The sequence below is a fragment of the Equus caballus genome, chromosome 4 (genome assembly GCF_041296265.1).
Source record: "Equus caballus isolate H_3958 breed thoroughbred chromosome 4, TB-T2T, whole genome shotgun sequence".
Lineage (NCBI taxonomy): Eukaryota > Metazoa > Chordata > Mammalia > Perissodactyla > Equidae > Equus > Equus caballus.
This window is the reverse complement of record NC_091687.1, coordinates 9,431,756-9,553,651: the sequence shown is the minus strand read 5'-3', so window position 1 is coordinate 9,553,651 and position 121,896 is coordinate 9,431,756. Positions and strand designations below refer to the sequence as shown.

The window sequence follows — 121,896 nt, the reverse complement described above, 5'->3', positions numbered from 1 at the left end:
CTCTCCATGGTTAGGTGTCATATCATTGCATCTTTATTACACCCAAGAAACTTAGCATAATGCTCCCACATAGTGGGAGCTTCAGGAATACTCTTTGGGTAATTGAGTCCTCTCAGAGTTCTGTGGTGGCCGTCTGTATCATGTGGTCTGATCTAAGGTGGAGGACCTTGCTCTGCTGTCTTCACATAGAGTGGATGTGCTAACAGTGGTGAGGACGCTCCTTCACAATGAGGCGGGGGAGCCGTGCTCACCGTCCCCAGTGGGAGATTTGGCTTGGTGCACTCAGCCAAGCCACATGGTCTGAGACTCTTCTCAGCAGGGGTTGCAGGCTGCCCTGGAGGAGAGGAAAGTTCATTCAGACATGCTGTCACTCTTCCAAGCATTACCTCTCTCAGTCCTTGGAGCTTGTAAGTTGTTTTCCTCCCCCAATTCCCTTATGACAGATATTCTCTAATTTTGTAATTTTTAAAAATTTCTGAGTTTTTGCTCATTACTCTTCTCCTTTCTTTATTTTTCAGTGTGTGTATGGTACAGGTCATCTAGACCAACCTCAACGTTCCAGTACTAAAAGGCTGTCAAAAACAGCCCACCTGGAATGTGTGGTATCTGGTGTAACAATTTCTACGACATCCATATATTGGTATGAGGAAAGCCCTGGTCCAGCCCTGCAGCCCCTGCTGCACGTTTCATCTGACAACACTGTCAGGATGGAGTCAGGCGTTCCATTGGGAAATTCAAGGTAGAAAAGATACCTGAAACTTCTGCATCTACCCTCACCGTTCACCATGCAGGGAAAGAAGACTCGGCCACCTACTATTGTGCCTTCTGTGGGGTGCACAGCGGCAGACGTTAGAGCCACGTCAGTCAGTAAGTGTTCAGTGGTTCTCCATTCGCTACTATAAATGGAAAAGCACGATTACCACCTGTGTGCTTTTGTACAGTTTTCTAGATAAATGAACATATGGGCAAATATGTGTATGGAGTTGCTAAATTCTATGTTTTATCCAAGAGGAAGCTTTGTGTATGTAGTTGCAAATGATCACTCTCGTGTTTTCAAAAATCTGCTCTCCCTAACAGGCTTTCCCATGGCACCCAAGTTTATTCATCTGGGTCAACATCCTCCACTGTATTTTATTTTCCACCAAGATGGGTATGACACGTAATTTCTGTGACTTCTTTTGTACTAGTCAATTTGCATGAGATTAATTTTTTCTAATCCACCTTTCTGCTTTGATTAAAAAACTGGATATTAGATTAAATGGATATTAGATTAAATTTTCCCAGAGGCTAAAACATATCAAACACAGCATGATCTGACTACAAGCAGGGCTGCCTACAATGATAATATATCAGATGCATGCCCTGGAGTGGTGATATTTGATTTTGTGAAAAGTTTATAAGCACTGCTACTTAATGAGTCTGAATCAAAGTCTACTTTGGGTTGGAGTTTGAGGAGTAGCTCATTTTCTGGCTTAAGATTCCATTCACCTAACAGTGAGAGTTTGATTGACTCCTGTGAGCCAGGCACTGTGCACAGCAGACATTTCAAGTCTCATCTGCTCTGTCAAGGCTGCAGGTTGCTCCTGCAGAGCCCCCTTCTCCTGCTGGGCTGCCATTATCTGGCTACACATATGGTAAAGCAAAGTGTTTAGGACCCAGGCCTCTGGTATAGAGAGCTCCAGGTCTGACCTGGGCTCTGACACTTACTAGCTGTGTGTCAGGCCGATAGCTTCTCTAGTCCATCTCCTCACCTGTACAACAGAGGTCCTGTAGTTACCTCGTGGGCTGTTGTGAGGGTTCCTGAGATGATGCACACTAAGGGCTTGGTCCAGTGCATGGCATATTGTGAGAGCTCAGTAATGTCAGCAGATATAAAGCAAACAAACAAAACAACAACTAGCATACATACTCATACAGGAACACGCACACATACATACACACACACACATACACACCCACATATGACCCACACAGGTTTGTATACCGGAGCTCAGTACCACAACTGTCGTAGTGTGGTTGACTATTACAATTTAATTGAAGAGAGACTAGCTAGATACGAAGAGGCTCCTGTGAATAGTCATCCCAAATCAATTTAAATCTAGGTTTTCAATCACGATTCTATAGTCCCCTTGACTTACACAAATTGGGGAGGACAGTGGCCTGGTGCTTGGAGCAAACCACCTCTACTGTGGGAAAAGCAAGTCCACATTTGGAGTCATTTCCTCCTCCCGCCCTTCTCCTTTAAGCTGAGGTAGCTCCCCCAAGGACACATTGACCACACCCAACAAAGGCAAACCAGCCAGAGGAAACCAGCCCTGTCTTAAGTGGACATTTGCCATTTGAATGGTGGTTTAAATTGTTGATTCATGGAAACATAGAAAGCATCCACTAGAATGTACAGCACCAAATATTGTGGGGCCTCAGTTATGTCTGTGGAATTGAGATGAATATGTTGATTCTTATTGTGGTGCTCAAGTTACGTTGTGGGTGGGGGATTTGTGTACTTGGATGCCTGAAAGATCCTCATGATTTTGGCTCAATTTATTTTCCTTCAGAGCTGGAGTGAGTGACACACAATGACTCTGAGTAATAGAAGCAACAGTATATTGTCTAATGAAGGCTGAAGAAAATTGAAGAAATTCTTCAAAACCCTTATTTTCATATAACATATCTATCACCCAACTCCCCATACTAGTACTGTGTGAAAGTGAGGTCTTAATCTAGGAGTCATCTTGTAAAAAATCCCATTTCCAACAATGGTGAGGCCCCCCTGAAATCCATGTTGACTCTTTTGTTTTGGGAGCTCTTGTTTCAGCTCTTGTGAACGGGTTCAAAGGAAAGGGTACAACTTTGGAGTGGTCATCTCTGGACCTTAGGATCATCCATATTCTTTTCTCTGTCATTTCTGTAGAGCTAAAATTGTCTAATAGAAAAAAATTGTCACTTCTGAATTTTATTTTAAAAATGTAATCACATATTTCAAAATATTAAAACTGTCTGCATATTATTGAGCACTTAGAGACCACATGTGAAATTTGGTGACTAGAAAGACCTGTAATGGGCTGTGTCTTGACCACTTTTTTTCTCCTTTTCTCCAACAACTTTTGTCTTTTTTACAAAATAAAATTTGTTTTCTGATCTGATTCCTACTGATCCTGTCTGCCAAGTTAGAGGCAAAGTTCATCGTTGGTGTGGTCAGGATGGTTTGTTGGACTTGAAAATCTCTTTTTCTCTATCTTGCACAGATATGAAGTTTTACACAGAATGGTAAAAATACTTGGTTCTCTTTTTTTTTGCCATTTACTGAGATTTATTTTTTATTATTTTTGTTATTTTATTGAGGTCACATTGGTTTATAACTTTATGTAAATTGAAAATGTACATCATTGTAGTTCGGCTTTTCTATAGACCACATCGTGTTCACCCCCAAACATCTAGTTTCCATCTGTCACCATATATCTGTTCCCCCTTAGCCGCTTTGTCTCCTCCACTCCTGTCCCCTAGGGTAACTACCACTCTATTCTTATATCTATGTGTTAGTTTGTTTGTTTATCTTCAACATATGAGTGAAATCATACTGCATTTGTCTTTCTCTGACTTTTTCCCTTAGTGTAATACCCTCCAAGTCCAGCCATGTTGTCACAAATGGCATGATTTCATCCTTTTTGTGGCTGAATGGTATTCCATTGTGCACATATACCATGTCTTCCTTATCTATTTATTGGCACTTGGGTTGCTTCCAAGTCTTATCTGTTATGAATAATGTTGAAATGAATATAGGGGTGCATGTATCCTTTCGAATTAGTGTTTCTGTGTTCTTTGTGTTAATACCGAGATGTGGAATAGATGGATTGTTGGATATTACTACATTTAATCTTTGAGAAATCTCCATAGCGTTTCCTATACTGGCTGCCCCAGTTTGCATTCCCTCTAGCAATGTACAAGTGTTCCCTTTTCTCCACATCCTCTCCAACACTTGTTGTTTGCTATCTTTTTAATAACAGCCAATCTGATGGTGTGAGATGATATCTCATGCTAGTTTTGACTTGCATCTCCCTAATAATTAGCAATGTTGAACATCTTTTCATGTGCCTTTTGGCCACCTGTATATCTTATTTGAAAAATGTCTGTTCATATCCTCTGCCCATTCTTTGAAACAGTTCATTTTTTTATTGTTGAGTTGTATGAGTTCTTTGTATATTTTGGAAATTAACCCCTTATCTGATTTCTGTTTTGCAAAAATTCTCTCCCAGTTTGTAGGTTGTCTTTTTGTTGTGTTGATGGCTTCCTTTACAGTGCAGAAGCTTTTCAGTTTGATGTAGTCCCATTTGTATATGTTTTCTTTGGTTTTCCTTTCCTGAGGAGACTCAGGATTCAAAAAGATACTGCCAACACGGATGTCAAAGAGTGTACTGCTTATGTTTTCTTCTAGACGTTTTATGGCTTCAGGTCTTGCATTTAAGTCTTTAAACCATTTTGAGTTAATTTTTGCATATGCTGTAGGATAATGGTCTACTTTCATTTCTTTGCTTGTGCCTGTCCAGTTTGCCCAATACCACTTTCTGAAGAGACTTTTTTATCTCCATTTTCCGTTCTTGGCTTCTTTGTCAAAGATTAGCTGTCCATAGATGTGCGGTTGTATTTCTGGGCTCTCAGTTCTGTTCCATTGATCTATGCGTCTGTTTTTCTGCCAGTCCCGTGCTGTTTTGATTACTATAGCTTTGTAGTATATTTTGAATTCAGGAGTGCTATACCTCTACCTTTGTTCTTTTTTTTCAAGCTTGCTTTGGCTATTTGGGGTCTTCTGTTCTCCTATGTATATTTTAGGACTCTTTGTTCTATTTCTGTGAAAAATTTCATGGAGATTCTGATTGAGATTGCATTGGATCTGTATATTGTTTTAGGTGACATGGGCATTTTAGGTATGTTAATTCCGCTAATGCATGAACACAGAATAGCTCTCTATTTCTTGGTGTCTTCTGCAATTTCTTTCAACAATGTCTTATAGTACTCAGTGCACAGGTCTTTCACTTCATTGGTTACATTTATTCCCAAGTATTTTATTTTTTTTGCTGCAATTGTAAATGGAATTGTATTCTCTATTTCCTTTCTGCTAGTTAATTGTTAAGGTACAGAAACACAACTGATTTTTATATGTTGATTTTGTGCCCTACAACTCTACTGTTTTCATTTATTGTTTCTGATAGTTTTTCTGTGGAATGTTAAGGTTTTGTATACATAAATCTATGTCTTCCACAGATAGTGACATTTTACTTCTTCCTTTAGAATTTGGGTACTGATTATTTCCTTTTCTTGTCTAATAGCTCTGGTCAGGATTTCCAATACTATCTTGAATAAGAGCAGCAAATGTGGGCATCCTCATCGTGTTCCTGTTCTTGGGGGATAGATTTCAGGTTTCCACAATTGAATATGAGGTTAGTTGTGGCTTTGTCATATATGACCTTTGTTATGTTGAGGTATTTTCATTCTATACCCATTTTATTGAGAGTTTTCACCATAAATGGATGGTGAATCTTGACAAATGCTTTCTCTGCATCTATTGAGAGTTCATGTGACTTTTGTTCTTCATTTACTTTATTTTGTGATTTTTATTGATGTGATGCCTCACCTTGATTGATTTGTGGATGTTGAACTATCCTGACATCCCTGGAAGAAATTCCACTTTATTGTGATGCATGATCCTTTTAATGTATTGTTTTATTCAATCTGCTAATATATTGTTGAGGATTTTTGCATGTATGTTTGTCAGCAATATTGGCCTGTAATCTTTTTCGTGTGTGTGTTGTCCTTGTCTGTGTTTGGTATCAGGGTAATGTTGAGCTTCTAAATTGAGTTAGTAAGCACTGCCTTCTCTTCAATAGTTGGGAAAGTTTCAGAAGGATAGGTATTAAATATTCTTTGAATGTTTGGTAGAATTCACGGGAGAACTCATCTGGGCCTGAACTTTCTTATTTTTGAGGGTTTTTGATTGTTGTTTCAATCTCTTTGCAAGTGATTGGTCCATTCAGACTCTTCATTTATTCTTGCTTTAGTTTGGAAAGTTATATGATTCTGGGAATTTATCCGTTTCTTCTAGGTTATCCAATGTGTTTGCATATACCTTTTCAGAGTATTCTCTTATAAACTTTTGTATTTCTGAGGTATCTGTTGTAATTTCTCCTCTTTCATTTCTTATTTTAATCATTTGAGCCTTCTCCCTTTTTTCCTTAGTCAGCCCAGTAAAGTTATGTCAATTTTATTTACCTTTTCAAAGAACCAGCTCTTAGTTTCATTAATCCTTTCCATTTTCTTTTCAGTCTACCTCATTTATTTCTACTCTGATTTTTATTATTTTTTTCCTTCTATTCATTTTTCATTTCATTTGCTGTCCTTTTTCTATTTCCTTTAGATGTATTGTTAAAGCGTTTATTTGAGATTTTTCTTGTTTTTTCAGTAGGCCTCCATTGCTAGACACTTTCCTCTGAGTACCACTTTTACTGCATTCCATAGATTTCGGTAGGTTGTGTTTCATTTTCATTTGAATTTAGGTATTTGTTTATTTCTCCTTAGATTTTGTCATTGATCCAGTAGTTATTCACTACCACATTAGTGACTTTTCCAGTTTCTTCTTACAGCTGATTTCTAGTTTCACATTCTGTGACCAAAAAGATGCTTGAGGTTATTTCAAATTTTAGTTTAAATAAATAATCTATTATTGCATAGGAGATAGAATTCCAGAAATTTGTTCTTTTATACCATGAAAAGTAGTGTCACAGAAACAATTTTCTCATTTGGCATTGCTGGGTAAAGAATCACGTTGCCAAATAGAAAAAGCAGTTTTGTTAAAAAGGCAGAAATTTGTTCACAGTTCTCAAGCATATTTGTATTGGCATATTTCCATTTCAGTTACTGAAGAGTTTCTTCCTTTCAGAAATACATTCCCAAATTGCTAACGAAGCAACTCTGGTGTTTGTGAGAACAAAAGGGCCTTTCCTTTGATGTAATCTCTGAACAGTTTCAACACAATTGAACACCTGGAAATTAAAAAAAAATTTTAATTCTCTGATTGCTTTTCCTAGTAATTGAGAAATGTAGTTGGTTGACCATTTGGGCCTGATCTCTTCTTTTTCTGCTCTTCTTCTTTCCATATTCCATCAGTGCTTTTCAATGAGTAGTACCTTGTTGGAAAACAGATGTTTGTGTCAATTTATCTGTGGAAAACTTATAAAATATCTGATGCCACACAATTTATGTTCAAGGACATCTAAAGGAACCCAAAAGATCCGATTGGCAGTACACAGTTTTTTAACTGTTAGTTACATCATGAAGCTTAGGAGGAGGCTGAGTTTTTGTAGAAGCTGTAACCAGTGTGATAGGTTAGGCTGGATCAAGAAATTTGGAGAAGGGACAAAGCTCGTGGTAACTCCCTCTGGTAAGTAAATTTTTTCTATTTTTACTCTAGTAATGAAAAACTGGTAGATGCTTTTTAGAAAAAAATCTATCTAGGATTGCTCTTATCTTACTGTCATATACTTGGTCTCAGCATTTGAACAGCAAGTTTGAAGCTACTAGTCACTGTAGAGGAAAACAAACTACTTCATAAATGGTTTGCTCACCTGTGTGCTTGTAAGCAGATTGAGATTATAGTTTTAGGATACACACATGAAAAGAATAGAATCATGCTAGAAAATAAGATATTTCTTGAACCATATCTGTAAAGCATTGGTACAAGTTCTTGGTTCAAGATAGTTTTCTTGCATATCATCTTTTAGGTGAGAGACACCTTGATTAATTACCTCTTCTCCATATATTGAGATAAAACATAGTGCTCCTTTCTCAGTATAAGCTGCAAACCTATGTTACCGGTTTTCATCTCATCCCTAACAGCAATGCAGAACATTAATTCTTAAAGTAAACAACTATAGAACATCGGGAAATTTCACTTATTACTGTAGCTTTGTGGAGGTAGGCTGAGATCTGTCAAAATTTATGCTGTCACAACTCTTGATGAATTGCCTAGAGATGGGCCAGTTTAAGGGAATTTGTAATCTCAATAGCCATTGCAGCTCCAAAGTCCATGAAAAGGGTCTGCATGGTTTTACATCCTCATTTGCTCATTCATTTTGTCAGCAAACCTTATCGAAGACAGTTTCTGTGCCAGTTACTGGAGATAAATGGGGGAAGAAGATAAACATAGAACAAGTCCCAGTATTCCAAAAACTTCTAGTCTAGCGGATAAGTATTCAACTCCAACCGGGTCCTGGGAGGCCGTTCTCTGCCTGACGTAACAAGGAGGACATTAACAAGGAGTTAACTAGTTACACAAATTTTGAGTTCCGAAGAGGTAGAGATGTTAGGTCCATTTGGGATTTCAGTTTTTAAAAATTTGTAATGAAGTTTAGACATTTTCTTTATTTGATTCCAAAAATAACCAACGGGACAAAATGAACAAAAATTACTAAGCTTGTCATTTGGTCAGAGGATGCTAAATAATATCAAGTATAAGATACTTAACTTGGGCGACTATATTCAAGAATTTCACAAGATGGGTTTTTTTTTTCTTCTAAGTTCAGCCTGATAAGTTTGTTCAGTCCTCATTAGCCTTAAAGATGAACTTTTGCCTGAATGAAGAAGAATATCTCACAAGGACATTCTTAGCCTGTTAGATGAATTGAAATGACGGTTTTCAAAGAGTTATCACAAAGTTGATAGGACACTGAAGGAAATAATATATTTTGTTTTCTTTAGTGGTTGTGATCAAATACAGAAAGAATTCCAAGACTAAAAAGCAACTTTCTAGTCCTTTTTTTCCAAACTTACTACTTATTCAACAGAAATTGTAGCTATCAAATTAAATAATGGTGGCACAGATATAATTCATGCATGTGCTGAGAAATGATTTTTAGGAGAATCTGGTGCAGGGAAAAATAGGAACTTTCATTTTGGGCCCACCATTTTCTGTATAGTCATCCTTTGGCAAATAAATTGTGATTCACTCCTTATTGCTCTACTAAAATTATAAAAATAATACTTGCTCATTATGAAAAATGTTGGAAAATGTGAATAAGAAAGAAAAGATTAAAATTTTAGATCAACATGTATCTCTGTTAACATTTTTCTATATTTCCATCCATTCATTCAATCTATGCAACAACCCTCTCAAGTGAATGTTGTGAGTATTAAGTGAAATTAAATATGGAAATTACCACCATGGTCAGGCATAAAAATGTCAATTCTCCAGGCTTCAAATTACCACCATTGGACTTCCTTATGAAATCAGGAGTACAGATAAGTGTATTAATTACTCTCTAGTCTACAGGTCACATTAGAGCATATGGTCAGTATTTGGAAAAAACTTTCAATTTATAAGACTAATTATTGCTTGCTTCTAAAAATGATTAGATTATAAGAAGCATTATCTTAAATATTATGAGCCTGAATAGAAGGTGGTCTCTCATTTTCCAGTAGAAATATCTGGAGGTAATAAAAGGGAGGGTTTGCAACTTGAATGTATTAATTTATAGTGACATAGCTAGAAGTCAAATATCCACTTACAATATTTAATTTCTTATTTGGATTATAGCTCCAAGTCAAAAATTATATCGATGCAAATATCAGTTGAGAAATATTACTCTTTTTGCCCTCACACTGCATTAAAAATTCTGTTTGGGCTCTTCACATGCATCTGCAACATGTAGCTTAGAACAATTTTCTAGGTCATCTCAGGGTCTGAGTGTCTGTTTTGGGATCCCGGTGGGGTGATGTCATTGGATATTTCATCCAAAGAGGCAACTATCCATTTATAAAATAAGGGAAATCATTATTTCATTATTGTTATTCTATAAATGTGCAGCATAAGCATAAACTGTGGAAACATTGTGCCCAAGTAGTATTTATCCAATCCATGGTAAATTTCTTCATTTTCTTTCACCAGTGCTAGCTCCAAAGCTAGTGCTAATTGTGTTCATTTCAGGTGGAGGTCTTGTTGAAGTAGTATTTTTTTTATCACAACCGAGTATTAGAAGAGCATCTTTTAATATGAGAGGTGGCACAAGAAATGAAACATAAGGTGACCCCTGATTTCTGAGGGAAAGTTTTGGGACCGAAAACTTGAACTTATGTTCTGTACTTTCAGTCTGTTTGAATTCTGCCTGTTTTGTGTCTATATGACACTGCTGGGATTTGCAAACATATTCTCCCAGCTCTCATGTCATCTTCAAGTAAGACCTTATTAAACTATCAGCCACTGGGGAGAAAAAGAAACAAGATGTAATGCATAAATTATTTGTCATTTATTTAAATTGCCTATTTCTGCAATCTATTTGAGAAGACCTAAAATCAAATACAGAAGTACAGGTGTACCTCATTTTATCGTGCTCTGCTTTATTGCACTTTGTAGATATTGCAATTTTCAAAAATAGAAGGTGTCTGGCATCCCTGCCTTGAGCAAGTCTACCAGGGCCATTTTTCTCAAAGCATTTGCTCACGTTGTTTCTCTGTGTCACATTTTGGAAATTCTCACAATATTTCACACTTTTTGTATTATTATTACATATTCTATGGTGATTTGGGATCAGTGATCTTTGATGTTACCATTGTAATTTTTGGGCACACCATGAACTGTGCCTATGTAGGACAGCAAAGTTAATCGATAAATACTGTGTGTGTTCTGACTGCTCCACTGACGGTTCCCCCGTCTCTCTCCCTTTCCTTGGCCCTCCCTATTTCCTGAGAACCAACAATATTGGAGTTAGGCCAGTTAATAACCCTGCAATGCCCTCTAAGTGTGCAAGTGAATGGGAGAACTGCATCTGTCTCATTTTAAATTAAAGGCTAGAAAAGAGTAAGCTCAGTGAGGAAGGCATATCAAAAGCCGAGATAAGCCCAAAGGTTTCAAAGGAATGTTTAGGGACCGGTCTGCTGTTAAGTGCGCAGGTTCTCCTTCGGCGGCCCGGGGTTCGCCAGTTCAGATCCCCGGTGTGGACATGGCACTGCTTGGCCAGCCATGCTGTGGTAGGCATCCCATATATAAAGTAGAGGAAGATGGGCACGAGTGTCAGCTCAGGGCCAGTCTTCCTCAGCAAAAAGAGGCGGATTGGCAGCAGTTAGCTCAGGGCTAATCTTCCTCAAAACAAAACAGAACAAAAACAAAAACAAGGAATGTTTAAAGAAAAAACATGTACTATAATTATTTAAAATATAGGCACTAACCATATATTCACAAGTACACTATTTAATGCTCAGTTAATTATTACATTGAGAAGGTAATCGAAATGGGAAATTCATTTTACCCTGAAAAGAATGAAACAAAGAATCTAGGAAAAGAAAAAGGACAAGAGGTAAGAATAGTGGGTGATCACACACAAATTTTCCAATTCATCATTTGATTATAAATTTCTTTAATATAATGAATCTTAAGCATTCTTATTAAGAAACAATATTTCCTAAGATGAAAATCAGATTCTTTAATATATTGACTAAAGACTAAAATTATGTAAATATAGTGTATGATTGAAAAATTAATCTTGTTTTATATAACATGATTTTAAATTAAAAACAAAGCATAAGTTTGGAGAAATATATTGTCTTATTGTCACGATCAATAAAATACAATTTACACTAAAAGGATGTGTAAAATTAAAATGAACACATGATGACCTAATTGTATTTATAGCAAGAAAAAATGCCTCAGCATTTGTTACTGATTTACTACAAAAATGAGGAGCTTTGATACACGGGCAGAACTTCTCAAGAATTTTTTTTCTCTTCTTCTCAAATAAGAAATCTAATTCTCCTTTTCTTAAGAAATTCTCCATTAAACTATATAGCTCCAAGCTAGCCCACAGAGAATGTTAAAAATTTTGTGTGTCAATTGGAAATCAAATTGGAAAGAATTTCAGTATTTAGAGTTCCAATCATTAGATTAACAATAAATGTACAATCAACTAACATTCCAACATCCATGTGACATTCCTTTGTAAACTATGATGATTGGTTATATATTTTGATATTATATCTGCAAGAGACTAGAACTGTGGCGTTTAACATTAAACCAATTTTATATACACTTTATTCAGCAGGTTAAAACAAAGAAAATAGTGGAGCTCTAAAAAGTTCAGCAGCCTTTTAGTCTAGATACAAAGTTTGGAGGAGACGTTGAGAGTCAAAATGTGGTGTATTTTTAGTCATGCTTTAACTTCATGAAATTCCAAATAAAAATCTGCTTTTGGTAAACATATTCTAAAGTGAAACAAAATTCTGACAAGTGTATTACTTGATAAGATTAATATAATAGCATTTGAGAAAATAAGTAATAAATTTTTAATGGGAGTTTTGGAAATATTGCTATTTTGCTTCTAAATTCAAGGTATTGTATATAACTTGGAGGTGCAACTTTAATACTACCCTACTCAAAATCTGGGGGGGTTCGGATGTGAAATTGAGATATTTTCTAAAATTAGACATCAAGCAGGAGAACTCCATTACCTTAGAACTGGTCATGGGATCCACATTTGAAGCTAAAATGTCAATCTGATTGTCAAGTCCTCTTGGAAATGGATTCCCATTAACAAGTGACTGTGCAGTGTTTTAAAAAAATGAAAATTTCCTCCTGATATTTATTTATATGGCAAAAAAGACAAATATGGTGCATTCCAGAAACAGTTAAATGAAGAGAGAGGTTTCACAGAGTTGCAGAACACGAGAAAGTGTTATTCGGCCAAAAGAGCATAAGTTACAAAATTCACGGGATGGCAAAAGCGAAGTATTTCAGAAAGGACCAGACATTCTCATGTGCAGAGAGATCATCAAAGTTACCTGGTCTCCTACCCACCCACCTTGAAAACATGCTCCGCCATGATAGAACATAAGAGATTTTAAAAAAATATGAGTGTTGATGAATGATAGAAGCCCTGAAATGGGTCAGTTAAAAGTCATACCCCATCTTAGCATGTGGATAAAGAACAAAGGCCAAGCTGTAATCCAGCCTCTGCCACTTAACAACTGTGACTCTGGGCAAGTTACATAACCTCTGGAACCTCTTTTCCCATTGAAAATAAGAACATTAAATATTCCCAAACTATGGTGGAAGAAAGGCCATGGTGAGCACTAATTCAATGGCAGCTTTTCTTCCTCTTACAATGCTCTAGGTTGTACCAAACCACACAGTGTTTGTGCTTCTCTACTGATGCTTATAAAATGCTATTCTGTTTTCCCCCATAGGCAGACGCCTTCCTGCAGACATTTCCCCCAAGCCCACCATTTTTCTTCCATCAATTGCTGAAGTAAACCTCCATAAGGCTGGAACATATCTTTGTCTTCTTGAGAAATTCTTCCCTGAGGTTATTAAGATCTATTGGACAGAAAAGAATGGCCATAGAATTCTGGAATCCCAGCAGGGAAATACCATGGAGACTGATACCACTTACATGAAATTCAGCTGGCTGACCGTGACTGGAAAGTCAATGGATAAAGAACATAAATGCATCGTCCAACACGAGAATAATGAAGGAGGGGTTGACCAAGAGATTCTTTTTCCTTCAGTGAACAAAGGTATGTATATATAAAGATAACCTCTCAGAACAGTTTTTTTCAAAGAGAATATCCCCCCTTTTCTGTCACGTATTAACGGACAACAAACAAGTACAAATCTTTCTTAAATGTCGTTCCGTTTATTGGTAGCATAAATCTCCTCTATTTCCCCAAAGGATTGAAATAGTATAGGCTTTGGAACATTAAAAAAGAAATTCCTTAACTTTTTTCAGCCTCAGTTTCATCAACCAAAATACTAAGTTCTCAGTGATATTTTTTAGGGTGGTTGCTGGATTAAAGGAAGCAGCATTCATGAAAGCACTTAACAATTTAGCACACAAGACACGCTCGAAAAGAGATTCTACTTTTGATGATCGATCTTGATCAGGAAATAAGAACTGTTCTACGCCATTCATGAATGTTCTACTCAGCAAGCAGTGTCACTGTCACTTTACTCTTGCTCTACTTAGAGCACAACCCCAAAACAATGCCATTAGGTGAGAAAATTGTGTTCATTTGGTGGAGTCAGATGGTGGCACAAGAAAAAATGCAATGATTTGTCCGTTGAAGTTTTACTATAGTCTTAGATTTTCTTGATTTGTATTTTATATATCACCATAAGGTAAACTTTCCTAATTAAAGATCGGGTGAGGCTAACGTGTACACATATACTTCCACTCTACGTAATGAATGTGTTTCTTGCCATTGGTAAATTCAGTTCAACATTTATTGCAGAACTGGCCTGGAAGGGATGCATGGATGAGGACACTGGGATGAATTACTGTCCTGAGGAGAATGCACTGCAGTAAAAAGAATATATTCTTTTCCCATCACTCAGGTTCACTCATCATTCAGGCAATGTGTCCCAAAGGAGACCTGACAGTGGTCTGGTAAACCTCTAGACTCCGGACTTAAAGTCCTGGGTGTAAACACAACAGACCAAAGGCCCCAGAGCACCTTTAAATCCGAAAGAATCAGTTTGTACTTTTCCCTGTGGTTAACAAGCCCTTTTGAAGCCGTGGGGGAACAAGCACAGAGCAAAACATATGAAGACCTTTGCTGTGTACCAGTGCCAAGTTCTTCAGTCCGTCTTTATCTTTTCGGATGTTTAATTTCATCAGTAATCAAATTAGGTTCGAGCACTTGTGCCGTGATGAAGAGCAAGGGAAATGTTCTAAGTGAAGAAACTTGCTTTTTGAAAACATAATATGGATATATTTATTTATGTATATGTTCTATTTTTAATATACTTTCATAAAACTCACTAACGTAATGTTGAAACCGCAGCCCTAATTTGCTATTTCTACGGCTAAGAACAGGGAAAGCAACATATGCAAAACACAAGTTCAATATAAACAGGGGGTTGAAGTGTGCTATTAGGTGGTGATTTTTCTGGACATTAAGGAAAAATAAGAGGTACGGTTCAGTTCAACGGTGATGATTATCCTAGAGAAGTTCCAGTTCATAATGTGTTTACCTGGCATGTATTTTCTGAGACAGATGTCTCCCACGGGCTTCTCAGGGCATCAAAGCTAATGAGGACAGTTCTGCTAATGTCATTCTACAGCAAATTTCTAACGCTGTTTCTTGGAAGTTTTTTGTTTTTGATACAAGCTAAGAATGTAACATGGAACAAAAATCAATGAAGTCATCTTGAAGAAGATAAAACTAGTCTGGTCCAAGTTTTTGACCCACTTTGGCTGAGAGAGAGAACTTAGGATACAGACACAGATTTTATTATGAAAAAGTGTTACAATAGTATTTTCACATCAATCAATGCATGGTCATAAGAGATTTTGATTTATGTTTTAATGAATAAGTCACTGTCAAGGAAAAGAAAGAATTTTAAGGTATGTTAAAAGTCAGTTCTTGAAGATATGTTAACATCCAGACATGACTATGTTAACATTTTCATTCTTGAAATTTATTTCAAATCCTCTACCTCAAACCCAGTTTTATAGCCATCCAAAAAAGAGTTCATTGTGTGCATAAAGTTGCATATCACAACCATATCTTTGTTTACAAGAACACATATAGTAGAAAATGTATAAACCAAAACAATGATTTCAGCTGTTTTCTCTGTCCAACAGGGAGTTATCTTTATGTTTTTTATTGCAGTAACATTGGATTATAACATTATATAGCTTTCAGATATACGTTGCAATATATTTAGAATTCTGTGTAGATTACACCATGTTCACCTCCCCAAAACTAATTATAGTCCATCACCCCACATGTGAGCCTAATCACCCCTTTAGCCCTCCCCCCTCCCCCCCTTCCCCTGTGGTAACCACCAACCCAATCTCCGTTGCCATATGTTTGTTTCTTGCTGTTTTTACCGTCTACTTATGAGTGAGATCATACAGTATTTGATTTTCTCCCTCTGACTTATTTCACTTAGCATAATACCCTCAAGTTCCATCCATGTTGTCACAAATGGCTGGATTTCATCATTTGTTATGACTGAGTAGTATTCCATGGTGTATATACACACCACCTTCTTTATCCATTCGTCCCTTGATGGGCACCTAGGTTGCTTCCAAGTCTTGGCTATTGTCAATAATGCTGCAGTGAACATAGGGGTGCATATATCTTTATGAATTTTTTATTTCAAGTTCTTTGGAATAGCTGGATCATATGGTAGATCTATTCTTAATTTTCTGAGTAAACTCCATACTGCTCTCCATAGTGTCTGTACCAGTTTGCACTCCCTCCAGCAGTGGACGAGGGTTCCCTTCCCTCCAAATCCTCTCCAGCACTTGTTGTTTCCTGTCTTCTCAACTATAGCCATTTTGACCAGAGTGAGGTGATACCTCATTGTAGTTTTGATTTGCATTTCCCTGATAGCTAATGATGTTGAGCATCTTTTCATATGCCTGTTGGCCATCCATATATCCTCTTTGGAGAAATCTCTGTTCAGATCTTTTGCCCAGTGTGGAATTGGGTTGTTGGTTGTTTTGTTGTTGAGCTGTATGAGTTCTTCCTATATTTTGGATATTAACCCCTTATCTGATATATGGTTTGCAAATATCTTCTCCCAATTGTTAGATTGTCTTTTCGTTTTGTTGATGATTTCCTTTGCTGTGAAGAAGCTTTTTAGTTTGATGTAGTCCCATTAGTTCATTTTTTCATTTGTTTCCCTTGTCCAGTCAGACATGGTACTTGAAATTATGCTGCTAAAACTGTTGTCAAAGAACGTACTGCCTGTATTTTCTTTCAGAAGTTTCATGGTTTCGAGTCTTACATTCAAGTCTTTAAAACATTTTGAGTTGATTTTTGTGCATAGTGTAAGGTAATGGTCTACTTTCATTCTTTTGCATGTGGCTGTCCAGTTTTCCCAACATCACTTATTGAAGAGATGCTCCTTTCTCCATTGTATGCTCTTGGCTCCCTTGTCGAATATTAGCTGTCCATAAATGTGTGGGTTTATTTCTGGGCTCTTGTTTCTGTTCCATTGATCTGTGTGTCTGTTTTTGTGCCAGTACCATGCTGTTCTGATTGCTATAACTTTGCAGTATATTTTGAAATCAGGGAGTGTGATACCTCCAGCTTTGTTCTTTTTTCTCAGGGATCCTTTGGCTATTCGGGGTCTTTTGTTGTTCCATATAAATTTTAGGATTCTTTGTTCTATTTCTGTGAAAATTGTTGTCAGAAGTTTGATAGGGATTGCCTTAAATCTATAGATTGCTTTAGGAAGTATGGACATTTTAACTATGCTAATTCATCCAATCCAAGAGCTCAGAATATCTTTCCATTTCTTTGTTTCTTCTTCGATTTCTTTCAACGATCTTTTATAGTTTTTGGTGTACGGATCTTTCACCTCTTTGGTTAAGTTTATTCCTGTGTATTTTATTCTTTTTGTTGCAATTGTAAATGGGATTGTATTCTTAATTTCTCTTTTGGCTGCCTCGTTGTTAGTGTATAGAAACACAATGGATTTTTGTATGTTGATTTTGTATCCTGTGACTTAACTGTATTGATTTATTGTTTCTTAAAGTTTTTTAGTGGATTCCTTAGGGTTTTCTAGGTATAAAATCATGTCGTCTGCAAACAGTGACAGTTTCACTTCTTGTTTTCCAAAATGTATACCTTTTATTTCTTTTTCTTGCCAGATTGCTCTGGCTGGGACTTCCAATTCTATGTTAAATAAGAGGGGTGAAAGTGGGCATCCTTGTCTTGTTCCTGTTCTTAGAGGGATAGCTTTTAGTTTTTCTTCACTGAGAATGATATTTGCTGTCGGTTTGTCATATATGGCCTTTACTATGTTGAGATATTTTTCTTCTATACCCATTTTATTTAGAGTTTTTATCATAAATGGATGCTGCATCTTGTCAAATGCTTACTCTGCATCTATTGAGATGATCATGTGGTTTTTATTCTTCATTTTGTTAATGTGGTGTATCCTGTTTATAGATTTGCAAATGTTGAACCATCCCTGCATCCCTGGAATAGAATCCACTTGACGATGGTGTATGATCTTTTTACTGCATTGCTGTATTCGATTTGCTAGTATTTTGTCAAGGATGTTTGCATCGATGTTCATCAGTGATATTGACCTATACATTTCTTTTTTTTGTGTTGTCCTTGTCTGGTTTTGGTATCAAGATAACGTTGGCTTCATAGAATGAGTGAGGAAGCCTCCCCTCCTCTTCAATGTTTTGGAAGAGTTTGAGAAGGATAGGTATTAAGTCTTCTTTGAATGTTTGCTAGAATTCACCAAGGAAGCCATCAGGTCCTGAACTTTTATTTTTTGGGAGATTTTTGATTGCTGTTTCTATTTCCTTACTGATGACTGGTCTATTCAAATAATCTACTCCTTCTTGGTCGAGTTTTGGAAGTTTGTATGTTTCTAAGAATTTGTCCATTTCTTCTAGATTATCCAATTTGTTGCCATATAGCTTTTCATAGTATTCTTTTATTATCTTTTGTATTTCTGAGAAGTCCGTTATAATTTCTCCTCTTTAATTCCTGATTTTATTTATTTGAGACCTCTCTCTTTTTTTCTTGGAGAGTTTAGATAAGTTTTTGTCAATTTTGTTTATCTTTTGAAAGAACCAGCTCTTGATTTCACTAATTTTTTCTACTTTTTTTTTTAGTCTCTATTTCATTTATTCCTGCTCTGATTCTTATTATTTCCTTCCTTCTGCTGATTTTGTGCTTTGTTTGTTCTTCTTTTTCCAGACCCTTAGATGCTGTGTTAGATTGTTTATTTGGGATTTTTCTTGTTTGTTGAGGTAGACCTGAATTGCTATCAACGTCCCCCTTAGAACTGCTTTTGCTGTATCCCATAGATTTTGGCACGTTGTATTTTCATTTTCATTTGTCTCCAGGAATTTTTTGATTTCTCCTATGATTTCTTCATTGACTCAATCATTGTTCAGTAGCATTTTTTTTTAATCTCCACATTTTGGTGGCTTTTCTGATTTTCTTCCTGTAGTTGATGTCTAGTTTCATACCTTTCTTGTCAGAAAAGATGCATGGTATTATCTTGATCTTCTTAAATTTATTGAGACTTGTTTTGTGGCCTAATATGTGATCAATCCGAGGAACGTTGCATGTGCATTTGAGAAGAATGTCTATTCTGAGGTTTTTGGATGGAATGTTCTGTACATGTCCACTATGTCCATCTGGTCAAATGTGTCATTTAAGGCTAGTGTTTCCTTCTTGATCTTCAGTTTGGCTGATCCATCCATTGGTGTAAGTGGGGTGTTCAAGTCCCCTACTATTATTGTGTTACTGCCTATTTCTCCTTTTATATCTGTTAATAAATTCTTTATATATTTAGGTGCTCCTATGTTGGGTGCATAGATATTTACAAGTATTATATCTTCTTGTTGGATTGTTCCCCTTATCATTATGTGGTGCCATTCTTTGTCCCTTGTTACAGTTTTTCTTTTAAAGTCTTTTTTGTGTGATATCAGTATTGCTACCCCTGCTTTCTTTTCTTTGCCATTTGCATGGAATATCTTTTTCCATCCTTTCACTTTCAGTTTGTGAGTGTCTTTAGGTCTGAAGTGTGTCTCTTGTATGTAGCATACAAATGGGTCTTATCTGTTTTTTATCTAATTGGCCACCCTTTACCTTTTGATTGGAGCATTTAGTCCATTAACAATTACGTTAGCTGTTGATAAATATGTATTTATTGTCATTTTTTTACTTTTATTTTTCTGGGCATTTTAGTAGTTCTTCTCAGTTCCTTTCTTTTTCTCTTGCTGTCTTCCCTTGTGGTTTGATGGTTTTCTTTAGTAATATGTTTGATTTCTCTTTCTTACTTATTTGTTTACTCATTATAGGTTTCTGATTTGTGATTACCATGAGGATCTTATATAATATTCTATGCATATAACAGTCTATATTGAGTTGATATACTCTTTAGCTCGACCTCTTTCTAAAAGCTCTACTTTTTCCCTACCCTCCTCCCACATTTTATGTTTTTGAAATCATATCTAATCTCTTGTTTTGTGTGTGTCTATCCATTACCCTTTTATCATTGAAATAGGTAATTTTAGTACTTTAGTCATTTAACCTTCATATTATCTTCACAGGTGATTGATCTGCTACCTTTACTATATTTTTACCTTTACCAGTGATTTTATTACCTGTTTTTTGGGTGATAATTTTTGCTTGATAATTTTTTTATCCCTATTTGTTGTCATCGCTTTCCCACTTAAATAAGTCCCTGCGGCATTTCTTGTAGAACTGGTTTCTTGATGATAAACTCCTTCAGTTTTTGCTTGTCTGGGAAGCTCTTTATCTCTCCTTTCATTCTCAATGACAACCTTGATGGATAGAGGATTCTTAGCTTGGTAGGGTTTTTCCTTTTAGCACTTTAAATATGTCATGCCATTCTCTTCTCACCTGTAGGGTTTTGGCTGAGAAGTCTGCTAATAGCCTCATGGGCGTTCCTTTGTATGTCACTTGTTGCCTTTCTTGCCACTTTTATGATTCTCTCTTTATCTTTCATTTTGGACATTTAAATTATAATGTGTCTTGGTGTGGGAGTCTTTGGGCTTATCTTGTTTGGAGCCATCTGTGCTTCCTGTACTTGGAGGTGTTTCCTTCCTTAGTTTAGGAAAATTTTCAATTATTATTTCTTGAAATAAATTTCCTCCCGTTTGTCTCTCTTCTCTTTCTGGGACACCTATAATACAAACGTTAGTGCACTTGGTATTGTCCCAGAGTTCCCTTAGACTGTTCTCATTCTGTTTCATTCTTTTTCTTTTTTTCTGTTCAGCTTGGATGATTTCCTCTAGTCTTTTGTCTAGCTTGCTGATCCATTCTTCTGTATCATCTACTCTGCTAATATGTCCCTGTAGTGACTTTTTCACTTCTAGCATTGTATCCTTCAATTCTGCTTGGTTCTTTGTTATATTTTCTAGGTCTTTGTTGATGAGCTCACTGTATTCATCCAGTCTTCTCCCAATATCTGTGAGCACCTTTGTTTATTTTATTTTTTATTTATTTTTTTTTAAAGATTTTATTTTTGTTCCCTTTTTCTCCCCAAAGCCCCCCAGTACATAGTTTTATATTCTTCATTGTGGGTCCTACTAGTTGTGGCATGTGGGACGCTGCCTCAGCATGGTTTGATGAACAGTGCCATGTCTGCACCCAGGATTCAAACCAGCGAACCACTGGGACACCTGCAGTGGAGTGTGCAAACTTAATCACTCGGCCATGGGGCCAGCCCCTCTGTGAGCGTCTTTATGCATTTTTGTTCGAACTCTTTGTTGGGTAGGTTGCTTATTTCTGTTTCATTTAGTCCTTTTTCTGGGGTTTTGTTCTGTTCCCTTGGTTGGAATGTATTCCTTTGTCTCCTCATTATGCTTCTTTCTCTGTGCTTATATCTATGTATTAGGTGAGTTGGCTATGTCTCCTGATCTTGGAGAAGTGGCTTTATGTAGGACATGTCTTTTGAGGCTCACCATTGTGCTTCCCTCTCGTAAGCAGTCCAAATGATCCTGGAGTGACTGCTTTGTGGGCTACTTGCGTCCTTCTGCTGTGGCAGGGTTGCGCTTAATGCAGGTACCCAGGGAGTCTAGTCTTTCCTTCCCTGGCCAGCTGTTGTGAATCTGGTTTGGGGAGCCTCAGCACTGTTGGGTACAAGGTCTAACAGCACACTCCTGTTGCAGTTTTCCTATTAATTGGGTAGGTACCCAGTGTTGCAGGTTGCTGGGCTCAGGGGCTTACAATTGCTATGGGCCTCAGGCTTACAAGGCTGTTGTCAGTTCTCTTAGAAGTGCAGCTAAGTGGGGCTGGCCCTAGGCATGGGGGCACTCAATTGTTTCAGGATTTGGAAGGTGGGGCTGATCTTTTTTATGGCTATTTCTTTTTTCTTTTTTTTTTAAAGATTTTATTTTTTTTCCTTTTTCTCCCCAAAGCCCCCCGGTACACAGTTGTGTATTCTTCGTTGTGGGTTCTTCTAGTTGTGGCATGTGGGAGGCTGCCTCAGTGTGGTCTGATGAGCAGTGCCATGTCCGCGCCCAGGATTTGAACTAACGAAACACTGGGCCGCCTGCAGCGGAGCGCGCGAACTTAACCACTCGGCCACGGGGCCAGCCCCTTTTTTATGGCTATTTCTGAAGCACAGGTTTTCTGCCACTGATAAGCTTCACCCCCCACAGGGCCCGACACACTGCCAACACAGTTCTGGTCCCCGCATACTTCCTAACCCCTGGGAGCAACCCCGATAGCCCACTGCAGAGTCCCACACCTCTCCACGAATGCCCCTCACAGTTCACCTGGTCCTCACACAGGCCCTTCCCCACAGAGTGGGACACACTCCCCTGCCTGTAGAGGATCAAGGCACCCAGTCAATGTAGGCTGACAAGTAGCCTGAAGGCTTGTTGTTGGGTGGGGCCAGTGCCTAGGGCGGGCTGCCTGCCCTGGCTGAACTGGATTAAATATGTGTTCTAGTGGGTGTGGCAGACCCCTGAGCTAACAGGCCAGGGGAAGACTTTCAATGGAGTCTGCCAGGTTCTGTGTCAGCTTGCATAGGCTAGGTCACAACCATGGCCGTCACCAATGTCTCAGTCTCTGGAGAGGTCTCTGCTCTCACTGAGATGGACCCAGAACCCACCAGGTGAGTCTCTTGTCACCAAAGGACTGTCAGCCTTCTCTCCAGTGATTTTAGGTTGCTGAGACGGTTGAGTTTGTGCATGGGCCCTTTAAGACCCGGGTCTTTTTGGCTTTTGTCCGGTAGCTTTTCTGGGGGTATTCCCTGCTGCAGTTAATAATCTGTGAAGCCAGATAGTAAGATCCTCATCTCAGTTCTGCTCAGTCTGAAGGATGCCTATAGCAGTATTGACCACTGCTCAAGACCTCACTCCTCCAGGGAGGGCTGTGGACCTTAGTGTGGGACCCGTGAGGCCGGCTGAGAAACTCCGCTGCTCCTGAAGGTGGCTTTTTTTTTTCTCTCCATAAGGAATTTCTGCCTCTTCTGCCTTAGTCAGGACTGTCCCTTGTTGTGGGGGTTCTTTTTATCCAGTTTTCAGTTTTCTATCCAGGGGAATTTTTCCAAGAATAGTTGTAAACTGTTTGTGTTCGTGGGAGGAGATGAGTTCAGAGTCTCCTTACTCCACCATCTATAATCCTTGCAGTCAGTTATCTTTAAAGAATTTTTATGTTTGTAAGTTTGCCTTCTTTTTTTTTTTTTGGCATTGTACATAAGCCTCACCTCATGTTTTATATATTCATAGAACTATAAATGTGGCTGTGTGGGTCTTTTTATCTTTGGAAAGAATTGCACTGACATCTGACCTCCTGTAATAAAAAGTTACTTTGCTAAGAGTATTAGCACATCTGGAACAGAAGACCTTTTTGGTGCCCACAATGGTGGAATCAAGTTTCTCTATAGATTACTTTCTATTTCTATGGATTATTCTTAAAAGTATTTTGCACATGATTTATCTCACTTAATTGCTCACAGTGATCCTTTGAATGCTGTCTCTGCCATCACTGTTGTGATGCTTGGCAAGTTACTTACTCTCCCAACCTTATTTCCTCATTTGCAACAAGGAGTACTCCAAAATACAACTCACTGCAGTGTGACGGGAGCATTCAATGAGAAAATGCATGTGAAACATTTAACACAGTGCCTGGTGCAGTAATAATCACTCAATAGCTATGAGCTTTATTCATATTGTTGTCATGCCCACAAACATCATAACATGCTCTGGAAAGGCATGCCTAATGCGATGCCTTTCATGGGAAATTTGTTCTCGTGGGAAATTTACCTAAACCAGGTCCTTTCAAATGTGAGATTCCGTTGTGGATTCTGACAGTTGGTGAATTGATTTTGGTAGCGATGCTTCATTTCAGCAGTACGTACTGAACTCTGTACAGTAGTCACATTTTCTCTCCAGTTTTCCATTCGACAGGTATTTCTTCAACACCTCCTTTGTGGCAGGCACTGTGCTAGGATCTGCGAATACAGAAAGAAAATAAGATAGTTTTGGATATGATCATCCACTTGTGATAAAGAAGAAAAAAATGTAGTCTTTATGAAGTTCAAGATCTTCCTGTGCAAAAGCATAATAGCTGAATAAGATCTACTAAATTACGTAGAATCAGATGAATTATTTCTGGAATCGTAGGGTGCATATTTTTAAGGATGGTCTCTCTGTCAGCAGACTATGTGTGAGTATGTGTGTGTGTGCCCATACTCATATAGACAGATAACGCACACTGTCGAATAGTGGGCATGGATAATTGACTACAACTTGCTCTCCTTTCTTCTAGTTGTCACCTCAATTTTCACTGCTACTGATTCTACAAAGGCTCATCCAAAAAAGGAAAGCAGTAAGTTATTGCCTGCGTTTGCCTCGGTGTCATGCCACAGGCATTTTTCCCTCATGATCAGTGTGACTTTTGAACTTCTCAGGTTTAAAGTAGAAAAGATCAGGTATTCCTGGAATTGTGAGGCTCCTAATTTTCATATTTTTAATGACTGTCTCTCTTGTCTATAGGCTGCTTATTATACATGCATATATTTTATTGTACTATATATAGAGAGAGTAACATATTTTGTGTCTGTTTGCCTTCCTGCCATGCTATGGCAGTTTTTTCCCTCCAGATCAAATTACCTTTTATTTTTAAAAGATTTTATTTTTTTCCTTTTTCTCCCCAAAGTCCCCCGGTACATAGTTGTATATTCTTCACTGTGGGTCCTACTAGTTGTGGCATGTGGGACGCTGCTGCAGCGTGGTTTGATGAGCAGTGCCATGTCCGCGCCCGGGATTCGAATCAACGAAACACTGGGTCGCCTGCAGCAGGGTGCGCGAACTTAACCACTCGGCCACAGCGCCAGCCCCGAGATCGAATTACCTTTTGAACTCCCTGGTTCATAGTAGATGAGACCAAGTATTCCTGGAATGGTTGGGCTCATATTTTTAATGACATCTCCCCTGTCTCTCTGTTGACAGATTTTATATACACATGTGTGTATATGTGATATATGTGTATATATCAATTGTCAAATAATAGGCATGAGCAGCTGACTAACAGTTTCTCTCATTTCTTCTAGAGGCCACTGCTATTAATTCTATAGAAGCTTGTGTAAAAGACGAGGACAGTAAGTTTTTCTATATGTTTCCCTGTATGTCATGCCATAGCATTTTTCTTCTTCCTGAACAACTTAACTTTTAAACTTCTCTGACTTAACGTAGAAAAATTAGAATGGGTGGATGTTGAAGAGTAGAGTGAGTGATACTTTAAATCAATCTGTCACTTCCCAGGAGTAATCTTAACACAGGAAATGCCTGTTTGGGGATGCGGTGACGGTAAATTAGAGTGTGCAGTGATAGGCTCTGAATTATGTCAGCAATGGACTTCATTCATTTGTGTGCCTTTTGTTTTTACTGACTGAAGAATATGGGACATCAAGGTGCTTCTGGATTTGTTTTTTAGTCTTTGGTCCTTGCCGGTATCTAATAACATGAACTGACTCTACTGAGAGTTTCCTACATAGAAGTCATTGTGCTGTGTGTTGCAGCCATTTCCTGGTTTATTCTCATAATACTCCTATGATGCGGTACAATATTTTTCCCCATTTCATAGATGAGGACAATGGGTCAAAATTAATTAAGGCCATTGCACCATGTAAAAGGGATATTTCCACAGGAAGAGACTCAGTTTTGCAGTTCACTGAATAGCCAGTCTGAATAGGCTCACCATCATTGTCATTAATTATTTCTCGACATCATATATTTCTTGTAAAACTTCAAAGGGCACTAAGTGCAATTGTACTCTATCATCATAGCCACAATGAGGGACATTTAGGAAGGACAGCTGAGTGAGCCATGACCTCCTAAAGTTTCAGAGAATTTGGATTTAACACTCTCCTCCGTTTTATCTAATGCCCTCTTCATAAATCCTCATACTCAAGCCATTATGAACAGCACCAAATTTCCATGGATCGTACTCTTCATAAGAATCTCATTGCATGCAGAATGTTTAATGGCTCAGATGCTTCTAAATCAGAATTCAACTTTATATTTGTGCTTATCCCTTTGATGTCTGGGGTATTAATTGCACTTGGAGATGCAGAATTACAGGCGACCTAAGAGTGTTCTTGAAAGTCATGGTGCTGAGATTGAAATTTGGTCTCTAGTACATACTAAATGTAAGACATCAGGCAAATTACTTCTCTATCCATAGTTTATTTGAAAAATGGGGATGAAAATAATAATCTCATAAAACAAAATCTCATAGGTTTTTGTAAAACTTAAATATGATTAAAGCTTTGCTTGTAAAGCTTTCAGAACAAGTTTTTGGCATTTGGTTAGTGGTTACTGAATATTGGATATTATTAATACATAGAGGCATGGTGGGGGTGAAGAAATGCTAAAAGCTATTTATCACGAATACTTTATTCCCATTGGACTCATTCAATAAAAAACACAGCATTACTTTTCGCATCTTGGAATGTTCTAAGTGAATTTAGCAGAGGTTGTTGATTGACATGACCTGTAAATGGGATTCTTAGTTGTCTTGTTGTTGTTTTCTGTGGAGGTGGTGGGGGTAGATGTTTACTTTTGGGTTTGGGTGGTGGGCTGTCACTGCAACGTAGGTCATCAGAAATAAATAACTGACCAGGTTCCATTAATATATGCCATCTTTTCAACATAAGAGGTGAATCTAATCATCTGACTTCTCTTAGACACCCTGCAGCTCACCAGCACCTATGCCTATTACGGCTACCTCCTCCTCCTCCTCATGAGCGCAGTCTACTTTGCCATCATCACCATCTGTTTGCTTAGGAGAACAGCGGCCTGTGCCAATGGAAAGAGTTTGTAACAGACGGTGGCACAAAGAACTCAACTTTTCTCCATTGTTTAGTCTCCCTAAAACTGTCTGCCGAGGATCTAGCTGGGATTTCTCTCTGGCTTTCGGTTATTTCAGTGCACTATTATGTTGTTATTGTGTAGTGGTTTTTCAAAGCACTGGGCAAATAGAGACTTTTACTCTGGAACAACAATGAATGATTCTATTACTCAGGGGCAGGGCCATGGGGTAGTCCTGTAGCACCCCTCTCTCAATGATCTCCATCAGCTCCTCCAACAACCTAAATACCTATGCCTTCTGAGTACAGACAGCATGCAGCTATAGTCATGTCCCTTAGGGCCATTTAACCAGATGACCACCTAGGACCCTTCCATTTTACTCATTCTGAGCCTGATATCTTTGCTATTTGAATTCTGTACTTTGTTTTCCATAACGGCCACAATAAAAATTCAAAAGTCTACTTCTGTCTGTGTGTAGTTTAATTTGATGTTATTTAACTGAAAGTCCAGGGTAAGAAACAGCAGGACACCTGAGCTATCAGTTCCAGCATTGGCTGTAATGATGGTCAATGCCACAGTTCTAATTCTTCTTAGACAGTGGTCATGACACTTTCCTTGGAGCACTGGCTCCAAGAGGAGCCACACCCAAAGGAAGGTATCCAGGTTATGTCACTTTCAAAGCTCAACAGGTACACACTCTTGGTTTGAGACATTCTGATGGTGTCAGTATAACATCTAGCACAACTTTCACTGTGTGTGCTCAGCTCTACACTAGTGTTTCACAAGCACTGTGTTTTCTGTTTGTCACAACAAGCCCATGAGACCTGCATTCACAGCAAGAGGCATTGTGGTGGAGGGGTTGAGCCCCTGGACTTTGAAACCCCAGTGTCTGGTTTGAATCCTGGGTCTAGTATAAGCATCTGTGTCCTCAGGCAAGCTATTCGAACTCTCTGTGCCATAATTTCCTCATCAGTAAAATGGAATTACAGCACCCCGCCTCCTGGAGTTGTGTGGATTAGATGAGTCGATACTGCCTGGTACTGGCAAGTCCTTAACAGCATTAGCATCCACTGTTGGCAGTTCTACTTTTGAATAGTAGATCCGCAGACACACAAAACACCAACAGTCATCTGTAATCTTATTTCCCCACAGACAGGTTAGCTGTGGATGGAATAGGGACTGTGACCTTCTACTATGCACCAGGCAACCCCGTTAATCCTCTAAGAACCCCTGAAGGTAGGTAAAATAATAGTCCACAGTGTAGATATTGGAGAATTTAATTTTTCCGCTCAAGCTCACTGTTTTGTAAGCAATAGTCATTTAAAGCCAGGTCTCCCTGAACTCAGGACCAATATTTTCTTACCTACTATCGGTGTCTTTCCCTTCAAACACTGTCAACTGGGAAAAAGAAAACAAAGGCAAATCTGCACTGCTTTTCTACTAATGGCATCCTCCAAGGCAACAGTGAGAATTTTCTGAAGGACTTGTAGGTGCATCTGTGTTTTCTCCTCATGTACAAACTCTGTTATTACTTTATTGGTCCCTTTGATAACAACAGTATGGAAATCCTACTTTGTTTTCTGTAGGTGTGTCTCCTAGATATGCCACTGCTTTTGGGGGGATGCTAATGACAAAGACCGAGAGCATCAGACAGAACAGCCCCATTGAGATGCTGTCTGTGTTCACCATTCTGAGTCCTCAGCTCCTCCCCTAGACGGAATGGGCCTGAAGGTCCTCAGAATCACCTGTGGAAGCCTCTGGTAGGGTCCAGGTGCATTTATGAAGTAGGAGGAAGATTATACATCCTTTTCTGTCATGTGCTTTTCTGCCACAGCAGGACTGCCACATGACGTGGTGGGAGAAACGCCGGCCCAGAAGTTAACACCTCACAGCCCATAGATAGAGCCTTAGCTCTTTGGTCTGGCTCTAACTGGCTGTCATTTGTTCTTGACCATGTCACATTGCCTAGATTTACCCAGCTTTAGAAGAATGTGTTCAAATAAAATGATATCAGTTTTCTAGTATAATTTACACATTCAATTAACATCCCAATGAAGTAAGAATAGCAAAGTCTGGTCTCGTGCTCATTGGTACTGGTCTAAGTAAATGTTAACTTCTTTAACTTTCACAAGAATCCTGTGAGATATGTACAATTGTCTGTGCTTTTATAGATGGGGAAGCAAGTAGAGAGGGGTAAAGAAGTCCCCTTAGTTAGACAGCTGATAAGAAGCAGAGCTGGGATTTGAACCCAGCAGCCTGGCTGCAGGAGCTCTGCTCTTAACTTCTATGTTATTTGCTCCTAGAGTAGAAACAGGTCACTTTAGTTTCAATTAAGACAGGAAAGTTTCCCTCCTTAGTAGGCTAAGGGCTGGTGGGGAGGACTGCCTCACTGCCTGTCCACACTCCTCTCCTTGCTCCCATGCTGTTCCGACAATCTCAGAGTCATAGGCCAACCTGCCGAGTGATGTTTCATCCTAGTTAGTCTTTGATACACTGACCTCCACCCACCCATTGGCCCTCTGTGATTGAAGTCCACTGCACTGTGCTGCATGAAATGAATACCAGAACAACAGGATGCATCCACAGGTGTGCAACGGAAAACTAGGCAAAGATTTACACAATTCCACATAAAAACACTCATGTCTCAATAGTCTTTATAGAGCAAGAGTCTCCATACATTTCTCAACTGTAACAAAGGGAAACCTCGAGGCAACAGTTCTAAAAATTTCCCGGTTATGAATTTTCCCTACTGTTTGGAATTATTTTCCTCAGGGACTTCATTTTGATTAAGTGATATTTGACATTCCCCTTTATATTAATCAAATCCCATATAACGGTTAATTAGAAATTCTGAGTAATGAGATCATCAGAGATATTACACCAACATGATGCAATTCACCCAAAAGACTAGAAGCCTAACATTTTCATCCGCCATGATATCTTATCTGGGTAGTGTATGGTCTCTGCCATTTTCTGTTATTCTATTTTTCGCTTGTTTGCTGTCTTTTGCTTTGTTTGACTAATGGCACGTCCCTACCACTTTTTTTTTTTTTTAAAGATTTTATTTTTTCCTTTTTCTCCCCAAAGCCCCCCGGTACATAGTTGTATATTCTTCGTTGTGGGTCCTTCTAGTTGTGGCATGTGGGACGCTGCCTCAGCGTGGTTTGATGAGCAGTGCCATGTCCGCGCCCAGGATTCGAACCAACGAAACACTGGGCCGCCTGCAGCGGAGTGCGCGAACTTAACCACTCGGCCACAGGGCCAGCCCCACGTCCCTACCACTTTTGAGCATCAGGAATTCTGCTAGTAAGTTTACGTGCTTTACGTCTAATGTTCTCACTGTACCACATACGGGTATCCCACTCATGTCCCTGATGAGAAGACTAGGTTTCAGAGAGGCTAAGAAATATGCTTGATATTAAACATGGAGTAGTACCTGAGTCCACATGACTCCAGGTCTGCCTGACTTAAGACCTGCTGTGTTATCCATTATCCCAGGGACTCTCCTCTTGGGAGCCTTTAGAAACTACTAAGGCACAGACTTCATCACACGCCAGGCACTGGACTTTAACAAACTTCCTTCAGTAATTCTAATGTGCTCCGGGGTGGAGGCCAGCAAGTGACTCAAAGAGCTCCTGAGCTCCAGCGCTGCTGTCCCAGATCACATGCAGTGAGGAGCCATCACAGACCCGATCGCACAAGGGAGAACGTGCTGCAGCCAGGAAAGTGTTCTCACCATTGCACCCATCGATTTCCTAAGGAAACAAAATGTATGAACTAAGAGTTGTGTGCAAGGATGCTCATTCACTGTAGCAGCATTTATAGCATCCGCAAATTAAACAAACGCCCAACAAGAAGCTACAACATAAACTAAAGGCTGTGACATGACTGTATAATACACATCTTCAAGAAGAGTAGATTGTTTAAAGAAACGTAAAATTAGTTCGAAAGTGTTGTTGAAAAATAGTATGCATATCATGACCCTATAAAAATTGTCACATAATACCTGCATGTGGTTGAAAAATTAAAACACTCTGAAAAATGCTTTAAGAGATCTTGCTTCAACCACTGTCTCCAAGTCCCCCACTTCTTACTGATCACACTTTTATTTTTTGTGCATCCTTACAGTTTTTATTTATGCAAATATGAATGTACATATATAAATATATTCGCCTGTATATATTCTTGTTTCCTCCCTTCTATACAGAGCTGGTAAATGGTGCACATTCTTCTGCACTTCTCTTTCCCCTTAAACATTCTAGAGCTCTTTGCATGTGAGTCTAGAGGCACACTGGGCTGGCTGCATGATATTTCACTGGTGAATGTCAACACTTTATACATTCAGTTCCCTGGGATAGACCTTTTGGTCATATCCAATCTTTTGTTCTTATACGAAATGCTGAAATTGTAATAGTGTTTTCCGTCATTTTGAAAGCATGAGTTGGTCATTTTGTTAGGTATTGCCAACTTGCCCACAATAGAGAGAGCACCATTTTTTACTTCTACCACTGTGTCAGTGAATGCCTAGAGCGTGCCTCAGGACTTTGCAAATCTGACAGGTGAAAAATAGTATCTCGTTGCAATTTTAATTTGCTTTCTCTTACTATGAATGAGGATATGCATTTTTTCATATACTGAAAGTCTGTATGTCTATTTCTGTGACATATTTGTTCACGTAATTTGACCATTTTTTCTGTCGAGTAAGAATACCAACAGGTTTGACACTCATTTATATGTGTCGTGTATTTCTACAGGCATAGGCATAAAACAAAATGTTCAGTATATGGTAGGAGGGTGCAAAAATGATAAGAGATTGTACATTTCCTTATTTTTTCTAATTAATCTTTTAAAAATAAAATTTCTTTTAGATTAAAAATAGACATCATCTTATTTGAAACTGGGAAATTTTGTCTGTTTGTTTCTTTTTTTTTTTTTAGGAAGATTAGACCTGAGCTAACATCGGCTGCCAATCCTCCTCTTTTTGCTGAGGAAGTTTAGCCCTGAGCTAACATACGTGCCCATCTGCCTTTACTTTATATGTGGGACGCCTTCGACAGCATGGCTTGATGAGCGGTGCCACGTCTGCACCCGTTTTTTGTCTATTTCTTGGCAATCACCTCAATTTCTGTGAAATACTTTCTTTTGGAAACCAAGTAGAGATTGGCATTTGGAAACAAAATAAGACCCATCAGATACAAGAAAGATCAATTAGATCTACTCCTTGATTCTCGTGAATCTGATCAGATTCTCTAGGCCCAATCCCTGGCCCTCTCCTTAGAGACCGGGAACTATATCTACTTTGGGAAAGAGTAGAAGCAAACAAGGGTAACTTGCAAATCACTGAGAGCTTTGTGCAGGTGACGTCACTGCCAGGCACTACTAGGCAGTATCTCCCGTGGCTTCCAACTTCTGAGCAGCTTCTTCCCGCACTGGGCCTGGGCTGCCCTGAACAAGGCGGCACAGAGAGGGAGAGCACAGGTGGTGGAGGCAACAGCCTGGGTGGCAGGAGGGTGCTGGTGTGGCTGCTGGTGTGTTATTTTCTCAGGCTTCTTTTAGGTACATGCTCTGTCTAATGTGGTTGATTCTAGGAAAATGCTCACACTCAAACCGACCCCTACATGTTGGGGTTGTGCAAGCAGTAGATAGGGTGTCATAACATACATTAAGGACAGTTAAACCACAACCAACTTTGCTCATTTTCAAAAGGTCACAGCTAACGGGAGGAAAATATCCATCTGCACACATGTGATTGCAGTCAAACATACTCTTAGGCTGTGGGTAGGGGTTCCCTGCTTTTTATGTACAGACTTTAGTCCAATTAGCTACAGTGTGAATCTTATGCCCAGGACAGCTCAGATGCTGCATCTCAGGCCACTCTCATGACTCTGTTCTGAAGGAAAGAGCAGACAGGACTTCTTGGAGCATGAACATCATCCTAGCTATCCACAAAGCACCTGAGCTCTTTCATGGTGTTTGATTTACTAAGGCTGGTACCTTTTGGTATCATTTACTCAGTGTAGACAGGGTGTCACAGATCAGTGTCCATGATCCTGTTAGCATGGATAAACGGTAGATGTGAGCAACAGTGATGTGCTTTTTCCCTCACAAGAACACAGAGACACAGAGGCCCTGAGTCCAACTGTGTAACTGAATGCCACATACTGAATCATATAAGTCCCTCTAATGAGTCAGAGTCAACCTGTGTAATACTTAATAGAGGACGTTAACATCAGAGAAAAGTGTGCTTGGGTTCAATTGGAAGAGGGCTGTTCAGCAATGTGAGCTTAAAGAGAAAATGTCCCCACCCGCACCCACCCAAGCGTGGTAGACAGTGGGTGCCCAGGCCCAAGGTCTCAATCTGTACCATGTCAGGGGAAGTAGAGCTCTATTGTTGAGATCAACACTTTAGGCTTTCATGATGTGGCTTCGTGTAATATTAAATTCATACACTTTCATCTTCTTGGTCTGTGCTCTGAGAGCCAGCTTCTGGATGAGCCTTGGCTTCCTCTCAGGATTGGCTGCATCTGCTAGTTGAGCCCAGCATGTCTGGAGGAGAGTTCTTTCTCAGATTAAATTAATACACTGACGTCCAGCTTAGACATCCTCTGTGGGCTGGCTGTATATGTGACCCCACTCTTGAGTTAGGACATTAAGAAATTCTTCCTCATTAGGTCCCATCCTTCCAGGTACTTTTCTGTCATTTGGTCCATTCTTAGAGCAAGCACAGATAGATTTGATTAGATCTGCACAAAATGGTCAGTTTCCACCCAAACCAACACCATTCCCACTAAACACAATTGAGTTTTTCTTGAATGACTCAAGGGATAATGAAAGAAATCTTACAAACAAGCTGTCTTCCCATGAAGCATTGAGGTGAAATTCATGTTTGAAAAAATATCTCACCATATAATTTATTTTATTTTAATTTAAATTAGATAAACATAAAGGGAAAACGGGCAATGATTTCACAGTGTTGGTTGAAAGTAGGATTCATCAGACTATTTCAGAACCATACTCTAGGAGAAAGATACAATTTCATGATAAAAGAAATGCAAAATGTCTGGCGACCTTTTATATGCATTGACAATTGCTCCTTCTCTCCCTTTCATAATTCCAACATTTTTGGCCAAATACATAATGCAAAACAAAGAAAATAAAATGAATCATTTTTATATGTTGGATTTTATTACTTTTTAAAATTGTATGAAGAGCGCACATGCATGAGTTAAAAAACACAAGGGAAACGTAGGGGTTAAAATAAAAATACAAGAGAATATGAGACATGAAAGAAATTTTCCAATCTGTGTATCAAAATGACAATATACTTTGCTTACTAAACCCGTGTCATTCCAATATATGAAGAAGTCTTTTATAAGGAACGCAGCACAAGTCTTTTCTGCAAGGATTCATTAACAAACAGAGTCGGTCTCACTGAATACAAGACAGATCATTTCTTTATCTTACAGCCACAGGCAGGCTACTAGATGTACGTGGATGTGGGACAGTGTCTGTGAGGTATTAGGATGAATAAATTCTTTGTTAGCCGTTCAGTGAAGTCAGCACTGGAGGTCAGCATTTCAGCTTTCAATAGGGAGAACGCATCTCTAGTCCTTTTCCCTCCGGTGACTTTCCAGAAGGGTTTTTCACTCTAGAAAAGAGAGAACACAAAAATATTTGAGATGTAATGTAAAGGCAAAGCACTATATTGCCTTATGTTTTTATGACAAAGTCTGTGTCCTGAAGAAGAGCTGTGCTACAGACACTTGAAGGACCTGGGCGTGGCCACACAGAATCTATTTAAGGCGTTTTAGGAGAGGATCTCCTATTCACACGCTCACACTGTTGCCTCACGTCAACCACTGCTGCGGAAAGAAGGGGCCGCAGCGTGTCGGGTGCTTCTGCTGCGGGCACGGGGCCTCCACCCACCACGACTCCGGCCGCCTCTGCTTCTCCACGACTCCGAGTCCATCCACGACCTCTCCCTTCTGTGACTGAAAAATTAGGCAGAGTCGCTGCTGCTACAGTTGACTTCAGTTTATTTGCTTGTGTCTCTGAGGATGAACTATTTCCTGTGATGACCTGAAGGGACTCACCCACGTGCCCACCTTGAGGCCCAGCACGAGCTGCTGCTCTGACGATCACGTCCTTCATCTCTGAGGCTCCAGAGCACTTGAGAGACATCCCAGTGCAGGGCTGGAGCAGACCCTGGAGCTACACTGGCAGGCCTGAGTCCTGGCTTCAGCAGTTGCTCACTGTGTGACCTTGGACAAGTTACTCACCTACTCTAGTCTCACTTGCCTCAGGTGCAAATGGAGACAATAAGAGGACCACATCTCATAGGACTGCGACCCTCACAGCTTTCTAAGTTAGGGTTTGTGGATAAACGACGTCTGACATGGAGACATTCTGACTAAGTCAACAATAATGAACTCATGCTGATTATTTAGAAATTTGGGACTCTGAGGTATTTTTAATACTTCACAAATTTATACCTATGCAGAAAATGTTAAGAAATGTGACATTAGCAAAAATGACTGATAAATTCAAGTAAATATGACAAATCTGGTTATACATTCACACTCATATTCTTTGAATTTTACTTTGAATCTACTCAAAGAAAATGCTCCATATTTAACTGCTTTGTGGTTACAGTTTCATTTTCAAAGACTTACGTTAACTAAAGTAGTACTCATAGCTCTAAAAGTAGGTTTTCACTGTTCTGCTTTTCCTCAGCTTCTTCAGATCCTCCATGGTAGGAAAGGGGAAGGAGAAATAGCATCACATTCCAGGAAAGTAGGACAGTATTTTTTCAAAATCACAACTTACATGCATAACACTTTAAATCAGAGATACACATGTTTAATCCACAAGAGACTTAGGCTAACAAAAATGAGACCATCAAGTAAAGTTTTACTTTATTTCTTGTAGGTGGAATCCTTTAACATAGCATCTATCACTTGCACAAATCTGGCAAAATGGATTCACTTATGTATGTCTAAAAATATTCATATAGAGAAAGAATTACTACCCACCGCTATTTCTTTTCTACCACTTTGCTGACAAGTTTGCATATACTAAACAAGTGCAAGTAAATTTGAGTTTTGGTACAAATGATTTATCCCACATATTTTCAAAATCGGTGTCCCCAGAGAGTGCGAGAACTATGAGTGCTTCCTGAGGCTGAGGGCAGGGCCTCCTGAGCCTCATCTTATTCCTGAATTTGACCCTGTCTTTCCACCCTTGAATTATTTTCTTAGGATATATGCCTGAGGAAATAATACTTATTTTCCATTACGTAGATTTTCCCTCTAAAAGTTACCATGAAAAGCTAAATGTCTGAGAGTAGAAGAAAAGTTAGATAATTATATTGCCATGAAATATCTTACATCCACTTAAAATTATATTTATATTTTATAACAACGTAGAAAGTGCATATACAACAACATAAAAGCAAATATGTAATAAATAAAACTAGATGATGGTAAGACCTTAGTTGATAAAAATTTTTAAAAAACCTAAATATAAATGTGCAAATTAGAAAGACTAGAAGAAAATAACCAGTTGACTCACATAGATATCTGGAGATTCCAAAATTTCTACAATAAACTGAACCTGACCTTTTAATTTTTAGACGAGGTATAAATAACATGGGCAGTGTGACCACAATCATGTAACTTACAAACACAAACTAAAAGGAAAGAAACTAGACTCTCACACTGATGTTGCTGAGTCCTGTGAAGGACAGATGATTTTTAGTTTTGTCTTTCCACATTTGTATAAAAAGTTTGCCTTACTCTCACAATCAGGGAAGGGGAAGATAAAGGAGCAGTGAGAAGACTGAGGCAGCAGGTCAGGGATGTGACCTCCTCACACTCAGAAGCAGCCTGCCTCCCGTGCTTTCTTCGTGTCAGATAACACACTTCAAGAGGGGCATGTTTTCTTATGAGAACGTCTACCTGGATTACAGACAAGAACAAACCTGGTACAGGAGAAAGAATGGCTGAGAATCCCAAGGAAAGATTGTGTCCTACATCTTGACCTCATTGAAGTCACACAGTTGAGGTTATGTGTGTGGTAAAATAAACAGAGAAAGGTATAGGGGTTGGAAGGCTTCCCTTTCCAGCCATTAAACTGCTGTAAATCGTAGAGACTCTGGGGTGGTTTAACTGCCTTCTCACTTTGAAAGGAGTCTGAGGAAGATGGTCAGACCAAGTCTTCCAGTTTCTGGGCTCACTTTCCACCTGTCAGGCTAACCGCATTGCAGCCACAACAAGCTGACATATCTTGGAATTATTTGTGGCTCCTAAGTAAAGCCAATTTTTTAATTAAAACATAATAATATGTATGCTTTACATGATATAAATGTGAATGCTAGCAAGCCCTTCTGGTTCTGGTCAAGTGAGGAGATCAGTAAGTTCTCTTTTTGAAAAGCAATTATAAAACTGGACTAGATGACCTAAACTTAGCATTTCAGCCCTCAGGAAAGGAAAAATTGCATACAGCAATTGAGAAGTGCTTATGCTTGAAAAGCTGCAGAATTCATGCAACGACAGTGGTGTTCTTGCCTGGAGCTGCTCCCATTCCTTTCCCACCTCCTAATACCCAGCTCAATGGGCATGAAGGTTCTTGCAGGTTAGGACAGGCCCTGAGGACTCGGGGGAAAACCACACAGTTGAAGGGAACTGACTTGATTTGGGGTGGGAAGTGATGGATTGGTGAACTGACAACCTCAGTGCTATGCAAGAGAGAAGGGCCAGAGGCTCTGCTGGTTTGAAGTTGTGGTTGTGGCAGTAGCAAGCACATGCTTGGCTGAAGCTGTGTGCATGCTTAGCAGAGACCCAAAGAGCCTGAGCTAGCCCAAGACTCCTGGTCAACCCTGAGGCTGTGAGCATTTCTGGAGGAGACATGAAAGGACTCAGCAAAATATACAAGCTGGGGAAGAACCAAAATGGCCTGTAATTTGAATGTGCTCCCCAGTTCATACACATATCCACGTGGCAGAGGATGAGAGTCCCAATCAAGCAGCTTGAGCACAATCTCTGACTAACCATAGGCTACCACTAAGCTTTGGGGATTCAAGGTGACCCCTAAGAAATTAGGGTTAAAATTAAGTGAATTAAAAAGAAAAAAACTGAGAATAGACATCTGCAGTCACATACCACAAAGGATATAATTTCACAGATTTAGCTCACGTAAGTTTCTAAGCAAACAAACAGCAATGGCACAAATTTATGGAGGAAAAATCAGAATCTAGAGCTGCTACAACATATTGTCAATAAAATATTGTGTAATAAATAATTAGAAGACAGGCAAAAATCAGAAATTTGTGACTAATCTCAGGAGAAAAAAATCAAAACCAAAACCTGCAATTCAATACAAACTGTCTCTCAACGTATCCAGATATTTTATTTAGAAACACTCCAAAGCAGCTTTGATAATTATTTTCAAAGAAATATAGAAAATAATGTTTAAATTAAACTAGGATAACAATAAATCAACAAACATGGATTCTCAAGAAGAAGATAATTTAAAAAATAAACAGGTTAAACCAATAAAATCTAGAGTAGAAAAGTATCATGATTGAAGTGAAATATTCAGTACAAGGGGTTAAGAGAGTATTCAAGTTGGCAAAAGACACAATCTGCAAACTTGTAGGTACAACAATGTAAATTATCCAATCTGAATAACAGAGGAAAAAAAAGATGAAGAAAAACTGAACAGAGCTCAGAGACATATGAGAGAACATGAAGCATACCGACATACACGTAAGGGGACTCTCAGAAAAAGAGAAGAAGGAACAAGAATTATCAGGCAAAATATTTGAAGAAATAATGGCCCCAAATCCCCAAATTTGTTGAGATATATTGATCCACACATCTAATAAGCTAAGAAACCACTGATTAGGATACATGCAAAGAGATCCACATGTAGACACGTCATAGGAAATCTGCTGAAAACCAAGGTATTCACGAAAACACAATACTTCTAAATTTATAAGATGTCACTAAAGCACTGCCTATGGGGGAATTTATGGATTTTAATGCCTATATTGAATAAGATGCAAGATCTAAAAATCAGTTATGAGAAAGAAGATCAAGCTAAACCCAGCCCAAACAGAATAAAGGAAATAATAAAAATTAGAATGGAAATAATTGAAATGGAAAACAGAAAACAGATAGAAAAACCAATGAAAATAAAGGTTAGTTCATTGGAAATGTCAACAAATTTGACAAACTTCAAGCTAGAATTACCAAGAAGAAATGAGAGAAGACACAAATTACCAAATCAAGAAAAAAAGAATATTATCACCAATCCTACAGAAATTAAAAAGTGATTATAAGAGAATCATATAAATAATTTATGTCAACAAACTGGATAATTTAGAAGAAATTGATAACTTCCTAGAAAACGTGAATTAACAAAAAAACTCAAGAATAAGTAAAAATACTGAATAGACCTATGTACAAGAAGTAAAGAAACTGAAATATTAATTCAAATCTTTCCACAAAGAAAATCCCTGGCCCAGATGGTTTCATTGGAGAATCTATCAAACATTTAAGGAAGGTTTACAAGAACGATCCTTCTTTCCAAGAAGGATTCATTCAGAACACAGAGGAGCTGGGAACACATCCCAGTGTGTTCTCTGAGACCAGCATTACCCCGATATCAAAGCCAAAGGCGTAATAAGAAATCCAGAGGTCAGTAGGTACAAAAATCATGAGCACAGATAGAAAAATCCTGACCAAAGTAAAGCAAATTGAATCCAGAAATGTACATAATGGATTATAAATATGACCAAGGGGAATTTATCCTACATACAAAGAGTTGATTTCACATCCAAAGATCAATTAATGTCATACACCATATTGACTAATTATAGGAAAAAACCACATGATCACCTTAATAGACACATACAGAGCATTTGAAAAATCACACTTCATGTTGAAAGACTGAATGCTTTTCTCCAAAGACCAGGCTCAAGACAAGGCTGTCCGCTGTTGCCACTTTATTCAACATTTTATTGGAAGTTCTAGACACTGCAAGAAGAAAAAAACAAAATTAAAGATATCTAGCAGATTGAAAAGAAAAAGAAAAACAGTCTCAATCCACAGATGACATGATCCTATATGTAGAAAATTCCATGGATTCCACACACATAAAACCAAAACTCAGACCTATAAACAAGTTTAGCCAAGTCACACATACAGATACTGAACATAGAAAATATCAATTGTATTTCTATGTACCAGCAATGAACAATTTGACAATGAAAGTAAAAAAACAAAACAATTACATTCACAATAAGGCCAAAAAGAGTAAAATACTTAGAACTTAATTTAACAAAAGAAAAACAACACATATATGCTGAAACCGTAAAGCAATGCAGAAGGACATTAAAGAACATCTAAATAAATGTAGGGAGAGTCCATGTCCATGGATTAGAAGATTCAGTATTGTCATGATGGCAATTTTTCCCAAATTGATCTATAAATTCAATGCAGCAGGCATTTGGGGCAAAAGTTAACAAGCTCATCCTAAAATTTATATGAAAACACAAATGACCTAGACTAGCCAAAATAATTTGACAAAGAACAAAGTTGGAAGACTGTTATGGTCACCCTGCAAAAGCAGTGGTGGGAGGGAGCCCCCCAAATGAGATTTGGATGTTGAGACTGACGATGCCACACACCCCAGAGGGTCTGACAAGTTTTGTTACTTACAAAATTGAGGTCTCAGCGGACAGCAGGGCAGGCCTTTCAAGCAAGGCCGTATGGTACCTGATTGCAAAGTTACATAAAAATAAAATCGCAGTCATCAAGCCAGTGTGGTCCTAGGGCAAGGAGAACGCACAGGTCAACGGAGAGAACTGAGAGTCCAGACATAAACCCTTATATTGTCGGTCAACAGGTTTTTGAGAAACGTGCTGAGTTAATTCAATGGTGGAAGCATAGTCTTTTCTACAAATGGTGCTGAGACAACTGACATCCATGGGTAAAAGAAGGAATTTAGCTCCTTACCTCCTCCATACAGAAAAATTAACTCAAAATAGCCAGGAGGGGGTGCTAGAAGGTAGTCTAAGTAACTAAATGTAATCAAAATACTGTACTTTTTGAGCGGGAAGCAGGAAATTGAAAACAAATAGGAAGTATAAGAACATCACGTTTTGCATTCAAATGCAACGGCCCAATGAGGACAGAAGTTAATCCCTGAATAGCAAACAGTCAACTAAGTTACTTAGGGCACAGGCCCTGGAAACGGGCAGACTTAGTTCAAATTTTTGGTGTGCTCTTTATTAGCCAGGCAACCACGAGTTAAGTTACTTAACATCCCTAATCCTCTGTTTCATCTGCAAAATGGGGATCAGTAACACCTGCTTTATGATTTCAAGGAAGGAATAAATACACATAATGTTTGACATTCATTGAAGGATATTTGTAATCATTTCATGGATCAGTGATTTCTTTTATGACTTAAAAAAATTAACTTTTACGAAAGTTGAGCTGCTCAACTCAAAAGTGCTAGAAGAAATTTCTACTACCTTTTGAGGTCCACCACTATTAATTCAATAACTGCTCTTCAAGAATATCTTCTGCTCTTTGCTTGCTGGCATGTAAGGGTTATTTTTGAGTTTCTGAAAACTTTCTGAAATTTTCTTCATGATCCTTTACACTTTACAATTTAAAAAGAAAATCTATAAATATGTACTGAGTTCTATGTGTATTGAATGGATGGTGACATGGGTTTTGGAATTTGTTGGACTTGGGTTTGAATCCAGGCTCTATGACCCACTTCATAAGTGATCCCAGCAGGAGAAACTTTTTCTAAGATGCCTATGATCTCATCTGTCAAATATGGTGGATTATAACTACTTTGAAGTATTGTTATAAGGATTAGTTTGTTACAAGAGTTAAATTGTACCTAAGACTGTCTTAGATAGCGTCTAATTAAAAAACAACCAACTTGGCACAATCCCTGACACGTGGTGGATGATGAATCCAGAAGAAGCGTCATTGTTCCCACTTACAGAGACTTTCCCAGGACACATCCTCTAAGTGGCAGTGCTTGGACTCGAGCCGTCATGCTCTTTTTCAAAGTAATATAACCTCACAGAGTTACAAGGTCTCACGTCAAACTCTCCAAAGGGTCCTTTTTGGCAGCTCCTTCCTGAGAAGGACCATCTCCCCTCAGCTCACTGTATCAGATTATGTCATTGGCTTTCCAGGGAGCTGGGATCCCAGGCTGAGCCCATGACTGGTCCATTCACAGGGAAAGGAACTCTGGAAGGCTGGCACCACGTGGAGCGGATCAGAACCTGCAGTTCCCTGAAGACCGCACGCGCCTGGCAGTCACAGAGCCCGTGGGAAGAGCAGGCAGGATGCGAAGCTTTCATTGAGGTTTCTGGGCTACACTCAGCTTCCCTGGAAACAGTGCCTGCCCATCCCTGCCCCAGCACTGGCAAGAGATGCTGCTGCTGTCTGGGAAGCTGCAGGGTGGCACAGCGCAGCACAGGGCCCAGGGACAGGAACTGGGCCCCTTTGTCCACCTAGTGTGGCTTCCTCTCTCCTCCACTGTCAACTCCTATTTTAGTCTCATGTGATGAGTAATGATTTGATTAGAGTCATTGCTTCCCATCCATGTCCGAGGCCAGACTGAGTGTATGAAAATGTTCACAGACAGGTCCTTTTAAACTTGTATGGAAAGAACATACGCTGTATGGCGTGAGGAGCAGTGCAAAGGTCTGCCCCAGATACAAACCTGCGAACCTCAGGCCACCAAAGAGGAGGACCTGAACTTAACCACTATGCCCCCCGGCTGGCTGCCTCCAATTTCTTTTACTAAAGCAGGTTCAGTGCTTGTCAGCTTTGCTGTGGGTGCCTCACAGTTTACTGACAGATGTGAAAGGAAGGTGGTTCAGGGCGAGAATACAGAGGCTGCATCCCAGGACAAGCGCATGGAAGCAGCATGAACACTGAACCCTGAGTTGCAGTGAAGTCCCCCGACTCAGGACCACTACCTGCACCAGGGGACATGGAGCTGCCTCCATGGCTCTCCTGCCCCCTCCATTGGCTCAGGCTGTCCCTCCCTCTGCTCTGGGTTCTCAGGGCTCCTGGCTCCTCCTCTTCTGCAGAGGGCCTGCTCTCAGCCTGCCCCAGGAGGCCCTCAGGAAATGGGCTCAGCAGAGAGGCAGAGTTCCTCCCAAGGCCTCCGCCAGCCCCACCCCCTCTGGGTCCTCAGCTGAGTGGTCTTCTTGGAGAGCCCCTCAGTCACTGTGTGCCTGTGACAGCTGTCCTGAGCTCGGCTCTGACTCCCTTCTTGTGTCCTGGGCTCCCTGTCTTTGGAGCAGGTCTGGAGTGTGAGAGGGTGTCTGCCCCTCCTGTCATCTGTCCCTTTCCTTCTAAGGCCCGAGGAGGAAGGCATGCTGTGGGCTCTCACCCTCTTTCTAGCTTTCCTGGCTCCTGGTAAGTGTGCTGCCTCTATGCTCCTGGGATTTGTCTCTTTTTTGGCAACGGGAGGCCGTACTGAGGGATTCTATTAGCTCTTCCTCGTTACTTTTTGTTGTTCCCATTGCAGCCACTCAGGTATCTTCCAACATGGAAGGGATACAGATAGTATTCACCAGGCAAGCTGGGTCATCTGTTTTGATCACTTGTGATCTTAAACAAAGCAGCGACTACATCCACTGGTACCGATTCCAGGAGGGGATGGCCCCACGACGACTTCTCTACTACCACCTCTCCAGCTCAAAGGTTGTGGTGGAATCAGGAATCAGTTCACAGAAATACCAAGCTTATCAAGGCACAGGGAGGACCTGTAATCTTTATATCCAAAGTCTGGAAGAAAGTGATTCTGCTCTGTATTACTGTGCTTCCTGGGAGAGGCACAGTGATACAGACCTCCTCAGTCCTGCACTGAAAATTTTGCTTGTGGTTGACAAGAGCAGCCTTGACACACAGGATAGACCAGCCCCTGCCTCCCATCCTGCCCTGAGTTCACTGTGCTGTGAACAAAGCGAGACTCTGAGCTCAGCGCCCAGTCTTCACCCTCATATCCCACTGGCCTCCCTGCTCCCCCATAAACCATAGCAGTTTTCTAAAGAAGGATCTCCCATCTCCAGGCCTTAGGCAAGCAGTCTGGCAGACAGCATGTTCTTTCAGCTCTCCTAGGAGCTGGTGGAGTCCATTCAGTCTGCTTCCTGGGACAGAAAATGTCACCTAGGCTTGATCTGTTTGGGGAGACATTTAGCAGAGCAATGTGGGAAGGCTAGTGGTGCCTAATCATTTATCCAATCATTTCCCAGAGAAATGGCTGGGAAAGGAGCTCCTGTCTTACTCAGGAGAATGAGAAGTGATGGAATGAAAACTTTGGACTTCATGATGACTTCAAGCTGGGATCTTATTTATCTTTTGGACAAACTGATATTTCCCTCACCATAACCAACCATGGCACTATTGAGACAGTAAAAGTGTAGGAACAAGGTGATTGCTGTAGAGATGCCAACCATGGTATTCTACTCACAGCTTCTTTCGAATTTCAGCCTCACCCAGAACTGCTTTGTCTTAGACAAGTAAAGCCAAAGCTCCCTTCACCCCTCCCCCAACCTTGACCTGGCCACGTCCTAAACTGGAATGAGTCTATCAGATTGTTTTTTCTCAATAATAAAATTAAGGGACTCTTTGGGTGAACAACCAGACAATGAATAGTCTATATTTGAATTGAAAAGTCATATAGGAAAAGGGTTGTGGCTGCCATATTGGTCCAGGTTTAAGGATATAAAATTAATACTGAAGTACAGAAATGCTGGATTCACACTTGTGTGGTCTCTTGCATATTGGATCCTCCAACTTTCTGCCAGATCTCTTAACCTTGACTCTAGCTTAGAGTTGAAGTTCCTAGAACAGTGTTTCTCAAACTGTGGTCCATGGCCCACCTACATCAGAAGCACTTGGGATGTTTGAATAAAAGTACAGGTTCTGGGTATCATCCTGTGAGATAAGTCAGAATTTTAGGATGAAAGCAGAAATGTGTGTTTCTTAATGACCTCTGCTCTGATTCTTATTCCAATTGGTTTTTAAGAACTGCTGTATTGGCAGGAACAGATAGGGTGACCTTTCTCCCTCTGAAATGGGCTGGTCCCAGCCTGACACCAGAATGCATTCTAGAAAGGTGCTCATGGGCTTCCTGCCAACACACAAAGCCCTCCCCTCTTATGGCACCCTGGATGCTGCTGCTCTAACAGGTCATCACATTTCTCCATGACATTTGCACCAGAACCACAAATGGAAACTCCACTTCCTTCTCACTGCTGTGATCTCAGGCAAGAAGAATTGTCCAGTGCATGAACCAGCTTTAACTTGCTCTACTGTCTGACGAGCCATGCACTTCTACTATTTTGCAGATCTATGAAAGTTTATTCCTTACCTTGCAATATTTAAAAAGCTTGCTCCTTACCTTTAAGCATAAACATATTCTTATTTATATTTTTCTAATAGTGTTAAGGTTTTGTTCTGCACATTTATGTTTCAGATATGCTTTGAATTGAAATTTTGTGTATGGGAATAAGGTAGGAATCTGAGTATGGAGATCCAATTTCTCCTCCAAATTATTGACCAATCCATTATTTCTCACACTGCTCTTCATCGCCACCCTTGTGAAAACTAATGTTCCAGAGGCTCACACAGCCCTTTCTGCTCTCTCTCTTCCTTCTTTTTTTTTCATATTCTGTTCAATGAATATATTCTTCCACCAACAGTACCCTCTTTTCATTACTGTAGCTGTATATATTTTACAGTCTTGTGGAGTAGTTTTCTTTTGTTACTTTTTAAGGAATTTTCTTTCCACTCTAGTGTGATGGCATTTTCTCCTCTCTTAGCTGTAAACCACCCTGTCCAGCAGGGATGTGCTGGGACTCCGCGGCACTGAGCTGCTTCCTGCATAGGGACCTGGAATGTTCTCTTGTAGAGCTGCTGCTGCAACACCTCATGTCTCTGCACGTGTGGTCCCCAAGGCAGAAGGATGAGCAGCCCCACTCCCCTCCCTTCCTCCTTTCCCAGCTGTCTGTTAGGATGGCAGAAAGGAACCACCTGAGAGAGAGGCCAGAACAATGATGGAGAGGGCATTTTTCTCCATTCTACTGTGAATACTGTAAACATGTGTCCAAAGACATTTATAAAAGCGAGGGGTGAAAATCTGCACACACCACTCAGTTCTCCCATGAATTCACTATTCTTGTTTGATCACCTATCTACCCATCTGTGAATCCAAGTAAATCACAGATATGGGTACACTTCCCGAGAGGAGGGCTGCGTAATAAAACACAGGATGCCCAAGGATACCTGGATTGCAGATAAGCAATAAAAACTTTTTCGGTTCGTGTGTGCCCCAAGTATTGGATAGCACTCTGCATATTTTTTTGTTACTAAACCTGCTAACTCTATGTGAGATGGCCTTTTTCCTAGAGGATGAAGAGAAATCATCTAAGAAACTGGCTTGCCACACACACACACATAAACACACATAGACATATACACACACATCCATTTGACTTTGAGGAGATTCAAATGTTCATTAACATAACTGATCCTAATTCTTTTACTAAAGCAGGTTCAGTGCTTGTCAGCTTTGCTGTGGGTGCCTCACAGTTTACTGACAGATGTGAGAGGAAGGCGGTTCAGGGTGAGAATACAGAAGCTGCATCACAGGACAAGCCCATGGCAGCAGCATGACCACTGAACCCTGAGTTGCAGGGAAGTCCCCCGACTCAGGACCGCTCCCTGCACCAGGGAACACGGAGCTGCCTCCATGGCTCTCCTGCCCCCTCCATGGGCTCAGGCTGTCCCTCCCTCTGCTCTGGGCTCTCAGGGCTCCTGGCTCTTCCTCTTCTGCAGAGAGCCTGCTCTCAGCCTGCCCCAGGAGGCTCTCAGGAAATGGGCTGAGCAGAGAGGCAGGGCTCCTCCCCAGGCCTCTGAGAGCCCCACCCGCTCTGGGTCATCAGCTGGGTGGTCTTCTAGGAGAGCCCTCACTCACTGCTGCCTGTGACAGCTGTCCAGAGCCCTGCTCTGACTCCCTCCTTGTGTCCTGGGCTCCCTGTCTTTGGAGCAGGTCTGGAGTGTGAGAGGGTGTCTGCCCCTCCTGTCATCTGTCCCTTTCCTTCTAAGGCCGGAGGAGGAAGGCATGCTGCGAGCTGTCGCCCTCCTTCTAGCTTTCCTGGCTCCTGGTAAGTGTGCTGCCTCCATGCTCCTGGGATTTTTCTTTTTTTGGCAATGGGAGGCGGTACTAAGGAATTCTATTAGATCTTTCTCATACTTTTTGTTGTTCCCAATGCAGCCACTCAGGTATCTTCCAACATGGAAGGCACACAGATGTCACTCACCAGACAGGCTGGGTCATCTGCTGAAATCACTTGTGGTATTCAACAAACCAGCGACTACATCCACTGGTACCAACACCAGGAGGGGACAGCCCCACAACGCCTTCTCTACTACCAACTCTCCAGCTCAAAGGTTGTGGCAGCATCTGGAATCACTTCACGGAAATACCATGTTTCTCGAGGCACAGGGATGACTTGTAAACTTTCAATCAAAAATCTAGAAGAAAGTGATTCTGCTGTGTATTACTGTGCTGCCTGGGAGTGGCACAGTGATTCATACCTCCCCTGTCCTGCACTAAAAATTTTGCTTGTGGCTGCTGAGAGCAGCCTTGCCACACAGGCTAGACCAGCCCCTGCCTCCCTTCCTGCCCTGACTTCACTGTGCTTTGATCATGAGAGATCCTGAGCTCAGTGCCCAGCTCCCGTCAGCAATGAGGCATAACACTTTCCTAAAGACCCAGCTCCCATCTCCAGGCCTTAGGCTATCAGTCTACACACAGCATGTTCTTTCAGTTCTCCCAGGAGCTGGTGGAGTCCATTCTATCTGCTTCCTGGGACAGACAAATTACCACGAGTTGATGTGTTCCGGGAGACATTTGGGAGAGCAACATGGGAAGGCTAGTGGTACCTAATCATTTATCCAATCATTACACAGAGAAAATGGCTGGGAAAGGAGCTCCTGTCTTACTCAGGAGAATGGGAAATGATGGAATGAAGACTTTGGACTTCATGAAGACCTCAAGCTAGTATCTGATTTATCTTTCAGCAAACTGATATTTCCCTCACCATAACCAAGCATTGCACTGTTGACACAGTGAAAGTCTAGGAATAAAGTGATGGTTGTAGAGATGCCGACCATTGTATTCTACTGACACCTTCTTTTGAAGTTCAGCCACAGCCAGAACTGTTCTGTCTTAAACTAGTAAAGCCAAAGCTCCTTTCCACCCTTCCCCCAACATTGACATGGTCAAATCTTAAACTTGAATGAGTCTATCAGATTATTTTTTCTCAATAAGTAAGATTAAGGGATACTTGGGGTGAACAATCAGATAATGCATAGTATGCATTGAACCGAAAAGTCACTTAGGAATGTGTTGTGGCTGACATATTGGTCCAGGTTTAAGGATATAAACTTAGTACATCAGTACAGAAATGCTGGGTTCACATGTGTATGGTCTCTTGCATGTTGGGTCTTCCAACTTTTTGCATGAACTCTTAGCCTCAACTCCAGGTTAGAGTTTAAGCTGCTAAAACAGTGTTTCTCAAACTATGGTCCCTGGACCACCTGCATCAGACACACCTGGGAGGTTTGAACAAAAGTAGATGTTTTGCATGACATCTGACAAAATATATCAGAATCTTAGGTTGGAAGCTGAAAACGTGTAGTTTTCCATGACCTCCACACTGATTGCTATTCAGTCGATTTTTAAAAACTGCTGTCCTGGCAGTAACAGATAGCGTCAATTGTCTCCCTCTGAAATGGGCTGCTTCCCAGCCTGACACAAGAATTCATTCTAGAAAGGCGATCGTGGGCTTTCTCCTAACACACAAAGCCCTCCTCTCTTATTGCACCCTGGATGCTGCTGCCCTAACAGGTCATCACGTTTCTCCGTGACAATTCCACCAGAACCACAAGTGGAAACTTGTTCCTTCCTTCTTCTGTGACCTTGGGCGAGAAGAATTGTACACTAAATGAACCAGCTTTAACTTGCTCAAATGGACCAGGGACGATGTATTTCAACTATTTTTCACCTTTCAGAAAGTTTGTTTCTTATCCTGAAGCATAAACATATTCTCATTTGTATTTTTCTAATAGCGTCAAGACTTTGTTGTGCACATTTGTTTCTTAGATCTGCTTTGAATTGAATTTTTGTCTATGGGAGTGAGGTAAAAATCTGAATGTGGGGATCCAATTTCTCCATCAAATTATTGACTAATCCATCATTTCTCACACTGTTCGTCATTGCCACCCCTGTGATAACTAAGGTTCCAGAGGCTCACCCAGCCCTTCCTGGGCTGTCTCTTCTTTTCCACTGTGTGTGTTCACTTACACGAGCCAGTTTCTCTAAGGAAACAGCTAGAGCTGGAGTCATTGTGTATGCACAACTTCACCTTTACAAATGGGGCTGAATCCCTATTTTGTCTATTCCTGTGCCAGAAACACAGTTTTCTACTTAGCATAGCTATATAATAATTCCTGCTTTTTGGTAAGCGAGTTTCCTTGCTTTTTCTTTTTTAAGAAAATTTTGTTAGCTTTATTTTATTCATGAATAAACATTCAATATATGTACATTTATTTATTTACTAAATAATAAGTCACAAGAAGTATGGTAGAGATGCATAATGTATATTAGAAAACATACACCAAAATAAACCATTTAAAAATATGTGATAAAAACACATACAAATATTAGTTCCAACATTCTTCCCATACAACCATGTATGTATTACATACTCCACTCTGGAAACCACAGCACCATCAACACCAATGCCTAGAACACATTTCATTCTAAATTCTTCCTATTTCCTAACTTAGCATACATCCCTAAGACAAATCATACTCAATGTCTTCTTTTTTCTTCAAACCAAATTCTTACAATCCCTTTATAGTACAGCTTTGTTTCATTCTCTGAATTATTTATGGGGTTATGAATGGACACTGGATGGTGTCTTTTCATACTCTTTAAAAGAAAGTACCCCTAAACCTGATAAATCTTGGGCTTGGTTAAGTCTTTAAAGAGACCTTTGCGAGGAACGTCCAGGGAGCCCGACTGTCATCCTCTGTTGACTGAGAATACGAGTGTGGCCTCAGAGAGTTTCATTATCTTCACTGGTTGTAAACATGAGGTTAGTGTTATGAAAGGGCCTGGCCCTGTGCCTGACATGTCCTGGGTTCTCTGGATGACGTTGCTAAATTTGAAATGATGGGTTCACTCCATGAAAGGTGCGCACACTAGAAAGGAGGGAGGGATGTCCTGATCCTGCCTCAGTGCTCACGGTCCTGTAATATCGAAGGGGTCACCTTGGGAGCTGTTTCCCATCTTTAAAAAGGAGAAACAAGGAGGCTTGTGGGAGGATGGGTTCGCCTTTCATCTTTAAGTGTCTAAGCTTCTGTGATTCCTTAGTAAACCTAAGACTTGATTTTAAAAATGGGGTGACTAATTCTAATAAAAGACAAATGACTTCCTAAGAAAAAATATTTATTCAACACTCAGTGTTATAAAGTTATAAACTGGAGATAAAAGAAAGAAAATAGTATCCACTGTCCTCTCATCAAAATATTGATCCTTCGCAATGCCCTGTCTTGCCATTTTTGAGGACATGGTGCTAAAACATGAGGACTTGCTCCTGCTGCCTGGCCCGCCCTGCCCCCTGGTTCAGCATAGGCTTCTTCCTTTGGCTACAACACACACACCCCTGATTCCAGAAACGGTAAAACTCCCCATAATTACTACTTTATGTAGACCCTGGAGAGCATCTACTGCAATCTGCCCAGTTTTGAGGTGAAACAATAATCCCACCACGTCCTGGGCATTTCTGTGCATCTGGGACAGGGCTACATGCTTTGCTCACATCATCCTGTTTACTCTCCAGGCAACCCCGTGAGCTCCCGTTTTATAGATGAGGAAAAGGTGGTGACATAACTTGCCCAAGACTACAGAGCTATCATGTTATTTGTGTTTCTGTGTTCTTTGGATAAATAGTCAAAAGTGGAATAGATGAATCATGGGATATTTTTATTTTTAATTTTTTAGAAAACTCCATACTGTATTCAGAACTGACTGCCCCAGTTTACATTCCCTCCCGCAGTGTATGAGGGTTTCCTCTGTCTACAGCCTCATCAAAACTTATCTGTAGTCTTTTTAATAACAGCCATTCTGGTGAGTGTGAGATGATACCACATTGCAGGTTTGATTTGCATTTCCCTAATAATTAGTAGTGTTAAACATGTTTTAATGTGCCTATTGGCCATCTGTAAATTTTGTTTGGGAAAATGTCTGTTCATGTCCTCAGCCCAGTTTTTTTTTTTTTTTGAGGAAGATTAGCCCTGAGCTAACATCCACTGCCAATCTTCTCTTTTTGCTGAGGAAGACTGACCCTGAGCTAACAACCGTGCCCGTCTTCCTCTACTTTGTACGTAGATGCATGGCTTGATGAGTGGTGCAGTTGCATGTGATTGTCCACTTTCCTCAATTCCACATATTGAAGAGACTTTCCTTTCTCCATTGTATGTTCCTGGCTTGTTTATTGAAGATTAGCTGTCCATTGGTATGCTATTTTATTTCTGGGCTTTCAATTCTATTCCGTTGATCTGTGTATCTGTTTTTCTGCCATACCATATTGTTAGGATTACTACAACTTTGTATTATATTTTGAATTCAGGAATGTGACACATCCAGTTTTGTTCTTTTTTCTCAGGATAGCTTTCCCTACTCGGGGTATTTCCTTACTCCATATAAGTTTAGGATTCTTTGTTTTATTTCCATGAAAAAAGTCATTGGGATTCTGATTGGGATTGCACTGAATCCACAGACTACTTTAGGTAATATGCACATTTGAAGTATGTTAATTCTTCCAATGCATGAGCACAGAATATCTTGCCATTTCTTTGTGCCTTCTTCAGTTTCTTTCAACATTGTCTTACAGTATTCAGTGTCCAGGTCTTTCACCCCCTTGGTTAAATTTATTCCTAGGTCTTTTAATCTTTTTCTTGCAGTTATAAGTGGAATTGTATTCTTGATTTCTGTCTGCTAGTTCTTTGTTAGTGTATAGAAACACAACTGATTTTTATATGTTGAGTTTGTACCCTAAAACTTTGCTCTTTTCATTTATTATTTCTAATAGTTTTCTGGTGGATTCTTTAGGGTTTTCTCTCTATAAAATGACGTCATTCAGAAATAGTGACAATTTTACTTCTTCCTTTCCAATTTGGACACCATTTATTTACTTTTCTTGCCTAATTGTTCTTGCTAGGATTTCTAATACCATGTTGAATAAGAGTGACAAATGCGTGCATCTCGTCCTCCTCCTGTGCTTGGGGAATAGTTTTCAGTTTTTCACGAATGACTATGATGTTAGCTGTGGGTTTTACTTATATGGCCTTTATTATATTGAGGTATTTTCTTTCTATACCCATTTAACTGAGAGTTTTTATCACAAATGTATGCTGAATCTTGTCAAATGATTTCTCTGTATCTATTGAGATGATCATGTGATTTCATTTTTCATTTAGTTAATGTGGTGTAACACACTGATGGATTTATGGATGTTGAACCATACTTGCAATGCTGGAAGAAATCCCACTTGATTATGATGCATGATCCTTTTAGTGTATTGTTGTATCCAACTTGCTAAAATTCTGTTGAGAATTTTTGCGTCTATGTTTATCAGCGATATTGCCCTGTAATTTTCTTTTTTTGTGTTTTCTTTGTTTGTTGCTGGTATCAGGGTCATGTTGAACTTGTAAAATAAATTTGGAAATGTCCACTTGTCTTCAATACTTCGGAAAAGTTTGAGCAAGATGAGTGTTAAATCTTCTTTGAATGTTTCGTAGAATTCACCAGAGAAGTCATCTGGTCCTGGAGTTTTATATTTTCTGAGGTTTTTGATAATGGTGTCAACTTCCTTGCAAATGATTGGGCTATTCAGATTATTTGTTTCATCTTGATTCAATTTGGGAATGTTGTTTGATTCTAGGAATTTATCCACTTCTTCTAGTTTATCTAATGTGTCTGCATATGTTTTTTCACGGTATTCTCTTGTAATCCTTTGTAGTTCTGTGATATCTGACGTAATTTCTCCTCTTTCATTTTTGATTTTGTTTATTTAAGCCTTCTCTTTTTTTTTTTCTTAGAGCAAGGTAAAATTTTATCAATTTTGTTTATCTTTTCAAAGAACCAGCTTAGTTTCATTGATCCTTTCCATTTTCATTTTAGTCTCTATTTCATTAACTTCCAGTGGGATTTTTATCATATCCTTCCTTCTACTGATTTTGGGCTCCATTTATTTGTCTTTTTCTGGTTCCTTTATGTGTAACGTTAAACTGTTTATTTGAGATTTTTCTTGTTTTTAGAAATAAGCCTGTATTACTATAAACATTTAGCATATTTACTCCATCCCATATATTTTGGTATGTTGAGTTTCATGTTCATTTTCATTTAGATTTTTTTTTTCTGTTTTGATTTCTTCCTTGATCCAATAATTATTCAGTATCATATTTGTGACTGTTCCAGCTTTCTTCTCTAGTTGATTTCTACTTTCGTATCATATGACCAGAAAAGATGCTTGATGTCATCTCAAATTTAGCTTCAAATAGAGAATCTAATATTTCATAGCAGATAAAATTATATAAATTTCTTCTTTTATTCCAGGAAAAGTAATCTCATCACAGAAATCTATTTCTTATTTGGCATTGCTGGGTAAGGAATCATATTGACACATGGTAAAAGTGGCTTTACTAAAAATGAAGAAATTTGTTCACATTTCTCAAGTATATTTGTATTGGTATATTTTCATTTCAGTTACTGAAGAGTTTCTTGCTTTTAGAAATATATCCCAAAACGGCTAACAAGGCAACCCTAGTGTTTGTTAGAACAAAAGCGCCTTTCCTTTGATGTAATGTCTGAGCAGTTTCAACACAATTGAACACCTGGAAATTTCAAAAGAACATCTTAATTCTCTGAATGCGTTTCCTAGTGATTTAGAAAAACAGTTGGTTGACCAGTTGGGCCTGATCTCTTGTTTTTCTGCTGTTATTCTTTCCATTTTCTATCAATGATTTTCAATGATTAATCCCTTGGTGGAAAACAGAAGTTTGGGTTGACTTATCTGGGGAAAACTTATGAAATATCTGACACCGCAAAACTTGTATTCAAGGGCTTCCAAAGGAACCCAGAAGACGAAATTGCCAGGACACAGTTTTTTAATTGTCAGTTACATCATGAAACTTAGGAAGAGGTTGAGTTTTTGTAGAAGCTGTAACCAGTGTGATAGCTCAGGTTGGATCAAGAACTTTGGAGAAGGGACTAAGCTCATCATGATTCCCTCTGGTAAGTAGCATTTTTCTATTTTTCCCATAGTAATGAACAACTGATAGATACTTTTTAGAAAAAACAAGTTAGAATCACCCTTATCCGACTGCCACATACTTGACCTCAGCATATGAACAACAAGTTTGTGGCTACTGGTCACTGTATAGGAAAACAAAACTACTCTGTAAATGGTTTGTTCATGTCCCTGCTTGTAAGCTCATTGCGATTCTACTTTTAGAATGCACACTCAAAAAGTGATAGACTCAGGCTAGCAATTTAGATGTTTTTTGGACCATATCTCTAAACCATTGTTATAAGTTATTGGTGCAAGACAATGTTCTTGTAGACCAATTTTTCAGTGAGAGACACTTTTATTAATTAACTCTTCTCTATAGTTTGGGATAAAACATGGTGCTCCTTTCTCACAATAACTTGCAAAACCTGTTATTAGTTTTCATCTCATCCCTAACAGCAGTGCAAAACGTTAATTCTTAATGTAAATGACTAGAGAACATCAACAAATCTCACTTGATATTACTGTAGCTTCTTAGAGGGTGGCTGAGATCAGTCAAAATTTATGCTCTCACAACTCGTGTCGAATTAGCTAGGGATGGCCCATTTTAAGGGAATTTGTAAGCTCAATAAGCCATTTCATCTCCAAAGTCCATGAAAAGGTCTACATGCTTTTACATCTCATTTGCTCATTCATTCTGTCAGCAAACACTAATTGAAAACAGTTTTGGTGCTGGTTACTGGAGATAAGTGGGGGAAGAAGATAAAGCTAGAAAAAGTCCCAATATTCCAAAAACCATTAGTCTAGTGGGTAAATATTCTCACTCCAACCATGTCCTGGACTCTATTCTCGGCCTGAGGTACCAAGGAGGACATTAACAAGGACTTAAGTATTTAGAACAATTGTGAGTCCCTAGAGGTGGAGATGTGAGGTCCATGTGGTATTTCTGCATTGAAACATTTGTACTGAAGTTTACGTATTTTATTTATTTGATATTTTATTCCCAAGCAATATTACCAAATCCGTGTTCAATTTATTTATTTTCTTTCACCAGTGTTAGCTCCAAAACTAGCATTAATTGAGCTCATTTGAGGTGGAGATCTTCTCCAAGTAGCATTTCTTGTTCACAGCAGAGTATTAGAAGAGCATTTTTTAATATGAGAGGTTGCACAAGGACTTAAACATGAGGCGACTTCTGTTTTCCAATGGATTGTTTGGGCAAAGAGAGCTTCACCTTGTGTTCTAACACTTTCAGTCTATTTGAATTCTGCCTGTTTTGGGTCTATACCACTGAGCTAGGATCTGTAAACATATTCTCCCAACTCCCATGTCATATGTGAGTTAGACCTTACTAAACTATCAACCAACCACGGGGGCAGAAAAAGAAATAAGTTATAATGTACAAACTATTCGTCATTTATTTCAAGTGTCTATTTCCAAAATCTATTTGAGAAGAGCTGAAATCAAATCCACAAGCACAGACATACCTCATTTTATTGCACTCTGCTTTATTGCACTTAACAGATATTGCATTTTATAAAAATCGAAGGTGTGTTGCAACTCTGAGGTAAGCTAGTGTATCAGCACCATTTTTCCAACAGCATTTGCCCACTTCGTTTCTCTTGTCACATTTTGGAAATTCTCACAGTATTTTAAGGCTTTTCATTATTATTACATTTGTTATGGTGATCTGTGATCATTGATCTCTGATGTTACGATTGTAATTGTTTTGGGGCACCATAAACCAGGCTCATATAAGATAGTGAAGTTAATTGATAAATGTGTGTGTTCTGACTGCTCCACTGACTTCCCCCATCTCTCTCCCTCTCCTTGGGCCTCCCTGTTCCCTGAGATCCAACAACATTGAAATTAGGCCAATTAATCACCCTACAATGGCCTCTGAGTGTTCAAGTGAAAGAGAGAGCTGCATGTCACTCATTTTATATTAAAAGCTAGAAATGAACAAGCCTAATGAGGAAGGCATACCCAAAACTGAGATAAGCCAAAAGATAGGCCTCTTGTGCCAGTTACCCAAGTTGTGACTGCAAGGGAAAAGTTCTTAAAGGAAATGAAAAGTGCTAGTCTCCTGAACACAGACTTGAGAAGAATGCAAAACAGCCTTATTGCTGATATGGATTAAATTTTAGCTGTCTAGATAGATCAAAACAGCCATAACATCCCCTTAACTCAAAGGCTAATCCAGATCAAGCCCCTGACTCTCTTTAGTTCTATGAAAGATGAGAGAAGTGAGGAAGCTACAGTGGAAACATTTGACTCTAAGAGAGGTTGATTCATTCTGTTTGAGGAAAGAAGCCATCTCCATAACATAAAAGTGCAAAATGAAGCAGAAAGTGCTGACGTAGAAAGTGTAGCAAGTTATCCAGAAGATCTAGCTAAGGTAATTCCCGAAGGTGGCTACACTAAATGGCACACTTTCAATGTAGATGCAACAGCTTTATGTTGGAAGAAGATGCCATCTCGTACATTCATAACTAGAGAGGAGAATTCAATGCCGGGCTTCAAGTTTCAAAGGACAGGCTGACTCTCTTGTTAGGAGTTAATGCAGCTGATGACTTTATGTTGAAGCCAACATTCACTTACCACTCTGAAAATCCTAGGACCCTTAAGAATTATGCACTAATTCTACTCTCCCTTTGCTTCTTAAATGAAGTAGCAAAACTTGGGTGACAGCACATCTGTTCACAACATGGTTTAATGAATAGTTTAAGCCCACACTTGAGACCTACTATTCAGAAAAGAACATCCCTTTGAAAGTATTAGTGCTCAATGACGATATACCTGGTCACGCAAGAGCTCTGATGGAGATGCACAACGAGATTCATGTTGTTTTCATTCCTGCTAACATAACATACATTCGGCAGTCCATGGATCAAGGAGGAATTTTGAATTCCAAGTCATTATTTAAGACTTATTTAAGACATTATTTATTTTATTTTATTTATTATTTATTATTATTATTTAAGACATTATCTTTCACAAGGCTATAGCTGCCATAGATAATGATTCCTCTGATGGATCTGGGCAAAGTAAATTGAAAACCTTCTAGAAAGGATTCACCATTCTAGATGTTATTAAGACCATTCATGATTCATTGAAAGTGGTCAAATATCAACTTTAAGAGAAGTTTGGAAGAGGTTGTTCCCAACCATCATGGATGACTTTGAGGGGTTCAAGACTTCAGTGGAGGAAGTGCCTGCAGGCGTGGTGGAAATAGAGAACAAGAATTAGAAGTGGAGCCTGAATTGTGACTGAATTGCTGAAATCTCTGACAAAGTTTAATGATTGAGGAGTTGCTTCTTATGGATGATCAAAGAAACTGGTTTCTTGAGATAGAATCTCTTCCTGGGGAAGACACCGGAGACTGTGAAATGACAACGAGCATTTAAAACATTACATAAACTTAGTTGATAAAGCAGCAGCAGGGTTGAGAGAATTGACTCTAATTTTGAAAGAAGATCTACTGTGGGTAAAATTCTATTAAACAGCATCACGTGCTACAGAGAAATTGTTTGTAAAAAGAAGAGTCAACCAGAATATGACAAAGTGTTATTTGGGCCAAAGAGCATAAATAACAAAATTCATGGGATGGGAAAAGGGAAGTACTTTAGAAAGGACCAGACATTCTCACGTGTAGAGAGATCATCAAAGTTACTTGATCCCTTCCCCCATCCCTACCACCTACCCACCCACCTTGAAAACATGTTCCACAGTGATGGAACAAATGACAATTAGAAAAATACATGTGTTAATCAATGTTAGAAGCTTTGGCATGGGACAGCTAAAAGTCATACCCTATCTTAGCATGTGGAGAAAGAACAAAGGCTAAGTTGAGATCCAGGCTCTGCCACAAACCAGCCATGACTCCAGGCAAGTAACATGACCTCTGGAAACTCTTTCCCCACTGAAAATAACAATAAATACCTCCCAGGCTATGGTGGATGAAAGGCCATGGTGAGCACTAATTTAAGGGCAGCTTTACTTCCTTTTACTATGCTGTGGGTTGTTCCAAACCACACAATGTTTGCACTTCTCTCATGATTCTTTTTAATTGCTATTCCATTTTTCCCCACAGGTGTACGTCTTCCTTCAGACATTTCCCCGAAACCAATTATTTTTCTTCCTTCAGTTGCTGAAATAAACCTCCATAAGGCTGGGACATATCTTTGTCTTCTTGATAAATTCTTCCCTGATGTTATCAAGGTATATTGGAAAGAAAAGAATGGCAATACAATTCTGGAATCCCAGGAGGGACATACCATGAAGACTGATAACACATACATGAAACTCAGCTGGCTGACCGTGACTGAAAAGTCAATGGATAAAGAACACAAATGTATCGTCAAACATGAGAACAATAAAGGAGGGGTTGACCAGGAGATTCTTTTTCCTTCAGTGATTCAAGGTATGTGTATGTAAGTATAACATCCCAGAACAATTTTTTGCAAAGGAAAGTTTCCCAGCTTCTCTCTCAAGTATTAATGAAAAATGAAGAAATATAAATGTTTCCTAAATCTCGTTCCATTTATTGGTAGCATAAATGTCCCTCTATTTCCCCATAGAGTTAAAATAGTTAAGGCTTCGGAACATAAAAAAGAAAACTTTCCTTAGCTTTTGTAAGCCTCAGTTTAATAAACCAAAATATTAAGGTCTCAGTGGTATTTTTTTAGGGTAGATGGAAGGATTAAATGAAACAAGTTATGTGAAAGCACCTAAGAACTCAGAAGCCAAGAAATTCTCAAACGAGATTCCCCTTTTGATGATCTTATTTGATCAGGAAATAAGTACAATTGTATGTCTTTCAGGAATGTTCTCCTCAGTTTTCATCTTGCCATACTCAGAGTACAAACTCAAAATATAGCTATTATGTGAAAAAATGGTGTTCATTTGATGGAGCCAATTCATGGCTCAACAGAAAATCAAGTAATTTGACGGTTGCACGTTTATTATGGTCTTAGGGTTTCCAGATTTGTATTTTATATACCATTGTGAAGTATCGTTTAATAATTAGAGATTGGGTGAGGCTAATATGTACATACATTCTTCCATTCTATACAATGAATGTTATTTCTTGCCATTGGTAAATGCAGCTCAAAAAACATTTATTGGACAACTGGCCTGTGGAGGTCTGGAAGGGATGTGTGGATTAGCACACTGGGATGAATTACTTTCCCAAGGAGGATGCACTATTGTAAGAGAGTACATTCTTTTCCTAATCAGTCAGGGTCACTCATGATTCAGGCATGATGTCCCAAAGGAGTCCCTTTGAGGCAGATCCTGCACATATTTAGACAGTGTGGGCAGAGAGCTGAATGGGCCTTGTTCCTCACGGTGGTCCAGACTCTCTAGACTCAGGATGTAAGGTCTAAATATGATCACAACAGACCAAAGGCCTCAGAGCACCTATAAATAAGAAGGAATCAGTTTGTACTTTTCTGTGTGGTTAACAAGCCCTTTGGAAGCAGTGGGGAACAAGCAGATAACAAAATGTGGGAAGACCTCTGCTGTGTACCAGTCCGAATTTCTGAAGTCAGTCTCTGATCGATAGTTTCATCAGTGGCCAAATTATATTCGAACACTTGCCTTGACTTTCTCCTGGTGCCATGATGAAGAGCAAATGAAATAATGTCAGTGGAAACATTTGCTTTTGAAAACCTAACATGGATGTATTAATTTATGTATTTATAGCATTTTTTAATATCCTTTCCCCAAACTCACTAACGTAAGATTTTAAAAACAGCCCTGATTTACTATTTCTACTACTAAGAAACAGAGGGGAAGTGGATATGCAAATCACAAGTTTAATATAACCACTGAACAGAAGAGTCCTGTCAGGTTGTGATTTTTCTAGTGATCAGGGGAAAATAAGAAGTACGGTAAGTTCCATGGTGATGATTATCATAAAGTTCCAGTTCAGAATGTGTTTACTTGGTGCCTAATTTCTGAAGCAAATGTTTTCCATGGGCTTCTCAGGGCAACAAAGCTGATAAGGACATTTCTGTTAATGCCAATCAATGGCAAATTTCTAATGCTATTTCTTGGAAATTTTTGTTTTTGCTAAAAACTAAGAATATAACTTGGAATCATAAATCAGTGAAGGGATTTTGAAGAAGATTGAAGAAGATAAAACTAGTCTGGTCCAAGATTTTAACCAAGCTTGGTTGAGAGACAGAACTTAGGATACATACACAGATTTTATTATGAAAAAGTGTTATTTTATTGTTTTACCTCAATCAATGCATGGTGATAAAAGAGTTTTATTTATCTTTTGATGAATGTCACCTTTGAGGAAAAGGAGGAGAATTTTAAGACACATTAAATTCAATCCTTGAAGAAATTGTAACACCTAGACATGATTATGCTGGCACTTTCATTCTTGGAATTTATTCCAAATCTTAGACCTCAAACCCGTTTTTCTAGCCTCCAAAGAAAACAGCTCATGGAGTTCACAAAATTTCATACCAGAACCCTATTCATATGGATAAGAATGCATCAGGTAGAACAAGGATAAACCAAAAGAGTTGTTTCAACTCTATTTTCTTCCATCCAACAGTCAATTATCTTTAAAACAATTTTGTCTTTGTGTATTTGCCTTCTTGTTTTTTTTACATTGTACATTAAGTTTCACCTCGTGTTTTATATAATAGGACTTGGCCTATCCTTCTACCTTAGGAAAGAATTACACTTCAATGCTGAGCTCCTGTAATACAAAAGCTCATTTTCTAAGAATAATTAAGATATTGGGAAGAGAAGATGTTTTTCGTGTCCACAATGGTGGAATTATGCTGTTTCTCTATAGATTATGTTCTATTTCTTTTTTTTTTTTGTTTGAGGAAGATTAGCCCTCAGCTAACTGCTGCCAATCTTCCTCTTTTTGCTGAGGAAGACCAGCCCTGAGCTAACATCCATGCCCATCTTCCTCTACTTTATACTTGCTACCACAGCATGGCATGCCAAGCGCTGCCATGTCTGCACCCGGGATCCGAACCAGCGGACTTCGGGCTGCCGAAGCGGAACGTGCGCACTTATCTGCTGCACCACTAGGCTAGCCCTGATTATGTTCTATTTCTATGGCTTATTATTTATTTCTTATTTTTGCAGGGAAAAATTCTCCCTGAGCTAACATCTGTTGCCAGTCTTCTTCTTTTTTTTTCCTCCCCAAAGCCCCAGTAAATAGTTGTATATGCTAGTTGTAAGTTGTTCTAGTTCTTCTGTGTCAGCCACGGCCACCGCACGGCAATTGTCCCACAGGTGATATGGTTCCTTGGCCAGGAAGTGAACCTGGGCTGCGAAGGCAGTGAGCACTGACCTTTAACCACTAGGCCATCAGGGCTGACCCTCTATGGTTTATTTTTACAAAGTAATTTCCACATGCTCTATCTCACTTGATTCTCCACAGGATCCTTTGAATGCTGGCTCTGCCATCTCTGGGATGACTCTCGGCAAGTCAGTTACATTCCCAAACTTATTCCCTCCTTTGTGACAAGGAGGCCTCCGAAATAAAACTCACGTCAATGTTACTGGAGCATTAAACGAGATAACATGCGTGAAGCATTTAACTTAGTGCTGGGCACGGTAATAATCACTCAATAGCTATTAGCTTTATTCATATTGTTGTCACGTCCACAGACAACACAACTGCAGAAAATCGTGTGCGTGAGTTGAGAATATGGGAATAGGCATGGTTTGAAAAGGTATGAATGCTTTCTATTGTTTCAATGGGATATTTGCCCAAACCCAATTCTTTCAACCATGAGATTCTGTTGCGGATTCTAAGATTTGATGAATTGATTTTGGTAGCCACTCTTCATGTCAGCAGCATGTGCTGAAGACTGCAGAGCAGCCACATTTGCTGTTTATTTTTCCATTCGACAAGTGTTTCTCCAACACCTCCTTTGTAGGAGGCACTGTGCTGGGATCTGTGAACACAGAAGGAAAGAAAGATAGTCCTGGATATTACCTTCCAGTTGTGATAAAGAAGAAAATAAACGTGTTCGTCATGGAGGTCAACATCTTCCTGTGCAGAAACATTATACGTGATTCAGAGCTACTGAATTATATAGAATCAGATGAACTATTCCTGGAACCGTAGAGCTCAGATTTTTAAGTTTGCTCTCTCTGTCGTTGGATTGTATGTGTGTGCGCATTAACACATACTCATATAAACAGATGCGCACACTGTCAAGTAATGGGCATGAATAATTGACTTATACTTGCTCCTGTTTCTTCTAGTTCTCGTCTCAATTGTCACTGCTGTTGATTCTGCCAAGGCTTTTCCGAAAGATAAAAGAAGTAAGTTATTGTCTATGTGTGCCTCTGTGTCATGCCATATGCCTTTTTCCTCTCCCGATCAACTTAACATTAGAACTTCTCAGGGTTAAGGTAGAAAAGACCAATTATTCCTGGAATTGTGGGGTTCAAAGTTTTCATATTTTTAGTGACTGTTTCTCTTGTTTGTCAGCATATTCTATATATACACCTATATTTATACAGACACCATCAAATAATGGGCATGGACAATTGTCTAATATTTGCTTTCATTTCTTCTAGTTGTCACTGCTTCTGATTCTACAAAAGCTTCCCCAACAGAGGAAAGTGGTGAGTTTTGGTGTATGCCTGCCTTCACGTCATGCTGTAGCAATTTCTTCCCTCCTGATCAACTTAACTTTGAACTTCTCAGTCTTAAAGTAGAAAAGACCAGTTATTCCTGGAATTGTGGGGTTCATAATTTCCATATTTTTAATGTTGTCTCTCCTGTGTGTCAGCAGATTATACACATATTATAAATATATACATATTTGATATTGTCTGCATACATATAGGTATATATATTATATACAATATATATACATTTGATCGTGTCTTCATAGAGATATCTATCTATCTATCTATCTATCTATCTATCTATCTCTCTATCTCTCTATCTATGCAGACACGATCAAATACTGGGCATGGACAATTGGCTAATACTGGGTTTCATTTCTTCTAGCTGTCAGTGCTGCTGACTCTACAACAGCTTCCCGAACAGAGGAAAGTGGTGAGTTTTGGTGTATGCCTGCCTTCACGTCATGCTGTAGCAATTTCTTCCCTCCTGATCAACTTAACTTTGAACTTCTCAGTCTTAAAGTAGAAAAGACCAGTTATTCCTGGAATTGTGGGGTTCATAATTTCCATATTTTTAATGTTGTCTCTCCTGTGTGTCAGCAGATTATACACATATTATAAATATATACATATTTGATATTGTCTGCATACATATAGGTATATATATTATATACAATATATATACATTTGATCGTGTCTTCATAGAGATATCTATCTATCTATCTCTCTATCTCTCTATCTCTCTATCTATGCAGACACGATCAAATACTGGGCATGGACAATTGGCTAATACTGGGTTTCATTTCTTCTAGCTGTCAGTGCTGCTGACTCTACAACAGCTTCCCGAACAGAGGAAAGTGGTGAGTTTTGGTGTATGCCTGCCTTCACGTCATGCTGTAGCAATTTCTTCCCTCCTGATCAACTTAACTTTGAACTTCTCAGTCTTAAAGTAGAAAAGACCAGTTATTCCTGGAATTGTGGGGTTCATAATTTCCATATTTTTAATGTTGTCTCTCCTGTGTGTCAGCAGATTATACACATATTATAAATATATACATATTTGATATTGTCTGCATACATATAGGTATATATATTATATACAATATATATACATTTGATCGTGTCTTCATAGAGATATCTATCTATCTATCTATCTATCTCTCTATCTCTCTATCTATGCAGACACGATCAAATACTGGGCATGGACAATTGGCTAATACTGGGTTTCATTTCTTCTAGTTGTCAGTGCTGCTGACTCTACAACAGCTTCCCGAACAGAGGAAAGTGGTGAGTTTTGGTGTATGCCTGCCTTCACATCATGCTGTAGCAATTTCTTCCCTCCTGATCAACTTAACCTTTGAACTTCTCAGTCTTAAATTAGAAAAGACCACTTATTCCTGGAATTGTTGGACTCATAATTTCCATATTTTTAATGCTTGTCTGTTCTGTCTGTCAGCAGATTATATACACATATATATAATGTATATATATATTTGATAGTGTCTGCGTACATATAGGTATATATATTATATATAATATATATATATACATTTGATAGTGTCTCTATGCAGACACGATCAAATAACGGGCATGGACAATTGACTAATACTCAGTCTCATTTCTCCTAGTTGTCACTACTACTGATTCTATAGCAGCTTCTCTGACAGAGGAAAGCGGTGAGTTTGTGTATATGCCTGCCTTCATGACATGCTATAGGCCCGATCAATTACTTTTGAGCATCCTGGTTCATAGGAGACAAGCCCAATTATTCCTGGAATGGTTGGGGTTATATTTTTAATGATATCTTTCCTGTCTCTCTGTTGACAAATTTTATATACATATGTGTGTATATGTTGTACACGCGTATATATCCCTTGTCAAGTAATAGACATGAACAACTGACTAATACTTTCTCTCATTTCTTCTAGAGGCCACAGATATTAATTCTACCAAAGCTTGTCTGAAAGATGAAAGCAGTAAGTTTTTGTAGGTTTCCCTCTATGTCATGCTATAGCAATATTTTCTTCCTGTTCAGATTTTAAGCGTCCCTTACATATGGTAGAAAACTAGAATGGCTGTATGTTGAAAAGGGGAATGAGTGATAGCTTAAATCAATCCATCATTTCCTAGGAGTCACTTTAAGATAGCAAATGTTGGTTTGCGGATGAGACAACTGTAAATTAGAGTGTGCAGTGATAGGCTCTTGGAATTATTTCAACAATGGACTTCACACGATTGTGCATCTTTTGTTTCTGATGACTGAGGAAAATGTCATATCAAGTTGCTTCCAGATTTCTTTTGTGTGTGTGTGAGGAAGACTGGCCCTGAGCTAACATCTGTTGTCAATCTTCCTCTATTTTATGTGGGATACAGCCACAACATGGCTTGAGGAGCAGTGCTAGGTTCGCACCCAGGATCTGAAACTGCGAACCCCAGGCCACAGAGGTGGAGCATGAACTTAATCAGTATGCCACCAGGCCAGGACCTAGTTTTTTTTTTTTAAGTATTTGGTCCTTGCTAGTAGCTAATAACATGAACTGACATGTACTGAGAGCTTCCATTGTTCTGGGTTCTACATGCATTTTCTTGTTTAAATCTCAAAATACTCCTATGAGGTGATATAATAATTTTTTCCCATTTATAAGAGGTCAATGAGCTAAAATTAATTAAAATTCCCTTGCACCATGTCACACAACTGGATCTGGGGTTTCAACCTGGCCATCTGACTCAAGAGTTTATACACTTACTCACTTCTCTCTTCCTCCTCTAAGTTATAGTCCTAGAGCAAGAAACCCCAAAACCAAGGCCCTGAGCCACGATGGATGCATGGTGGGCGGTGGACAAGAGCATAGGCTTCACGATATCCCAGACTGGACTTGAACCCCAGTTCTTTTAATGATTAGCAGCATCAATATAGGAAAGGTACTTACGTTTTGTAAGCCAGACTTTCCTCAACTGTCAACCAGGAATAATTAGACCTAACTAAGTTATTAAAGAGATAAGCTCACCTGTGTGGAATGTCTAGCATGGGGTGTCTCATTTAGCTGGCACAGAATCAGTACTAGTTTCTGGCACTTTCTACCCACATGTGTACAAAGAACGTGACTAAAAGCATTGGCTCTAGCCTTGCTGATATTTCCTCCATTTCCAATATCAAGGGTGCTCTGGACCCCAGCTAACACCTTACCTGGCCAAGGGCAAGGAGTTATGAGCACATTGCCTCTGAGATCCCTTTCCACAACAAGTGCTAATGATTCTGAAATTTTGACTTTATGAAAATAAAACGTATAACAGGGAAATTTCCACAGGAAGAGACTCAGCCTTCTGGTTCATTGAATTGCACGTCTGGCTCACCATCATGGTCTTTAATTATTTCTGGACAATATATATTTCTTGAAAAACTTCAAAAGGTATTAAGAGCAAGTATCCTATAACATCATATCCAGAATGAGGGACATTTAGGAAGGACAGGTGAGTGAGCCAAGAAATCCTAAAGTTTCAGAGACTTTGGATTAACCATTCTCTTCCTTTTTATATAATGCTCTTTTCACTCAAACCTCCCACCTACCCCTCTGTGAGCATGAACAAATTTCCATGGATTGTACTCTTCTTAGGAATCTCATTGAATACACAATGAATATAACTCAGATTTTTCTAAATCAGAATTCACCTTTACATTTACTCTTGACCTTTTGATGTCTGGGGTATTTATTGCACTGGAGACACAGAATTACACAGTACCTGTGAGTGTGTTCTTTAAAGTCATGTTGCTGGGATTAAAATTTTGTTTCTAGTACTTCCTAAATGCATGACATCAGACAAATTACTTCTCTCGGTCCTTAGATTATTTGAAAAATGGGAGCAACAATAACAGTTTCATAGGTTATTTTTAAACTCAAATAAGATTAAAGCTTTGCATGTAAAGCTCTCTAAACAATCGTTTGGCATTTCGTTAGTGGTTGATGAATATTATTTATTATTATCACTTAGAGACATAGTGGGGTGAAGAAATGCTAAAAGGTGTTTATCACAAATACTTTATTCTGTTCAACACATTCATTAAAAATGCAACCTTACTTTTCATATTTTGGAATGGTCTGAGTGAATTTAGCAGAGGCTGTTGGTCACATGACCTGTGAACTGAATTCTGAGTCGTCTTGTTGTTGTCTGTGGTGGTGGAGGGGGTAGATGTTTATTTTTGAGTTTTGATGGGGGGATGTCACTGCAATGTAGGTCATCAGAAATAGAGAACTGTGACCACCCTCCATGAATATGTCCCATCCTTTCAAAAGAACAGGTGGAACTAACCAAATGACTTCTCTTAGCCCCCCTGCAGCTGCAGCTCACCAGCACCTCTGCCTATCACACCTACATCCTTCTCCTCCTCGCGAGTGCCGTCTACTTTGCCATCATCAACTTCCGTCTGTTTAGGAGAACAGCAGCCTGTGGCAATGGAAAGAGTTCGTAACAGATTTTGGCACAAAGAAGTCAACTTTACTCCATTGTTTAGTCTCCAAAAAGTGTCATGTTACTATAGCTGGGCTTTCTCTGGGTGTGGGTTATTTCAGTTCACATGTGTATTTTTCTGTTATGTCAGTATAAAAAATGTTTTTTTAAGCCAGTGAGCAAACAGAAAATTTTACTCTGTAACAACAGTGAGTTCTTCCATTACTCGGGGCAGGGCTCTGAGGTCGTCCCTTAGCACTCTCTCTCCCTGATCTCTGTCAGCTCCTCCAGGACCCAAAGAAGCATGCCTTCTGAGTACAGACAGCATGCAGCTATAGTCATGTCCCTTAGGGCCATTTAACCAGAACTGCCTTGAAGCCTTCCATTTTTCACACCCTGAAGCAATTTCATTTTTACTGGAATTCTGTATGTTGTTTTTCATAATAGGCACAATAAAAAAAATCCAAAGTCTACAATTGTTTCTGTGTACTTTCATTTGATGAAATCTAACTGGAAGTCCAAGGTAAGAAACAGCATGACTCCTGAGCCATCAAATCTGGCACTGGCTGTGATGATGGTCAATACAGAGTTCTAATTCTTTCCCTAAGACAGTGGTCATGATGCTGTCCTTGGGGCACTGGCTCCAAGAGGAGCCACAGTCACATGAAGGCACCCAGGTTACTTCTTTTTCAAAGGTCACCAGATTCACACTCATTTGGTTTGGGACATTCTGATGGTGTCAGTATAAGATCTAGCATGACTTGCACTGTGTGTGCTCAACTCTACACTAGTGTTTCACAAGCACCATGTTTCCTGGCCCTCACATGAACCCTCTGAGACCTGCACTCACACCAAGAGGCATCATGGTGGAAGGGTTGAGCCCCTGGACTCTGAACCATGGGCACCTGGATTAGAATCCTGGGTCTAGTATTAGCATCTGTGCTGCCTCAGGCAAGCTACTTGAACTCTCTGTGCCATAACTTCCTCATCTGTAGAATGGAGTTACAGCGCCCTGTCTCCTGGAGTTGTGTGGATTTAGATGAGTTAACAGTGCAGGTCCTCAACAGCATTAGCATCCATTCTTGGCACTTCTACTTTTGAATAGTAGATACTGCACAACACAGAAACACTGACAGTCTTCTCTAATCTTATTTCCCCACAGAGAGGTTAGATGTGAGTGGAATAGGGACTCTGAGTTTCGGCTATGAACCAGGCAACCTCCTAATTCTCTAGCAGCCCCCTGTAGGCAGGTACAATTATATACACAGTGTAGATATTGGAGAAATTACTTCCTCGCCTCAAGGTCCCTATTTTGTAAATAATAGTCATTTAGAGTCAGATCTCTCTGAACTCACAGCCAGTATTTTCTAACCTACAATCAGATGGCCTTTCCTTCACCCACTGTCAACTGGGAAAAACAAAACAAAGCAAAACCTACACTGCTTCTCTACTAAAGGCATCCTCCAAGGTGTCAGTGAGAATTTTCTTAAGGACTTGTGGGTGAATCTGTGTTTTCTCCTCATGCATATACTCTGTTATTACCATAATTGCTCCCTTTGTTATCAACACTATGGGAATCGTACTTTACCCTGTGAGTGTGTCCTAGATTTGCAACTGCTTTTTTGAGGACTGCTAATGAAATGGACTGAGGGTCTCAGGCAGAGCAGGCCCGTTGGTGGTGCTCTCTGGGTGCACCATTATGACACCCCAGCTCCTCCCCTAGACGGAATGGGCCTGGAGGTCCTCAGAGTCGCCTGTGGAAGCCTCTGTTAGGTCCAGGTGCATTACTGAGGAAGGAGGTAGGTTATACATCCTTTTTGGTCATGTGCCTTCCCACCACAGCATGACTGCCATGTGGTGTGGTGAGAGAAACACTGGCCCAGAAGTCTCATTTCACACCCCATGCTTAGAGCATTGCCTCCTTGGTCTGGCTTTAAGTAGCTATTTCATTTGTTTTTAACCATGTCACATTGTCTAAATTTACCCAGTGTTAGGAGAAAGCGTTCAAGTTGTATCAGGTTTCTAGCGTGATTTAAAAAGTCAATAACTAACATCTGAATGAAGTAATAATAGCAAATGCTGGGATAGTGTTTATGGTAGATTTCTAAGTACATGTTATTTATTTAACTCTCAAAAGAACCCTATGAGATATGTACGATTATCTCTTTTTTATAGATGGGGAAATGGAGGCAAAGAGAGGAAAAGAACGTCCCCTTAGTTAGATATCTAATAAGAAACAGAGCTGAGATTTGACCCCAAGCAGCCTGGCTGCACAAATTCTGCTCTTAAATTCTACGTTATTTGCTACTAGAGTAGAAACAGGCTACTTTAGTTTCAGTTAAAACAGGAAACTTTCTCTCTTTATTAGACTAAGAGCTGGTGGAGAGAACTGCCTCTTTGTCCACACTTCCTCTCCTTGCTTCTATGCTGTGCCCACAATTCGAGGGTCGTAGGCCAACCTGCCACAGAATTTGTCATGCTGGAAAGACTTTTATAGAATGAGCTCCACCCACCAACAGGACTTCTGTGATTAAACTCCACAGCACCTGGTTGGATAAAATGAATACCAGAAGAGCACGTTGCATCCGCAGGTGTGCAATGGAAAAACTAGGCAAAGATTTACACAATTCCATGTAAAAACACTCGAGTCTCAATGTCTTTATAGAGCTAGAGTCTCCATACACTTCTCAGCTGTAACAGAGGGAAACCTCAAGGCAAGAATTCTCAGAATTTCCCCGTTTGCATCGTCCCTAGTGTTTGGATTCTTTCCCGCAGAGACTTCATTTTTGAAGGCTTTCCATCAATCAAGCAGGTCACAATTAGCTAACATTGATCATCCCTTCTATATTAATACAAGTCCCATATAACTGCCAATTAGAAAATCTGAGTAATGAGATAACCAGAGATGCTACAGCGACATGAGACAATTCATCCAAAAGGCTAGATATTCAACAAGTTCATCAGCCATGAAATCTTATCTAGGTAAGTGCAAGATCTCTGTCATGTTCTGTTCTATTTTTTGCTTGTTTGCTGTCTTTTGCTTTGTTTGAATAATGGCAAGCATCTACCACTTAGTGAGTATCAGGAATTCTGCTAGGCAGTTTGGGTGCCTTGTGTCTAATGCTCTCCGTGTGCTAGAGTATGGATATCACACTCATCTCACTGAAGAGAAGACTAGGTCCCAGAAAGGCTAAGAAATATGCCTGAGATTAAACATGGAGTAGTGTCCGAGTCCACATGAGTCCAGGTCTGCCTGACTTAAGAACTCCTTCTCTATCCAATATCCTAGTGAATCTCCTCCCGGGAGGCTTTACAAACCACTGAGGCCCAGCCTTCCTCACAGGCCAGGCATTGGAGTTTCAAACCCCCCTTCAGTAATTCTGATGTGCACTGAGGTAGAGGTCATTATGTGACTGAAAGAGCTCCTGAGCTCCAAGGCTGCTGTCCCAAATCACACGTGGTGAGGCGCCATCACAGAGCCCATCAGACAATTGAGAACTTGTTGCCGCCAGGAAAGTGCTCTCACCATTCCTCCCATCGATTTCCTAAGGAAACAAAAAGTGTGTACTAAGATTTATGTGCAAGGATGTTCATTTACTGTGGCACCATTTATAGGAGCCCCAAGTTCACCAAAATTCCCAATAAGAAACTAAAAAGTAAGCTAAAGGATGTCATATGATTGTCTACTATGCATCTTCAAAAAATGTAGATTGTTTAAAGAAGTGGAAAATTAATCAGAAAGCATTCTTGAGAAAATAATATGCATAACATGACCATATAAAAATTGTCAGATAATACCTTCACGTGGTTCAAATATCAAACACTCTAAAATATGCACTAAGACATTTTGCTTCAACCACTATCTCTCCCGCTCCCACTTCTACAGGTCATAGTCTTGTTTCTGGTGCATCCTTCCACTTTTTATATCTGAAAATATGAATGTACTTATATAAACATCTGTGCCTGTATATATATTCTCATTTCCTCCCTTCTTACACAGAGGTAGTAAACCATATACATTATTCTGCACTTCTCTTTTCCTTTAAACATGCTATAACTCTTTTCATGTCAGTGCAGATGGCTATATAATATTTCACTGGTGAATGCCAACACTTTATACAGTTGACGATGATAGACTGTTGGCTCAATTTCAATCTTTTGCTACGATGAGAAACGCTGAAATTATAATAGTGCTTTCTGTCATCTTGTATGCAAGTGTTGGTCAATTTGATAGGTATTTCCAACTGGTCCATGATAGAGAGAGCACCATTTTGTACTTCTACCACAGTCTTAGTGAATGTCAAGAGTGTGCCTCAGGGGCCAGCCTGGTGGCGCAGCAGTTAAGTGCGCATGTTCCGCTTCTAGGCGGCCCGGGGTTCGCCGGTTCTGATCCCGGGTGCAGACATGGCACCACTTGGCACGCTATGCTGTAGTAGGCGTCCCACATATAAAGTAGAGGAAGATGGGCACGGATGTTAGCTCAGGGCCAGGCTTCCTCCTCAAAAAAGAGGAGGACTGGCAGTAGTTAGCTCAGGGCTAATCTTCCTCAAAAAAAAAAAAAAAAAAAAACCACAAAAGAGTGTGCCTCAGGACTTTCTAATCTGACAGGTGAAAACAAATCTCATCACAGCCTTAATTTGTTTTTCTCTTACTATGAGTGATGAGAAGAATCTTTTCTTTTTTCTTTAAAGATTGGCACCTTAGCTAACGTCTGTTGCCAGTCTTCTCTCTTTTTTCATTTCTTCTTCTTCTCCCAAAAGCCCTCAGAAGAATTTTTTCTTATATTGAAAGTCTATATTTCTTTTTCTGTGAAATATTTGTTTTCATCCTTTGACCATTTTTTCTATTGAGTAATAATACCAACAGATATGACACTCATTTGTGTGTGTCTCTGTATTTCTACAATCATAGGAATAAAACATCATGGTCAATGTACGATAGGAGGGTGAAAAAATGATAAGAGATCATATATTTTTCTATTTTCCCTAACTAATATTTTTTAAGGAAAATCATTTCAAAATTAAAATTAAAAACTATCTTGTTTAAAATTGGCAAAATTTTTGTTCGTTCTCTTATAATCAGCCTCAGTTTCTGTGAAGCGTGTTTCTTTTGGAAACCAGGTAGACGTTCCCATTTGGAAACAAAATAAGACCCACACGATACAGGAAAGATTAAATTTGATTTAGACTTTTCTTCTTTATTCTTGTGAATTTGATCCGATTCTCTAGGCCCAATCCCTGGCCCTCTCCTTAGAGACCTGGAACTATATCTATGTTGGGAAAGGATAGAAACAAAGAGGGGAAACATGCAAATCACTGAGAGCTTTGTGCAGGTGATGTCGCTGCCAGACTCTACGAGGCAGTGTCTCCCGTGGTTTCCAACTTCTGAGCAACTTCCCTCCAAACTGGGCCTGGGCTGCCCTGAACGAGGTGGCACAGAGAGGGAGAGCACAGGTGGTGGAGGGGACAGCCTGGGTGACAGGAGGGTGCTGGTGTGGCTGATGGTGTGTATTGACATACTCTGTCAAATGTGGTTGATTTGTGGAAATGCTCACAGTTAAACCAACCCGTATAGGTTTTGGTTGTGCAAGCAGTGACTAGGGTGTCGTAAGATAAATTAAGGGCAGTTAAACCATAGCCAGTTTTACTCATTTTCAAAAGACCATAGCTAATGGGAGGAAAATATCCATCTACACACCTGTGATTGCTATCAAACATACTCTTAGGCTGTGGTCGGGTGTTCCGTCCTTTTTATACACAGAGTTTACTCCGATTAGCTACAGTGTGAGTTGGGAATCTAATGCCCAGGACTGTTCAGATCCTTCATATTGGTCCACTCTCATGACCCTGTTCTGAGGGAAAGAGCAGAGAGGAAAACTTGGAGCATTGAGACAATCCTAACATTGCAGGTATCTGTGCTCTTCCATGGTATTTGACTTACTGAGGCTGGTATGTTTGGTTTCATTTTCTCAGTGTAGACAGCATGTTACAAGTCTGTGCTCATGAACCTGGTAGCATGGATGGGCTGTAGATGTGGGCAACAGTGATGTGATTTTTCCCTCACAAGAACACAGAGACACAGAGGCCCTGAGTTCAACCATGTAATTGAATGTCATTTCCTGAATCATATAAATCCCTCTAACGAGTCAGTCAACCTGAGCAAGGCTTAACAGAGGACATTAACATCAGAAAAAAGTGTCATTATGTCAATTAGAAGAGGGTTCTTCAGAAACGTGAGTATAAAGAGCAAACGTCCCCACCCCCTCCCACACCAGCATGATAGAGAGTGGGTGCCCAGGACCACGGACTCAATCTGTCCGTCCCCAGGGAAGTAAAGCTCTATTGTTGAGATCAAGGCTTTAGGCTTTCACAGCCTGACTTCATGGCACATTCAAATCATTCACTGCATTCTTCTTGGTCTGTGCTCTGAGAGCCAACTTCTGGGTGAGTCTTGGCTTCCCCTGAGGATGGGCTGCATCTGCTGGTTGAGCCCAGCATGTGTGGATGAAATTCTATCTCAGGTTAAATTAATACCCTGATTCCAGCTTAAGCATCATCTGTGGGCTTTGTGTATATGTGACTCATGAGTCCCGGCTCGGCCACTTCCTCCCTGTGTGACTGTGGACAAGTCACTCACCCACTCTAGAGTCACTTGCCTCAAGTGTGTGTGGAGACAATAAGAGGACGACATCTCTTAGGACTGGAACCCTCACAGCACATGTCAGTTACGGTTTGTAAAGAAAGAATGTCTGGCACAGAGACATTCTGCCCAAATCTACAATAATGGATTCATGCTCACTCTTTAGAACTTTTGGACTCTGAGATAGTTTTCATACTTCACAAATTCATAGCTTTGAAGAAAATGTTTAGAAATATAACATTAACAAAATGTAGCTGATAAATTTGTGTAAATAGGACAAACCTGGCTATTCACTCACACTAACTTTTTTTGAATTTTACTTGAAATCTACTCAAAGAAAATGCTCCATGTTTAACTACTTTGTTGCTGCAGTTTCATTTTCAAAGATTTACTTTAACAAATCTAGCTCTCACAGTCACAAAAGTTGTTTTTCACTGTCCTGCTTTCCTTCAGCTTCTTCAGATCCTACACGGTAGGGAAGGTGGAGGAGAAAAAGCAGCACACTCCACTGGAGTAATGAACGATTTCTTCAAAATTACAACATACATGCACAGCATTTTAAATGAGAGATGCATATGTTTAATCCTTAAGAGATTTATATTGAGAAGCTGTTACTGTAAAATAAAGTTTCACTTTATTTCTTGGTTGAGGAAGCCTTTCAAATAGGACCTGTCACTCACACTAAACTGCCAAAAGGAATTCACATAGGTACTTCTAAACGCATACAGATAAGAATTATGATCAACTGCTGTTTCTCCTCTACCACTTTACTGACAAGCTTGCAAACACTATACAAGTGCAGATAAATTAGAGATTTGGTCCAAGTAATTTAATCTACATTTTTCAGAAATTGCTGTCCCCAGTGACTGAGAGAGCTACAAGGGCTTCCTAATGCAAAGGGCGATGCCCCATGGTCACTCTCGTATGCTGTTGCCAGTGACCATTGCTACAACCACTGAGGGCCAATGTCCTGAGAGCCTTATCTTATTAATGCTTTTGACCCAGTCTTTCTGCTCTGTAATTATTTCCTTAGGATATATCCCTGTGGAAATAATACTGGTTTTATATTTTGTAGATTTTCCCTCTAAAAATTAGATACAAATCTAAATGTTTGAGAGTAGAAGAAAAGTAAAATGATTATATTATTTCCATGAAATGTCTTACATCCACTTAAAATTAAATTTATAGTTTAGAAGAACATGGAAAATGCATGTTCTATAAGGTAAAAGCAAATATGCAATAAATAAAACTGTATGAGATAATATCTTAATTGATAAAAATAAAAAAATATATATATGAATGTTCAAATCAGAAAGACTAGAAGAAAATAAACAAGTGGCTTACACACATTTCTAGAGATTCCAAAATTTCTACAATAAACTGGATCTCACCTTTTAAATTTTAGACAGGGCATAAATAATATGGGCGGTTTGACCACAATTGGCTTAATTACAATCACAAACTAGAAGGAAAGAATCTAAACTGTCACACTGATGTTGCTGAGTCATATGAAAGACAGGGGATCTTTTATTTTTGTCTTTCAAAATTTTTACAATAAGCTTGCGGTACTCTCACAATCAGGGAAGGGAATAAAAAGGAGCGGTGAGAAGACCCAGGCAGAAGGTCAGGGATGTGACCTCCTCACACTCAGAAGCAGCCTGCCTCCCATGCTGTCCTCGAGTCACATAACACACTTCAAGAGGGACATGTTTTCTTATGAGAATGTCTACCTGGACTATAGTCAAGAGCAAACACGGTACAGGAGAAAGAACAACTGAGGATCCTAAGAGAAGCTCCTGTCCCACATCTTGACCTCATCAATGTCACACAGTCCAGTTTACATTTGTGGTGAAATAAATAGAGAAAGATGTAGGGGTTGGAAGACTTCACTTTCCAGCCATTAAACTGCAGTAAACTGGAGAAACACTGGGGTGGTTTAACTGCCTTCTCCCTTTGAAAGGAGTCTGAGGAAGACGGTCAGACCAAGTCTACCTGTTTCTGGGCTCACTTTCCACCTGTCAGGCTAATGGTGTTGAAGCCACAATGAGCTGACACGTCTTCAAATTACTTGTGAGTCCTAAATAAAGCCAAACTTTTAATTAAAACATAATAATATGTATGCTTTATGTACCATAAAAGCAAATGATAGGAAGGCCTTCTGGCTCTGGTCAAGTGAGGAGGTCAGTAAACTCTCTTTTTGGAAAGCAATTCTAACAGTGGACTAGATGAACAGCTAATCATCTCAGCACTGAGGAAATGACCACAGGCATACAGCAGTCTGAGAAGTGCTTGTGCTTGAAAAACTGCAGAGTTCAGGCAACAACAGTGGTGTTCTTGCTTAGAGCTGCTAGTTTCATCCCCCACCTCCCAACACCCAGCTCGATGAGCACAAAGGTGCTTTGAGTTAGGGTAGGCCATGAGGACTGGGAGAAAAATTACACAGTTGAAGGGACCTCAGATAATCTGGGGTGGGAAGTTATGTGATGGTGACCCGACAAACTCAGCAGTGTGCAAGCAGGAAGGGCCAGAGGCTCTGCAGGTTTGAAGTTGTGGTTGTGGCTGCAGCAAGCACATGCTTGGCTGAAGCTGTGGGCATGCTGGGCAGAGACCCAAAGAGCATGAACTAGCCAAACACTCTTGGTCAACCCTGAGAATATGAGCATATGCAGAGGAGACGTGAACAGATGCACAAAATGTGCAACTGGGGGAAAACCCAAAATAGCCTGAAATTTGACTGGCTACCCAATTCACACACATATTAACTTGGTAGATCTTGGGAGCCTTAATCGACATGATTGAGCACAATCTCTGTCCACTCGCTGGCCACCGCTAAGCCATGTAGACACAGGGCTGATTCCTAGGAAGTTAGTTAAAAATGTAAGTGAATTAAATAGAAAAAGAAAAAGAGACAAAGCTGACAAGAGATATGAGCTGCCAAATACCACAAAGGATATAATTTCACAGATTTAGCTCAGGTAATTTTCTATGCAAATAAAAAGCAATAGCAGCAACCTTACAAGGGAAAAATCAGAATCTAGAGTTGCTACAATACATTTTCAACAAAATAATTTCAATAAAAAGACAGGTAACGAATCAGAAAAGCGAAAACCAAACAGAAACTACAATACAATACAAACCGTCTCTGAGTGTATCAAGTTATTTTCTTTAGCAAAGACTTCAAAGCAGGTATTAAAAATATGTTCAAAGAAATGTGGAAAAGTGTGTTTCAAGAATGAAAGCAAAGTATGACAACAATACATCAACACATAGGGATCTCTGGAGGGAGACAAATTGCAAAATTAAAAAATTAAAAAAAAGAAAATCCGGAGTAGAAAATTATAATAACCGAAGGAAAATATTCACTAGAGGTGGTTAAGAGAACATTTAACTTGGCAGACGACACAACCTGTAAACTTGAACAGAGAGCAGTAGAAGTTCCCCAAGCTGAATAATAGCGAGATGAAGAATGAAAAATAGTTGAACAGAGCTCAGAGACCTATGAGAGAACTTCAAACGTACCAACATATGTGTATCACAGACCGGACTTGAACCTCAGATATTTTAACGATTAGTTGCATCAACATAGGAAAATGACTTACCTTTTCTGAGCAACATTTTCCTCATCTGCCAACAGGGAATACATACACCTAACTCAGTTATTGAAGAGATAATGTCACCCATGCTGAATGTCTAGCATAAAGTATCTCATTTAGCTGGCACACAATTCATACTAGTTTCTGGCCGTTTCTCCCAAAATATGTACAAAGAAATTGCCTAGGAGCATTGGCTCTAGCCATGCTGATCTTTCCCCCATTTCCAATATCAAGGGGGCTCTGACCTCAGCTAACACCTTACCTGATCAAAGACAAGGAGTTAAGAGCACATCACTTGAGATCCCTTTCCACACCAACTGCTAATGATTCTGGAGCATGTAAAAGGGAAAACTTCACAGGAAGAGGCTCAGCCTGTGGTTCATTGAATAGCTAGTTTGACTCACCATCATTGTCCTTAATTATTTCTTCACACCATATATTTCTTCCAAAACTTCAAAGGATATTAAGTGCAATTATCCTATAACATCATAGCCACAATGAGAGACATTTAGGAAGGACAGGTGAGTGAGTCATGAACTCCTGAAGTTTCAGGGAATTTGGATTAACCACTCTCTTCCAATTTATGTAATGCCCTTTTACTAAAACCTCTCACCCATCCCATTACACACACCACCAAAAATCCATGGATTGTACCCTTAGTAGTAATCTCATTGTATGCACAACATGTAATGGTTTAGATGATTCTAAATCAGAATTCAGCTTTATCTTTATGCTTAACCTTTTGATGTCTGGGGTATTTATTGCACTGGAGATGCAGAATTACAGGGTACCTAAGCGTGTGTTCTTTAAAGTCATGGTGCTGGGATTAAAGTCTGGTTGCTGGTGCTTCCTAAATGCATGATATCAGGCAAATTACTTCTCTCTGTCCTTGGGTGATTTTTAAAGTGGGAATTACAATAATAATCTCATAGTTTATTGGAAAAATTAAATTAGCTTAAAGGTTTGTATGCAAAACTCTCAGAACAAGTGTTTGGCATTTGGTTAGCGGTTAACGAGTATTTGCTATTATTATTACCTAGAGGCATGGTGGGAGGTGAAAAAATGCTAAAAGCTATTTATCACAAATGCTTTCACCCATTGGACTCATTCATTGAATATGAAACATTATTCTTGTTATTTTGGAACGTTCTAAGTGAATTTAGCAGAGGTTGTTGATTGACATGACCTGTAAACTGAGTTCTGAGCCGTCTTCTTGTTGTCTCTGGTTGGGGGGGTTAGATGTCTATGTCTGGGTTTTGGTGGTGCAGGTATGTCACTGCAATGAAGTTCATCAGAAATGGATAACTGTGACCACACTCCATTAAGATGTCCTATTCTTTCAAAAGAACCGATGAAGCTAATCAAACAACTTCTCTTAGCCACGTTGAAGCTGCAGTCACCAACACCTTTGCTTGTTATACGTACGTCCTCCTCCTCCTCAAGAGTGCCATCTCCTTTGCCATCATCACCTTCTGTCTATTTAGGAGAACAACAGACTCTGACAGTCTGTTGGTGACAGAACGAAGTCAACTTGTCTTCATCATTTATTTTCCCTAAAAGTATCTGCTGTGGATCTAGCTGGGCTTTTTCTCTGCATTTGGGTTATTTCAGTTCACATGCGTACTTCTCTGTTATGTCATTATTGTGTAATGGTTTTTCAGACCACTAGGCAAATGGAAAATCTTAATCTATAACAAAATGAATTCAGCCATTACTCAAGGGCAGGGCCACAGCGTAGTCCTTTAGTACCACTCTCTCCATGATCCCCATCAGCTCCTCCAGAAACCCGAATGACCATGCCTTTAGAGCACAGACAGCACGCAGCTCTAGTCACATCCCTTAGGGCCATTTAACAAGAACTGCCTTGAAGCCTTGCATTTTACACATCCTGAACCCAACATCTTTGCTACTTGAATACTGTGCTTAGCTTTTCATAATAGGCACAATGAAAAAAAATAAAAATTCTACACTTATCTGTGTGTACTTAATTTGATGAAATCTAACTGAAAGTCCAGGGTAAGAAACAGCCTGACACCTGAGCCATCAAATCCAGCTTGGGCTGTGATGATAGTCAATACTATACTTCTAATTCTTTCCCTGACTTAATGGTCATGATTCTTTCTTTGGGGCACTGGCTCCACGAGGAGCCACAGTCAAATGAAGGCACCCAGGTTACTTCTCTTTCAAAGGTCACCAGGTTCACAGTCTTTTGGTTTGGGACATTCTGATGGTGTCATGACCTGCACAGTGTGTGTTCACCTCTGCAGTAGTGTTTCACGAGCATCCTGTTTCCTTCTCCTCAGAATAATCCCATGAGACTTGGGCTAACTTTAGGAGGCATTATGGTGGAAGGGTGAAGCCCCTGCACTCTGAGCCCCGTCACTGGGTTTGAATCCTGGGTCTAGTATCAGCATTTACGTGATATCAGGCAAGCTATTTGAACTCTCTGTGCCATAACTCCCTCATCTGTAGAACGGAGTTAGAGTGCCCTGCCTCCTGGAGATGTGTGGATTAGATGAGTTAATAATGCCTGTTACGTGCAGGTCCTCAACAGCATTAGTATCCACTCTTGGCAGATCTACTTTCGAAAAGTAGACACTACGCAACACAAAAACACTGACAGTCATCTTTAATCTTATTTCCCTGTAGAGAGATTATATATGGATGGAACAGGGACTCAGTGACTTTACTCTCTGCACCAGGTAACCCCGTTAATCCTCTAAGAACCCCCTGAGGTCGGTTTAATTATAGTTCACAGTGTATTGATTGGAAAGATTAATTTCCAAGCTCAATGTCACTATTTTGTAAGTGATAGTCATTGAAACTGAGTCTCTATGAACTCAGAGTCAGTATTTTGTTGTCCAATATCATGTGGCATTCCTTTCAGCCAGTTTCATTTGGGAAAAACAAAACAAATGAAACATTCATTGCTTCTTTACTAAAGGCATCATCCAAGGGGTCAGTGATAATTTTCCTAAGGACTTGTGGGTGCATCTGTGTTTTCGCCTCATGCATATACTGTTATTACCATAATTGCGCCCTTTGTTGTCAACACTATGGAAATCCTCCTTTGTTCTGTGACTGTGTGTCCTGGATTAGTAACTGCTATTTTGGGGGCTGCTAATGAAATGGACTGAGAGTCTCAGGCTGAGCAGACCCATTGGTAGTGCTCTCTGGGTGCACCATTCTGACACCCCATGTCCTCCCCTAGATGGAATGGGTCCAGAGGTCCCCAGAATCTCCTGTGGAAGCCCCTGGTAGGTCCAGGTGCATTTCTGATTTCGGAGTAGATTATACCTCCTTTTTGGTCCGATACTTTTCCATCACAGCACGACTGCCATGAAGCATGGAAGGAGAAATACTGGCCCAGAGGTCATACTTCATACCTCATAGTTAGAGCCTCGCTCCTTGATCTGGTTCTAACTAGCTGTGTCATTTGTTCTTGACCATGTCACATTGCCTAAGTTTACCCAGTTTTAGAGGAAAGCGCTCCAATTAAATAATTTCAGGATTCTAGTGCAATTTACAAATTCAGTCGTTACCATCCTGTTGAAATAATAATAGCAAATGCTGATATGGTGCTTCCTGGTACTGGTCTTAGTACATGTTGACTTATTTTACTCTCAGAAGACCCCTGTGAGATATGTACAATTATCTCTGTTTTATAGATGGAGAAACAAGCAGAGAGGGGTAAAGATGTTCCCTTAGTTAGACGACTGATAAGAAACAGAGCTGGGATTTGAAACCAGCAGCCTGGCTTCAGGAGCTCTGCTCTTAACGTCTATATTATTTGCTACTAGAGTAGAAACAGGTTACTTTAGTTTCAATTAAAACAGGAAAATTTCCCTCCTTATCAGGACAAGAGCTGGTGGAGAAAACTGCCTCTTCAGCTATCCACACCTCCTCTCCTTTCTCCGATGTGGTTGGGACAATTTCAGGGTCATAGGCCAACCTGACACACAATTTTTATGCTGGGAGGACTTTTATACACTGACTTCTATCCATCCATTGGACTTCTGTGATTAAAGTCCACGGCACTGTGTTGGATAAAATGAATACCAGAATAACAGCTTACATCTGCAAGTGTGCAATGGAAAACTATGCAAAGATTTACACAATTCCACATGAAAACACTCGTGTCTCAATAGTCTTCATAGAGCTAGAGTCTCCATCCACTTCTCAACTGTAACAAATGGAAACCTCAAGGCAGCCATTCTAAAAATTTCCTGACTATGAATTCTCTCTACAGTTTGGAATTCTTTTCCTCAGAGACTTCATTTTGGAAGGCTGTCTTACTGTCAAACAAGCCACAATTAAGTACTATTTGATTTGTCCCTTTATATTACAAGGAGGCCTATGTAACTGCCAGTTAGAAATTCTGACTAATAAGAGATAGCCAGAGATACGCTAGCAACATTGTACAATCCACACAAAGAGTAGAAACTCAATATTTTCATTAGTCATGAAATCTTATGTCAGTACATGCAGGGTCTCCCTCACGTTCTGTTATTCTTTTTGGCTTGTTTGTGGTCTTTGCTTTTGTTGAATAGTGGTGACCACCTGACACTTAGTGAGCATCAGGAATTCTGCTAGGCGGTTTGGGTGCTTTATCTCTAATGCTGTCACTGTACCAAATACGGGTATTATGCTCATGTCACTGATGAGAAGACTAGGTCCCAGAGAGGCTAAGAAGTATGCCCAATGTTAAGCCTTGTAGTGCATGAGTCCACCTGAGTGGAGCTCTGCCTGAATTTAGACCTGCAGCTCTACCCCTTATACCAGAGAAGAGAAGGCTCTTCTCTTGCGAGCCTTAAAAAACCCCTGAGGCCCAGACTTCATCACAGGCCAGGCACTGGACTTTAAAAACCTCCTTCAGTAATTCTAATGTGCACCAGGGTGGAGGCCAGCAAGTGACGGAAAGAGCTCCTGAGCTCCAGCGCTGCTGTCCCAGATCACACGTGGTAAGGAGCTGTCACAAAGCCCAGCACACAAGGGAGAACTTGCTGTAAACTGGAAAGTTTCTTATCATTAGACACACCAATATTCTAAGGAAATGAATGGTATGTACTAAGATTTATATGCAAGGATTAACATTTACTGTAGCATCATTTATAGCAGCTGCAAGTTAAACAAATGTCCAATAAGAAACTCAAATTAAACTAAAGGATGCCACATGACTGTATTATATACATATCCAAAATGTGTACAATGTTTAAAGAAACGTAAAATCAATCAGAAAGTGTTGTTGAAAAAATAATATGCATAGCATGACCTTATAAAGACGGTCAGATAATACTTTCACGTGGTTCATAAATCAAAACACTCTAAAAAAATGCAATAAGAGATCTTGCTTCAAACACTGTGCCTACCTCCCCCACTTGCAGATTGTACTTGTCTTTCTTGCGCATCCTTCCAGTTTTTATTTTGCAAATATGAATGCACATATATAAATACATATGCCTGTCTATATGTTCTCATTTCCTCCCTTCTTACAGAGAGGTAGTAAATAATACACATTATTCAACACTTCTCTTTTCTCTTAAACATCTTAGAGCTCTTTTCATGACAGGTTAGAGGGACACTTAGACGGCTGCATGAAATGTCACTGCTGAATGGACAACACTTTATAAAGTCACTTGCCTGTGATAGACCATTGGTCCGTTTCCAATCTTCTGCTCTTATAAGAAATGCTGAAATTATAACATTGTTTTCTCTCATTTTGAATGTGTGTGTTGGGTATTTTGATAGCTATTTCCAAGTCACCCATGATAGAGAGAGCACTATTTTGTGCTTCTACCACAGTGTCAGTGAATGCCAACAGTGTGCCTCAGGACTTTCTGATCTAACAGGTGAAAAATATTCTCTCATACAGTTTTAATTTGCTTGTCTCTTACTATGAGTGAGAAGCATATTTTCATACATTGAAAGTCTATATTTCTTTTTCTGCAAAACATTTGCTCGTGGCCTTTGAGCATTTCTTCTACTGAGTTATAATATCAACAGTCATGACACTCATTTATATGCGTCTCTGTACTTCTAGAATCATAGGCATAAAACAACATGCCGAATGTATGGTAGGAGAGTATAAAAATGATGAGAGATCCTATATTTTTCTGTTTTCTCTAATTAATCTCTTTAAAGTTAAAATTATTTTACATTAAATTTAAAACAATGTCTTGTTCAAACGTTTTGTTTCTTTCCTGACAATCAGCTTCAGTTTCTGTGAAATGCATTTTTTTGGAAAGCAAGTAGAAGTTCCCCTTTGGAAATAAATAAGACCTACCAGATCCAACAAAGATTAAATTTAATTGGATCTACTCCTTGCTTCTTATGAATTTTATCAGATTCTCTAGTCCAAATCCCTGGCCCTCTCCTTAGAGACCTGGAACGATATCTACGTTGGGAAAGAGTAGAAGCAAAGAGGGGAAACTTGTAAATCACTGAAAGCTTTGTGCAGCTGACGTCACTGCCAGGCACTACTAGGCAGTGTCTCCTGTGGTTTCCAACTTCTTAGCTACTTCTTTCTGCACTGGGCCTGGGCTGCCCTGAACGAGGCGGCACAGAGAGGGAGAGCACAGGTGGTGGTGGTGGCAACAGCCTGGGGTGGCGGGAGGGCACTAGTGTGGCTGATGGTGTATTATTTTCTCAGGTTTCTTTTGTGTACATGCTCTGTCACATGTGGTTGATTCCGGGAAAATGCTCACACTCAAACCGACCCCTGCTGTTTGGGGTTTTGCAAGCAGTGGCTAGGGTGTCATAAAATAAATTAAAGACAGTTAAACCACAACCAACCTTGCTCACTTTCAAAAGGCCACAGCTACTGGGAGGAAAATATCAATCTACACACACATGTGATTGCTGTCAAACATACTCTTAGGCTGTGGTCAGGGGTTCCCTGCTTTTTATATATAAAGTCAACTCCAATTAACTAAAGTGTGAATTGGCAATCTTATGCCCAGGGCTGTTCAGATACTGCATCTCAGTCCACTCTCACAACCCCATTCTGAAGGAAAAATCAGACAGGACACCTTGGAGCACTAAGATCATCCTAACAGTCCACCAGGCAACCATGCTCTTCCATGGTATTTGATTTACTGAGGCAGGTACTTTTGGTTTCATTTTCTCAGTGTGGACAGGGTGACACAGATCTGTGCCTGTGAAGCCAGTAGCATGGATGAATTTTAGATGTGGGCAGCAGTGATGTGCTTTTTCCCTCATAAGAACATAGAGATACAGAGGCCATGAGTTCAACGGTTTAATTGATTGTCATATACTGAATCATATAAATCCCTCTAATGAGTCAGAGTCAACCTCACCAAGACATAATAGAGGGTATTAATATCAGATAGAAATGTGATTGGGCTCAATTAGAAGATGCTCTTCAGCAATGGGAGCTTAAAGAGCAAATGTCCTCACCAACACCCACCAAAGCATAGTAGAGAGTGGGTGCCCAGACCCACGGACTCAAACTGTCCATCCCAGGGGAAGTAGAGCTCTATTGTTGAGATCAATGCTTTAGGCTTTCACAGCCTGACCTCATAGAACATTAAAATCTTACACTTTACTCCTCTTGGTCTGTACTCTGAGAAAAAACTTCCAGGTGAGCCTTGGCTTCCTATGAGGATTGGCTGTGCCTGCTCATTGAGTCCAGCATGTCTGGATGAGAGCTTTTCCTCAGGTTAAATTAATACTCTGATGTCCAGCATAGGCATCGTCTGTGGGCATTATGTTATGCAATTCCACTCCTGAGACAGGACAGTCTCACTGAGATAACACCATTGAATTCCTGAGGTTTTACTCCCAATGGAGATCCTGGAGCTTCTCCAAGTCCCTTTCTCCTCCATGGGAAGCTCTTCTGGTTAGGACCCAGCCTCTCAGTGAAACTCCCAGTTGTATTTCTCTCATTTGGCCCATTCTTAGTCAAACACAGATACAGTTGATGTGATTGGCACAAATGGCCATTTTCCACCCAAACCAGCACCATTCCCACTACACACAATTGAGTTTTTCTTGAATGAGTCAACGAATAATGAAAGAAAACTAAGAGACAAGTTGCTTTCCTATGAAGCATTGAGGTGAATATTCATGTTTGAAAAAGTAATTCACCATACGATTTAGTTCATTTTAATTCAAATTAGCTTAACACAAAGGGAAAACGGGCAAGGATTTCATAGGTAGGTTCAAAATAGGAGTACTCAGACTGTTTCAGAACCACACTTTGGGCTAAAGATACTATTTCATGATAGAAAATGCCTGGTGACATTTACATGTATTCACAACCCCGCTTGCCCTCCTTTTGTAATTCTGCCTCTTTTGGCCAGACATACAATGCAAAAAATGAAAAATAAAGGTAATATTTTTGATATGTTTGATTTTATTATTTTAAGATTGTACAAAGAGTGCATGTCTATGAGTTAAAAAAAAAGAGAAATGCATGGTGTTGAAAACTAAATACAGAAGAAATCTGAGACATGAAACAAAAATATGCCATTCTATGACTCAAAATAAAAAGATACATTGCTTACTAAAACAGTTTTACTCCAATATATTAGGGAGTCTTTTGATTAGGAATGAAGTACAAGTCTTTTCTGCAATGATTCATTAACAGATTAGACTCAGTCTCACTGAATACAAGAGGGATCATTCTTTTATCTTACTAGCCACAGGCAGGCTACTAAATGTATGAGGATATGGTGCAGTGTATGTGAAGTATTACAATAAATAAATTCTTTATTATCTGTTCAGTGAAGACAGCAGTGGATGTCACCATGTCCACCTTGAATAGGGAGACCCCATCTCCTGTCCCTTTTTTCCATTGGTGACGTTCAACTAGGGTTTTTCACACTTAGGAAGAGAGAACACAAAATATCTGAGATGTAGTATAAAGGGAAAATGCTACATTGGAGAACCTAGAAAACATTTTAGGAAGGAATATTAAATCCACAGGAAAATATTAGGAAATTGAATTCAGAAACATACACAATGTATTATAAATATGACCAATTGCGATTTATCCTACACATCAACAGTTGATTTAGCATGCAAAAATCAATAAATGTCATATGCCATATTAACTGAACATAGGATAACAACCAGATGATCATCTCAACAGATACATACAAAGAATTTGAAAAATTCAATTTCTATTCATGATAAAAACTGTCCACACACTAGGACTAAAATGGAACTTCCTCAACCTGATAGAGGGCATCTGTGAAAACCCACAGCTACCATCACACTGCATGTTGAAAGACTGACTGCTTTTGCCTAAATACCAGGCACAAGACAAGGATGTCTGCTCTTGCCACTTCTGTTCAACATTGTATTGGAGGATCTACATTCTGCAACAAGAAAAAAATGAAACTAAAGGTATCCAGTGATTGTAAAAGAAAAGGTAAAATATTCTTTGTCCACGCACAAGTTGATCCTGTAGGTAGAAAATTCCATGGAATCCACACACGTGTAAAACCAAAACTCGAACTAATAAGCAAGTTTAGTAAAGCCACTCCTTCTAGTTTTCTCTATGTGGGATGCAGCCTCAGCATGGCTTGATGAGCAGTGCTAGTTCCATGCCCAGGATCCAAACCTGTGAAACCCCAAGACACTGAAGGAGAGTGCATGAACTTAACCACTTGTCCATGGGGCCAGCCCCTAGAAACTCAGTTTTGAATGTTGACAGCATGAAATACAATTTACTTTCATAAAACAATAGGTGGTTGTGGATTTTGTCCCCCAAAGTAATGTTTTCTTAATGGTGAATATCTAGGAACATGTGCAACCAGAAGGACCTACAGCTAGAATATACAACTATGCACTGTGGGGCTTTAGGGAGAAGAAAAAACAAATTTGGCAATAGAGAAAAATAGAAAGACAACAGTTCACCAGATTTCTCACTACCAAATTGTTCACTGTTTATATTGAGTCTCTTTTCCCCTGTCCTTTTGCCTTGCAGATGTCACCACAGTTGTCACTTTGTTTCCACTTAACATTTACCAAAGCTTTGTTAGACACCTGCAGAAGGTATAACTGATAGCCCTGGAATACTCTTTTAGCAAAGAATTCTATTGCTTTATATTGGCCAACACCTCACCAACTCAGCACACCCAAAAAACCTGTGATGGGGTTCAGTGTGGAACTCCCCAAGATGGTCCACTCTGGCATGGGGAATATTTTGAGTTGAAGATAGTCAAGGCTCAGAAGACTCAGAAAGAATATTTGGCCTTCCCCCAAAGTGCCTAAAAGAATTTAAGATAGAAGGGTCTGTTCCAGGAAGGAGCTAATACCATAGATATTTCTAGGTGTAGAAGACAAGAGGGCATCCCTCAAGGGTCCTTTTATCAAAAGACATCTTTGGGACCCCATTGGTTACCAAGTGTTAACTCTTTTCATCTTCCTGTAAATTGTCTTCTCCCCATTTGAAGTCTCAGGCTCCTATCTCTCTCTCCTTACTCCAGAAAGACATATACACCTCATTTTGTGTGATTGTCTTTGGAATTCTTCATGCTTATGTGAATTCCCTGTGTACACATATTAAACTTTGTTGGATGTTCTCCTGTTACCCTGTCTTATGTAATTTTAATTATTTGATTATGTGACCAGCCAAAGAAACCAGAAGGGGAAAAAGGCAGTAGGGGAGGGGTTCTTCTTCTCCCCTCACACAAGCATGTTGAGACACTTGAGCCTTGAGTGTTGGTTATAGATGAGCAGGTCTGACTTTTAGTTTTTACTATAGAAGAGGAGCTCAGGAACTGGTACTAGGTGTGGAAGGACCCACAACTTCATTCCCCATCCAAAATACATTTTCCTCTTGGCCATCAGGGTATAATTAACATAACTAATGAGCATAATAATATCCAGGAGGCCCTGGTTATAATTAGCATAACTGGAAAGGAGCCTTCCTTGAAGTTGGAAGTCTAGGCTACTTCTGTTTCTCAAAGGTTCATTTCAGATGCGTTCCTCAGCTGATCCTTCACAATGTCCTCTCTTACCATTTCTGAGGATTTGGTTCTGAAACAGGAGCACCTGATCCTGCCCTCTGGCTCTCCCTGCTCCGTGGTTTAATTTAGGCTTTGGCCACACACACAGACATACACAAGTAAACATACACCCATGATTGTCCAAAACTGTAATATTATGTATAATTTCTACTTTATGTGGACCCCACAGATCATCTATTGCAATTTCTCCAGTTTCAAGTTGAAAAAATAATCCCACCATGTCCTGAACATTTCTGTGCATCTGGGACTGGGCTACAAGATTTGCTCTCATCATCCTGTTTACTCTCCAGGCAACCCCATGAAGTCCCTTTTTACAGATGAGGAAAAGGAGATGACATAACTCACCAAGACTACAGAGTTTTCATGTTATTTTAGGGCATTTAAAATCCCCTTCTGATGGGACTCCTGGGTGAAATGCTCCAAGGCTGGCTCAGATAGTGGGTGTGGGTTTCTGGCAGGGATTGCTGTTCTGTGCTTGTCTCTCCCTCCCAAGCAAGCAGTACACTCATTGCTCTATTAGTGTCAAGAGATTAATGATGAGAGTGAGATCAGCAATGTGGAGGAGTGAACTCTTCCTCGTGCTTCTCCCCTTTTTGAACTACAACTAAACAGACATACGTCGACCAACAGAGGAATCCCGCACAGTACAGCAGGACATCTGAGAGTCACATAGAGCTATACCTCTGAGGGTGGATTGACTAGCCTTCTTAGAAGTGGTGGTGATAGGTGAGCACTCCCTGCCCTCCCCCAAAAGCCCTGTGCATGTGCACAAATGCTTTCCAGTCTGGTGTGAGCACCCCAAAAGTGAAACATGACCCAGGATGACTTTAGGAAGAGGTGGTGGCAGTCCTTTGCCTGCTCATAAAAACCTTCTGAGCAGAGGAGGGAGAGACCACCATGCCACTGTGGCCCCAAGGAGTGGCTCTAGTGTCTTGGTCCAGTGAGGAAGCCCTGCCCACCAAGGACATTGGCTGGTGGGATCACAAGTAGAGACAGTAGCAGATCCCCAAGCCAGGGCAAACGCAATCCAGATGTGCACTAGCACCCGTAGTACCGCTGAACCCCAAAGAGAGATTGTGCCCAGGCTGACCATAGGAAGCAGTGGTAACAACCCTCAGCCCCCTTCTGATTGCTTTCTTGGTGGTGTGGGAATACACTATGCTCCCGAGGCCCCAAGGAGCAGCTCTGGCTCAGACCCTACCAGGAAGGCATGATGACAGAGCACAGTCCACACAAGCACCTGAACACTCTCCAGGCTGATTCAAGTTCCCATAGTACTCCCACAGCTTCCAGCATACCAGGTGGGACCAGAAAGTCTGCTCCTGCTTCCACATTGTAGTAGCAGGTGGAATCTTCAACTTAATACTACCACAAATACTCTATCAAAAGATGAGTTCATAAAACACCATAAGAAACTGCAGGTACAACTCAGACCAGAAGGAAAATGACAATTTTCCAGAAACCAACAAGAAGGCACACATATTTACATGTTAAAGGACAGAGAATTCAAAATAGCTGTCATAAAGTTACAAGAGAACACAGAAAGTCAGGACAATGAGCTCAGGAATAAAATGAATCTTTGCACCAAAGAGGTTGAAACTATGAAAAAACTAAAGCAGAAATTCTGGATATGTAAAACACAATTAATGAAATAAAAAATAATCTAGAATCTTTAAGAAATAGAGTTGATGTTATGGAGGAAGGAATTAGTGATTTAGAGGATAAAAAATATAGACATTCTTAACCATTAGTGCTGGTTGTTATTATTTGTGCCCTGGGCCCTGTGTAAAGAGGGTGTAGATGAGAGACAGAGAGGAGGCCACTATGATGCGTTTTCCTGCCAGGAGACTCTTGGAGCTCAGAAGTTTGAAAGACCAAACCACAGTCTTGGCTGAGATGGCCACATTGTGCTCTGCTTCCTCTATGGCTGCAGGGAGGAACTGGCATGGCCTGAGGCCTGTTTTTAGTGAGAAACCTGGTATTCAGAGAGAGACTGCAGCATCCAAGATCACATAGCCATTGCTAGCAGCAGAGGAGGGATTTGAAGCCGACTATAAATGTCCTTAAAACTTATGTTTTTCTCACCATACCACACAGATCCAGGAAGAACAGGAATAAAGGAAAAAAAAGAGGAGAGAAGGGACAGGCTGCTCTGTATATTCAGGAAGATGAAGAATATGTTCCTAAAAATGTACCCAAGAGGGAATTCGGTCCTGTACAAAAAGGATTGCAACAGAGAATTCTAATTTATTGGATGAAACATCATTAATCAATCAAACAGAATATTTGAGTAAATAATGATTGGACTAGCATTATGCTATTTGCTATGTATGAACCTCAAAGGAAATAAAACATTAAACTAAAGATTCCTTGATTTCATGAAATGTATTGTGTTCTGAGAAGTAGAAATTAATGGATCATTGAGAAAGCTTCATGGAACCAGAAGATTCAAGTAAAGATATTGCCAAATAAGAGAAGGAGAAATTCTACTTTTGTCATATACAGCCTTGTTGAAACAGTGAGAAGGATTAGTAAAATACCTTTTGTAATCAAGTTTTCTGACAGTGAAAGGACATATCTTGGGAAAAATGGCACCCCAAAATTTCAAATATGTTGTTATTTATAGATCTCTATTATGTTTTTATTGTTATTTTGAAGATTGGCACTTGAGCTAACATCTGTTGTCAATCTTTTTTTTTCTTCCTTTTTTCTCCAAAGCTCCCAAGTACATAGTTGTATATTCTAGTTGTAGGTCCTTCCAGTTGTGGTACGTGGGATGCCGCCTCAGCATGGCTTAATGAGTCATCCTATGTCCACATCCAGAATCCGAACTGGCGAAAGCGTGGGTCCCCGAAGCAGAGCGCATGAACTTAACCACTTGGCCATGGGGCCAGCCTCGATCTTTATTATTTTTTGAATTAAACTCTCCCATCATTAATTTTCACTAATACTTTGGGTACAGGAAAAATAGGCCATTTGTAGCCAGTTCCCTCCTTGCCCATGTTTGCTGTGAGTGGGGATGTGGGGGATCTCTCTGAAGGAGGGATGAGTGTGGCTGCTTCACAGCCTTGGTCATGCAGCTCCACCCCACAGAGCATCTTCTAGGAGGGCAGGGTTGAGACCCCATAGCACCTCATGCTGGGGAGTTCTTCAATCTGGAGATGCCATTGATATCATTCAAGTCAAGGAACTAAGAGCATATAAAGAGCATACCCCAAATCCCAAATAGGCCTCCCAACAGCAGATCTGTGCTCAGCCTGCTTCAACAGAGGCAGAGAGGAGAGGAAAGAGGTGAAGGTCATGGGTCCACTGAACTCTGGCATCACGCCAGTGGTTGTACTATGTACCTTCCTTAAACTGATGCTGAGAGATAGGCTATCTTATTTCATTTACATAGTTGAGGAAGCTAAGTGTTAAATGGCAAATAAATCAAGGTGATAACGAGCAGAATTGGAATGAAAAGCAGCACTGAATGATTTCTATAGCACACTGTGTGGGTTTGATATAAAAGAAATAAGTCTGAGTTCTAGTTCTACCATTTTGTACCTGAGAGGGCTTACTTTACAGCCTCATGCCCTCTGGAACTTGCTTTCTGCCTCAAAATATCATCATTTAGCTAAAGTAAGGTAATAGATGTAAATGATTTGGAAATTGTAGACATTATATGAAAGTGAAGAATTATTGTTTTGGGACTGGCCCCGTGGCTGAGTGGTTAAGTTCGCGCGCTCCACTGCAGGCGGCCCAGGGTTTCGCTGATTCGGATCCTGGGTGCGGACATGGCGCCGCTCATCAAGCCATGAGGAGGCGGCATCCCACATGCCACAACTAGAGGGACCCACAACTAAGAATATACAACTATGTACCGGGGGCTTTGGGGAGAAAAAGGAGAAAAAAAAATAAAAAAAAAATAATTATAGTTTCATTTTAACATCTTTCAGCCATTCCAATGAGATCTATAATATGAATTATCTCTTAATGATAACCAATACTTAAGGAGCACTCATGTAGGGAATGTACCATGCTTGATGCCATAGGGGAATCACACAATGACTAAAACATGTGGCTGGTGTAGAAGAATGAAATTTAGCACAGAATATATGAAAGTAACAGGTAGCAACTGGTCAAGCAAGGCATCAGTGCCAGCTGCTAACTAAGTGATAGTTATTTGCTGTTTTATGGACTCAGATGAGGGAGAGAAATCCCTAAGACAAGAAAAAATGCTAAAGACATTAAATGATATTGCTCAGGAGTGAATAGAATTTCTGTGTTCTGGATGTTTAATGAGCGTTTCATTTTGCCCCAATCTTGGCTGAGCCCAAAGTGTTAGGCAATAGTCATAATGTGTGCCTGCATGCATAACAGAAGGGACCAGATCAGTGATTCTTGCTGGGAGCAATCCTTCCTCCAGGGGATGTTAGCAATGTCTGAAGACATTTCATTGTCATTATGGGTTGGGGGTGCTACTGGTATCTAGTGAGTAGAGGACAGGGATGCTGATGAATATCCTACAAAGCACAGGAGCCCATCAAGTCAAAGAAGTATTGAGCCCAAAATGTCAGTAATATCAAAATTGAAAAACACGGAGCTAGCTGAAAAGACTTTTCTGAAAGATTTGCTGTAAGGTGGCCAGAATGGATAACTCCAAACTTTGGTCATGAACTACATCCAGCCTGGATCCAAAAGGAGTTTAGAGCATCCTTGAGGACACTGATTCTGCACAGACTTTCTCTAAAGAGAGCTGTTGGGAGTGTCACGGTAACCTCTTTCTTCTCCCAAGGAGGAGGTGAGCAGGCAGCACTCCCACGTCCACACCAAGCAAGGGGACTCCCCAGGCCCTGGGCCACTGTGAGTCCAGAGCAGAGGTCTGTGCAAGGGGTCATGGAGATGTTTGACCTGTGTCCTGAGGGCTGGTGGGCAGACAGACCAGTGATGACTCTCACCTGGAAAAGTCAAAAGGTGTCTTTCAGGTCACAGCAGACTGGGTAACTTGGACCAACTTTCCTAGTGAAATCAACAAAATAATCTTGATGAAATAGTGATAATAATAAGGAATCTTCCTAAAAGGTTCTGAGACCTAATAATATAAAAAAGCATGAATAACTTTTAGCTTAGTAAATGGACTGCTTATTTTGGTGTCATATAGTTATGGGTCAAACTTCTAAATGGTGCTGATCAATTAGCAACCTCAGAAATGGCTGATCTGGGCTGAGGGCTCTAAGCCACACATTTCCTCTGCTACCACTTTGGAAGTCTCCCTCCTTCTCCTGTTCCAGCTTCCATATCTCTTCAGTCTTCTTTTTGGGCACACAGCCTGGGCAGACAGGATGTTGTGGCTAAAAATATTTATCTTATTTTCACTCCTTGAATGTAAAGTTGTTCTTCTGTTTCTCAGATTGGTTGAAGGATTTAAAAATGTAGTGTTTTATTTCTTGAAAATTTTGGTTTTGGTGGAAATGTTATTCTTTTGTTTACAGTTAATTTGGATAGATAAAATTGAAGCACGTGAAAATATTTATTTCAATAGTGGAAAGAAAGAGCTTTTACAACTCCAGGTACAACTTTTCATACACACAGAGGTGCTGACAAACACCAAACCAGGCTTTTGAAAATCAAATATTTACTGGAAGAAAAACCCCATGTTTAAGGTCAGTTACAGGCAAAGAACTGCAATAATGAGGTGCACAAAATTCTGTCTGCCTCTCTTTAGTCCTTAATATAAAATTCACAGAAGAAGACATGATGACTTAATATATTGGCCCCTGGGAGCCTACAGGATCATTGGAGCCAAGATAACAAGCACACACACCCCTTATCATGACTGTGACCACATCCTTCCCAACATAGTGCAAGCTCAGTCCTGAGTCAAGACCTCAGCCCTGGCTAAAACTCAGCATCAGCCTTCAGTGGTTCCTGTGTTTCTCATGCTGATCTCAGTATCAGAGGAAAGAGGAAGGGGACTCTAATGGCCATCAATGGTACCTCCGCAGATGCCAATAACTGTACCCCCAAATGTCTGGTTTGACATAATTTCCTATTGCTGTGGGCCCCTACTTAAAGACTTTTTATGTTGAAATGGCCTGATTATCTCAGAGAGAAGGTAACATCCATTATTTCATTTCCTAGAGTTTTCCAGTAATTATCAAAAGCTCCGGCTGAAGGTGCTGGCAATGAATAAATTGGAATTCATATGCATTTAGCTCCCATAAATGTGACTGTGAAACAATGTGCTAAATATTGTATGTGTTCAGAAGCTCATGTGATCATTATCAAAACTCTGCAAATAAACTGATTTCATGGAAGACAGAATTGATGCTTAGAGAGGGCCAGTCATCTGTCTAAACAAAAAGTCCATGTTGTTTCAATTATACTTTTGGGCCACTTTGAATACCCTTAGTGTTTATTAACTTTATGAGAATACACTCTGGCATCTGTGGACAAAGATGGGTTTTGTAGACCTGCTGCCCAGCCCTGCAGATCCTGGTCAGGACCAAATGAATAGTTACACAAGAATGGCGTAATGGTCACCTTAGACACACATCTGGTAGAGTTCTCTTTCTGGACCATCTGCCCTAAAAGCCTTGTCCCTAGTGGAGGGGAAAGGCTATGAAAATCGCCTATCTTCTCTGTTTTGTGAACTTGCTTTAGCAGGAAATATCATGGGTGGGGCACACCACTGGGAGGCCTTGAAACCTCATGGCCTGGACTTAAGTAGACTATCAAAATGTGCAATGAGCACAATGCTTTTGAAATTTGTAGCCAGCATATTTTTCTTCTTCCACATGTCGTGTCCAATGTAGTCCTTCCTCCACTTAGGCAAACTATGAGATTTACCACCCGTGGGAGGAGACGGTGGCTGTGCCCAGAACAAGCTCACTTTTTGACTTAATCATGTGATCATAGGCTTGAAAGACAATTTAGCCAAAAAAGGAAGGGATGTTCTAAATTTCCAAATTTCCTGTGTATAGGTCAAAAGGAAAGCCTCACAAACTAGGAACAAAAATGTTACTAGTGGTGCTATACACAGAAAACTAGGGGTGTGATGTCAGCAAATTTAGCATCCACCCCAAGAGTGAGGGGTAGCACTTCTGGCTGCGATTTGTTGTGAGATGGTGGGGAGACAGCAGCTGAAGGGACTTCTGGTTGCTTTGTCTCTGAAGGTCTTAATCAAGAAGTTTAGAAACTTCAACAGAAACCAAAAACAAATGGAGGGAGAATCTGCGAACATCTGGCTGATATCGGTTTTCCCCAATATCGCCATGGTAGAACAATGGAAGGTATTTGCAAAGATGAGCCTGAGTCAGCTCTGATTTTCCCCACAGGCTTCACATGTAGGAGATGCAAAGGCCTCTCAGGGTCTCTAAGAAGGTGAGAGATGCTGAGGCGACCAGTGCACGCAGTGGACACAGGATGGGGATGAGAAGCTGAAGGGTGGGAACTTCATATCCCAAGGCATGGTGTCACTGGTGGTGGTTCAGGTCTGGTTATTGCACCAGCCAATTCAGAGGAAGAGGCCAAATCTCAGAGACCAGCAGGGTAAAGGGCTGGAAGTCAGTGAGGACCCAGAGGGTGGCAGAGGGAGACCACAAGAACTAACCCTCCTCCCATGTGTAGTGACGTCATCTGGGGATGAGAGGAGGAAGAGAGGAACAGAAAAGATGAAGGTTGTATCAAAGAGACTGAGCTAGCCAGAAAGAGACGGTTCCAAATTGGAAGAAACCATTTTAAATCTGTAAGTTTAGCGCCTCCTTCCAATGTCAGAATGAGGAAGAGATGAGATATATCATTTACATATAGTCACGACACTCCCCTGCAACACACACTGAGTTGTAGCGTGTGTACGTTCTACCACGTGCCCTGCTCAAGGGTGCCTGGGTGAGGGGGCACCAGTGGGGACAAAAATCCCATCCCTTGCCTACTGCCTTCTACGCTCGGGAGCAGGGCTGTGGCAGCCTAGAGAAAGAGTGCCTTTTTCTAAGTATTCTGCCTTGAGGTGTGTCTTTTTTAATCAGTAAAAAGGCATCTTATGTGCTATGTGAAGCCATATTTAGGAGGTAATAAGTACATACAGTTATGTAGACAAGATACAGGGTTTTAAGTAAATTGAATCCATGAAGCTTCTTGGCCCTAAAGAAAGACAGAACTAGTCTAGATATAGAGAATAATCAAAGAACCAAGAAAAATAGTATTGTTTGAATCCAGTAATTAGACTTTAAAATCCAGAGTCTTGAGAGAAACTGACAATCATGACATGTATATGGGGGAAAAAAGGCCATTCCATAGACCACAAAATCAAGGAGGCCAAACTCTGGAGTCAGAGGACAGGAGTGGACTTGAGCGTCTCCAGCAATGTGAGACCCACTCCAGTGACTGTTGTGAGAATTATGAGATGATGATTCAAAAATGCTTAGCATCAAGACTCGAATAGAGTAAGGACTCAGTGAGATTAATTATTAGTACCTGTAATTAAATTTCACTTTTGTCTTTATCCCCTTGTATGAAATAATTGGGACAATTAGTCAAGAAAAGCCTTCCTTCAAGGACATTGCCAATATTGCTCTCTCCACTAGATACACCTATCTCTATCTCTGTGTCTCTCTCTGTCTCCCTCCACATCTCCATTGCCATCTCCATCTCCGTCACTATATCTATTTCTACCTGTCTGTCTATTTATCCAAATATCTGGAAATGAACTTGCGGTTTTGTTGTTGTGCAAGCTGACAAATGTTCTCCAGATAAACCATGCACCCCAGAAATGTCATGGATGGTGACTCCTGTTTGACCCACTTATTTCCTTCCCTGAAACCAACAGACACACACATGTCACTGACCTGAGGCTTCTGGCCACCAGCATCCTGAATTCTCTACCTCATCCTTGGAGGCAAAGCCTGGGTAGACAAGATGTCCAGTTACAAGCAATCATCTGCCATTTCCTCTGGGCTAGTGAGTTTGTCCGTCCTTCTGTTCAGATTAGGTGAGAACCTAAACAAATTATTTAATGCTGCCTCTGAGTATTTCAGAGAAAAATCTGTTTTATTCTCTCTCTCTCTTTCTAGTTAACAGTCAAAATGGTACTACTAGAAATATCTGTTGACGGTAGAAAAAAGGGTAAATATATTCATGTACAGTACTCAACATTGCATGTGTTACCTTAGTCATACATCGATGCCAACAAAATGAACCAGGCTCTGGAGCATCTGATAAACATTTCGTCTATTAAAACACCTGCTCAGAAGCATTGACCCAGGGTGAGCGTCAGTACCCGTCCCCTCCTCCTTCTGCTGCCCCTGTGCAGAGGAAGTTCTGGTTCTTCTAGTTTCAGGGTCACTGCCCTCTGCTCCTCGATTCTCAGTGTTGATCACCTCAGAAATGGTGTTTGTTGGAAAAGAGGGAAAATAGGGCAGCTGCCTCTGGGAAGAACCCAGCCACCGAGTCAGCTTCTTCCTCTCTTTTCTCCTCAGGAGAACCCAAGCCAGTCTGTGTTCACATTGATCCCACACGATATGTGACAGAGCTGGACATAAGTTTCGGGGAAGAGCCCTGCCAAGGCTTAAAGGAGCTCTAACACACACAAGTTTTTCCAGAGAAAACCATATGGAAATCATAAAAGGCAAGTGAAGAAACTTAGCTGAAGGAAGGTAAAAAGAAAAATAGGTAAAAAATTCTCTAAATGTGGAAAAAGGAAATGCTAATAATATTTGACTGCTTTCTAAGGTTTCTAATTCCAAATGGTCACCAAAGCATTTAACAATGAAAGCTGGGGAAACATGAAATGGTTGACAGCATGGGGAAGTTAAATTAAAAAAATGTTGTTAGCAGTGATAATATCTAACAATTACTGAAAATTTGTTATATGCTAGAGAGTATACTAGATACTTCAGGTGACTTAATCTTCACAAACTTTTGAGATGGGTATAATTATTGCATCCATTTTCAGATGAAGGATTTGAGGCACAAAGATTAATAAATTTGCACAGAGTTGGGCAGCTTCTAAGTGATAGAGATGAATAGGGAATAGCAGCATTAAAAAAATGCTTCAAAGATGTGGGAAATTTCTCAGAATATAGTATGAACTGAAAGAAGAATAATACAAAATTCTATACGTATTGCTCATGTAATTTATAAATATATTTACAGTCAACAGAATCATATTAATATCCATATATATACAAAGAAGAGATCTAGAAGTTAAAATATCATAATGATAATAGTTGTGGGTCTTGGTGACATGATCATGGGTATATTTATTTTCATCTTTATCCTGTTTCTCTGAGTTTCTTCAATGAGTAACTTTACCAGTATCCCCCACCTATAACCTATGTGACTTTCATTGAGTGACATCACTCCTCTGTACCTTATTTTCCTGATCTATAAAATGAAAACTACAAATATTCCTATCATATGATTGCTTTGAAGATTAAAAAAGTAAAAAACATTTTCTTTTAGAAAAACAGCCTAACAGATAGAAAATGCTCATTAAATGTTTGAGATTATAAAAGTTAATATTTATTAAACAAGTGATGTTTTAAAATATGCTGAGAAAAAGTGCTCATAAAAATAGCTCTTAGACAAGTAGAAACCCTTTCCATTTCCACAGCAATAAATCCACCTCCATGGCCATCTCACCTTCACCCTAAGAGCCCTAAGGAGACCATCAGCCCATTCCTGAGATCAGCAGGGCATGAGGCCCACAGAAATCAGTAACCTCAGGCCTGCAGCCAGCACTAAAGGCCAAGGTCCCACCTGACCCACCACTTCCTTCCCCCTCCCCAGTTCAGGCCACGCCCACTTGCCACTGACCTGAGGCATCCAGTCACCAGGTCCCCACTTTCCTGCCTTCTCCTTGAGGACACAGCCTGGCAGACAGGATGTCACTGCTGGAAACATTCACCTTCTTGTCCTTCTGGGCTGGTGAGTCACATTCCCTGACCATTGCAGTCTACGTGAGTGAGCAAAGAAATTCTTTAACGTTTCTTATATTGTCAGAAGTTCACTGGAAATTCTCTTCTTCTGCTTACAGTTGGACTTGGGTTAACAAAAGTGGAGCAGTCCCAGATATCCATTTCCACAGAAGTAAAGAAAAGTATTGACATATATTGCAAGATAACGAGCTCAGACTTTGAAGGGGAATACATTCACTGGTACCGGCAGAAACCTAATGAGGCTTTGGAGTATGTGATTACTGTGAGCTCGACAAAATCCCCAGCTCGAGCTAACCTAGGTGGGAAGAAAAATAAACTTGAAGCAAGGAAGGATTCTCAAACTTCCACTGCAATCCTTACGGTAAATTTCATAGAAAAAGAAGATGTGGCCATTTACTACTGTGCAGGATGGGCACCACAGTACTAGATCTGTTGAGAAAACCCACACAAGATCCCCTCCTTGGGTCTGTGCCCAACCACATCCTTCCCAACTGTGGCAACCACAACCAGGCCCAGCTGGGCTCCTGGCCTCAGCCGCTCCTTCTCTGCAGCACTTCCGGAGCTTTCCAGGAAGCCATTTGGATTAGGCTTGCTCATTAGCTTCCAGCTGACCCCAGGAATTGTGCCTCCAAAGCTTTATTTAACACTATTTCCCAACAAATTAAAGTCCTGTCTGGGGACTGAGAGCAAGACGGCTGTGCCACTGTCCATCATCTCACCACCCAGAGACTCTCCGTAAGTGGCAAGGTTCAGACTGAGAGAGGGAATCCCCATGAGCCATTATTAGCATATATTCACGAGACAATCTCTCTGCAATATAACTATTATTGGTCCATTTTACAACTAAAGAAATTAAAGCTTAGAGAATTGAGGCTTAGACAAGAAGTCCGTGCTTTTTGAACTGGACTGTGAGAGCATACTGAATAGTTTAAGGATTGCAGTTCTGTAGGTGAACACTACGGTGTCTGGGTAAATTAGGGATGCAGCAAAGCCCTTTTTCAGGGAGGTGTGGTGAGAAGGATTATGCCCATATAATGTCATCAGAACAGAGCTCAAATTCATTAAGACCCTTAGATGAGCCCACAATATTGCGCGACTCTTGATCTGCCCGTGAAAGAGGAGAAAGACTCTCCCAAGACCAGAAGAACTAGCACTGTGTGTGCAAGTCCTCTATCCATGGTCTCAATTCCTTGACTATATCAGCCCCTTTAGCCCTCACTACCTACAAGGTCTGTTCCATTGTCATCAATCATATTTGACTCACGAGGTAAGTGAGTACCAAGTGATTCAGTCACTTGTCAAGTCACACAGCTGGTAGGTGGCTATTTGGGAGAGTAGGGTAGGGACCTAGATAATCTGGCTCTTCTTGCCTCTCACACTAACCACTTCTTTACTGCAGGACAATAAGAGAAACAATACCCTGTTCCCCTCTCCACAGAGGAGAGAAAACTAACCATTATGGAGCATTAACTGATAAAAATTATTATTACGTGCTGGAGCACATGCCCAGGATTTGAATGTTTGGGCGCCTTCACAGAATAAATAAAATGCCACTAAATTGTCACTGACTTTTCAATATAAAACAATAGTAAGGTCCTTGTTTTCTATTTCTAACAGTGGTATCTCAGTGGGGTTTTGGTAGGAATATAGATATCTCCTTGCAAGTTTCCTATATGTAGTGTACACCTTAATTAAAAATTCTCCAAATAACACCACATATTTATGCTCTCTAGCCCATATTTCAAGGGTCCATATTCTATTGTTCAAATGTGAGATGTATTAGCAGAAAAAAGGAGGCATTTCTAGGCCATGCTGACACACGAGATGGAATTAGACACATGATCCTTCAGCCCTTCTTCTCCCACCTCTGGCGGCTCATATTTCTTTGATTTACATCCTGTCTTACACTCTTTATGACCATGATGGTTTCTTAGTTGGGGGATAATTGTCTTTTCGAGGCGAAACACAACCTTCCTAGTCTCCTATATTTTTTATGCAAGCAAATTAGAGACCAGAACCTGAGTGGAACACATCAATTGTGAGAAGAGGAGCCTTTTCCAGAAGGAATGCATGGAAAGTGTGCATTAAGCTTGTCAAAATATCTTTGCTGAATTGTTTGTCTAGATTTTCTCGTATACTGTACGGAAGATCAGTGGACCTGGTGATATAGTGTCTTCAGAGGAACAGAACTCAGGAGACGAAAGTGATGTCAGCTTTTCCACATGACTCCTAAAAAATTAGTGACAAATTCAATGATGAACAAAGGGAAAAAAAAGCAAATTTATGTTGCACTCAAATGATAGAATATTATGAATCTATTAAAATGACAGTTTTGAAGATTTATTAACAAAAGTGAAAAAGTTTACATTCAAATATTGAAAAGTCACATAAAGTATGAATGAGTATATATTAAATCTCAAATATATAAATGTATACGTTGGTAGAGAAACAAAATAAAAGGAAATATTTGAGTTTTATGATAATTTTTCTTCTGATAGAGTGGATAGGTTATTTTCTTGTTTATACTTTTAATGATTTTCTAAATTTTCAAAAAATGGACTACATAAATTTTTACAAATTAAATATTATTTAACAAGATAATTTCCACTTGTTTTTCAATGATAATAACAGTATAAATCGAAAACATCGTAAAGGGCTTATTTTGTGTCAAGCACTATTACTCCTACATTATTTTCATTATTATTTTAAGTGGGATAGTGTAACTTCCTCAAGGCTATGAAAGATATTGATTTAAGCAGTTATAGATGTAGAAACTGAGACACAGAGATTATATAACTCAGCCAACCTCAGAAGGGGTAGGTATGTAGTATAGGAGGATGGTTATCTTAAAAGTTCATTGATAATGAAATTCATGTAAACTTTTTTAGGGACCTGAGATATTTTCAAAAATATAAATTTAGCTAAAAGAACAGAATAAGAAACTGTGTGTGTAAAGCCCATTTAAAATTAAAAGAACTGTGTGTGTATTGATCTAAGCAAACATGCTCCTATGTATAAATGTGTGGCAATACCATTTAAAAGTAAATGATGTTGCGTTTTATTGTGTCACTTCATAACACCTTTACTCAGATTTTCTTCAAGGAGCATCTGTTACTTATCCAAGCTCCCACATCTACCAGCTTTGTGGCTTGGGATCAGTCTCCTTTGCCCCATGTTCTCGTCTGCTGAAGGGAGACAATAGAACCACTTACTCTCAAGATTGAGAAGTGAAGTGAAAGAAGGCAGGAAAACACTTAGAACAGTGCCAGCACGTCCTCAATACACATTAGACTTAATACTAATTTTAAAGGCTAATTGTTACATGTAAAAATGAACACTAATTAAAAATAACCCTCTCTGTGACATAGTGTTCAAGAGACATTTCCACGGAGCAAGTCTAGTGGTCGCTGGTCCCATTCCCATGGATTATCTGATATTCCTTTAAGCAATTTCAATCCCAGCTCTTTTTGAAGGGCACCCAGATTTCAAGTGAAATTTGATTTCTCTGTGTTATAATCTGTACAGTGATTTCCCAAATAATCATAAAACAAAATGCCCCATTGTATTTCAAAGCAAAATGTGTATGGCTTTTAAAATGAGGTATGAACAATGTCAATTTGAAACTTTGGTGTGCCTTTTATTTATAGTGTAAAATATTGTCCATGTTTCATATTCCTGACTGCGAATCCAAAGAAATTAGTAACGGAACTAATTGTAATTTTTTGACTCAAAAGCCATATCCTCACATCACTGGAGTAATGTTTCTGTGTGTGAAAATTAAGGAGGCAAGAGGAAAGTTTGAAATTATTAGGTCAACTCCAGAACTGCCTCCATTTGCCTCACAGACACATTCCTATCCAGATGGTGAACCCTATTCCCCATCAGTGGACCACCAGTGGGTCAACAGAACTGCCAAATATGCTCAGGTCTGTAGCAGGTCCTGAAGGGCCCCCTAGGACCACCTAACCCCCCACTTCCTCCTCTTACACCACGTCACACCTCACCCTCCTCTCACTGACCTGGCCCCTCCGAAGACCAGGGTCCTCACTTTCCTGCCTTCTCCTTGGTGACACGGTCTGGAAGATTGGAGGACAGTGCTGGAAATATTCATAATTTTATCCCTCTGGGCTTCTGAGTTGCTCCTCCATTATTCCAACATAGATGAGAGATGAAAGAGATTCTTTATTGTTTTCTTTTTCTGTGTTAGGTGTTTATGGGAATTTCCCTATTTTGTTCCCAGTTGGACAAGGGCCGTTAAAGGTGGAGCAACCTGAAATGTCAACCTCCAGCCGACGGAGGGAGAGCTCACATGTCTTGTACGGTGCCCACAGCAGACACTGAAAATACAGTTATAAACTGGTATGGGCAGAAACCAAACCTAATTGTGGCATGTCCCACATCTATCACCTCAGTAAAAAACCCAGCTCCAGTTCACTTAAGTGAGAGAAATGACAGTGAAAGACTCAGGCTCATGGAGAGAATCATTGTGCACCAGCACTCCTAGATACAGTACATATATATTGCCACATATAATTATCACAACACCCCTGCAATATAACTATTACTTGCCCATTTTGTAGATAAAGAAATTACGGCTCAGAGAGTCAAAATGTTTGGTCAAACGCAAGGAGTCCAGGCTTTTGTAAATGGGCCATGATGCCACCCTGAAAATTGAAAGATCATAATTCTACAATATACAGAATACTTGAGGTAAATTTGGGACGGAGCAAGTGTCCTTTTTCTGAGGGAGGAGGAAGACGGTTCCTGACTTCAGATTCAGGCAGTGCCAGCATCATGTCATCAGAATAGAATTCTGAGTTGCTGGGGCCATTAGGTGAGCCCACCATATTGTGAATAACCCTTGGTTCCGTCTGTGAAAGAAGGGAGAGAATGGACCAAGAGAAGAACAGCTAACAATTTTGCCTGTGAGCGAGTTCTCTGCTAGTGTTCCCAACTCTTTGTGCATATGAGCTCCTTTAACCCTCATAGTGACCTCTGAGGTCGCTTCTGTTATCATGAAGCCCACGTAACCTGTGAGGAGAGTGACATACTGTGAGTCTGAGGAACGTGTTGAAGTCACACAGCAGAAATGGGTTGGACCCAGGTAACCGAGCTCCAGAGCCTGTCTTTTTGATCATTGAGGAGAGAAAAAAGTGCTATGCATTGTTCCTCCCCCATGGATAAAAGAAACCTAAACTTTCTGGAACATTCACTGTCACAATTTATCATTTTGTACTAAATAATGGGACCAGAATTTGAGTAATTAAGAGTCTTCACAGAATACGTGAAATGCCAATAAATTAGCAATATTTACTTTCCAAAATATAAAATAATAAACATTCTATTGTTTATGATGCCACCTCTGAAATAATTGTGAAATAAATGAAGATTACCTTTTAATCCATGCATCCTTCTCATACAGCTCATCGTGAGTACCTCATGGAAGAATATTCCCTTGCATCTGTGTCACACATATTCCCTCATTTGTTCAGTAATTTCCAAGGTCGTGGCAACATACTCATCCCCATCATCCCCTCCTCTAAGGACCCTGATTCTATTTCTCACTTCAAGGAGGTCATTGAAAGAAAGGAAGGAGAGTCACAGGAAAGGGAGACATAGAGTCAGTCTGTCCACCTTTCTCCTCTGACGCTCGCAAGCTCCTTTGATTGCCTCTGTCCCTGTAATTCCTGGCGACAGTTGTTTTCTCGAACCCGTATAGGAACTTACTAGTTACCGAGACTTTTAATAGAATCTCGGGCGCAGAGCGAGACCTGAGAGAAACGCAAATAATCTGAGAACATGAGCCCTGTCCAGACAGGAGGGCACAGACAAGCTTGTCAATATACCTCTGCTACCCTCCCTACATGGCTGTCACATCTGGACTCAGAAGGGCCTCACAGAGCAGTAATGCATGTCCACAGTGAGACACCTGTGCTCAGAGGAAAACACTCTGGCAGCTTTTTATGTATCAGACTAAACGATGACTAACAGGGAAAGAGACACCTGATGTATTCTGCATGCAAAGGATAGAATACGATTCAGACATTGAAAACAGTGTTCTGTGGATTTATTACTAAAATGTAAAAATATTCACAATACATAGAAAGAAAAATTCATTAGTATATAATAACCTATTAAAATATAAATGCTTATATTGATAGGAAAATTTTAAAAAAGGGGGAAGGGAATTGTTTAAAATTTTAGCAACGGATAATCCCGAAGGAACACATGGTTTTATTTCTTCCATGTGCTTTGATGAACTTTACATATTTTCCTATATTGGGTACTATAGTTTTACTGTAAAAAATATTTAACAATGTAATTTTCTCATTTGATAATCATAGTAATAAAAAGACTTCATAACATTATTGAAGACTCATGATGCACCAGGTACTAATATCTGAGCATTGTGTGCATTACCTTCATGAAATCTAATAATTCAAGACTCTTAATACCCCTAAAAGATATATATGTAGGCGAGGTACACATGTGGAAAGCGAGGCACAAGAAGCTTAAATAACTCAGCCAGTGTCAGATGGGGTTAGGTGCCATAGGAAGGTGTCATTGATCATTAAAAATAATATTCACATAGATTACTTAAAGACCTGAATATTTCTCATAATAACCAAAAGCAGGCAAATAAAGCCACATATGCAAACCTCATTAAAAATTGTATATGTACATGTAGATATATGCACATATGTGTAACTAAGCAATCCTATTTCTATCTGTAAATATAAAAAGAAAATTTCAAAGTAAAAATAAATACTGACTGTCTTTTATTGTCATTTTTTATACCTCATTTTCCTCTGATTCTCTTTAATGAACACCTGTTACTTATCTGTGTTGTCACATGTACTGGCTCTGTGTCTTTGAATGAGTCACTTCTCATTGACACTATCCTCATTTTTCAAATGGAGATTTATCATAACGGCTACGTCAAGACATCTACAGATGCAGTGCAATCCCTGTCAAAGTTCCAGCCACATTTTTCACATAAATAGAACAAAGAGTCCTAAAATTTATGTAGAACAACAAAAGACCCTGAATAGCCAAAGCAAAACCTAAAAGAAAATGAACAAAGCTGGAGGTATCACTCTCCCTGGTATCAAAATATACTACAAAGCTATAGTAATCAAAACAACATGGTACTGGCAGAAAAACAGACTCACTGATCAATGGAACAGAATCGAGAGCCCAGAAACGAACCCTCACATCTATGAACAGCTAATTTTCGACAAGGGAGACAAGAACATACAACGGAGAAAGGAAAGTCTCTTCAATAAACTGTGTTGGTAAAACTGGACAGCCACATGTAAAAGAATGAAAGTAGACCGTTATCTTACACCATACACAAAAATTAACTGAAACTGGACTAAAAACTTAAATGTGAGACCTGAAACTATAAAAGTCCCAGAAGAAAACATAAGCAGTACTCTTGTTGACGTGGATCTTAGAAGCATATTTTCAAATATAGTGTCTGACGAGGTAAGGGAAGCAAAACAAAAAATAAACAAATAGGTCTACAACAAACTCAAAATCTCCTGTGCAGCAAAGATAATCATCAACGAAATGAGAAGACAACCTAACAATTAGGAGCGTATATTTGAAAATCATGTATCTGATAAGGAGTTAATATCCAAAATTTTTAAAGAACTCACACATCTCAACAACAGGAAACAAACGACTCAATTAAAAAATGGGTGAAAGATCTGAATAGACATTTTTCTAAAGAAGATATGCAGATGGCCAAAAGGCACATGAAAAGATGTTCACCATCGTTGATTATTAGGGAAATGCAAATAAAAACTACAATGAGATATCACCTCACGCACATCAGAAGGCCTATAATTACCAAGACAGGGAAAAAATGTGTCGGAGAGGACGTGGGGAAAAAGGAACTCTCATACTCTGATGGTGGGAATGCAAGTTGGAGCAGCCACTATAGAAAACAGTATGGAGATTCCTCAAAAAATTAAGAATAGAACTCCCGTATAATCCAGCTTTTCTACTGCTGGGTATTTATCCAACAAACATGAATGAGTACAGATACATGCACTCCTATGTTCATTGTGGCATTATTCACAACAGCCAAGACTTGGAAACAACCTAAGTGCCCATCCTGGTTGAATGGATAAAGAAGATGTGGTATATATGCACAATGAAATACTACTCATCTATAAAAAAACATGAAATCTTGCCATTTGAGACAACATGGATGGGCCTTGTGGGTATTATGCTAAGTGAAATAAGTCAGATGGAGAAAGTCAAATACTGTATGATCTCACTCATAAGTAGAAGATAGAAACAACAACAATAAGCAAACACATAGATACAGAGATTAGATTGGTGGTTACCAGGGGGGAATCGAGGAGGGAGGAGGGTGAAAGAGGTGACACGGGCCGTGTGTATGGTGATGGATGGTAATTAGTCTTTGGGTGGTGAACATGATGCAGTCTATATAGAAACTGAAATACAATGATGTACACCTGAAATTTATGTAATGTTATAAACCATTGTTACCTCAATAAAAAAATTGTAAATAAAATGATATAAGAATACGTTTAGAATAATGCCTGACAAATAGCAAGTTCTCAATGGATATTAGATAGTATATTAATTTTAAAGCTTATGCTTACATAGCAAACCTAGCATGCTTTGAAAACATTCCTGCTTGTGGCGTAATGCTCAGGAGTCAGCTCCAAGTTCCAGGTGAGCAGAAGCTGATTCCCACAGGTTGCTCTGTCTCATATATCCGCCAGCATCACAGTCTAGTCCCTTCTTGAGGCACCCAGATTATAAACGAATTTTGATTTTTCTGAGTTAATCTACAAGGTGACATCTTAATTAATTTTAAAAAACACAAAAATATTCCAGTACCAGTACATATGGCATACATATTAAATAGTGTTGATGAGATGTTTCAGTGTCTAATTGTTGTTTTGTTTTGTTGTTTTACAGAGAAATAAAGGTCAGGTTTCATAGTCGAGTCCTGAATCAACAGCAAATCACAGAAAGATAGACGTAGGATCTGAATACAGCACTCATGCCTTAATATTTCTGGAGCAATGTGTCTCCAGTATGGAATTCCAGGGGGAATGGCTGTGTGGGTATGAGAACCGTCCCTGCCCCGACTCCCAGTTGGACACATTTATCCCAGGATTTCTTTCCAGACCAGGAACCCTGCTACCGGACTCGTGCAGTGCTCATGGGGAGCAGGAAGCCCCGGAAGTGCTCATTTCCCCAGCAGTTCAGGAAGAACCCAGGGAACCGTCTGACCCACCACTTCTCCTGAGACACCAGAACCAGCCCTGCCCTGATGCCACTGGCCTGAGACCTCCTGCCGACAGGAGTCTGAGCATGGAAAGAATCCCAGAGGCTTTTGTTCTCTAAGTGAGACCTCCTGCTGCAGGCTGGCCCTGAATCAGGGAGCCATCTAGTCGGAGGGACCTTTCTAAAGATTGTCCAGTTCAGTGTTTCTGAAGCATTCAGAGGAGGATCTGTGCTGCTAAATCCAGCAGCTACCAGCCACATGAGGCTAATGAGACTTGAAATGCAGCCAAGCTGAGATGCACTGCATGTGTAAAATACAAACTATTAAGATAAGTTAAGATAAGAAAAGTGAAATATACCATTAAGAATTTTTGTATTGATTGAATGTTGAAATGATATTTTGAATATCTTGGACTAAATGAAAAAATCCTAAACTTATTTTTACCTGTTTCTTTTCCTGCTTTTTTTTTATAAATGGTTTTCATGGGGTTTTTTGGTTTGGAAGATGCACTCTGAGCTAACAGCTGTGCCAATCTTCCTCTTTTTGGTACTTGGGTCCCCACAGCATGGCTTGATGAGTGGCGTAGGTCCAAGCCTGAGATCTGAAATTGCAAACCTGGGACACTGAAGCAGAGTGTGCCGAGCTTAACCACTATACCACAGGGATGGCCCTTTGGTAATTTCTTTTAATGCAGCAGTTAAAAAAATAATTTGCAAATTGAATTTTTGAACACATTTATTACCATTGGATAGCACACTTACCGAGGAACAATTTAAGAACCTGACCATCTCCCGTGGAGAATGTCTAAAAGAAATATTTTGCAAATAATTTCAGGGGCAAAGGACTCTGGAGATTGACCACAAAATGATTGAAAGGTGAGACTGGAAGTCAATTCCTAACTCCAGTTTCTAAGTTGCTGCCCCACCATCCATCAATCATTCTGCAGCAGAGGAGTCAGCGTTTGGACGCACAGGAGAAAACACTGCCGCCTTATTGGCGCCCTCGTCCATTAGCAGTCCTGCCACTCAGATGGTGGTGGCAGATGACAATCCTCATGCAGGGCGATGCAGTCAGCCCCGGGGAGACATCGGGCCCTCCACCTTCCACTTCTCCCCTAACGCCACCCCATATGGGAATTTGCATGGATCTCCAGCTGCTCTGCACCTCTGTTCTCTCATCTGTAAAATGATGTGGTTTAACTGTGGAAATTACGTGATTCTGATTTGTGTATTAAAGCAAAATGATAAAAAAGATCTAACTATATTTACTGCTTTCTTATAAGGACAGCAAACTTCTTGAAAAGGACAGAAAGGAAAAGAAAACCTGTGCTACTGATCCTCCAGCCCCAAACAGGAAACTTCTCTGCAGATAAATGTGTTGGAAAAAAAAATTTTTTGAGATCAAGGTTTAATTAATACGTTTTCAATTAAAAAATCAAAGTTTATGTACAGTTTAGTAGCATTGTTAAAAGTGATTAATGAAAGGCAAGACTAAATGATCTGAAGAAAATTGGTCCCTCAGATTATTAACTCAGCGTCTATCTCTCTCAGCTTCTCTTTTTGTGATTAGAAATTTATCATTAAGTTCTGCCTGCGTGAGAAAGAGCCCAGCACCCCCATCTTCTACTGAAGGGCTGGGTCATAACTAAGACCTCCCAGTATGTACAAGCAGGGGTCGGGGCAGAGAGGGTTGGAACTTACTGTTGCTCTCTTTTCAAGTTGTTCCTTCATTTCCTCTTCCCCATTGTCCCAATAACACAGAACCCTTTCTTCTTTCTGCCCCTACCTCAGTGCCTGACTCCATGAGGAGTGATCTCTGTGAACTGATGTTAATGAGGGTGTGGCCAACAGGGGAACAAGCTCCTCACTCATCTCCTTACAGAACAGCATCATCCACATTCCCCAGAGGAGCTGCCCAGTGCTCTGCTGTGAACCTCCACACCACCCTATGCCCCATCATCCCTCACAGACTCCTCCTTTGCCCTTTACAAGCTCTGTTACCTTGAGCAAGGTCTTAACTCTTCTTAAAGGGCAGAATTGAGGCTGACACTCATGTTCCTGGCTTGAACAAAGTGGGTATCAAAGCCCTTCATTGACACAGGAAGAAGAGGTGGGTTGGAGAGAGGTAATGAGTTCACCCTGGGCCATGTACAATGTCACTTTGAGCTCCTACATCACACATACTTGAACATGCCCAGTAGTCAGCTGGATATGTGTGTATGGAGCTCAGAAGAAGGTGTGGGATGGAGATGGACCTGTAATTTCCTCCTATCATCACTTTATTCATTCCTTCAAGATAATTAAAACCAAGAATGGGAAAATATCCCTCAGGAGGAGTAGGTAAAGTGAGAAGAGAAATGTGGAAAACACCAAGTGTTGGTGGATTGGGGAAGTGCAATCTGTAAATATATCCTAAGACAGATGGAATGTCTTGGGTTAGAGAAAGAAAAACAGACAAAAAGGAAACTCAGAAGTCCAGAAAGAGGAAGCCCAGTTTCATAGAGGAGAAGCTGGGGTTTAGTAGAGATATATCTTTCAGATGGTTGGGGACAGGCTATAAACCTGAACCTTAAACAGAAGCCAAGAAAACAGAACAGAGTTTTCAACCTCTGAAGCTGGCCGGTACCACTCTAAGCTTCAGGGTGTGTGGGTAGCTGAGTAGATGGAAGCAGACTGAGGAAACAAACCCTCTCTAGCTGGTTGCAGAACTTTTCTGTGGGCCCAATGATGCAGAACATGGTAGAGACCACCCTTTCTTTTTCCCACCAACTCTGGTCTGACAACTCAGTGGAGTTATTGATGATTTATTCCATGAAATGCTGTTGGAGAAATGAGAGGAGACCCATATCATAGCATTAAGTCATAGTGCTCTCCCCTTAGACAGCTCTCCAAGGTTAGGTGCTGTATCATTGCATCTTTATTACACCCAAAGAACTTAACATGATGCCTTGCTCATAGTGGGAGCTTCATGAATACTGTTTGGATAAATGAGTCTTCTCAGAGTTCTGTGGTGGCCGTCTGTACCATGTGGTCTGATCTAAGGTGGAGGACCTTGCTCTGCTGTCTTCACATAGAGTGGATGTGCTAACAGTGGTGAGGAGTCTCCTTCACAATGAGGCGGGGGAGCCATGTTCTCCCTCCCCAGTGGGAGGTCTGACTTGGTGGACTCAGCCAAGCCACATGGTCTGAGACTCTTCTCAGCAGGGGTTGCAGGCTGCCCTGGAGGAGAGGGCAATTCATCTAGACATGCTGTCACTCTTCCAAGCATTACCTCTCCCAGTCCTTGGAGCTTTTAAGTTGTTTTCCTCCATCACTTCCCTTTGACAGATATTTGCTATTTTTGTAATTTTTAAAAATTTTAAATTTTGCTCATTAGTTTCCTCTCTCCCTTGTTTTTCAGTGTGTGTGAATGGTGCAGGGCATCTAGAGCAACCTCAACTTTCTAGTACTGACAAGCTGTCAAAAACAGGCCCCTGGATTGTGTGGTATCTGGTGTAACAATTTCTACGACGTCCCTATATTGGTATCAGGAAAGCCCTGGTCAAATCCTGCAGCCTCTGCGGCACATTCCATCTGACAACCCTGTCAGGATGGAGTCAGGTGTTCCGATGGGCAAATTTGAGGTAGACAAGATCCCTGAACCTTCTATGTCTACCCACACCATTCACAATGTAGGGAAAGAAGACTCGGATGCCTACCGTTGTGCCTTCTGGGAGGTGCACAGAGGCAAACATTAGAACCACGTCAGTCAGTAAATGTTCAGTGGTTCTTCATTCACTGTTATGACCTAGGGAAGCACAGTGACCACCTGTATGCTCTCATGCAGTTTTCTAGACAAATGATGATACAGGCAACTGTGTACGAAGTTGCCAAACTGTGTATTTTATCAAAGGTGAAGCTTTTCATGAATAGGGACATATGATCACCCTACACTTTTAAGAAATCTCCTCTCTTCACAACAGGCTTTCCCATGGCACCTGTGTTGATTCATCTGGATCAACCTCCCCCACTCACTTTATTTTATTTTATGCCGAGATATGTATGTCACATCATATCTGTAACTTCTTTTGTACTAATCATTTTACATTACATTAGCTTTTTCTGATCCACCTATATCCTTTGATTAAAAAAATAGATATTGGGTTAAAAGCATTCATTTTTCTAGAGGCTAAAATGTAACAAACACAGCATAATCTTACCACAAGCAGGGGAGGCAGAATGATAATATATCAGACTCATGCCCTGGAGTGGCGATATTTGATTTTGCACAAAACTTATAAACACTGCTACTTAATGAGTCTTAATCAATGTCTACTTTGGATTTGAGTTTGAGGAGTAGTTCACTGTGTGGCTTAAGATTCCATTCCTCCAACAGTAATTGTTTGACTGACTCCTCTGAGCCAGCACTGTCACAGCAGACATTGCAAATCTCATCTGCTCTGTCAAGGCTGCAGGTTGCTCCTGCAGAGCCTCTTTCTCCTGCTGCGCCGCCATTATCTGGCTACACATATGGTAAAGCAAAGTGGTTAGGACCCAGGCCTCTGGTATAGAGAGCTCCAGGTCTGACCCGGGCTCTGACACTTACTAGCTGTGTGTCAGGCCGATAGCTTCTCTAGCCCATCTCCTCATCTGTAAAACAGAGGTCCTGTAGTTGCCTCGTGGGTTGTTCTGAGGGTTCCTGAGATGATTCAGAGTAAGGGCTTGGTCCAGTGCATGGCACACTGTGAGAGCTTAGTAATGTTAGCTGATAAAAAACAAACAAACAAAACAACAACTAGCATACACATATACACGGGAACACACACACACAGGACGCATACACCTTTGTATACCAGGGCTTAGCACCACATCTGTCGTAGTGTGGCTGACTATTATAGTTTAGTTAAAGAGAGATTAGCTAGATATGAGGAGACTCTCATGAGTAGTCATCTCAAATCAATTTAAATCTAAGATTTCAATCATGGTTCGATAGTCCCTTTGTCTTACACACTTTGGTGAGGACAGTGGCCTTGGGCTTAGAGAAAATCACCTTTATTGGGGGAAAAACAGGTCCCTATTTGGAGTCACTTCCTCCTTCTGCCTTTCTCCTTGAGGCTGAGGTAGCTTCCCCAAGGACACTTTGACCACACACACCAAAGGCAAACCAGCCAGAGGAAACCAGCCCCGTCATAAGTGAATGTTTGCCAGTTGAATGGTGGTTTAAATTGCTGATTCATAGAAACACTGAAAGCATCTACTAGAATGTACAACACCAGGTAATATCTGTGGAGTTGAGATGAATATGTTGATTATTATTGTGGTGCTCACATTACCCAGTGGGTGGGGATTTGTGTACTTGGATGCCTGACAGATCCTGATGATTTGGGCTCAACTTATTTTCCTTCAGACTTGAAGCGGGTGAGACACAGTGACTCTGAGTAATAGAAGCAACCTTATATGCTCTAATGAATGCTGCAGAAAATCCAAGAAATTCTTCTGAATCACTATTTTCACATATCATATCTATCACCCACCTCCCCACACATCCTAGTACTGTGGGAAACTGCTGTCTGTATCCCAGGAGTTGTCTTTTAAAAATCACAATTCAAACAATTGCAAGACCCCCTGAAATCCATGTTGACTGCTTTGTCTTGGGGACTCTTATTTCAGCCTTGAGAATGGGTTCAGAGGAAAGGTCATAGCTCTGGAGTGGTCATCTCTGGACCTTAGGATCATGGATATTCTTTTCTGTCATTTCTGTAGTCCTAAAATTGTCTAATAGAATACATATATGACTTTTGAATTTTGTTTTAGAAATGGAATCACATATTTCAAAATTTAAAACTGTCTGCATGCTATTCAGCACTTAGAGACCACATGCGAAATTTGGCGACTAAAAAGGCTTGTAATGGGCTCTCCCCTTTTCTTTAGCAATTTTTTCCTTCTTTACAAAGCAAATCTGTTTTCTCTCCTGATTCCTACTGATCCCATCTGCAAGTTAGTGACAAAGTTCATGCTTTCGTGCTCAGGGTGGCTTATTGGGCTTGAAAATCTGTTTTTTCCCTAGGTTGTAGAGATATGTGGTATTATGAAAAGCAGTAAAAATACTCAGTTATTTTTTTGTTTTGGCCGTTTATTGAGATTAATTTATTTTTATGTTCATTATTTTATTGAGGTCACATTGGTTTATAACTGTGTAAATTTCAGCTGCACATCATTATATTTCAGCTTTTACATAGACTGAATCGCATTCATCCCCAAACATTTAGTTTTCATCTGTCACTGTAGTTATGTGCCCCTTAACCCCTTTTGCCCTTTCCCCTACCCATTCTCCTCTGGTAACCACCAATCTGTTCTTCTTATCTACTTCTTTGTTTGCTTATCTTGAACTTATGAGTGAAATCATACAGTGTTTGTCTTTCTCTGACTTACTTCACTTAGGATAATACCCTCAAGGTACATCCATTTTGTCACAAGTGGCATGATTTCATCCTTTTTGGGGCCGAATACTATCCCATTGTATATATATGTATGTATATGTATATATATAGATGTCTATATACATACGCATATATATATATACACCACATCTTCTTTATCCATTCATCTGTTGATGGGCATTTGGGTTGCTTCTAAGTCTTGGCTATTGTAAATAATGCTGCAGTGAACATAGGGATGCATATATCTTCTCCAATTAGTGTTTCTGTGTTCTTTGGATAAATAGTCAAAAGTGGAATAGATAACTCATGGGATATTTTTATTTTTAATTTTTTAGAAAACTCCATACTGTATTCAGAACTGACTGCCCCAGTTTACATTCTCTCCCGCAGTGTATGAGGGTTTCCTTTGTCCACATCCCCTTCAAAACTTATCTGTTGTGTTTTTAATAACAGCCATTCTGGTGAGTGTGAGATTATATCACATTGCAGGTTTGATTTGCATTTCCCTAATAATTAGTAATGTTAAACATGTTTTAATGTGCCTATTGGCCATCTGTAAATTTTGTTTGGAAAAATGTTTGTTCATATCCTCAGCCCAGGTTTTTTTTTTTTTTTTTTTTTTGAGGAAGATTAGCCCTGAGCCAACATCCACTGCCAATCTCCTCTTTTTGCTGAGGAAGACTGGCCCTGAGCTAACATCCGTGCCCGTCTTCCTCTACTCTTTACATAGATGCATGGCTTGATGAGTGGTGCAGATGCATGTGGTTGTCCAGTTTCCTCAATTCCACATATTGAAGAGACTTTCCTTTCTCCATTGTATGTTCCTGGCTTGTTTGTTGAAGATTAGCTCTCCATTGATATGCTGTTTTATTTTTGGGCTTCAAATTCTATTCCACTGATCTGTGTATCTGTTTTTCTGCCAGTACATTATTGTTATGATTACTATATCTTTGTAATATATTTTGAATTCAGGAGTGTGATACATCCAGTTTTGCTCTTTTTTCTCAGAATTGCTTTCCCTACTCGGGGTCTTTTTTCATTCCATATAAGTTTTAGGATTCTTTGTTTTATTTCCATGAAAAAAGTCACTGGGATTCTAATTTAGATTGCACTGAATCCATAGACTGCTTTAGATAATATGGACATTTGGAGTATGTTAATTCTCCAATGCATGAGCACAGAATATCTTACCATTTCTTTGTGCCTTCCTCAATTTCTTTCAACATTGTCTTACAGTATTCAGTGTCCAGGTCTTTCACCCCCTTGGTTAAATTTATTCCTAGGTCTTTTAATCTTTTTGTTGAAATTATAAATAGAATTGTATTCTTGATTTCTGTCTGCTAGTTCTTTGTTAGTGTATAGAAACACAACTGATTTTTATATGTTGAGTTTGTACCCTACAACTTTGCTCTTTTCATTTATTGTTTCTAATAGTTTTCTAGTGGATTCTTTAGAGCTTTTTATATAGAAAATGATGTTATTCAGAAATAGTGACAATTTTACTTCTTCCTTTCCAATTTGGATACCACTTATTTCTTTTTCTTGCCTAATCATTCTTGCTAGGATTTCTAATACCATGATGAATAAGAGTGACAAAAGTGTGCATCTTGTCCTCCTCCTGTGCTTGGGGAATAGTTTTCAGTTTTTCACGAATGACTGTGGGTTTTACTTATATGGCCTTTATTATATTGAGGTATTTTCTTTCTATACCCATTTAACTGAGAGTTTTTATCACAAATGGATGCTGAATCTTGTCAAATGATTTCTCTGTATCTATTGAGATGATCATGTGATTTTGTTCTTCATTTAGTTAATGTGGTGTAACACACTGATTGATTTATGGATGTTGAACCATACTTGCAACTCTGGAAGAAATCCCAGATTTCTTGTATTGTTGTATCCAACTTGCTAAAATTCTGTTGAGAATTTTTGCGTCTATGTTTATCAGCGATATCGACCTGTAATTTTCTTTTTTGTGTCTTCTTTGTCTGTTTCTGGTATCAGGGTCATGTTGAACTTGTAAAATGAGTCAGAAAATGTCCACTTCTCTTCAATACTTTGGAAAAGTTTGAGCAAGATGAGTGTTAAATCTTCTTTGAATGTTTGGTAGAATTCACCAGAGAAGTCATCTGGTCCTGGAGTTTTATATTTTCTGAGGTTTTTGATAATGGTATTAGTTTTCTTGCAAATGATTGGTCTATTCAGATTATTTGTTTCATCTTGATTCAATTTGTGAAGGTTGTATGATTCTAGGAATTTATCCACTTCTTCTAGTTCATCCAATGTGTGTGCATATGTTTTTTCACAGTATTCTCTTGTAATCCTTTGTAGTTCTGTGATATCTGATGTAATTTCTCCTCTTTCATTTTTGACTTTGTTTATTTAAACCTTCTCTTTTTTTTCTTAGAGCCTAGTAAAGTTTTATCCATTTTGTTTATCTTTTCAAAGAACCAGCTTAGTTTCATTGATCCTTTCCATTTTCATTTTAGTCTCTATTTCATTAACTTCCAGTGGGATTTTTATCATATCTTTCCTTCTACTGATTTTGGGCTTCATTTATGTTTCTTTTTCTAGTTCCTTTAGGTATAACGTTAAAGCATTTATTTGAAATTTTTCTTGTTTTTAGAAATAGGCCTGTATTACTATAAACATTCCTCTTAGTAGCACATTTACTCCATCCCGTATATTTTGGTATGTTGAGTTTCATTTTCATTTTCATTTAGATTTTTTTAAATTTCTGTTTTGATTTCTTCCTTGATCCAATAGTTATTCAGTATCATATTTGTGACTGTGACAGCTTTCTTCTCTAGTTGATTTCTAGTTTCACATCATGAGACCAGAAAAGATGCTTGGTGTCATTTCAAATTTAGGTTCAAATAGAGAATCTAATATTTCATAGGACATAAAAGTATATAAATTTCTTCTTTTATTCGAGGAAAAGTAATGTCATCACAGAAATGAATTTCATATTTGGCATTGCTGGGTATGGAATCATATTGACACATGGTAAACGCGGCTTTACTAAAAATGAAGAAATTTGTTCACATTTCTCAAGTATATTTGTATTGGCATATTTTCATTTCAGTTACTGAAGAGTTTCTTCCTTTTAGAAATACATCCCCAAATGGCTAACAAAGCAACCCTAGTGTTTGTTAGAATAAAAGGGCCTTTCCTTTGATGTAATGTCTGAGCAGTTTCTACACAATTGAACACCTGGAAATTAAAAAGAACATCTTAATTCTCTGAATGTGTTTCCTAATGATTTAGAAAAGCAGTTGGTTGACCAGCTGGGCCTGATCTCTTGTTTTTCTGCTGTTATTCTTTCCATTTTCTATCAATGATTTTCAATGATTAATCCCTTGGTGGAAAACAGATGTTTGGGTCGATTTATCTGGGAAAAACTTAATGAAATATCTGACACCACAAAACTTATATTCAAGGGCTTCCAAAGGAACCCAGAAGATGAAATTGCCAGGACACAGTTTTTTAATTGTCAGTTACATCATGAAACTTAGGAAGAGGTTGAGTTTTTGTAGAATCTGTAACCAGTGTGATAGCTCAGGCTGGATCAAGAAATTTGGAGAAGGGACTAAGCTCATCGTGATTCCCCCTGGTAAGTAACTTTTTTCTATTTTTCCCCTAGTAATGAACAACAGATAGATACTTTTTAGAAAAAACAAGTTAGAATCACCCTTATCCGACTGCCACATACTTGACAGCAAGTTTGCGGCTACTGGTCACTGTAAAGGAAAACAAAACTACTCTGTAAATGGTTTGTTCATGTCCCTGCTTGTAAGCTCATTGAGATTCTACTTTTAGAATGCACACTCAAAAAGTGATAGACTCAGGCTAGCAATTTAGATGTTTTTTGGACCATATCTCTAAACCATTGTTATAAGTTATTGGTGCAAGACAATTTTCTTGTAGACAAATTTTTAAGTGAGAGACACTTTTATTAATTAACTCTTCTCTATAGTTTGGGATAAAACATGGTGCTCCTTTCTCACAATAACTTGCAAAACTTGTTATTAGTTTTCATCTCATCCCTAACAGCAGGGCAAAAAATTAATTCTTAATGTAAATGACTAGAGAACATCAACAAATCTCACTTGATATTACTGTAGCTTCTTAGAGGGTGGCTGAGATCAGTCAAAATTTATGCTCTCACAACTCTTGTAGAATTAGCTAGAGATGGCCCATTTTAAGGGAATTTGTAAGCTCAATAAGCCATTTCATCTCCAAAGTCCATGAAAAGGTCTACATGCTTTTACATCTCATTTGCTCATTCATTCTGTCAGCAAACATGCATTGAAAACAGTCTATTACTGGAGATAAATTGGGGAAGAAGATAAAGCCACAAAAAGTCCCAATATTCCAAAAACTTTTAGTCTGGTGGGTAAATATTCTGATTCCAATCAGGTCCTTAGACTCTGCTCTTGGCCTGATGTACCAAGGAGGACATTAACAAGGAGTTAAGTATTTAGAACAATTGTGAGTCCCTAGAGGTGGAGATGTGAGGTCCATGTGGTATTTCTGTATTGAAACATTTGTACTGAAGTTTACATATTTTATTTATTTGATATTTTATTCCCAAGCAATATTACCAAATCTGAGTTCAATTTATTTATTTTCTTTCACCAGTGTTAGCTCCAAAACTAGCATTAATTGAGCTCATTTGAGGTGGAGATCTTCTCCAAGTAGTATTTTTTGTTCACAGTAGAGTATTAGAAGAGTATTTTTTAATATGAGAGGTTGCACAAGGACTTAAACATGAGGCAACTTCTGTTTTCCAATGGATTGTTTGGGCAAAGAGAGCATCACCTTGTGTTCTAACACTTTCAGCCTGTTTGAATTCTGCCTGTTTTGTGTCTATATCACTGAGCTAGGATCTGTAAACATATTCTCCCAACTCTCATGTTATATGTGAGTTAGACCTTACTAAACTATCAACCACAGGGGCAGAAAAAGAAATAAGTTATAATGCACAAACTATTCATGATCTATTTCAAGTGTCTATTTCCAAAATCTATTTGAGAAGAGTGAAAATAAATCCACAAGTACAGACATACCTTATTTTATTGCACTCTGCTTTATTGCACTTCACAGATATTGCATTTTATAAAAATCGAAGGTGTGTTGCAACTCTGAGGCAAGCTAGTGTATCAGTACCATTTTTCCAACAGCATTTGCCCACTTCATTTCTCTCATCACATTTTGGAAATTCTCACAATATTTCACATCTTTTCATTGTTATTACATTTGTTGTGGTCATCTATGATCACTGATCTCTGATGTTACAATTGTAATTGTTTTGGGGCACCATAAACTAGGCCCATATAAGATAGTGAAGTTAATTGTTAAATGTTTGTCTTCCGACTGTTCCACTGACTCCCCACATCTCTCTCCCTCTCCTTGGGCCTCCCTGTTCCCTGAGATCCAACAACATTGAAAATGGCCAGCTAATAACCCTACAATGGCCTCTAAGGGTTCAAGTGAAAGAAAGAGCTGCATCTATCTCATTTTAAATTAAAGGCTAGAAAGAGCAAGCCTACTGAGGAAGGCATACCGAAAACTGATGTAAGCCAAAAGATAGGCCTCTTGTGCCAGTTACCCAAGTTGTGACTGCAAAGGAAAAGTTCTTGAAGGAAATGAAAAGTGCTACTCCAGTGAACACAGACATGAGAAGAAAGCAAAACAGCCTTACTGCTGATATGGATTAAATTTTAGCAGTCTGGATAGATCAAAACAGCTATAACATCCCCTTAACTCAAAGGCTAATCCAGATCAAGCCCCTAACTCTCTTTAATTCTATGAAAGATGAGAGAAGTGAGGAAGCTACAGTGGAAACATTTGATGCTAAGAGAGGTTTAAGGAAAGAAGCCATCTCCATAACATAAAAGTGCAAAATGAAGCAGAAAGTGCCGATGTAGAAAGTGTAGCAAGTTATCCAGAAGATCTAGCTAAGGTAATTCCTGAAGGTGGCTACACTATGTGACAGACCTTCAATATAGATGAAACAGCTTTATGTTGGAAGAAGATGCCATCTTGGACATTCATAGCTAGAGAGGAGAATTCAATCCCGGGCTTCAAGTTTCAAAGGACAGGCTGACTCTCTTGTTAGGAGTTAATGCAGCTGATGACTTTATGTTGAAGCCAACATTCACTTACCACTCTGATAATCCTAGGACCCTTAAGAATTATGCACTAAATCTACTCTCCCTTTGCTTCTTAAATGAAATAGCAAAACTTGGGTGACAGCACATCTGTTTACATCATGGTTTAATGAATATTTTAAGCCCACACTTGAGACCTACTGTTCAGAACAGAACATCTCTTTGAAAGTATTAGTGCTCATTGACGATACACCTGGCCATGCAAGAGCTCTGATGGAGATGCACAACGAGATTCATGTTGTTTTCATTCCTGCTAACATAACATATATTTCGCAGTCCATGGATCAAGGAGGAATTTTGAATTCCAAGTCTTATTATTTAAGAAATACCTTTCATAAGGCTATAGCTGCCACAGATAATGATTCCTCTGATGGATCTGGGCAAAGTAAATTGAAAATCTTCTAGAAAGGTTTCACCATTCTAGATGTTATTAAGAACATTCATGATTCATTGAAAGTGGTCAAATATCAACTTTAAGAGAAGTTTGGAAGAGATTGATTACAACCATCATGGATGACTTTGAGGGGTTCAAGACTCCAGTGAAGGAAGTGCCTGCAGACGTGGTGGAAATAGAGAACAAGAATTAGAAGTGG

At 39.7% G+C, this 121,896-nt stretch overlaps 1 protein-coding gene, 1 long non-coding RNA gene and 1 gene segment (V, D, J or C); 2 read left to right on the top strand and 1 right to left on the bottom strand.

Annotated features, from left to right (window-relative positions):
* Positions 1 to 361: 361 nt before the first annotated feature.
* LOC102149580 (uncharacterized) lies at positions 362 to 67,768 on the top strand. The gene is given in 17 exon segments (XM_070265490.1): positions 362 to 409; positions 519 to 723; positions 726 to 848; positions 7,382 to 7,436; positions 13,226 to 13,551; positions 24,268 to 24,327; positions 25,052 to 25,099; positions 27,963 to 28,046; positions 58,316 to 58,645; positions 62,473 to 62,532; positions 62,791 to 62,838; positions 63,230 to 63,277; positions 63,657 to 63,704; positions 64,084 to 64,131; positions 64,473 to 64,520; positions 64,773 to 64,820; positions 67,170 to 67,768. Coding segments are annotated over 17 exon segments (1,770 nt in total). The 3' UTR covers positions 67,313 to 67,768.
* On the bottom strand, positions 66,868 to 77,862 carry LOC138923877 (uncharacterized). The gene is made up of 2 exons (XR_011438107.1): positions 77,785 to 77,862; positions 66,868 to 70,835 (listed from the first exon to the last, which is right to left on the bottom strand). It is a non-coding gene; the product is annotated as an uncharacterized lncRNA (long non-coding RNA).
* A 34,095-nt stretch (positions 77,863 to 111,957) lies between these two features.
* Positions 111,958 to 121,896, top strand: part of LOC102149526 (T-cell receptor gamma chain C region C10.5-like) — a 19,392-nt gene continuing 9,453 nt past the window's right edge. Inside the window, 3 exon segments of the C gene segment in view lie at positions 111,958 to 112,003; positions 112,112 to 112,427; positions 118,680 to 118,743. Coding sequence covers positions 111,958 to 112,003; positions 112,112 to 112,427; positions 118,680 to 118,743 — 426 coding nt within the window.